The sequence below is a fragment of the Anomaloglossus baeobatrachus genome, chromosome 4, assembly GCF_048569485.1.
Source record: "Anomaloglossus baeobatrachus isolate aAnoBae1 chromosome 4, aAnoBae1.hap1, whole genome shotgun sequence".
In the NCBI taxonomy this organism is placed as follows: domain Eukaryota; kingdom Metazoa; phylum Chordata; class Amphibia; order Anura; family Aromobatidae; genus Anomaloglossus; species Anomaloglossus baeobatrachus.
In genome coordinates this window covers 303,422,132-303,566,310 of record NC_134356.1, presented here as the reverse complement: position 1 = coordinate 303,566,310, position 144,179 = coordinate 303,422,132, and positions in this window count along the sequence as shown.

Sequence of the window (144,179 nt, the reverse complement as noted above, 5' to 3'; positions counted from 1 at the left end):
TTTTTAATAATCTTCCCTTACGGGAGGCACATTTCTTTAACGTTGCAACGGTTTACGGTTTCCGCTCTCTCCCACCCAAGTAACCTGGCCCTGATGCTGCCCCTAAAACCCAGGCAGCACCCCTTGACCCACAGTCCAGCACACGGTACCCGAGCGGGATCTGTCCTGCCCTCCAGAGGGTAGCCACTGGTTCCTTTGGTGGCTGGGCCCTAGCCTGCTCTGCTGAGGGCCCTCCCTCCAACCTGCCTCTCCGGAGGCGGCCTGCGGAAAACGGTAACGGTAACCAACATATTTACAAGCCACTAACGTCTGTGGTTGCCCTGCAAGTTCACGGGCTTGTCCATGGATAGTTCCCATGCATTTTTTTTAAACGGTCCCCACGGGGACAACGGTGCCGGCTCCGGCCGGTTCAATCACTAAGCAAATCAGGTAACTGTTCGGTAATTATCATTTTCATCATTCTTTAAACTTTTCAAACTTTTAAACAGGTGGTCCCAACGGGGACGGTGCTGCGGGCACCCGCTGCCCTACTCCGGTCCCTCTGTTGCTTCATCTGAGGGAGGAGGTGCAGGGCTCACCTTGCTCTCTTTGCTGCTCCTGAGCTTTACATCCAGGGCAAACCACCCCCTCTCTCCGCAGTGTCGGGTGTACCGCACCATGTCTCCCGGTATGAGGTTTCGGCCAGGATGCTCCTCGGGCAGGTGGGCATTCACATCCCTCCGGGCTACAAACACTTCGGCCTCCAGGCCCGGTTCATATATAAACCCGTAGCCCCGGCGGACATCAAACCGCCTCACCTGCCCCTCGTACAACGGGCCCCGGACACGGAAGGTCGCTTGCCGCAGATTTTCTTTTTCCCGAATGGCTCGGGCCACCAGCTCGGCTTTCCTTCTCTCCCTCTCCGCAATCTCCAGGCCCAGCTTTGTCGGCTCCCTTTCCCAATATGGCGCTGCTGCCAGCTCCGGCGCACGGGTCGGGCCCCGCGGGACATCCAGAACGTTACCCACTGTCAGGAAGGTGGGCGGCGTATCCCGCGGTGTCATGGCCTTGGGCGCTGCCCTGCAGCAACAACCCGGCGCCACCTCAGCCGAGGTGTGGGGGATGGGCACAGGGGCTTTCCGCAGCTGGGCCTTCGGCTCGGAGCGGGCCATCGGCTCCGGCTCGGGGACTGTCTCTGGCACACTCTTCGGGGCCTTCCATGGCAACACCTCCGGCTTGCTGCGGGCTCCGGCGACAGGTCGGTCCGCTGGGGCGGACGGGCTGGGTATCGCTACCGGTTACGGTGGTAGCGGGCCTAGTGGCGGGGTCACGGCCTCCGAGACGGGTGGCGAGGGAGGCAACGGGGGGAGAGGGCTTGGACCGGGTCCCTCAGCCGCAGCGACCGGTCCCTCCGGGACATAGGGGCGTGGGTCACTCACCCTCCCATCCTCCGCTTCCTCCTAGCGTCTCCGCACGGTGGCTACAACGTCCGCCATGTCGGTCTCCCACTCCTCTAAGAGGAGCTGCATCTTGACCTGCAGCCTTAGGTGGAGCTGCGCGGTCCGGATTTCCACCCACGCTGCGGTTCCCGGCGCGGGGGCCACGGTGCTTCGGGACGGCATCCACATGGTGACTTTCTCTTTTCTTTCCAGGAACGGTATCCTTGCAGGGTCCTGACGTCCCTGCTTTTATAGCCGCAGCTACATGCGTCCAGCCGCCATCGCGTCCCCCTTAGCTCTTTCCGGCCCCTCCTCTCTCGGGGCGGCGTCTTGGCCTTCGCGCCTCTACTGCTCGAGAAGACGCTCGAGCGGGAACTTTTCGCGCCAAAGATGGCGGCTTCTGCAATTTTTCTGCCGGATACCTCCGGCGGTAACAAGGCGCACCTCTACCAGACGGCAGAGCGGTAAGATCCTGTTCGTGATGCCAAGTTGTCGCGGGCGGGGAGGAGGGTGTCAGCACACCGCGCTCACCCCTTCTGCTCGGGTCCGGCTGCTCAGTGGTGGCTCGAGCCGTAGGCCGGATCCCGGGGGTTTTCTCGAGCGGCACTCCTCACCCGTGAGTGAAAGGGGGGTTTGTTGGGTGCGGGGATTGTTATAGTTCGTGACGCCACCCACGGTTGTGGTGATTTCACCACCACTGCTCAATGCGGGGGGTCCCGGGGATGGTGATGCGGAGCAGCCAGGTGTTGTGTTGCCCCTCCGTGGGCAGGGGTTGGTGATCCCGGGGCCCGGTGATGGTTTGTGAGGTGCGGGGCCTGGTGGGAGCAGGGACGCGGGGCAGCGCTGTGCCTTGCGGCACTGTGGTACTCACTCAGCCTGAGACACGGGCACAGTTTGTACGGTAAACAAAACGGCTGGTAGGACGGTCCCACAGACGGCTGCACCTGCACTCCCGGTAGGTGATGGTGATGCCCCTCTTCCTTGCACCTATGGTTGACTTGTGGTAGCGGTGGATTCCCTCCGGTTACCCGCTCCCCGACTACAATCTGGGCCGGAGGAGCTCTACACTTTGCCCGCAGGCGCTGGCCCTGAGAAACTTGTGCCTTGGCGGTGGCGGTGTCTCTCTGCTTCAGGTTGAGCTGTTGCCTTCAATCGGGACTTGGTTGCTGGGGGATCTACGTCCCCTTCGCTGACGAATTTCGGCAAATTTGGCGACTCCTAGCCTTGCCGGGGTCCGAGAGGCCCCTGCCCTGGTGCTGACTGTCTTTCGGAACACTGCTCCAGACCACCGGGCACACAGCCAACGGGGTCCTTCAAGGAACTTCCAAACGGTCCCACTCCGGACAGTCACCGCCGTCGCTGACCTTGCTGTTCTGGCCCTACACAAAGCTGGACCCTTCAGGCTTTCTTTCCTTCTTGTCACCTCACTTGCTTTCCTCCTTTTCCACTTTTCTACTTTCACTGCTTGTTTACTCTTTTCTAGCCCTCGGCTAGACTTCACTCTTGCCCTGCCTGGGCTTAACTCTCTTTACTCTCTCATGTCCCTCACTGGACTGCCTGGTTTCTCCCGCCTCCAGAGCTGTGATCTCCTTGGTGGGCGGAGCCAACCGCCTGGCCCACCCCCTGGTGTGAATCATCAGCCTCTGGAGGAAGGCAACAAGGATTTGTAGTTTAGCTGAGATGTGCCTACCTGGAGTGTGGGGTGTGGTGGTGTTGTGACCTGTGACCCCTGGCTTGCCCAGGGCGTCACACCAGCACAGATAAAGCCCACAGCTGCAGCCCCCAGCTGTCGGGCTTTATTATGGCTGTGTATCAAAATAAGGCTGGAGTCACACATTTACATGAGTCTCTAATCACATCCCCCGGCAGCCGCACACTTCCTGACAGGAGCGTGCAGCTGCATAGACATACATGCAGATGCACGTTCCTGTCAGGAGAGTGTGTGGCTGCCGGGTGATGTGATGCGAGACTCGAACAAGTGTGACTCTGGCCTTACGATGCACTCACATAAGCCATCTGACTCGCATGAGTATAGGATCACATCACCCGGAATCCGCACACTCTCCTGACAGGAATGTGCAGCTGCATAGAAATACATGAAAATGCATGCTCCTGTCAGGAGAGTGTGTGGCTGCCGAGTGATGCGATACGAGACTTGCACAAGTTTGTGACTCCGGCCTTGCGGTGCACTCACAAGAACCGTATGACTCAGACAAGTATCGGATCAAATCACTCGGCAGCCGCACACTCTCCTGACAGGAGCGTGCATCTACATATAGTTTTATGCAGCTGCATGCTCGTGTCCGGGGAGTGTGCGGCTGCCAGGTGATGCAATGCGTGACTCATGCAAGTCATATGTTTTTTGTGAGTGCACCGTAAGGCGAGAGTCTTGCATCACATCACTCGGCATGGCCTGACGCTCTCCAAACATGAGCGTGCGCTGTATAGAATTACATGCAGCTGAACTGCTCCTGTCTGGAGAGTGTGTGGCCATGCTGGGTGATGCAATGCGAGACTTGTGCAAGTCCCTCACAAGTGTGACTCCGGGCTAAGAAGAACCGCATGCATTGTTGTTTCTTTTTTTTTCATTTAAATAAATAATTAAAAATAAACAACATGTGGCCCCCCCCAATTTTGATACCCAGCCAATGTTAAAGCTGACAGCTGGAGCTGTATTCTCAGGCTGGGGAAGTTCAGCCTAAAAATTAGCTTCCAGCTGCCTGGAATTGTCGCATCCAGTAGATGTGACAATCTTGCAGCTTTAGCTTGCTCTTCCCGTTGCCCTGCTGTGGTGGCAATCGGATTAATGAAGGGTTAATAACAGCCCAAAGGTGCTAATAAACCTTAGATTAGTAATGGCAGGCGTCTATGAGACACCCACATCACTAATCTGTAAGTGAAAGTAAATAAACAGACACCAAAAAAATCTTTTATTTGGAATAAAATACAAAAAAATGCCCTCTTTCACCACTTTATTAACCCCAACACATCCCTGCGGGTCCGACGTAATCCACACGATGTCCCACAATGATTCAGCTCTGCTATACCTGAATATCACAGCGAGTGGCCACAGAGTGGTCCCTGTGTGTCTGAGTGTATCTGTGTCTGTCTTTATGTGTCTCTGTCTCTGTCTCTGTGTGTCTGTGTCTGTGTTTTTCTGTCTCTGTGTGTGTCTCCATGTGTGTCTCTGTCTCTATTTGTCTCTTTATGTCTCTGTCTGTGTATCTGTGTCTATGTGTGTGTCTGTGTGTCTCTGTGTCTGGCTCTGTGTGTCTGTGACACTGTGTGTCAGTGTCTTTTCGTGTCTGTGCCTCGGGGTGTGTCTGTGTGTATCTCTGTGTGTTTCTGTCTTTATGTGTCTCTGTCTCTGTGTGTGTCTGTCTCTTTGTCTCTCTGTTTCTCTGTGTCTCTGTATCAGTCTGTCTCTGTGTGTCTCTGTGTGTCTCTGTGTGTCTCTGCGTGTGTCTCTGTGTGTCTCTTTGTGTCTCTTTGTGTTTCTGTGTATCTCTGTGTGTCCGTGTCTCTGTGTGACTGTGTGTCTGTCTCTGTGAATGTCTCTCTGTATGCGTTTCTGTGAGTGTCTCTGTGTGTCTCTGCGTGTGTCTCTGTGTGTCTCTTTGTGTCTCTTTGTGTTTCTGTGTATCTCTGTGTGTCCGTGTCTCTGTGTGACTCTGTGTCTGTCTCTGTGAATGTCTCTCTGTATGCGTTTCTGTGAGTGTCTCTGTGTGTCTCTGTCTGTGTGTGTGTCTTTGTGTCTGTGTCTCTGTGTGTCTGTCTCTCTGTCTGTGTCTCTGTGTGTCTCTATCTCTGTGTGTCTGTTTCTGTGTATTTCTGTCTCTATATCAGTCTGTGTGCCTATGTATGTGTGTGTGTGTCTGTGTGTGTGTGTGTCTCTGTGTGTGTCTCTGTATCAGTCTATCAGTCTCTGTGTCAGTCTCTGTGTGTATGTCTCTGTGTGTCTGTCTCTGTGTGTGTCTGTCTCTGTCTATTTGTCTGTCTCTCTATTTGTCTGTCTCTATTTGTCTGTCTCTGTGTGTATCTGTCTCTCCACCGACATCATCATAGCTGACAAATAAGCTGTCTAAGGGCACGCTCACACGAGCATGAAAAGTGGACAAGTGCAATGCGAGAAAATCTTGCATTGCACTCTGACCAATGTTAGTCAATGAGGGAGGGCAGTTGGCCAGCTTTTATCGCATACAGATTCTGGATGCGAGAAGTCGTAACATGCTGCAATTTTCTGCGAGAGCCATATTTCTCGCACCCATTCAAGTGAATGGGTGCGAGAGAAACATCGGACTGCACTCGGATGTTATCCCAGTGCAGTGCGATATACACACAGGCTGATAATGGAGGAGATGGGTGGATTAACCCCTCCCTCTCCTCCGCAGCACCCACCCTCTCCTTCACAACTGTGACCGGATCGCAAGATCGGACCACAGTCGCATAATACTCGGCTCGGGCTCACAGCAGAGCCTGAGCCGGGGGTCATTAGCATATCGCATTCGATGCTCTCTCATCGGATGCTATACGCTCGTGTGAGTCCAGCCTTATACTAAAATGTCCATTGTTACCTATAGCAATCAATCAGAGCTCCTATTAATGACCTGTAGCTACCAGCTCCATTGACTTTAATGTAAACAGGTTTTTTGGCGAATAACTGTAAACCACGGGGTTAAATTTTCGCCTCAAAACATAGTCTATGACGTTTCCTAAGTCAAGTGAGGCGTCTATGCAAAATTTTGTAATTGTAAATGCGACAGTGCGAATTCTTTTAGCGGATATACGTACACACACACATACATACATACATACATACACTCAGCTTTATATAAGAGATATACAGTACAGACCAAAAGTTTTTTTACACACCTTCTCAGTCAATGAGTTTTCTTTAATTTCATGACTCTGAAAATTGTAGATTCACATTGAACGCATCAAACCTATGAATTAAAACATGTGAATGAAATACTTAAAAAAGTGTGAAACAACTGAAAATATGTCTTATATTCTAGGTTCTTAAAAGTAGCCACCTTTTGCTTTCATTACTACTTTGCACACTCTTGGCATTCTCTTGATGAGTTTCAAGAGGTAGTCACTGGAAATGGTTTTCGAACAGTCTTGAAGGAGTTCCCAGAGATGTTTAGCACTTGTTGGCCCTTTTGCCTTCACTCTGCGGTCCAGCTCACCCCCAAACCATCTCGATTGGGTTCAGGTCTGGTGACTGTGGAGACCAGGTCATCTGGCGTAGCACCCCATCACTCTCTTTCTTAGTCAAATAGCCCTTACACAGCCTGGAGGTGTGTTTGGGGTCATTGTCCTGTTGTATAATAAATGATGGTCCAACTAAACGCAAACCGGATGGAATAATATGCCTGTGCAAGATGCTGTGGTAGGCATGCTGGTTCTGTGTGCCTTCAATTTTGAATAAATCCCCAACAGTGTCACCAGCAAAGCACCCCTACACCATCACACCTCTTCCTCCATACTTCACGGTGGGAACCAGCCATGTAGAGTCCATCCGTTCACCTTTTCTACAAAGACACGGTGATTGGATCTAAAGATCTCAAATTTGGACTCATCAGACCAAGGCACAGATTTCCACTGGTCTAATCCCCATTCCTTGTGTTCTTTAGCCCAAACAAGTCTCTTCTGCTTGTTGCCTGTCCTTAGTAGTGGTTTCTTAGCAGCTATTTTACCATGAAGGCCTGCTGTACAAAGTCTCCTCTTATCAGTTGTTCTAGAGATGAGAAGGTGTGTCCAAACTTTTGGTCTGTACTGTATATGTTAAACTTTAATGCTCTAATTGCTGAAGTTTAATCAAATACGCTCGATGCAATCTCGATGTGAACAAGAGACTTAGGGGTACTTTACACGCTGCGACATCGCTACCAATATATCGTCGGGGTCACGTCATTAGTGACGCACATCCGGCGCCGTTAGCAACATCGCAGCGTGTAATACAAATGAGCGACGATCAATGAGCGCAAAAACATGCAAAATCGTGTTGACACGTCGTTCATTTCCATAATATCGGTGCTGCTGCAGGTACGATGTTGTTTGTCGTTCCTGCAGCACCACACATCGCTACGTGTGACGCCACTGGAACGACAAACCTCTCCTTACCGGCGTCCACCGGAAAAGGAGGAAGGAAGGAGGTGGGCGGGATATTCCGGCCGCTCATCTCCTCCCCTCCTTTTCTATTGGGCGGTGGTTCAGTGATGCTGCTGTGACGTCGCTGTGACGCTAAACGAACCGCCCCCTTAGAAAGGGGGTGGTTCGCTGGTCACAGCAACGTCGCAGAGCAGGTATGTGCGTGTGACGCTGCCGTAGCGATAATGTTCGCTACGGCAGCGATCACCACATATCGGCCGTACGACGGGGGCGGGTGCAATCGCGCTCAACATCGCTAGCAAATGCTAGCGATGTCGCAGCGTGTAAATTACCCCTTAGGTGACTTTGCATACCCTTCCTCCCTTACTGGTTATTTACAGGACAAAACTTAGACGACAAGGGCTATATCCCTACAATGTGCTTACCGTATTTTATGGTGTCAGTGTAGATTGACAGTCTCCATGTAAACATTTTTTCTTCTTCAAAGGATTGTGAATGATAGTTATTGTGCCACATGTAACATTTATGAAGAAGAGTCAATCATCTTACCTACTGTAGAATCATTCCTAATGGACAATTGATAATGATCAATATGAATAGACAAGATACATAAATCATTCATAATAAGATAATATTATTATTAAGATAATTATTGATGTTCCTGTCTATGATTGAGAGGTTCTATGTAATAAAATGCATTTACCTTCTGTAGGTCTCGTGTGTGATAAAAGCAGCAGAAATATTGAACTTATCATTTTAAATATGCCACAAATAACAGGGATGTCTTGTGATGGAGCAAAGAATAAGTCTATTTATTATACGCTCACATAAAAGGTGTTGTCAAGCTATAAACTGTAAGAACAAAAAATATGAAAACGCCTGCACATTAATAAAAATGAAGCATACACGGGGAATAGAGCGTTTAATACATCACAGATTCTACAATGCGCATATATAATGCATGCAGTCATCTAGAACGCTCCCTGAAGCAAAACTTTCGGAACTGGTTACAAAAAAAGCAGATTACTTATCTGTAATTATATGATAAATTGGCGTCATTAGTTTTGAGTTTGGCGAAGCACAAAATTTTCAAAATTCAGGATGCCTAAGGCTATGTTCACACTAGAAAAATGATTTTTCTTAAGAAATTTCTTAAGAAATTTCTTAAGAGTGCACCTGTGTTAAAAAACGCACCAAAAACGCACCTGCGTTTTAGGTCCGTTTTAGGTCCGTTTTAGGTCCGTTTTAGGTCCGTTTTAGGTCCGTTTTTACCGCTGGTTGCTCCCTGCGTTATTGTGCCAATTATCTATGGCAAAAAACGCAGTTAGCTGCAGAAAAGAAGTGACATGCTCATTATTTTTCTTAAGAAAATCTACTGAAAGAATTTTCTTAAGAAAAAAACGCAGTGTGTGCACAGCTAATTTTTTTTGCCATAGGTTTTGCTGGGGAATGTCTGCAGAAAGGTTACAAGAATTTCTCAAGAAATTTCTGCAGCAAAAACGGACCCAAAACGGACCCAAAACGCAGGTAAAAAACGCAGTGTGTGAACATAGCCTTAAAGCAACATTTTGGAAGGGAACTAAAGACAGAAAAGGAGCAAAATGTTCCTATTTACCAATAATAAATGTGCTTCATTGTTTTACTCTCGTCACAGTATGCAATCAAACGAACGTCGCCTAAGGCACCACAGGACTGGCTTATTAATAGGAATAAATGTGCTTTACATACAGTAAATGTTCTAGTCTAAACAACACAAAGAAGACATTCTGAAGCGGTAATTCAGTTTGACTGGTATATTAAACAAGTGAGGGCTCACATGTCATTTACATGAAAGCAAAAAACAGGACTGTACAAATCTCATATAAAAGAAGAGAGCCCGAACGTGACCCAAAAGTTATTCATTATCTTAATTCTGAAGTTTACAATTCTAAAATTATCTATCTATTCTCTATTTAATTTTGTGGAAATACACTTTCTGGAAGGTTTTGATTGTATCCATCATTTTATTTTCACTATATGTATATATACAGTGTGTGTATATATATATATATATACTAGAAGGTGGCCCGATTCTACGCATCGGGTATTCTAGAATTGTGTAGTTAATGTATGATTTTTGTTTTATATATATATATATATATATATATATATATATATATTGATGTTGTTTTGTGTAGTTACCAAGTGTTTGTGTAGGGGCTGTACATGTTCTGGGCGTTGTCTGGGTGTAGCGGGGGGTGAGAGCGGTGTTGTTTGTGTGTTGCGTTGTGTGTCGTTATTTGTGGAGCGCTGTGTGTCTGTATCGTTGTGTGTATGTGTGTTGCGCGGTTTGTGTATGTGTGTGTGTGTTTTGGGGGGAGGTATGTTTTGTGCAATGTGTGTGTTGTGCGGTATGTGCGTATATTTGTGTGTGCCGCGGTGTTTGTGTGTTGGGTGTTGTGTGTCTGCGGCGTTGTCTGTGTGGGTGTCTGTGTAGGGCGGCGTTTGTGGTTCCCAGTGTGTGTGTGGTGTGTTGTGCAGTGCGTGTGTGGCAGTGTGTGTGTGTGTTTTGGGGGGAGGTGTGCACCCCCCATCGTGGTCCACCCCCCATCGTGCTCCATCCCCCATGCTGCGCACCCCCCATCGTGCTCAATCCCCACTCCCCATTGTGCTCCATCCTCCATGCTGCGCATTCCCCATCGTGCGCCATCCCCCATGCTGTGCATTCCCCATCGTGCTCCATCCCCCATGCTGCGCATTCCCCATCGTGCTCCATCCCCCATGCTGCGCACTCCCCATCGTGCTCCATCGTGTGAGTTTGCCTGTGAGTCTGAGTCTGAGTGTGCGTGTGAGTCTGAGTGTGCGTGTGAGTCTGAGTGTGCGTGTGAGTCTGAGTGTGCGTGTGAGTCTGAGTGTGCGTGTGAGTCTGAGTGTGCGTGTGAGTCTGAGTGTGCGTGTGAGTCTGAGTGTGAGTCTGAGTCTGAGTGTGAGTCTGAGTGTGCGTGTGAGTCTGAGTGTGCGTGTGAGTCTGAGTGTGCGTGTGAGTCTGAGTGTGAGTCTGAGTGTGAGTCTGAGTGTGAGTCTGAGTGTGAGTGTGCGTGTGAGTGTGCGTGTGAGTGTGCGTGTGAGTGTGCGTGAGTGTGCGTGAGTGTGCGTGAGTGTGCGTGTGCGTGTGCGTCTGAGTCTGAGTGGCGGCCAATCCATGCGGGGGGGGCGGGGCCATGGTGAGCCCAGCAGCCAATCAGCTTTGTGTCACCGTAAGGACACAATTTTGGAGCATGACAGACAGACAGACAGACAGAATAAGGCAATTATATATATAGATATATATATAAAATATACGCATGTATATTTGTGTATATGTGTCGCCCACCATTCCCAGGGACATCTATCCACCTTCGGGGACGCCACTGGGTCTCCACTTTTTGGTATTTCTGGCCACAGGTACATCAGGTTTATTTACATGGGAGTCGTGATGCCACTCACTGTTTGCGGTCAGGGATATGGGTGACCGCCATTGCAGGTTTAATGAGCGTCTGGGGCTGATGGAGTCTGTAGTCTGGTAGTATGGCCTCCCGTGAATTAGGCTGGCCCCAGGGGCTCGGGTGTGTAGAACAACAGGTTCCAGAATAACTCAGTCACAGTCCAAAGTGTCTTTCAACTCGTTTACTCACTTTGCTGAGATAAACCAGGTGGAACCAGGTATCCTTCAGGCTGGTCTAAGGGTAACCAATAACTCGCCTTCCTAGCACTTCTTGTTTCAGATAACCCCTGACTTGAAGTACTGTGGGATTCATCCAGGGAAGTCGCTGCTGCCTTTTCTCCCCTTTTTGGCCCATTTGCTGGAAGCGTGGACCAAGGAAGATGGCACCAGGCTCGATCCTCCTTATAGGCCCCCTCGTTGCTGCTGATGCTCGGACTCTAGTTGGTTGGTGTGGGACTTGTGGTTCCCCCCCACCGGCAGGTTTAGAAGACCAAATAAATGGACATCTACTCTAGGGACCCGTTTCCCGTGCATGCCTAGTCACCAGGAGTCTCCGTACACGACCAGCTGACTTCCTCAGCGTCTTTCTGTCCAATTACTGGTAACCGTTCTCCCCCGCTAACGGCTACTACACGTGCAGGGTCTGACTAGTGTGTCTGCACACGTCACTCTCCTTCTCACACTTTCTCCTTGCCACCCTTTCTGCGCTTCTCCACTAACAAACAGGCTAACTCCTCCTACTTTCTCTGACAGCCACTGCCACCTTTGCTTCCAGCCCCTCCCCTGCACCCCTAGCTGGGATGTGGAGGAACGCCCCGCCCCCTCTTGGGTCTGCCCAAGGGTCCCCTCTAAGGTGTGGGAGACCTGGTTGCTATGTGTCTGTGCGTACACACCCTATTCAGCCTTCAGGATTACCTGGAGGTACTGCCCCAGCATGGGTGCAGTACTCAGTGATGACTGACCAGGTCAGGGGCGCCACACATTTTCACTATATATATATATATATATATATATATATATATACACAGGGCGGTCCAAAAGTAGGTGGACAGTATGTGTAATAGGGTTCTCAAACATGCTGTAAAGTGAAACTGACCCAGTTGCCCTTAGCAACCAATCAGATTCCACTTTTCATTCTTCACAGACTCTTTGGAAAATGAAAGGTGGAATCTGATTGGTTGCTAAGGGCAACTGAGTCAGTTTCACTTACATCATGCTTGATAACCCTATTACACATACTGTCCATCTACTTTGGACCTCCCGGTATATAGTAAAAAAATATATATAGACGTAATATGATCCAATATATTGTTGAGTTAATAGGATCCACCTAGTGGAGGATACAGCCATGTACAATGTTATAATTTTCCACGATCTTCATGATAGTAATTTAAGGTTTTACATCAGTAAAATGAGGCTCCAAAATCTTTAAAGATATAACAAGAAAATAAAGGTATTGCCATATGGAAGAGTTTTGGGATATGAATGAGATATGCCATAAATATTGGAAAGATATGGGTTCCCCCTATTCCCCGTATGAGAATCCCATCTACAGTATCCCGAGAACTAGTTATATTGCCCCTGAAAATAAGAAGGTGGCAGTACGTGCATGTCTCCCACAGGTGGAATCAGCAGTTCTAATTGTGTCAACCACTTTGACTTACTATTCATATAACATTAAAATGCTTAGAAAAGAGGAAAATCATCAGCTCACCGAAACTGAGGAAGCAGGTGTTGACAACTACGGGTGCACCGATCAGCGTCCACAGGACAACAATGGAAAAATAGAAAAATCCAGCACTATCTCAAGGGCTCATGCACACGTTGCATAATTGTATGCATTTACGCTGCGTATAGCACTGCAGCGTAAATGCATGTGTCCTGCGTCCCCAGCACAATCTATGTAGATTGTGCATGAGACGTGTGCACGATGCTTTTAGGGTATGTCCACACTTTGCGTTTTCACCTGCTTTTCAGCTGCTTTTCTGCAGCATTTTGAACTGCAGCGTTTTCATGCCAAAATGCATGCGTTTTGTTTTTCCAGCAAAGTCTATGGGAAATGGGGATTTCTTGTGCGCACTTTGCAGTTCAAAACGCTGCATTTAATTTGCATAATTTTGGGCAAAAACTCTGCATTCAAAGCAGCAGCATGTCAATTGTTTTTGCCATTTGGGCTGCATTTTGCTAACATTGAAGTCAATGAGAAGTTGCAAAAAACAAGAAATATCAAAATTCCAGCGTTTTACCTGCTTTTTGCTGCAGAAAGCATGTGTTTATGACATCAAAATAATGGAATGATATGTCCATTTGCACGCACACATAGTCCGACAATTAAATTAATGAAAAATATTAATTTATTGATATTTTAGCCAAAAATAGTATAAAACCGCTATAATTGTATTAAATATAACTTATTTCGTTAAGATTTACTAAATTATATTTGTTTTCATTTTTTTTCTCTTTTTTCATAGTGTTTGTGTTGTAGCTGTTCTGTTTTGTCACAAGTCAGCTTATGGGATCACCAGTGAGGTCCTCTGAATTAGGCCTCTTCAGACCTAATCAAGAGCGAGCGCTCGGAGAAAAAGACCTGCATCATTCATGTGAGCATGATCAATTCTTCTGTTTATTTAACGTACAGTTTATTTATACCATTTACAGATCAATGTGATATTGCAAATAAAGCTTCTAGCTGGAAATTTACAAGTTGCTCATATGACCTTTAAGTTTCAGCAAAACAGAAATGTAGAGTCATGTATATGAGATAAGAAGAAGATAAGAAGAACATTTAGAAACAATAATAATCCTTGATCTTGTCTCTTATTCCGAAGGCTCTGACTATGAACTACTTACTAATGAAATAAAATATCTTTAATAAAGAAATAGAGAAACCATTTAACCCTTCTATATCAATTTCCTCCTTTTGTAAATGGTATAACCTTCACTACAGGGTCAGTAGGCGTCCAAACAGGAGCTGCTGCCTCATGGGCCTAGTACCCATGAGGGGTCTTCCTAAGACTTCACCCATCCACCCTCAGTGTGGACACCTACTCCCGGTCAGCAGAGGCCATTTGGGGTCCGTAGTAAACTACAGAGGGTTCAATACTGAAACTCTTAGAACATACATTATTCAATAGTTTAGCTAACGCATATATCAATGCTTTTACAGCTATATAAAGCAATAGACAGAATAACAATATTTGCATACAGGTTTGTATAATGCCAGAAATCCAACCTGCTATGCCCTTAAACCAATTAGCTGGATTCATAAAAGAAAATGTCCAAGAAAAATGTCCAAAAAAAAAAATATAAAAGAAAATGTATTTCCCCACCAGGAGTCTTTGCTGGAATCATCCATATATATACATATATACGTATAATAGGAGAACAGACAAAAACTGGTGACAATGTATGTAGATACACACATAGACACAAACACACGGAAACAATCATTGTCCTTTCCACAGATAGCAACATCATTATATTGAAGACTGAACCATAATCCATCGTAGGTAATGGGGCCTGAATGAGGGATCTTAGTCTTTACTTTGGTAACTACACCCTCAATGTCCGGATTGTATTCCATCCACCACGACTGTCCCCTAGGCTGTGTGATATTTAGCTGGAACCAGGGATTAGTGACCTTTCCAGCTATAGTCAAGGTGGCAAATACATCTTTTCACCAGAATATCGATAGAGTCCAGGTTTCATTGTAGATACAGTCTGATATCAACACCTCCTGTGGTTCCAGAGGTAAGGCTAAATAAGGCATAGTCTTTGAAGAAAATAAAACTGTGTGTGCAGATCCAACAGTCTTTTGGCTTTTCTCCTTCCATGTCCTCAGTAAGAGAAATATGGTGGCGAATGAGTTTATTATCCCAGTCCGTAGTTAAAAGTTCGCTCAGTGTCTTTGTTTGGCGCAGCAACCCTGCTACACCTAGCAGGATAATTAGCAAAACTGTCATTCTGCCGGGGGAGTGACCTTTTTACAGTGACTGGCGTGGATCCAGGTGGGCTTTCCCTCAAATTTCACTGAGGTGGATATGGTCAGCTGGACTTGGAATGGGCCATCAAAGCGTGGATCTAGGCTCCTTCTCACGTGTCTGCGCACGACCACCCAATCACCTGGATTCAGCTGATGCACATCTGCACTTGCATTGGGATCTGGAATGGATGAAAAGACATGTTTATGCACCACATTAAGTCTTTCCTGTAAGGCCTGGACATAGGCTGTCAAAGTGCCGTGTTGCATCTGTAACACTTGTGGAAAGTAGAGACCTGTTTTTGGGGCACTACCAAAAAGGACTTCAAAAGGAGACAAGCCTGTCTTTCCATATGGAGTGTGTCTGACTGAAAAGAGTGCCAGGGATACGCACGCTACCCAATTCTTTCCTGTGTCTGCCATGGCCTTTTGAATTTTTAGTTTAAGTGTCCCGTTTAATCTCTCTACTTTTCCACTGCTCTGTGGATGATAAGGGGTATGGAATGCCTGCTCTATTCCCAGGGCCTGCATAATGTCCCTCATTATTTCTCCAGTGAAGTGTGTACCCCTGTCACTTTCTATGGCTTCTGGGATGCCATACCGACAGACTAGTTCCTTCATCAGTTTTTCTGCAGTTGTTTTAGCATTTGCACATTTTACTGGATAGGCCTCAACCCATCCTGAGAAGAGATCTACACATACCAGGACGTATTCATACACTCCTACCTTGGGTAGTTGTATGTAGTCTATTTGCAGTCGTTGACACGGTAGAGCGGTCTGGGTGTTGCTTTCTTAGGGACTTTTACTGTTTTACCTGGGTTGTGTTGTGCGCAGATAATGCAGGATTGTACATGTTTGGAGGCTACGTAACTGAAGCCAGGAGCGATCCAGAAGGCATTCACCTGGTTACACATGTGACTTTTTGAGGCGTGAGTGGGGCCATGTGTTGTTTGTGCCATCATAGGGAACAGGGACCTTGGTAAACACAACCTATCCTTACTTTCCCATACTCCATTTGAGTTCAGCCCAGCTCCCATTTTCCCCAGTGTTCCTTCTCTGTTTGGGCAGCCTGATGCTGGAGGGATTTCAGGACATCCAGACTTACTGTGGCTGGGACTTGCTGGCTCCCTGCCACTATCCTCTGATCCCTAGGCCTCTTTGCCGCTGCTTTCGCAGCTGCATCCGCCCTTCTATTGCCCGCTACCTCCAGTGAGTCACCTTTTGTGTGTGCTTTCACCTTAATGATGCCAACCTGGACTGGTAACATTAGTGCCTCCATTAACCGTTTTACCAATTCTGCATTTTTAATAGGCTTACCAGCTGACGTAAGAAAAGCTCTACTTCTCCAGATAGGGCCAAAATCATGACAGATCCGAAATCCATAATTTGAGTCTGAATAAACATTAATTTTCCTACCTGATCCCGCTCTACACGCCTCAATGAGCGCTGTTAGCTCCGCCTCCTGCGCGGACATGTGCGGCGGGAGTGGTTCAGCTCGGATTACCTCATGCGAGGATACTACTGCATATCCAGTGTAGAATCTCCCATCCAGGTGGTATCTGGAGCCATCTACAAAAAACTCAAAATCTGCATTAGTAATAGGTGTATCATAGACATGGAAAACCTGCAGTCTCCTGACTCATCAGCTCTATGCAGCCATGCTCGTGCGTCATGTCAAAGTATTCATCCTCACTTGTCACCAATTCCCCCTTTTCTGAATCTACTGGCAAAAGGGTGGCTGGATTCAGAACATTGCACCTCTTGAGGGTGACATACTCAGGAATCAGAAGGGCACATTCAAGTCTGAGCTGTCTGGCCATAGACAGGTGTTTTGGTTGGACTTGCACAAGTATAGCATGGATGTCATGCGGGGAGTAAATTGTTAAGGGAAATGTCAATGTGATCTAGCAAGCTTTCCCTAGCAGTACTGCAGCAGCCGCTACAGCACGGACACATGTGGGTGACCCTCTGACAACTGGGTCCAATCGCGCTGAGTAGTAAGCTATTGGTCTTTGTTTGTCACCATGTTGCTGTGTGAGGACGGCTGTCGCATGCCCTCCCTGTTCTGTGCAAAACAAGAAAAATGGTTGATCGTAATTCGTAATTTGGAATACCCAGGGCCGGGGCAGATACAATGAGTAGTTTAAGGGAATGAAAGGAGTCAATAGCTTCCTGAGTGAGGTCAAAAGGGTCAGATGACAGACAATCATAGAGGGGTTGCATCATTTGCGAGGCAGACCTTATCCAAGGCCTGCAGTATGACACTAAGCCCAAAAAGGTGCGCAGTTGCCGGTGGGACCTGGGTAAGGAGAGACTTTGGACTGCTTGTTTTCTCTCCTCAGTCAGGTGTCTCGTACCTTCAGAGATACAGTGACCCAAAAATGTTACCTTTTGCTTACAGTACTGTAATTTCTCACGTGAAACTTTGCAACCATTCTCTGCCAGAAAACACAGCAAAGAAATTGAGGCTTCCTTGCAGGACGTCTGGTCTGGACAGTAGAGCAAAAGGTCATCCACGTACTGCAATAGCGTAACCTGTGGATGAGGCGGTTGCCACTGCTCCAGAATTCCTGCCATAGCTGTAGAATAAATGGTAGGTGAATTCATTCCTCCTTGCGGGAGGACTGTCCACATGTACTGTTTCCCCTCATGTGTGAAGGCAAAAAGATACTGACAGTCAGGGTGTAGAGGCACAGAGAAAAATGCATTTGCCAAATCAATTACTGTAAAACATTTGGAGGTCCCTGGGATTTGTGACAGTAAGGTATGTGGGTTTGGAACAATTGGTGTTACACTCTCAGTGACAGCATTGACAGCTCTCAAATCATGCACCATTCTGTACGTGTCAGGGGAACCTTTGGGCCCTTTTTTCTTGATTGGATACAAGGGAGTGTTACAGGGGGAGGACCTTTGTACTAGAGCCCCTGCTTGCACATATTCTCTGGTCAGGGCCATTGATTTGGCTGGGCTTAAGGGATACTGTTTTATCAAGGGAATTTCAAACACCAATCCCTCCAGTCCCTTCATGGTCACCAGTTTCCTAGGCCAGAGGCAAAGGAGGAGGGAAGGAAGGAGGAGAGTCAGTCTGCTCCCTCTCCTATTTGGGGTTTTTGCACTGTCTGGCGTAATGTCCATTCTGTCCACAATTCCAGCACTGTACGGTCGCTAGGTCACCTGGTGCCCTCCCTTTCTGCTTCCACTGTCTTCCTTGTGCTCTAGCATACATAACTGGTCGCTTGCATTTTGTCAGTTCAACCCCCTTAGCTACTTGCAGAAGGTCTGTTGGGTCGATATTTCTCCACTCAGGTCTGGCTGTCTGTACTGCTTTTCGTAAAACCTTATTCATACCGTTAATGAATATACTCATCAGTATTTTGTCATTAAGGGAGGTTCTGACTTTGTACCCCACGTCTGCCCACTTCAGCTGTAACCTCCAAAAGTACGTCTCTATACTCTCCCCTTCCTGCTGTATTACGTCAGTCAGGGAAAGAGGGAAAGGTTGGTCTTCAGGGTCAGATAACTGTTTTCTTTCCTCACCATCAGAGTAATGTCCAGCTTCCTCCCCAAACTCAATTCCTTCACTACCTCTGTCTCAGTGTCAGCGTCCTCTGTCATCACATGTGATCTGGTTCGAACAGGATTTAGTGCAATCTGCTTAGGGCGAGTAACATTACACGTAGCACAAGTACTTCTCCAGTCTGGGTTTTTCTGACTACAATGTTTACAAGTCCATTCATCTGGTCTGGGTTTCTGCTTATGTGAAGGGGGGGCGGTAGCAGTCACAGTTTTTGCTCTTGGTGCATTAAAACATTTATAATACACTTTACATAACAATAATATAATAATACATCCCACTGTTATTTCTTTACATCCACAATGCTGCACCTCTTCCCTGAATCTGTGCCATTTCTCAACATCCAAACACCCACACTCTGGCATGTCTGCCTTTCTGAGTATTGGTCTGACATTTTTCACTGCTTCCTTGACTTTCCTTTCTTGCACTATCTGTTTGGCTGTTTTGGATCCGGCTGGAGCCCCACGCTGCACACTGAACAAGTTGCCCATGGCTTCAACTTATTCCCACACAGCCCACCTTTCTGCAAATGCCCTCTCAGTGTCCCTGAACCTTGTTAACAGGCCACACGTCTCCTGGCAAGTCAGAATGGGCTCTCAAGTGGTAGCAAGAAGGCTCAATCAGCATTCACTCTCACCTGCTACACTAGTAGGGCGTATTGGGAAGGGTTAAAAAACCTCTCTCACCCAATAGACCAGATGACTAAAGCAGGAAGGACCAGGTGTGATAGTCCTCTCACCTGCTAGACCACCTCCATGTAAGTGGGAAGGCCACACGGCTCTCTAACCCACTTAGACCTGATGTGCAGTTGGGTACTTCATGCTGGTCCTTTTCAAAGTATTCCAGCAACGAACGTAAACTAGAGTTAAACCAATACAATTAACAGAGCTGACTTCTCACAGAGGGCAGAAAATCGCGCAGCTGTTCACTTGACCCCTCCCAAAAGAATGTCAGTAGCGCACAGTTTGTTTAGCAAGAGTGTTATCTCAAAAAGAATTCTTTGTCCAGATCCAGATTCAGTTTTCCCAAAACATCCCTAATACCCACTGGTATAATACACAATCCTAGCAGAAAATTGAGACTACTTATATACCTTCACAGCACTAATATTCTACTTTGCTATAAAACCTTCATCCCCATTTGGAGGGGAAGAAACACACAATATCTCACTATAAGGACAGATCCCAGGACCACTTGTCCTACTCATTCATTGATTCCAGAAGCATATGTAACAATACACCTTCCAAGGATCAGTTAACCTCACATGCAAATAAAATTATCTAAACCGCTCTTGACACTGATGGGAAAAAAAATACATATGTCAGGTATCCACTCAAATACTCTATATGGCTATGCCCTGTGACATTTCATAACCGGAACATCTTTTCACAGTCCACAGTATGACCTATAACCATTAGACTTATACATACATATTATTTCACCAAGTCTCTTATCTCAATTTCTCATCACTTTGCTATTCAGAGGCTTCTCATCAATATACAACAACCTATTGCCTGCCTACTTTATCTAGGCATTAATATGGAACCACTTATGAACACATATCCCTAGACCAGTGTATTGCCCATCAAAGATGCAAAGATGGCCAAAGCAAAACACAAAACACAGCAACACAGCAAATGCAATTATACAGAGACTGTCCCAAATTCCGTGCTATGCACTCTATGCAATCAGTTAATGGACGGACAACAGATTATCTTATTACTCTATATTTCAACTCTCATTCAGACATGCATGAAAAAACAATACTCACTGGTGATGCCAGAGTTCTTGAACCGTGTGTACAGCCTTACCCAGAATATTCGGGAAATCAGAGAGAGTGAAATGAAGTGTAAGAATAAAGCTTCTCACCTTGCTGCAGCTGAAATTTCACTGTCTCAAGAGTCCCCAAAACTTCTTCCGAATAGGCTGGTTGGCCACGGCTCCACGTTGGGCACCAAAAACTGTTGTAGCTGTTCTGTTTTGTCACAAGTCAGCTTATGGGATCACCAGTGAGGTCCTCTGAATTAGGCCTCTTCAGACCTAATCAAGAGCGAGCGCTCGGAGAAAAAGACCTGCATCATTCATGTGAGCATGATCAATTCTTCTGTTTATTTAACGTACAGTTTATTTATACCATTTACAGATCAATGTGATATTGCAAATAAAGCTTCTAGCTGGAAATTTACAAGTTGCTCATATGACCTTTAAGTTTCAGCAAAACAGAAATGTAGAGTCATGCATATGAGATAAGAAGAAGATAAGAAGAACATTTAGAAACAATAATAATCCTTGATCTTGTCTCTTATTCCGAAGGCTCTGACTATGAACTACTTACTAATGAAATAAAATATCTTTAATAAAGAAATAGAGAAACCATTTAACCCTTCTATATCATTTGTATGTTACAACTTTATTTAGTAGTGTCTTGGTAATCAAAACGCATCTGACTTAAAGCAATGGAAAAGCAGGTAAAAAGTGCTAAAAACGCGGCTAAAACGTGGTAAATACGCACTCGTATTTCCCTCATTTCTGTGACCAAAAGCAACTTTGGCAAAAGCAATTTCTGCCAGAGGATGCGTTTAGAACTGCAACTACCTCGACGCAAAGTGCGCACATAGCCTAATGAACGCAGCGATGTGGGTGCTAAAATTTTGACCCAAATCTGTGCATTCATAAAAGTAGCATGTCAATTATTTCTGCGTTCTGGATGCAGCGCCCACTCTGTCTATGGTGGGGGCAGCAGCCAGGGTGCATGAAATCGGCTTTTTTAAAAACTGCATTCATTAAGTAGTCTTTCTGCAGCGATTTGACACGCACATGTGCTGTCAAAACGCTGCAAAATATTCATCAGTTACGTGCACATGAGCCCTAAAACTCCAAATTTATTCCAGACATTTGAATGCTACATTTTTTCTTACTGGATTATCTCTATGATTAAGGACATTAAGGCTATGTGCCCACGCTGCGGAAAATGCGCGGATTTTGCCGCGGATTTCTCGCGGAAAAGCCGCGGATTTCCCGAAAATCTGCAGCTCAGGCACTTCCCAGCCATTTCTATGGCATTTTGGAAATGCTGTGCCCACGCTGCGGATTTTTCCGCAGTGGATTTCGTGCGGATTTTGATCCGGAAAAATCTGCAACATGTCAATTACTGTTGCGGATTTTCATCCGGATTTTGGCTTTAAAATTGGGGGGAAAAAAAAAAATCCGCACCAAAATCCGCATCAAATCCGTGGCAATTCCACGGTAAATTCGCGGCAAATCCGCACCTTTGAAAAGGTGTGAATTTTGCGGGAAAGCTGCGGATTTTGATGCAGAAAAATCCGCAGCTACATTCTCCCGTGGACACATAGCCTAATGTGTGAAACAGGTCAGCAAAAGACTCTGATGCTTCAGATATACTTCATATGCATGTGCCTTTTGACACAATTTTTTTCACATTATTTTTGTGTTTGGCTTTTTTTTGTTTTAATATGCCTGGAATAAATTTGGAGTTTTAGGATACAGTGCTGGATTTTTCTATCTTTCCATTAAAATGCTTCGTTTGAGCTCACATGTCCTGTAATCATCTGTTAGAACAGATCATGCAGAGATCCATTGAGAAAGAAATTGTTCAAACACAACTTTTTTGTCCGTTAAATAACTGTCTTTCTGGTCCATTTTTTTTAACCTCTTCAGTCCCCGAACATTTTGTGTTTTTCCGGGTTTTTTTTCCTTTCTTTCTCGTTTTATTCTCTCTTTTTCCTTTCTTCCGAGAGCCGTAAGTTTTTTATTTTTCTGTCAATCTTGCCATATAAGGGCTTGTTTTTTGCGGAACGAGTTGTAGTTTTAAATGGAACAATAAGTTTTACCATATAATGTACTGGAAAACAGTAAAAAAATTCTAATTGTGGAAAAATTGGAAAAAAAAGTGTAATCGCAGTTCTTATTCACCATGTTCGCTATATGGTAAAACTGATGTGTTGCTGTGATGCCTGAGGTTGGTGCGAGTTTGTAGACACCAAACATGAATAGGTTTACTTGTATCTAAGGGGTTAAAAAAATCACAAGCTTGTCCAAAAAAAGTGGCGCACGTTTTGTGCCATTTTCTGAAACTTGTAGCGTTCCCATTTTTCTTGATCTATGGCTCAGTTACGGCTTATTTTTTGCGTCTCGAGCTGACATTTTTACCTGTACCATTTGTGCACAGATGCTACATTTTGATCGCCTGTTATTGCATTTTGCGCAAAATTTGCAGTGACCAAAAAACATAATTTTGGCGTTTGGAATTTTTTTGCTGCTACACCATTTACCAATCAGATTAATTGATTTAATATTTCTAACACGGCGATACCAAATATGTGTATTTTTTTATTTTTTTAACCCTTTGATTTTCAATGTTGTGAAAGGGGGTGATTTGAACTTTTAGGGGGTTTTTTTTACATTTTTTAAAACTTTTTTTTAACTTTTTTTTTATTTTACTAGTCCCCCTAGGGGGCTATAGCGATCAGCAATCTGATCGCTCTGCGATATCTCCAGATCACAGCTACAGAGCTAAAATCTGCAGATATGCTGCTTTACTTTCAATGCAGGCAGTATTCCGGAATTGAGAGTAAATGACTCATGTTAGCTATAGGCGTCATCACATGACCCTGTGCTACCATGGCAACCACCGGAAGTCATGTGATCATGTCACGTGACTTCCGATGGGGGCGGGGTAAGTCAGCATAATGGCGACGTGTATATGGATCTGGCAAAATCTGGCAGCGAGATGTAAAGCGAGCTTTACACGCAACGACATCGCTAACGAGATGTCTTTGGGGTCACGGAATTCGTGATGCACATGCGACCTCGTTAGTGACGTCGTTGCGTGTGAAACACACGAATGACGGTTAACGATTAAAACTACTCACCATATTGTTGATCGATGTCCAGTCATTGTAATCCCGATTATCGTTGCTGTTGCAGGACGCAGGTTGTTCGTCGTTCCTGCGGCACCACACATCGCTATGCCGCTCGCAATGAGGAAGGAAGAAGGTGGGCGGGATGTTTGGCCTGCTCTTCTCCACCCCTCCGCTTCTATTGGGCGGCCGCTTAGTGACACCGCTGTGACGCCAAACGAACCGCCCCCTTAGAAAGGAGGTTCGCCAGCAACAGCGACGTCGCTAAGCAGGTAAGTACGTGTGACGGGTGTAAGCGATGTCGTGCGCCATGGGCAGCGATTTGCCCGTGACGCACAATCGACGGGGGCGGGTGCTTTCACCAGCGACATCACTAGTGATGTCTCTATGTGTAAAGCCCACTTAAGGGGTTAATAGTCGCGGGTGGAAGCAATTCCACCTGCGACTAGCAGGCACAAATGTCTGCTGTTGAAAACAGCTGATATGTGCACAGGTGCAGGGAAACGACAGCCACCATCAACCCATCCAGGGAGAACACTGCAGCCGGCTGCGGGCCCCTTCCATCCAGCCATTTGGTTAACCAGAGACTCTGTCCATCTGTGTCTGAGTGAGTACACCTGTGCCATCCGGCACCGCGCTGCGCTGCACCGCAACCCTGCACCCTGCCAAAACCCATCCTGCGGAATCCTCCACCCTCCTATCGGGCCCTGAGACCACCAGCCCCTACCCACGGAGGGGTTAACATCTAGCTGCTCCCCGCCATCGCTCCCGGGAACCCCGTCACCAGCAGCGGTGGTGCCCACCATCACCACAACCATGGGTGGCATTACGAACTCTCCCCATCCCAAAGGAGCCCCAATTCCCCTTTTCACTCGAGGGCGAGGAGCATTGCTCGAGCCCCGGTTCTGGCCCGCTCGAGCCACCAAGGAGGAGGCACCGGATCCGAGCGTGATCTCCCCGAGCAGCCCCAGAGACTGGGAAGCTGGCCCCCGCCCCCGACAACTTGGCATCACGAACAGGATTGAACCAGTCTACTTACCGGTAGAAGTGCGCCTTGTAATCCCTGTCAGCGGCGTCCCGCTGAAAAATCTGAAGATCTGCCATTTTGGGTGCGAAGATTTCCCGCTCGAGTTATCTTCCCGAGCATTGAAAAGTGAAGCCCTGCCCCCGAAAAGGTGAAGTGCTGTAGAAAGATCAAGGGGGGCGGGTGAAGATTAGGCCCCATGTGATCCTGGGGATAAGAAGCGGGGACGCCAGGACTCTGCACCCGTCTTTTTCCTGGAACCTGTGCGTGCAACATGTCTGCCCCGTCCGGAAGGCCCGAATCCCCGGAGCCCGCACTTGTGACAGCAGCCTGGTTGAGGGCCCAGACGATCCGGCTGTGTTGCCGCCAACAAGCCGAGGTGCATCGCCTGATGGACCAACGGACAGCCGCAAGGGGGGAGCTGGTTGCAGCCACGTGGTCGTACGAGGTGGAGACCATTTTTGGGGAGCTGGTAGGTCTGGTCTGCCCCTGCCCCCCATCTTGCCTTCCCCGTTGCCCGTGCCGGCCGCCTGTGCTTTCCCGCCCGGCCCACTGCCACCCCCATCGGCAGCGGAGTCTGTGGCTGTGGCCCAGGAGGGCTTGGATGCCGCCAAGACCATAGACCCGGAAGAGGGTACGGCGGTGACCCCCAGTGTGATAGTTGGTGGTGAGCGGCCTGCAGCTGAACGAAGGGCGGGACCCGGTCCGCAGGGTCCCGTCGGTGGCCACGCCGAGATGAATAGCAGTGACTCGGGGACCGATACGGAGCCGGTCTCGGAAGATGAAGAGATCCCCGGCCTGTTCGACATGGAGGCCATGTACATCCCGCGGTGCGGGAATTATGGGTACCGGATGGCCCTTTCCCACCGGGCCTGCTACATGCTGGAGATGCTTGAGGGCGAGGGAGAGTCTACCTCGGAAGATGAAGCGCCTCCCCCCAGCACAGAGGATGATGAAGAGGATGAATAAGGCAGCGGATTCCCGTTGCTAAAGTACTGTCCCCGTTGGGACCCTACAGCAAGACCCCGTTGGGACCTACATTTGTTTGTGGCAGCTAAAGGCTGTTGAAGCACCCGTCCCCGTTGGGATTGATGTTGTCCCTGTTGTCCCCACTCCCAAAGAACAAGGCCGAGAACTTGAAGGCCACCCAAAAACTATTGGGTTTGTAAATATCCTGCCCCAATTGCCCTTCCCGCCATTGCCAGTCTCCGGAAAGGCTGGGTGGAGGAAGGACCAGCAGCAGAGCAGGCTGGGGTCCGGTCACCACCAGGACCCCAGCAGCAGAGCAGGCTGGGGTCCGGTCACCACCAGGACAGGTGACCATCCTCTGGGTCAGGGGCCTGAGTGACTGCCGGGTGCGAAACACCGTACCCGTTCCCGCTTGGGTAGCCTGGGCCAGGTTCCTGTTTCCGGACTGGGGAAAAGGGGTGCTGCCCGTTTCTTAGGGGCAGCATCAAGGTCTAAGTTGCTTGGGTGGGAAAGTGGAAGGACATGGACCCGTTCCCTGTTATTAATAAAAATGTTCCGTTTGTAACGGTTTAAGAATGTGCCTCCCGTAAGGGAAGAAATGAAAGGAAATGCTTAATGTTTTACATGTTTTGTTCCCGTTGTTTTATATCTTTTCAGAAAAATAAAACCGGTGGTGGACGGGCAGCCCGCGGATGGTCTGCATTAAACCAAGGGGGAATGTGACGCCCTGGCCTAGCCAGGTAGTCACAGACACAATACCATATACACCCTGGACAGGTTACACCAGTCACACATTAAACCCTTGTTGCCACCCTCCAGGGTTGATGTTCACACCAGGTGGGGAGGAGCCAGGCGGTTGACCCCGCCCACTGAGGAGTTCACAGGCCTGGAGGCGGGAAAACAGAAGAGTACAGTTCAGTTCAGGCAGTTAGAGAGTCCCGTTGTGGGCAGTGGAGTGAGAGGAGTGAAACTGTCGGTGTCTGGGTTGGAGCCCGGGCACTTCCAGCAAGCTAGGCAGACGGTGGTGGCTGTCTGCAGGAGTTGGCGAAGGTCAGCGGAACCGTAGGACCGGGGTCGGGCGTGGCCCGCCGGTACCGAACCGGGGAGCCGATTGGAGCCAAGCATCAGGCAGGGTACTCAGACCCCGACTAGGCTCGAAGCCAACCTTTAGTCAAATTTACTGATTGCGGTCTGGACATCAGGGGTTCATTCCCACCCAAGTCCCAAGAGAAGGCAAAAGCCCAACCATTCCGGATAAGTGCCACCGCCAAGGGCCAGAGATCCACAGGGCCAGCGTCTGTGGGCATAAGGGCTCCTCCGGCACGTATTCGTCAGGGAGCAGACTACCGGTGCCCAGGCATTGGAGTCAAGATACAAAACACAGGTGCAGGGAAACGACAGCCACCATCAACCCATCCAGGGAGAACACTGCAGCCGGCTGCGGGCCCCGTCCATCCAGCCATTTGGTTAACCAGAGACTCTGTCCATCTGTGTCTGAGTGAGTACACCTGTGCCATCCGGCACGGCGCTGCGCTGCACCGCAAACCTGCACCCTGCCAAAACCCATCCTGTGGAATCCTCCACCCTCCTATCGGGCCCCGGGACCACCAGCCCCTACCCACGGAGGGGTTAACACCTAGCTGCTCCCCGCCATCGCTCCCGGGAACCCCGTCACCAGCAGCGGTGGTGCCCACCATCACCACAACCATGGGTGGCATTACGAACTCTCCCCATCCCAAAGGAGCCCCAATCCCCCTTTTCACTCAAGGGCGAGGAGCGCTGCTCGAGGCCCGGGTCCGGCCCGCTCGAGCCACCGAGGAGGAGGCACCGGATCCGAGCGCGATCTCCCCGAGCAGCCCCCGCGGCGGGGAAGCTGGCCCTCGCTCCCGACACTTCCATTGGTAGGCATTTAAAAATTGAATGCAAAAATATTTTCTACATTTTGCCTTTTGTGCTGAGATAAAGCAATCACTATGCTATAGGAAACCATAAAGTGTCAGTTGAGGGTTAAACATTGGAATTTATTAATCTTCAGTAGGCTGAAATTGATTTCCACATGTTCTCTGTGATCAAAATGAAACCCCTTCATATGTCACAACTGAAGGCATTGTGTTTTAGCATAATCCACTTCTTACGGTATTTTACATTTCTTTTAAAAGCAACATAAGAATTCATTGTGTGAATATCTCTCCACTATGGCACCATTTAGGTTTCTATAAATTGCATAGTGAAAAGTTAAACTGGTCCTTGTGGACATCATAATTGGGCACCTATGAATATGATGGTATCTCACTGTATTCCTGGAAGTACTGGGAAGAATCATTTTAAACTAGCTCTAAATAGATTACATTTCTGCTTGGCTATGTATTACATTTTTTTCTGCATTGAACAACGCCAGCACCATTTTATCAGGTCACTGGGAGAGGACAGCAGCTCTTTTGAATAATATGCAATCATTTATTTCCACTAAAGAAGCTTTTCTCTGTAATGTATGAATGTGTTCATAGCTCATAAGTTTACATATTTTCATTTTGAAGAAAAATGCAAAACCCTTGTAGATACTTATATAAAAATTATATATATATATATATATATATATATATATATATATATATATATATTGTAGCGGGGTGGGGGTCCCCCAGGACTACAAAGACGCCGTGACTCAAATGGTCCGATCCAAACAGCTTTATTGTCCTTGCTGTACATGTAATTTCCTCCGGAACACAGCCGGGTTATGCACCGTCCATACGGGTCACCGTCACACAGGCACCCCTTGCCGTAGGAGACGGTCTTACGATGCCCGTTCGACTGTTCCAGGAGGGTCCTCAAACTTATAAGCGCCCCACGCTGGCCTGGAGCTTTTCCAGGCTTCCGCCTCTGCAGCTTGCAGAGCAGACTCTATTACAAGTTCATAGTGGAAGTTAACCACTTTCCTTACTCTCTGGCACCTGCCAGCAGACACCTCTAGCTGAGGTTCCCTCGCGGCCCCAGGGCCCTCTGCAGACCACGGGTCTGTGTCTCCTCCAGGAGAGGTTCGGCCCTACAGCCCTGGTCTGTCTGCACTCACCTCAGTCTCGGCTCAGACTGAATATCGGAGCCTTGTGCTCAGCCTCCACACAAGCTGCTCCATGCAGAGCTTTCGGCTCTGCTCTCACTCTATCCTAGCACACACACGCTGGAAGTCTAGAGCTAAGGCCCTGTCACACTAAGCAACATCGCTAGCAACATCGCTGCTAACGAACAACTTTTGTGACGTTGCTAGCGATGTTGCTCTGTGTGACATCCAGCAAGAACCTGGCCCCTGCTGTGAGGTCGTTGGTTGTTGCTGAATGTCCTGGGCCATTTTTTAGTTGTTGCTGTCCCGCTGTGAAGCACAGATCGCTGTGTGTGACAGCGAGAGAGCAACAACTAAATGTGCAGGCAGCAGGAGCCGGCTTCTGCGGAGGCTGGTAACCACAGTAAACATCGGGTAACCAAGAAGCCCTGTCCCTGGTTATCCGATATTTACCTTTGTTACCAGCCTCCGCCGCTCTCAGTCAGTGCCGGCTCCTGCTCTGTGCACATGTAGCTGCAGCACACATCGGGTTAATTAACCCGATGTGTGCTGTAACTAGGAGAGCAAGGAGCCAGCGCTCAGTGTGCGCTGCTCCCTGCTCTGTGCACATTTAGCTGCAGCACACATCGGGTAATTAACCCGATGTGTGCTGTAACTAGGAGAGCAAGGAGCCAGCGCTCAGTGTGCGCTGCTCCCTGCTCTGTGCACATTTAGCTGCAGCACACATCGGGTAATTAACCCGATGTGTGCTGTAACTAGGAGAGCAGGGAGCCAGCGCTCAGTGTGCGCTGCTCCCTGCTCTCTGCACGTGTAGCTCCGTGCGGTGGTAACCAAGGTAAATATCGGGTTGGTTACCCGATATTTACCTTAGTTACCAAGCGCAGCATCTTCCACGCTGCGCTGGGGGCTTGTCACTGGTTGCTGGTGAGCTCACCAGCAACTTGTGTAGCGACGCTCCAGCGATCCCTGCCAGGTCAGGTTGCTGGTGGGATCGCTGGAGCGTCGCTTAGTGTAACATCTCACCAGCAACCTCCTAGCAACTTACCAGCGATCCCTATCGTTGTTGGGATCGCTGGTAAGTTGCTTAGTGTGACTGGACCTCTAGTCTCTATCTAGACTGCCCTAGACACACTCAGAGCTCCCTGCTCTCACTTGTTTCCAGTCCACCCACTGGACGTCTGGAGCTAGTCTCTATCTAGACTGCCCTAGACACACTCCACCCAGGTTCTGAGACTGGATTGCTTTAACCCCTCGAGTCACACCCACATGTGGAGGTCTGGGAATCTCAGCCCTACAGAGCACCTTGGGATTATTAAAGGGAACCTGACCCTTATGTGTAGCAAGAAGCCTTTGTGGACTACAAATCCCATAGCAACCTTTTTCGTCTAGATATCGCAGATACCTTCTCCACTGTGACATATAGCGATCATTTACCACGTTGGTGGTCGCTCCGTCACATATCCCCCCTCTGTTCAAACTTGTAGGGTTGAACACTCGATACCCTACAGGGGCCCCGAGACAGGGCATCCGGGCCACAGTGCGCCAACAGGCAAGAGGGCCCTTCAGGACCCCCTCGAGCTTCTGGTCTCGCCGGACCGTCTGTCACCAAACCCTGCGCAGGAAACCCACTATTCAGACACGGTCCCCCGCCAGACCCATCCCACCAAGGCTGTCGCCTAAGGTCTGTGCAAGAGGGAGATTTTCCCCTAGTCGACACCCTCGTCCTGTCAGTCTCTGAGCTACCCTGACCACTAGGGACCTCACTATCGAGGAGCCTCTGCGAGGAGATGATAGACGAGACGCCATAACTAGGTCGTCCGCATGAGCTGTTCACCGCTCTCTCACGGGCTCTTCTACCCGGGCATCTTCGTCTAGGTCTCGGATAGCGTACTTTCTTGTCAGCGTCTGTGGCTGACGCTGCAGCCCTCCTTTCATTCAGTCCTTCAGATTGTGTCTCGCAGGACGGAGACCCTTCAGAGTCCGTACTATAGCCTGATAAATATCCGGGTCCTCTGTGACCCCGGCCCATTTTATCAACAGACTCACTTTCGCCCTCTGAGGTAACCTGTTCATCGAGCGAGCTACCTTCCACTTCGGGTCCATAGCCCCTATAGGGTCGCCATCCCCCACCAACTTGGCGGAGTTGGTTCGCAATTCTCTGTCTTTCTAAATTCAACTGTTTTAAGTCATCCAAGTATCCCAGGCGGTATTCTAGGAGGACTCGCATATCGGCAACACACTCTGTCGTTCCCGCAATGGCACCGGGAACCATACCGATTTCACAGGGTAGCCTGGCTTCATTATGAATATCAATTCTTACTCTCGTCACGCCAGTTTTATCCACCATCTCCTGCATGGCTCTTCCATGTCGTCCAATAAGCCTCATAACCATCTCCTTGGGCACTTGGATGCTCTCTTCAACAAACTCTAATAACCGTCGAGCGGTCTTCACCGCTTCTGCAGTTTTTCCATAGATACGGAAGGTTCCGCTGTCTTTTTCGAAGTGAACAGCTGTAACCCCTGGAACCTTCCTGGCTTTCTTAATCTTATTTCTTAGCGCTCTCAATGCCAGCCCGATCAATGTTGTCTTCACAACCACCACTTCTTGAAACCCTGAGGTCAGCTGCGCCAAGCGTCTGGCCTCTGCCTCCTTCCTGGAAGTGATGAGCCACTTCGTACGAAGACACCGGAGGTGCATGTCACTTAGGATGGCCACTCGCTTCTTTGTGACGTCACTAAAAGAGCACACCACCAACCGATTAGTCTCTGCGGCAAAGTACACTTTACAGGCCCCTACGGCCTTCTGGAATCTCTCATGCACCCTCTCACAGGCACAGGCTTCTCTTAAGTTCTCTGGCACGTCTATCCAGCACTTGAAGACTGGTTTGCTTACTTCACTGTTAAGGACACTAGACTGGTCCTGAGGTCTCTTGTCTTCCTCCATGTTCTTGGTCTTACCCACTGAGCCAGTCAGGTTCTCAGCTCCTGATGAGACCTTATGTCCGATTTTCACCTCTTCCTCCGAGGCTCTTTCCATTTTTATAGCACTAGCCGTGTCTTGGGACTTCACTGCATTCACTCCAACTTCCTCTTGGATCTCTGCAGGGACACCCTCTGCCTTCTCTTGGGCACTTACAGCATCACCCTCTACCAGGGTGTCACTCCCTTCAGCACGGTACTCTGTTCTTCTTAGAACCTTGGCACCATTTTCAACATTCAGTACCTCAACACTGGGTAGCTTACCGGTCCGCTCACCAGGACCTTTGTGGATTTGTACTCCACCAATACTGTCTAGGTTTACTTCTCCTATATTACTCTGTAGTATATCATCTCCTACAGCGCTTTCATCCGACAGACCACCAGCTTCATGCTTGGAGATTATAGAAGACACCGCCATTACTTCTTTGGTCGGTTCTTTCCCTGCAATTCTGTTGTTACAATGTGTCAGTTCCAGCACAGACACATCCTCCTTTTGCATGCTTTTGCTATCCGACTCTACATGAGCGGTTGCTATCGGCAACGTGCCTTTCTCAACCTTCTCTGCACACTCAGATTCTGGAAGGGAATCCACACTGTGGGCAGAAATACGGGACCATGTCTCTACCTGGTCCGTATTTTCGTAGATTGTAGCTAGCTCCACCCCTCTGCGCCAGTTGCGCCTTCGGCGACTGGAGGAGTATTTCCCCTCTTTGCTCATCAGTCTGTCACTGTACTCATTCGTCACTTTAGTAACGTCAGTGTCTATTCTGGAGTCAACGTCACTCACCCTGGTGTTCTGGACTACCACCCCCCCATTTAACCAGGTGTCGGACCCCTTGTCTAGAGCTCTCCCGTTTTCAATGGTCACCCTACCATTGGTTACTTTAACGGTCATGTCGCTAAGTTGGGCTAGTCCCCCATTATCTTTGGTCACCCCCAACTTAGGACTGTCCTTACGTGGAGGTACCTCCTCCTCAGTGTACCTCAATGTCCCACCGGGAACCTGTATAACCTCTTGCGAAAAAGAGGCTTCCGTAGACAGGAGCCGACTTATTCCTGTGCAATCGGTCCCGGCTTCAGTCTTCCATCCCTATCGTTGTTGGGATCGCTGGTAAGTTGCTTAGTGTGACTGGACCTCTAGTCTCTATCTAGACTGCCCTAGACACACTCAGAGCTCCCTGCTCTCACTTGTTTCCAGTCCACCCACTGGACGTCTGGAGCTAGTCTCTATCTAGACTGCCCTAGACACACTCCACCCAGGTTCTGAGACTGGATTGCTTTAACCCCTCGAGCCACACCCACATGTGGAGGTCTGGGAATCTCAGCCCTACAGAGCACCTTGGGATTATTAAAGGGAACCTGACCCTTATGTGTAGCAAGAAGCCTTTGTGGACTACAAGTCCCATAGCAACCTTTTTCGTCTAGATATCGCAGATACCTTCTCCACTGTGATATATAGCGATCATTTACCACGTTGGTTGTCGCTCCGTCACAATATATATATATATATATATATATATATACAGTCAGGGCCAGAAATATTTGGACAGTGACACAAGTTTTGTTATTTTAGCTGTTTACAAAAACATGTTCAGAAATACAATGATATAAATAATATGGGCTGAAAGTGCACACTCCCAGCTGCAATATGAGAGTTTTCACATCCAAATCGGAGAAAGGGTTTAGGAATCATAGCTCTGTAATGCATAGCCTCCTCTTTTTCAAGGGACCAAAAGTAATTGGACAAGGGACTCTAAGGGCTGCAATTAACTCTGAAGGCGTCTCCCTCGTTAACCTGTAATCAATGAAGTAGTTAAAAGGTCTGGGGTTGATTACAGGTGTGTGGTTTTGCATTTGGAAGCTGTTGCTGTGACCAGACAACATGCGGTCTAAGGAACTCTCAATTGAGGTGAAGCAGAACATCCTGAGGCTGAAAAAAAAGAAAAAATCCATCAGAGAGATAGCAGACATGCATGGAGTAGCAAAATCAACAGTCGGGTACATTCTGAGAAAAAAGGAATTGACTGGTGAGCTTGGGAACTTAAAAAGGCCTGGGCGTCCACGGATGACAACAGTGGTGGATGATCGCCGCATACTTTCTTTGGTGAAGAAGAACCCGTTCACAACATCAACTGAAGTCCAGAACACTCTCAGGGAAGTAGGTGTATCTGTCTCTAAGTCAACAGTAAAGAGAAGACTCCATGAAAGTAAATACAAAGGGTTCACATCTAGATGCAAACCATTCATCAATTCCAAAAATAGACAGGCCAGAGTTAAATTTGCTGAAAAACACCTCATGAAGCCAGCTCAGTTCTGGAAAAGTATTCTATGGACAGATGAGACAAAGATCAACCTGTACCAGAATGATGGGAAGAAAAAAGTTTGGAGAAGAAAGGGAACGGCACATGATCCAAGGCACACCACATCCTCTGTAAAACATGGTGGAGACAACGTGATGGCATGGGCATGCATGGCTTTCAATGGCACTGGGTCACTTGTGTTTATTGATGACATAACAGCAGACAAGAGTAGCCGGATGAATTCTGAAGTGTACCGGGATATACTTTCAGCCCAGATTCAGCCAAATGCCGCAAAGTTGATCGGACGGCGCTTCATAGTACAGATGGACAATGACCCCAAGCATACAGCCAAAGCTACCCAGGAGTTCATGAGTGCTAAAAAGTGGAACATTCTGCAACGGCCAAGTCAATCACCAGATCTTAACCCAATTGAGCATGCATTTCACTTGCTCAAATCCAGACTTAAGACGGAAAGACCCACAAACAAGCAAGACCTGAAGGCTGCGGCTGTAAAGGCCTGGCAAAGCATTAAGAAGGAGGAAACCCAGCGTTTGGTGATGTCCATGGGTTCCAGACTTAAGGCAGTGATTGCCTCCAAAGGATTCGCAACAAAATATTGAAAATAAAAATATTTTGTTTGGGTTTGGTTTATTTGTCCAATTACTTTTGACCTCCTAAAATGTGGAGTGTTTGTAAAGAAATGTGTACAATTCCTACAATTTCTATCAGATATTTTTGTTCAAACCTTCAAATTAAACGTTACAATCTGCACTTGAATTCTGTTGTAGAGATTTCATTTCAAATCCAATGTGGTGGCATGCAGAGCCCAACTCGCGAAAATTGTGTCACTGTCCAAATATTTCTGGACCTAACTGTATACAGTGCCTACAAGTAGTATTCAACCCCTGCAGATTTAGCAGGTTTACACATTCGGAATTAACTTGGCATTGTGATATTTGACCTGTAGATCAGCCTGGAAGTGTGAAATGCACTGCAGCAAAAAAGAATGTTATTTCTTTTTTTTTTTTTTTAAATTGTGAAAAGTTTATTCAGAGGGTCATTTATTATTCAACCCCTCAAACCACCAGAATTCTGTTTGGTTCCCCTAAAGTATTAAGAAGTATTTCAGGCACAAAGAACAGTGAGCTTCACATGTTTGGATTAATTATCTCTTTTTCCAGCCTTTTCTGACTAATTAAGACCCTCCCCAAACTTGTGAACAGCACTCATACTTGGTCAACATGGGAAAGACAAAGGAGCATTCCAAGGCCATCAGAGACAAGATCGTGGAGAGTCACAAGGCTGGCAAGGGGTACAAAACCCTTACCAAGGAGTTGGGCCTACCTGTCTCCACTGTTGGGAGCATCATCCGGAAGTGGAAGGCTTATGGAACTACTGTTAGCCTTCCACGGCCTGGACAGCCTTTGAAAGTTTCCACCCGTGCCGAGGCCAGGCTTGTCCGAAGAGTCAAGGCTAACCCAAGGACAACAAGGAAGGATCTCCGGGAAGATCTCATGGCAGTGGGGACATTGTTTTCAGTCAATACCATAAGTAACGTACTCCACCGCAATGGTCTCCTTTACTTTCAAAGCGTCATGTCAAGGCTCATACAGTTTGCTCATGATCACTTGGAGGACTCTGAGACAGACTGGTTCAAGGTTCTCTGGTCTGATGAGACCAAGATCGAGATCTTTGGTGCCAACCACACACGTGACGTTTGGAGACTGGATGGCACTGCATACGACCCCAAGAATACCATCCCTACAGTCAAGCATGGTGGTGGCAGCATCATGCTGTGGGGCTGTTTCTCAGCCAAGGGGCCTGGCCATCTGGTCCGCATCCATGGGAAGATGGATAGCATGGCCTACCTGGAGATTTTGGCCAAGAACCTCCGCTCCTCCATCAACGATCTTAAGATGGGTTGTCATTTCATCTTCCAACAAGACAATGACCCAAAGCACACAGCCAAGAAAACCAAGGCCTGGTTCAAGAGGGAAAAAATCAAGGTGTTGCAGTGGCCTAGTCAGTCTCCTGACCTTAACCCAATTGAAAACTTGTGGAAGGAGCTCAAGATTAAAGTCCACATGAGACACCCAAAGAACCTAGATAACTTGGAGAAGATCTTCATGGAGGAGTGGGCCAAGATAACTCCAGAGACCTGTGCCGGCCTGATCAGGTCTTATAAAAGACGATTATTAGCTGTAATTGCAAACAAGGGTTATTCCACAAAATATTAAACCTAGGGGTTGAATAATAATTGACCCACACTTTTATGTTGAAAATTTATTAAAATTTAACTGAGCAACATAACTTGTTGGTTTGTAAGATTTATGCATCTGTTAATAAATCCTGGTCTTGTTTGAAGTTTGAAGTTTGCAGGCTCTAACTTATTTGCATCTTTTCAAACCTGCTAAATCTGCAGGGGGTTGAATACTACTTGTAGGCACTGTATATATATACAGTATATATAATTCTCCAAGTAATGACTCCTCTACATTAGTCATGGCTAACAGCCAAGTCACAAGCTGATCTTGGGTCTGGAAGGTCATCAGAGTCTGGAGACCCAGCTCAGAAAGGACCTTTGTTGCCCTGAAACTTTGCACTTTATAAATAATGTCTCCAATTTATATAGCATAAGGGTTTCCTGGCTCACCTTCTCTTTTCTTGTACAGTTGAATCATGTTATAGGAACACACTGATTTTGTACCAAATAGATATCATATTGATCATTGGAATCTTAGGGGTACTTTACACGTTGCGACATCGCTAGCATCGGCTAGCAATGTCGAGTGCGTTAGTACCCGCCCCCGTCGCGCATGTGATTTGTGTTGATCGCTGCCGTATCGAACATTATCGCTATGGCAGCTTCACACGCACATACCTTGTCGGCGACGTCGCCGTGACCACCGAACAATCCCTCCTGAGGGGCGTTCGGCATCACCGCGACGTCACTAACCGGCCGGCCAATAGAAGCGGAGGGGCGGAGATGAGCAGGACATAACATCCCGCCCACCTTCTTCCTTCCGCATTGCCGGTGGACGCAGGTAAGGGGATGTTTGTCGTTCCTGCGGCTTCACAAACAGCGATGTGTGGTGCTGCAGGAACGACAAACAACATCGTACCTGCGGCCAAACCAACATTATGGAAATGAATGACGTTACGCAGATCAGCGATATTGTATGCTTCTGCGCTCGTTCATCGTCGCACCTAGGATTTACACGTTGCAATGTCGCTATCGACGCCAGAGGTGCGTCACTAACAATGTGACCCCGACGATATATCGGTAGCGATGTCGCAACGTGTAAAGCCCACCTTAGACTAGTTAACTATTGCAAAAATAATTTTATATACAGTCCCTGACAGAAGTTCTGTCGCTTATCCATGTTATGTAAATAAAAGCTTATAACCAGACTTTAACACTAGAAGTCTCAGAGAGGGGTCATTTAACATTTCTACTTATGGAACCCAAAGGCGGGTGGAATGAGCTGAAGGATTTTAGCTAACATCTTATAATCACCGTCTTTTGTTCTTTAATTAAGGCCATTACTGTCGCACCACAGGAGGTTGTTGTTTTCCATTGAGTTTAGCCATTTAGTTTCTATCATAGTATCATAGTTTTTAAGGTTGAAGGGAGACTCTAAAGGCCCCGTCACACTAAGCAACATCGCTAGCAACATCGCTGGTAACGAACAACTTTTGTGACGTTGCTAGCGATGTTGCTGTGTGTGACATCCAGCAACAACCTGGCCCCTGCTGTGAGGTCGTTGGTTGTTGCTGAATGTCCTGGGCCATTTTTTAGTTGTTGCTGTCCCGCTGTGAAGCACAGATCGCTGTGTGTGACAGCGAGACAGCAACAACTAATGTGCAGTGAGCAGGAGCCGGCTTCTGCGGAGGCTGGTAACCAATGTAAACATCGGGTAACCAAGAAGCCCTGTCCTTGGTTACTCGATATTTACCTTTGATACCAGCCTCCGCCGCTCTCACTGTCAGTGCCGGCTCCTGCTCTGTGCACATGTAGCTGCAGGACACATCGGGTTAATTAACCCGATGTGTGCTGTAGCTAGGAGAGCAGGGAGCCAGCGCTAAGCGGTGTGCGCTGCTCCCTGCTCTGTGCACATGTAGCTGCAGCACACATCGGGTAATTAACCCGATGTGTGCTGTAACTAGGAGAGCAGGGAGCCAGCGCTCAGTGTGCGCTGCTCCCTGCACGTGTAGCTGCGTGCGCTGGTAACCAAGGTAAATATCGGGTTGGTTTCCCGATATTTACCTTAGTTACCAAGCGCAGCATCTTCCACGCGGCGCTGGGGGCTGGTCACTGGTTGCTGGTGAGCTCACCAGCAACTCGTGTAGCCACACTCCAGCGATCCCTGCCAGGTCAGGTTGCTGGTGGGATCGCTGGAGCGTCGCAGTGTGACATCTCACCAGCAACCTCCTAGCAACTTACCAGCGATCCCTATCGTTGTTGGGATCGCTGGTAAGTTGCTTAGTGTGACTGGACCTTAAGTCCATCTAGTTCAACCCGTAGCCTAACATGTTGATCCAGAGGAAGGCAAAAAAAAACCCAATGTGGCAAACAAGTTCCAATGGGGAAAAAATTTCCTTCCTGACTCACCATATACAGCAATCAGACTAGTTCCCTGGATCAATACCCTGTCATAAAATCTAATATACATAACTGGTAATATTACATTTTTCAAGAAAGGCATCCAGGCTATGCTTAAATGTTAATAGTGAATCACTCATTACAACATCATGCGGCAGAGAGTTCCATAGTCTCACTGCTCGTACAGTAAAGAATCCTCGTCTGTGATTATGATTAAACCTTCTTTCCTCAAGACGTAGCGGATGCCCCCGTGTTCCAGTCGCAGGCCTAGGTGTAAAAAGATCTTTGGAAAGGTCTCTGTACTGTCCCCTCATATATTTATACATTGTGATTAGATCCCCCCTAAGCCTTCGTTTTTCCAGACTAAATAACCCCAAGTTTAATAACCTGTCTTGGTATTGCAGCCCACCCATTCCTCTAATAATCTTGGTGGCTCTTCTCTGCACCCTCTCCAGTTCAGCTATGTCCTTCTTATATATCGGTGACCAGAATTGTACACAGTATTCTAAGTGCGGTCGCACTAGTGACTTGTACAGAGGTAGAACTATATTTTTTTCATGAACACTTATACCTCTTTTAATACATCCCATTATTTTATTAGCCCTGGCAGCAGCTGCCTGACACTGTCCACTAAAGTGAAGTTTACCATCCACCCATACACCCAAGTCTTTTTCTGTGTCTGTTTTACCCAGTGTTCTACAATTAAGTACATAATCATAAATGTTATTTCCTCTACCCAAGTGCATGACCTTACATTTATCTACATTAAACTTCAATTGCCACTTCTCAGCCCAATCCTCCAATTTACATAAATCTCCCTGTAATATAAAATTATCCTCCTCTGTATTGATTACCCTGCAGAGTTTAGTATCATCTGCAAATATTGAAATTCTACTCCGCATGCCCCCAACAAGGTCATTTATAAATATGTTGAAAAGAAGCGGGCCCAATACTGACCCCTGTGGTACCCCACTATGAACTGAGACCCAGTCCGAGTACGTACCATTAATAACCACCCTTTGTTTCCTATCACTGAGCCAGTTTTTAACCCAGTTACACATATTTTCCCCTATCCCCATTATTCTCATTTTATGTACCAACCTTTTGTGTGGCACCGTATCAAAAGCTTTTGAAAAGTCCATATACACAACATCCACTGCATTTCCCTGGTCCAGGCTTGAACTTACCTCTTCATAGAAGTCGATCAAATTAGTTTGACAGGATCGATTCCTCATAAACCCATGTTGATACTCTGTCATAAGGTTATTTTTCTTGAGATACTCCAGTATAGCATCTCTCAAGAAACCCTCAAGGATTTTACCAACCGTAGAGGTTAAACTTACCGGCCTATAATTTCCCGGCTCAGTTTTTGTCCCCTTTTTGAATATTGGCACCACATTTGCTATGCGCCAGTCCTGCGGCACCGACCCTGTTATTAAGGAATCTGAGAAGATTAAAAATAATGGTCTATCTATCACAGAACTCAATTCCTGTAGTACTCTGGGGTGTATGCCATCCGGGCCCGGAGATTTGTCAACCTTAGTGATTTCGAGGCGGCGGCGTACTTCCTGCTGGGTTAAGCAGGTAATATTCAAGGGTGAATTTATGGTATCACTGGTCATGTCATCTGCCATGGCATTTTCTTGTATAAAAACCGTAGAAAAAAAGTCATTCAGCAGGTTGGCTTTACCCTCATCCCCTTCCACCATTTCACCAAGACTATTTTTAAGGGGGCCAACACTATCGCTTTTCAGTTTTTTACTGTTTATGTAGTTAAAGAATATTTTAGGATTATTTTTACTTTCTCTCGCAATGAGTCTCTCTGTCTCAAACTTAGCTAACTTAATTTGCTTTTTACATATTTTATTTAATTTTCTATAATTATATAATGCCTCATCACTACCTACCCTCTTTAATTCTTTGAAGGCTTTCTGTTTTTCTTTTATTGCTTCCCTTACAGCTCTATTTAGCCATAGGGGTTTCCTCCTATTTCTAGCATGTTTGTTCCCATAGGGTATATTTTCTACACAAGCCCTATTCAGGATGCTCATAAAAGTCTCCCATTTGCTTTGTGTACTTTTATTACTTAGTACATCATCCCAGTTTATTGCACTAAGATCATCTCTCAACCGTTTAAAATTTGCTTTCCTGAAGTTTAGTGTCCTTGTAGCCCCTCTACTAGACATCTTACTAAAGAATACATGAAAACTTATTATTTTGTGATCACTATTCCCCAAGTAACCCCCAACTTGTATATTTGATATGCGGTCTGGCCTATTGGTTAGTACAAGGTCTAGTAGTGCTCCCCCTCTTGTGGGGTCCTGTACCATTTGTGAAAGGTAATTATCTTTCATTGTTATCAAAAATCTATTTCCTTTGCTGGAACTGCAAGTTTCTGTTCCCCAATTTATATCAGGATAGTTAAAGTCCCCCATAATAATTACTTCTCCGAGACTCGCTGCTTTATCAATTTGCTTTATGAGGAGATTCTCTACCTCTTCCATAATATTCGGCGTCTTATAACACACCCCTATCAGTATTTTATTATTCATTCTTCCCCCCCTTATCTCCACCCATAGGGACTCTACATTCTCAGTACCCTCACACATGTTGTCACGCAGGATGGGTTTTAAGGATGATTTTACATATAGACACACACCTCCCCCTCGCTTATTTGTACGGTCATTCCTGAATAGGCTATAACCCTGTAAATTAACAGCCCAGTCATAGCTCTCATCCAGCCATGTCTCTGATATCCCCACTATATCATAATTTTCTTCCAACAATATTAATTCTAATTCCTCCACCTTATTTGTGAGGCTTCGGGCATTAGTGTACATGCACGTTACGTATGACTCTGTACCTGTATTCCTGCTTACTGTATTAACTGTCCTAACCCTTACCCCCGTACCACCCCCAATTTCATTACTTGTGCCCTGGTCACTATCTGCACTACATTCCCCTTCTATAAAGTGAATACCCTCGCCCCCCAGTCCTAGTTTAAACACTCCTCCAACCTTCTAGCCATTTTCTGCCCCAGCAGAGCTGCACCCTCCCCATTAAGATGCAGCCCATCCCTAGCATAGAATCTGTAGCCAACTGAAAAGTCGGCCCAATTCTCCAGGAACCCAAAACCCTCTTTCCTACACCAATTCCTGAGCCACCTGTTAACCTCCCTGATCTCTCTTTGCCTCTCTGGTGTGGCTCGTGGCACAGGCAGTATTTCCGAAAATACCACCTTTGAGGTCCATGCTTTAAGCTTACAACCTAATTCCCTGAAATCATCTTTAAGGACCTTCCACCTACCTCTAACTTTGTCATTTGTGCCAATGTGTACAATGACCGCTGGGTCCTCCCCAGCCCCTCCCAGTAATCTGTCAACCCGATCAGCGATGTGCCGAACTCGAGCGCCAGGAAGACAACACACTGTTCGGCGATCCCTGTCTTTGTGACAGATTGCCCTATCTGTCCCCCTAATAATTGAGTCCCCCACTACCAGTACCTGTCTTGCCTGCCCTGCACTCCTATTCCCCCCCTTACTGGAGAAGACACTCCTCTGGCGTTCAGAGGTCATGCCTTGCTGCAGCAATGCTACCCCTGTAATGACATCCCCCTCATCTGCCAAGTTTGCAAACCTATTGGGGTGTGTCAGTTCAGGACTAGCCTTCCTAGCACTTTTCCCTTCTAGTTAGTTCTATTCAGTTTATTGTATTTGATCATTTGACCCTCTTTCGGGACTTCAGGTCTGAGCTCGAAATTTCTGGGACTTCTAGTGTTAAATTCATCCATTGGTTGTCATCCACAGAAAGTAATGTGAAATTCAAACAAATAATTAACTTCTAATACAAAGATATCTTGCATAACATTGGTGAATGAAGTTGTGGTGCTATTAGAGCCATATTTAATATTTTGTGTGACTTCCATGAGCTTGAAGGACTGCATCCATGCGGTTCAACAATGATTCATACAATTTATTGATGAAGTCATAAGGAATTGCAAAGAATGCAGTCTTACATGCCTCCCAGAGTTAGGCGTACTTTGCACGCTGCGTCATCGCAAGCCGATGATAGAGATGTCGAGTGCGATAGTACCCGCCCCCGTCGCACATGCGATATCTTGTGATAGCTGCCGTAGCGAACATTATCGCTACGGCAGCTTCACACACACTTACCTGTCCTGCATCGTCGCTCTGGCCGGCGACCCGCCTCCTTCCTAAGGGTGCGGGTCGTGCGGCGTCACAGCGACGTCACACGCCAGGCGGCCAATAGAAGCAGAGGGGCGGAGATGAGCGGGACGTAAACATCCCGCCCACCTCCTTCCTTCCGCATTGGAGGTGGAGGCAGGTAAGCAGACGTTCCTCGCTCCTGCGGCTTCACACACAGCGATGTGTGCTGCCGCAGGAACGAGGAACAACATCGTTTCTCCTATTGGTGCGACATTATGAAAATGTCCAACGCTACACAGATCACCGATTTACGACGCTTTTTCGATCGTTTATCGGCGCATCTAAGCTTTACATGTTGCGGCGTCGTTACCGGCGCCGGATGTGCATCAGTTTCGATTTGACCCCGACAATATCGCAGTAGTGATGTCGCAATGTGCAAAGTACCCCTTATTTAGATTCTTTGGTTTTGTCTTCCAAGCTTCCTCTTTCATCCTATCCCAAACATGCTCAATGATATTCATGTCTGGTGACTGGGCTGGCCAGTCCTTGAGCACCTTGATCTTCTTTGCCAGGACTAACTTTGTTGTAGAGATGGATGTATGAGATGGAGCACCATCCTGCTGCAGAATTTGACCCATTTTATGATTGGGAATGTAAGAGGTAGCTAATACTTCTTGATATTTTAGGCTATTGATATTGCCTTCCACCTTGCAAATGTTTTGCACACCCCCATACTGAATGTAACCCCAGACCATAGTTTCATAGTTTCATAGTTTTTAAGGTTGAAGGGAGACTCTAAGTCCATCTAGTTCAACCCGTAGCCTACCATGTTGATCCAGAGGAAGGCAAAAAAAACCCAATGTGTGAAATAAGCTCCAATGGGGAAAAAAATTCCTTCCTGACTCCACATACGGCAATCAGACTAGTTCCCTGGATCAACACCCTGTCATAAAATGTAATATACATAACTGGTAATATTATATTTTTCAAGAAAGGCGTCCAGGCTCTGCTTAAATGTTAGTAGTGAATCACTCATTACAACACCATGCGGCAGAGAGTTCCATAGTCTCACTGCTCGTACAGTAAAGAATCCTCGTCTGTGATTATGATTAAACCTTCTTTCCTCAAGACGTAGCGGATGCCCCCGTGTTCCAGTCACAGGCCTAGGTGTAAAAAGATATTTGGAAAGGTCTCTGTACTGTCCCCTCATATGTTTATACATTGTGATTAGATCCCCCCTAAGCCTTTATTTTTCCAAACTAAATAACCCCAAGTTTAATAACCTGTCTTGGTGTTGCAGCCCACCCATTCCTCTAATAATCTAGGTCGCTCTTCTATCTACCTGTAAGATTATGCTATTTATAACCTTCTATACTTTTGCTATCAAGAAAAGCATCCATTCCTCTCTTAAATTCATTCAGTGAGTTGGCCATCACCACTTCCTCAGGAAGAGAGTTCCAGAGCCTCACTGCTCTTACCGTGAAGAACCCTCTTTTATACTGATGTAGGAATTTTCTTTCCTCCAATCGAAGAGAATGCACTCTTGTTCTTGTCATAGTCCTTGGTACAAACAGATCATGGGAGAGATCTCTATATGGCCCTCTGATATATTTGGACATATTTATTAGGTCTCCCCTAAGTCTTCTCTTTTCTAGAGTAAATAGACCTCATTTTGATAACCTTTCCGTGTATTGTAATGCACCCACTCCATTTATTATTTTAGTAGCCCGCCTCTGAACCCTTTCAAGTTCAGTAATGTCTTTCTTGAGCACCGGTGCCCAAAATTGCACACAATACTCCAAGTGTGGTCTGACGAGTGATTTGTACAGAGGGAGAATCATGTTTTCATCTCGTGCCCCCAGACCTCTTCTAATGCATCCCATCACCCTATTTGCTTTGGTGGCTTCTGCCTGACACTGGGCACTCCAATTTAGATTCTTATTGACTAAGATGCCTAAGTCTTTTTCCATGTCTGATTTCCCCAGCGGTTTCCCATTTAGTAAGTAATCGTAGCATCTGTTTCTCCTTCCCATGTGCATAACCTTACACTTATCTGTGTTAAACCTCATTTGCCATTTTTCAGCCCAATTCTCCAATTTACTCAAATCCATCTGTAGTTGCAAACTGTCCTGCTTTGTGTTAACTACCTTACATAGTTTTGTATCATCTGCAAATACTGATATTTTACTCTGTAAACCATCCACCAGATCATTAATAAATATATTAAATAGTAGGGGGCCCAATACAGACCCCTGTGGCACCCCACTAGTAACCCTGGCCCAATCTAAGTATGCACCATTAATAACCACTCTTTGTTTTCTACCACTAAGCCAGCTACCTACCCATCTACACACATTTTCCCAGAGCCGAAGCTTTCTCATTTTACTTAGCAGTCTTTTATGTGGGACAGTGTCAAATGCTTTACCGAAGTCAAGATAAATGACATCCAATGATTCTCCTCGGTCCATGTGAGAGCTTACATCCTCATAGAAGCTGATCATGTTAGTTTGACAGGAGTGATCCTTCATAAATCCATGTTGATATGGAGTTAAACAATTATTAACATTGAGACATTCCATAATAGTATCCCTTAAAAACCCTTCAAACATTTTACCCACAACAGATGTTAAGCTTACCGGCCTATAGTTTCCAGGTTCCCTTTTACACCCTTTTTTGAATATTGGTACCACATTTGCTAGCCGCCAATCCAGTGGAACAGACCCAGTTTCTATAGAGTCTTTAAATATAAGGAATAGAGGCCTGCCTATCACATTACTTAACTCCTTTAATACCCGAGGGTGAATGCCATCAGGGCCTGGTGATTTGTCAATTTTGATGTTACTAAGTCGGTTCTGCACTTCTTCCTGGGTTAGGCAGGTCATACTTAATGAAGCGTTTACATGATCACTCTGCATTTCCCGTGGCATATGCTTTTCCTGTGTGAACACAGTTGAGAAAAAAGTATTTAAAACATGTGCTTTTCCCACATCGCTTTCTATGATTTTACCCTCATTATTCTTCAAAGGGCCAACACCATCAATTTTAATCTTTTTTCTGTTTATATAATTGATCTTTCCATCATCAAACTGAACTGTTTTCTGGATCCATATGGGCTCTAGTAGGTCTCCTGCAGTATTTGCGGTGGCTGTGGTGTATTTCAACTGAAGATTAATCAGAGATAAATCCACCTTCTGCCACTTCTCCAGCGTCCATCTGTTTAGCAGGCTGTGGGACATGGCAAATGCCACACGGTTTTTTAATTGCCTTTTGTTTAGTGCCGGCTTCTGGGCACTGATTCAACCATGGAGGCCATTTCGAGACAGAATCCTACCAACTGTTCTAGTTGAAACAGGGACTTGAGGTGACCAGGCCTTTTGGAGCTCTGTTGCAGTGGAAGAGGGGCTGTGTTTGGATTTTCTAACCAACAAACGTTCCTCCTGAGCAGTTGTCTTGCGGGGTCTACTGGACCTGGGCTTGTCAAAAACATCTCCAGTCTCTTCACATCTTTTTTTAATTCTTTGTATTTGATGCTTAGACACATTAAAGGTGCCAGCCACCTCTGCAGTGGATCTGGTTTTTAGCCTCTTGATAATCAAGGCTTTGGTCACAGGGTGGATTTTGGCATGTTGTCAGAGGTCAAGTTGCAATTCAACTGAAGGTTTGGGGTGCTGGGTTTCTTTTTATACACACCCACTAATTAACCGATCATTTAGTGAGCACAGGTGAGGATGTAAACTAGGATTGGGTGCATTATATGACACAACGACAAAACCTTTGCCTTGCAAAAATCTGACCTTTCTGTCAATATTTCAGCTTTGCAGCAACTTTATTTTCAGAACCTAAACCAAATTTGGGAGGGTTTCAGCTTTCAAAAGAGTAATTTATGAAACCAATGGATGAATTTAAAGTCAGGTTATAAGCTTTTATTTACATCACCTGAATAAGCGACAGAACTTCTGTCAGGGACTGTACAGTATATATATATATATATATATATATATATATATATATATATATATATATATATATATATATATATATATGTGTGTGTAAATGAAAAGAGGAAAAGGAGTACTAAAGGGCCAACCATAATATCAATAAATATCAGAACCATTGTCTTGTAGTATCAAAAAGAGCACATTTATTGCACATAATTTCAGACAAATGGAAAAATTACATACAGTAGAAAAAGAGAAACATGATTGCAGGAAAGATAGTCCCAGAAAAGCATTCCCAGGTAGGAGGACACCTGCCCAGTTAATAATATAAAACACTGGGTAAGCAGTGCCCTGAGATTAACATAGGAGGAACAATTTCCTCATAGAGGTATATCTAAATAAGACAGAGCTGCTTACCCATTAAAGTAGAGTGCAAGTTGCTAGATCAGTGTCAGGGCAGAAGTCCAAATAACAATAAGAGAAGCCCCAACGCGTTTCGCTGCGTTGCTTCTTCGGGGGGCGATGTGTACATAGTATGTGGCCAAAAGCGTCCCCTTATACCCCTGTTTATTACCAGAGATCGCCGCCACCTGCACCGCATGTGTCGCATCTGCGCTCCCCGTCCGCCCACCGCTTCCGGGTCTCGTTGGCGGAAGTGACGCCACAACAGCGTCCCCTCCCACCGCTTCAGAGCTCCTCAGCGTGGGTAGAAACAGGGAGCGGCAAGAGACATGCGCCGCGGCCATCTCATTTGTGGGCAGGTGAGAGGGCGTCCCCGGACTCACCATACCACACTAAACATGAGGACCGGTGGTGTCGTCACAGATCCGTTCCACATTGCAAAGCAGCAACAATAAGAAAGCTGCAATGCCAGTATAGAAGTGGATCAGAAAAGGGTTATTAGGTAATCGCTATTGTATAGATCTATATATAGGATCAGTGACAGCACCACCGTACTGACAGGAGCACAAGGGGAATACAATATATCAACACAGGAATTCAAAAAAGTACACCCCAGGGATACATCATAAACGGTTTTACATAGATAAATGTACATAAGATGCAATCATCATCAAAATGACATATAAACGTTAAATATAGATCATCTTGTTCGTGTTGGAAAGAGTGGTTGAGACAAATTATATAAATCCACATATGTGTATCATATTCATGGAGGACACATTCCTGTATAACAGAAATCCATAATAAGGCCACAAGAGGAAGTATGTACACTGAGGAAAAATAAACAAGAAGAAAGGGAGATAATTAAAATCAATAAAAAACAACCATATATGAAAAACACATATAATTTGCCCCAGAGAGACAGAATACACAATTTATAAAAATGGAGAGAAGCTGAGTTTCTCATTGAGACCTTTGGGTGTCATGGTGCCAAGACGGACAATCCAAGCACATTCCCTTTGTGCCAGTATTTTACCATAGTCACCACCCCTCATCCCAAGGTGCACCACATCGATGCCCCTCACCCTAAAAAGGGTTGGGTCACATCCGTGTGCCAATTTGTGATGACGAGGTAGCGTAGTCAGACATGGATCATCCAGATCCAAATCAGACGCCGCAGAAATACTCCTGACATGTTCACGTGTTCGTAAACGCAATTCACGTGTAGTGAGCCCCACATAGACAAGGTTGCAACCACAGGTAGCATAATAAACCACATTGCTTGTGCGACAAGTAATGTGGTAACGTATCTCAAATTCTCGACTGCCATCGGCAGAAGAGAAAGTAGTTGCCATTGTCATGTTACGGCAGGCAATGCAGTTGCCACAGGGGAAAAAAACACATCGTGGCTCACCAACAGCAAAAATGCGAGGCACCTTAGCCACATAGTGACTATTAACCAAGGAGTCACGTAAATTGAAAGCCCTCCTTGCCGTCATGGGGGGATTTGATGGTAGGGTTGCCCCAATGGAGGGTTCGGTTTTGAGTATATCCCAATGGCGTTTTAAAATTGTTCGCATATCTTGCCATCTATCGTTATACGTGGATATAAACCGAGCAACAGGAGTTGTCTCCACCTTCATTTTAGAAGCAAGTAACTCATTCCGTGATGTACTACGGGCCCGTCGGTATCCTCTGCGTACACTTCTCCCACTGTAACCCCTAGATAAAAATCTCTCCTGGAGATCTTTAGCCTGCTCCTCAAACAGATCATTAGTGGAGCAAACTCGTTTGGCTCTTAAGTATTGGCCAATTGGTATCGCGGAGGCTGTGGAAGGGGTGTGCGCAGATGAGGTATGAAGGAGACTATTCACTGAGGTCTCCTTACGGTATAGGGTGGTCTGGATTGAGCGGTCAGGATGCACAGATATACGAATATCCAAAAAATCAATAACAGTGGCGTGACATTTAGATGTTAATTTGATATTATAACTATTAGAATTTAAATCAGAAATAAATTGAAAAAACTCCAAATCAGTACCCTTCCAAAAAATCAAAACATCATCAATAAAACGGAGCCAGCACTGCGCTTGGGACGCGGTGGGCATGCCCTCGCCGAAAACCTCCCTCTCCCAGTAGCCTAGGAAGAGGTTTGCGTACGAAGGTGCGCACGCCGCGCCCATCGCAGTGCCGCACTCCTGCAAAAAGAAACTATCCTTGAAAAGAAAATAATTATGCGTTAAAATAAAAGAAAGTAATTCCAAAACTAATTCAATCATCTGTGCATCCAGACCGCTCATCTCCAGAAAAAACCTGGCAGCTTGAAGTCCAACCAGTGGAGAAAAAAAGTAAAAATAAGAATAACAATCTCGAGGTAATTAACCTTTCTGATATTTCACTATCTGAAACTCAGCGAGAGGTTTTGGAGTTGGGACTGTCTTTTGTGCCTAATACAAAGTTTGATTACTTTACAGCACTAAAAGACTTGAATTTGTTCTCACGGAAATTAGTTCTTCAGAAATTGCATGCCCAGAAGGAGATACGGGGTAATTGTACGGAGACATCTACATTGGAAACTTTGGGAACATCGGAGGATTTGGATGATGATCTTCCCTCGACGTCTGGAGGTAAAATACCCTATTCCATCTGTACACGATTGACCACGTTCCCCCCTTTTTCACTTTGTCCGGCGGTGGATATATTCCACAAATTAGTCTCTGGTGACTTTAAGACACTAGAGGGTAGGAGATCGGGCAGGGACAATCTGACCCTAGATCAGAGGAATGCTCTGAGGGAATTGAGGTCCCTGCCTGACGTTATTATTAAACCTGCGGACAAGGGGGGGAACGTGGTCGTGTGGCCCACTAGGATGTATGAGCAGGAAGCCTTCAGGCACTTGAGGGATAGGTCATCTTACTCCACCCTGGCGTCTAACCCAACTGACAGATTCACGGCCACTCTTTTTGAGATAGTGGACCGGACCTTCCAGCAGGGTTTGATACCCAAAAAGGTTATGGAGGGTTTTTTAACCAAGAACCCCAAAAATCCGACATTTTATTTACTCCCCAAAGTCCACAAAGATCCCCTGGTTTTCTCGGGGCGTCCGATAGTCTCCGGCATTGGGGGGCTGTCTGAACCGGTGTGCAGGTTTATTGATTTTTACCTGCATCCGCTGGTTCAGACTTTGCCCTCCTATGTCGGGGACTCTACTGACGTCCTGAGGCAAATCGATGGGATCTTTGTGGACCCTGATGTTAACCTGGCTACTATTGACGTTGAGTCTTTACACTCATCGATCAACCATGAATTTGGACTTCAAGCTGCGAGGTTTTTTCTGGAGATGAGCGGTCTGGATGCACAGATGATTGAATTAGTTTTGGAATTACTTTCTTTTATTTTAACGCATAATTATTTTCTTTTCAAGGATAGTTTCTTTTTGCAGGAGTGCGGCACTGCAATGGGCGCGGCGTGCGCGCCTTCATATGCAAACCTCTTCCTAGGCTACTGGGAGAGGGAGGTTTTTGGCGAGGGCGTGCCCGCCGCGTCCCAAGCGCAGTGCTAGCTCCGTTTTATTGATGATGTTTTGATTTTTTGGAAGGGTACTGATTTGGAGTTTTTTCAATTTATTTCTGATTTAAATTCTAATAGTTATAATATCAAATTAACATCTAAATGTCACGCCACTGTTATTGATTTTTTGGATATTCGTATATCTGTGCATCCTGACCGCTCAATCCAGACCACCCTATACCGTAAGGAGACCTCAGTGAATAGTCTCCTTCATGCCTCATCTGCGCACACCCCTTCCACAGCCTCCGTGATACCAATTGGCCAATACTTAAGAGCCAAACGAGTTTTCTCCGCTAATGATCTGTTTGAGGAGCAGGCTAAAGATCTCTAGGAGAGATTTTTATCTAGGGGTTACAGTGGGAGAAGTGTACGCAGAGGATACCGACGGGCCCGTAGTACATCACGGAATGAGTTACTTGCTTCTAAAATGAAGGTGGAGACAACTCCTGTTGCTCGGTTTATATCCACGTATAACGATAGATGGCAAGATATGCGAACAATTTTAAAACGCCATTGGGATATACTCAAAACCGAACCCTCCATTGGGGCAACCCTACCATCAAATCCCCCCATGACGGCAAGGAGGGCTTTCAATTTACGTGACTCCTTGGTTAATAGTCACTATGTGGCTAAGGTGCCTCGCATTTTTGCTGTTGGTGAGCCACGACGCGTTTTTTTCCCCTGTGGCAACTGCATTGCCTGCCGTAACATGACAAGGGCAACTATTTTCTCTTCTGCCGATGGCAGTCGAGAATTTGAGATACGTTACCACATTACTTGTCGTACAAATAATGTGGTTTATTATGCTACCTGTGGTTGCAACCTTGTCAATGTGGGGCTCACTACACGTGAATTGCGTTTACGAACACGTGAACATGTCAGGAGTATTTCTGCGGCATCTGATTTGGATCTGGATGATCCATGTCTGACTACGCTACCTCGTCATCACAAATTGGCACACGGATGTGACCCAACCCTTTTTAGGGTGAGGGGCATCGATGTGGTGCACCTTGGGATGAGGGGTGGTGACTATGGTAAAATACTGGCACAAAGGGAATGTGCTTGGATTGTCCGTCTTGGCACCATGACACCCAAAGGTCTCAACGAGAAACTCAGCTTCTCTCCATTTTTATAAATTGTGTATTCTGTCTCTCTGGGGGCAACTTACCGTATATGTGTTTTTCATATATGGTTGTTTTTTATTGATTTTAATTATCTCCCTTTCTTCTTGTTTATTTTTCCTCAGTGTACATACTTCCTCTTGTGGCCTTATTATGGATTTCTATTATACAGGAATGTGTCCTCCATGAATATGATACACATATGTGGATTTATAGAATTTGTCTCAACCACTCTTTCCAACACGGACAAGATGATCTATATTTAACGTTTATATGTCATTTTGATGATGATTGCATCTTATGTACATTTATCTATGTAAAACCGTTTATGATGTATCCCTGGGGTGTACTTTTTTGAATTCCTGTGTTGATATATTGTATTCCCCTTGTGCTCCTGTCAGTACGGTGGTGCTGTCACTGATCCTATATATAGATCTATACAATAGCGATTACCTAATAACCCTTTTCTGATCCACTTCTATACTGGCATTGCAGCTTTCTTATTGTTGCTGCTTTGCAATGTGGAACGGATCTGTGACGACACCACCGGTCCTCATGTTTAGTGTGGTATGGTGAGTCCGGGGACGCCCTCTCACCTGCCCACAAATGAGATGGCCGCGGCGCATGTCTCTTGCCGCTCCCTGTTTCTACCCACGCTGAGGAGCTCTGAAGCGGTTGGAGGGGACGCTGTTGTGGCGTCACTTCTGCCGACGAGATCCGGAAGCGGTGGGCGGACGGGGAGCGCAGATGCGACACATGCGGGGCAGGTGGCGGCGATCTCTGGTAATAAACAGGGGTATAAGGGGACGCTTTTGGCCACATACTATGTACACATCGCCCCCCGAAGAAGCAACGCAGCGAAACGCGTTGGGGCTTCTCTTATTGTTATTTGGACTTCTGCCCTGACACTGATCTAGCACCTTGCACTCTACTTTAATGGGTAAGCAGCTCTGTCTTATTTAGATATACCTCTATGAGGAAATTGTTCCTCCTATGTTAATCTCAGGGCACTGCTTACCCAGTGTTTTATATTATTAACTGGGCAGGTGTCCTCCTACCTGGGAATGCTTTTCTGGGACTATCTTTCCTGCAATCATGTTTCTCTTTTTCTACTGTATGTAATTTTTCCATTTGTCTGAAATTATGTGCAATAAATGTGCTCTTTTTGATACTACAAGACAATGGTTCTGATATTTATTGATATTATGGTTGGCCCTTTAGTACTCCTTTTCCTCTTTTCATTTATGCTATTTTGGAGTGGCCTAAATCTACTACATTGTATTCCATCTGTTACTCAGAAATTTTTTAATATATATATGTGTGTATATATACATATATATATATATATATATATATATATATATATATATATATATATATATATTAGTGTTGAGCGAGTATGCTTATCACTACTCGGTACTCGCTCGAGTATCTCTGTACTCGGGCTACTCGGCGGGGACCGAGTAATCTCGCGATACTCGTGCTGTACTCGTGGTCTTGATCCCTGCATATTAGCGCTCTTTTGAGAGCCAGCCCTCATGCAGGGATTGGCTGGCAGACCACTGCAATGCCACAGCCCTGTTAGTTGTGGAATTGCAGTGATTGGCCGGCCTGCACAGCGTGACCGAGCCTTTATACCGGCGGGCGCGCTGTGCTCTGCACACAGCCATCCAGACAGTCAGTGCAGGGAGAGTGTTGCTGCTTCAGGGAAAGGTTTGCGGCCCTTTATAGTTATTTCCGTAGCAGGGCTGCAAACAGTGTGACCAGAAGGCAGGGCAGGCAGGGTATAGCCAGGTCGGAATACAGGCTAGTGACCAGAAGAGTCCTTCTCAGGACTATTGTAGCTGTATACAGGCAGGCAGGCAGGGTATATAGCCATTCCTAGTGGTTACCGTATACCAGCCTTCATCATATCTGGGGCTGGTGTACACAGTCTAAAACAGTCCTGATAGTGTCAGACTTCTCAGTAATTGTCGCTCCTAAAAAGCTGTTAGGTTCTTAGTGCGTCCGTGCTTGCATTTAAAAACCGCACGTGTGTGGCTGTCGGTGGCAGCGTACAGGTGCACTTGTGTGCGTTTTTCACAAACTAGTATATAACGCACAAGTCTAGTGAATAATACACGTCAGTCAGCAGTGTCTGATAGTGTCAGACTTCTCAGGAATTGTCGCTCCTAAAAACCTATTAGGTTCTTAGTGCGTCCGTGCTTGCATTTAAAAACCGCACGTGTGTGCCTGTCGATGGCAGCGTACAGGTGCACGTTTTGCACAAACTAGTATATAACGCACAAGTCTAGTGAATAATACACGTCAGTCAGCAGTGTCTGATAGTGTCAGACTTCTCAGTAATTGTCGCTCCTAAAAACCTGTTAGGTTCTTATTGCGTCCGTGCTTGCATTTAAAAACCGCACGTGTGTGGCTGTCGGTGGCAGCGTACAGGTGCACTTGTGTGCGTTTTTCACAAACTAGTATATAACGCACAAGTCTAGTGAATAATACACGCCAGTCAGCAGTGTCTGATAGTGTCAAACTTCTCAGTAATTGTCGCTCCTAAAAACCTGTTATGTTCTTATTGCGTCCGTGCTTGCATTTAAAAACCGCACGTGTGTGCCTGTCGGTGGCAGCGTCAGGCTCCACATTGTCCCTGGATAGAGACGTGCATGATGGCCTGTAAACCTGAAGTGCCCATTGTAAGGAAGTGGGTCTATTGTAGTATAGCCCTTTGGCAGGGCAGCCAAAAATTGGGAGGCTCCACATTGTCCCTGGATAGAGACGTGCATGAGGGCCTCAAAACATTGTTCCCATTGCAAAGGAGCTGGTCTCCTGTCGTTGTAATGCCCATTCTGAAAGAATGTGCGAAAAAATTTACCACTGGGGGTATACCTGAAACAACGGCCTAACTATTGTAACGGTCATCATGGTGGCGCATGAGGAGAAGGAGGAGCAGTCCAGCGATTAGCCAAAGTCCAGAAGTGTGTACCCATGGGTGAGTGGAGGTACATGGCAAATTCCCGTTACAAACTTTAAATTCCGCTGTCATTTGCTGGTGAAGTCTGGCCCAATCCAACCCTTGTTCATCTTGATCAGAGTCAGCCTGTCAGCATTTTCAGTTGACAAGCGGGTGCATTTATCTGTAATGATTCCACCTGCGGCACTAAAAACACGCTCTGTCAAAACGCTAGCGGCAGGGCAGGCCAGGACTTCCAAGGCGTAGAGAGCCAATTCATGCCACGTGTCCAGCTTGGATACCCAATAATTGTAAGGCACAGAGGAATGTCGGAGTACAGTTGTTCGATCTGCAAGGTACTCCTTGAGCATCTGGGCAAACTTAGAATTTCTTGTGGCACTACCCCGCACCTCAGGGGCTGTGGTATGTGAGGGGCTGAGAAAACTGTCCCACATCTTAAAGACTGTTCCCCTACCTCTGGCGGATTGGACTTGTGCCCCTCTCGGCTGTACGCCTTGGTTGTCCACTGATTCCTGACCTATGCCGCTAGCGTTTTGTGAGGGGAATGCTTTGCCTACTTCCGTGACTATGGCCTTCTGGAACTGCTGCATTTTGCCTGACCTCTCCGCCTCGGGAATAAGAGACATAAAGTTCTCCTTTTAGCGTGGGTCTAACAGTGTTACCAACCAGTAATGATTGTCGGCCAAGATGTTCTTAACGCGAGGGTCACGAGACAGGCAGCTTACCATAAAGTCAGCCATGTGCGCCAGACTCTTAACAGCCATCACTTCAGTATCCTGACCAACACGATGACTGAACATGCTGTCCTCCTCCTCCTCCTCCTCATCATCTACCCTGTCCTCTGGCCAGCCACGCTGAACCGAGGATATGACTGCATGTCATATCCTCAATTTGGCCGGAGAGTTGCTCCATGTCTTCATCCTTCTCCTCGTCATAGTCCTCCACTGCACGTTGTGATGAGACGAGGCTGGGCTGTGTGTTATCACCCACACCCACTACTGTTTCTTGCTCCAACTCATCGCCGCTCACCATCTTGGTGGAGTCCTCAAAGTTTTGGCGGATGGTACATAGGTCGGACATCCATCTGCACTCCTCAGGTGTTATGTGTGGAGTTTGACCCATTTCCCGACGGCTTAGGTGATGCAGGTACTCAACAACTGCCCTCTTCTGCTCACATATCCTGACCAACATGTGCAGAGTTGAATTCCAACGCGTGCGGACATCACACACCAGTCTGTGAGCCGGAAGATGCAAATGGCGCTGAAAGCCGGCAAAGCCGGCTGAAGCAGTAGATGACTTTCGAAAATGTGCAGACAGGTGGCGAACTTTTACCAGCAGATCAGACAGCTCTGGGTATGACTTTAGAAACCGCTGAACCACGAGGTTGAGCACATGGGCCACGCATGGAACATGTGTCAGCTGGCCTCGCCTCAAAGCCGCCACCAGGTTCCGGCCATTGTCACACACGACCTTTCCTGGCTTTAGGTTCAGAGGTGTGAGCCAGTGATCTGCCTGCTGTTTCAGAGCTGTCCACACCTCTTCTGCATTGTGGGGTTTATCACCTATGCAGATTAGCTTCAGCACAGCCTGTTTCCGCTTCGCCGAGGCAGTGCTGCAGTGCTTCCAGCTTGGGACTGGTGTGGAGGGCAAAGTGGATGAGGATGCGCAGGAGGAGGAGGAGGCTGAGGAGCATGACATTCTGGAGCTGTAGAGTGTAGGTGAAACCCTGACTGAGGTAGGGCCTGCAAACCTTGGTGTGGGAAGGACGTGTTCCGTCCCTCGCTCAGACTGGGTCCCAGCTTCCACAATATTAACCCAGTGTGCCGTCAACGAGATGTAGCGGCCTTGCCCACAAGCACTTGTCCACGTGTCTGTGGTTAGGTGGACTTTGGCTGAAACAGCATTGTTCAGGGCACGTGTGATGTTTTGTGACACGTGGTTATGCAATGCGGGGACGGCACACCGGGAGAAATAGTGGCGGCTGGGGACCGAGTAACGTGGGACAGCTGCCGCCATCAGGTCGCGGAATGCTTCTGTCTCCACCAGCCTAAAAGGCAACATTTCCAGCGCAAGCAGTCGCGAAATGTTAGCATTTAGAAGTGTGGCATGTGGGGCGTTGGCAGTGTATTTGCGCCTGCGTTCAAAGGTTTGCTGAATGGATAACTGAACGCTGCGCTGGGACAAGGACATGCTTGATGATGGTGTTATTTCTGCGTGGGCAACTGCTGGTGCAGGGCCGGAGGAGGCTTGACATCAGCAAGCACTGCTCCTCGACTCTGTTGTCCATCCCACAAAGTCGGGTGCTTGGCTGACATGTGCCTGATCATGCTGGTGGTGGTCAAGCTGCTAGTTTTGGTACCCCTGCTGATGCTGGCACGGCAGGTGTTGCAAATGGCCTTTTTAGAATTATCTGGAGCCAACTTAAAAAACTGCCAGACTCAGGAAGACCTAACATTTGTACAGGCACCTTGTGTCGTGTTGTTGTTCCGGGGAACGGTTGCCTGACTTCTGCCTGGGGCCACCACCCTGCTTCTTACTGCCTGTTGGGATGCTACGCCTCCCTCCCCCTGTGCACTGCTGTCCTCGCTCTGCATATCCTCCTGCCAGGTTGGGTCAGTTACTGGATCATCCACCACGTCGTCTTCCTCTTCCGCACCCTGCTCCTCCTCCTGACTTCCTGTCAATTGTATCTCATCATCGTCCACCCCTTGTTGAGACACATTGCCAACTTCGTGAGAACGTGGCTGCTCAAATATTTGGGCATCTGTACATACAATCTCGTCATGACCCACTTCAACAGGAGCTGGCGAGAGGCCAGAATGTGTGAATGGAAACGTGAACAGCTCTTCCAAGTGTCCGTGGGCGTGTACTCGGCCTGGTGGTAGGAAGGAGGATCAGGTTCTGAAATGTGCGGTGCAGTATCACGGCTACTGACTCTTGACCGTGTGGAAGACAGAGTGTTTGTGGTGGTGCCAATCTGACTGGAAGCATTATCCGCTATCCAAGTAACAACCTGTTGACACTGGTCTTGGTTCAAGAGCGGTGTACTGCTGCGGTCCCCAAGAATTTGGGACAGGATGTGCGAGCGAGTAGATGTGGCCCTTTGTTGTGGCGAAATTAGAGCTTGCACACGACCTCGGTCTCTGCCTGCACCACCATCACGTCCACTTCATTGTTCGTTGCCAACGCCCTTGCGCATTTTGCAATGCTGTGCAGATGTGTATTCACTAGACTTGTGCGTTATATCCAAGTTTGTGCAAAACGCATACAAGTGCACCTGAACGCTGCCACCAACAGGCACACACGTGCGGTTTTTAAATGCAAGCACGGACACACTAAGAACCTAACAGGTCTCTATCCAGGGACAATGTGGAGCCTCCCAATTTTTGGCTGCCCTGCCAAAGGGCTATACTACAATAGACCCACTTCCTTACAATGGGCACTTCTGGTTTACAGGCCATCATGCACGTCTCTATCCAGGGACAATGTGGAGCCTCCCAATTTTTGGCTGCCCTGCCTAAGGGCTATACTACAATAGACCCACTTCCTTACAATGGGCACTTCAGGTTTACAGGCCCTCATGCACGTCTCTATCCAGGGACAATGTGGAGCCTCCCAATTTTTGGCTGCCCTGCCTAAGGGCTATACTACAATAGACCCACTTCCTTACAATGGGCACTTCAGGTTTACAGGCCCTCATGCACGTCTCTATTCAAGGACAATGTGGAGCCTCCCAATTTTTGGCTGCCCTGCCTAAGGGCTATACTACAATAGACCCACTTCCTTACAATGGGCACTTCAGGTTTACAGGCCCTCATGCACGTCTCTATCCAGGGACAATGTGGAGCCTCCCAATTTTTGGCTGCCCTGCCAAAGGGCTATACTACAATAGACCCACTTCCTTACAATGGGCACTTCTGGTTTACAGGCCATCATGCACGTCTCTATCCAGGGACAATGTGGAGCCTCCTAATTTTTGGCTGCCCTGCCTAGGGGCTATACTACAATAGACCCACTTCCTTACAATGGGCACTTCAGGTTTACAGGCCCTCATGCACGTCTCTATCCAGGGACAATGTGGAGCCTCCCAATTTTTGGCTGCCCTGCCAGAGGGCTATACTACAATAGACCCACTTCCTTACAATGGGCACTTCTGGTTTACAGGCCATCATGCACGTCTCTATCCAGGGACAGTGTGGAGCCTCCCAATTTTTGGCTGCCCTGCCAAAGGGCTATACTAAAATAGACCCACTTCCTTACAATGGGCACTTCTGGTTTACAGGCCATCATGCACGTCTCTATCCAGGGACAATGTGGAGCCTCCCAATTTTTGGCTGCCCTGCCAAAGGGCTATACTACAATAGACCCACTTCCTTACAATGGGCACTTCAGGTTTACAGGCCCTCATGCACGTCTCTATTAGAGATGAGCGAACCGGTCCCGGTTCGGCTCGAGGTCGGTTCGCCGAACGGAGGTCCCGTTCGAGTTCGGTTCGTCGAACGTTCGACGAACCGAACTCGAACTGCATAGGAAACAATGGCAGGCATTCACAAACACATAAAAACACCTAGAAAACACCCTCAAAGGTGTCCAAAAGGTGACAAACAACTCACAACACAACACAAACACATGGGAAAGTGACAAGCACATATACTCATGCGAAAACAAAAGAGCTGGACAAGGAAAAAGAGGAGGACACACAGATATATGAGTATATGCAAGGAAACATCGATTCCATTATTGTGCAACTTGAGCCCTGCTCATTTTAGGCTTCCAATCTGGATAAATTGCCTGAGCTCGCCACGTACGCCTTGGGGATCTTGTCGTGTCCTGCAGCCAGCGTTCTCTCGGAACCTGTCTTCAGTGCTGCTGGGGGTCTGCTGGCAGATAAGCACACGCGTCTGTCCACTGACAATGTGGACATGGCTCTCAGAGGACATTTCTTCCCCTGGGTCAGCCAGGGGACGGGAAAGGCATGCGTATTTTTAAGAGTGCTTCATGCAAAGCATCTTTTTCTTTTTCAAAAGGGGGCTCAACCCATGCCAGTCAAGTGGGGTGTGTGTGGCCCAGTTAGTGGAAACGAGGGAGACTGTGGTTGGAGTCCCCTCGCTGTGTCTCTAAAAGAACCAAGATGAACAAGTCATGGCTCTCAGAGGACTTTTCTTCCCCTGGGTCAGCCAGGGGACGGGAAAGGCACGCGTATTTTTGAGAGTGCTTCATGCAAAGCATCTTTTTCTTTTTCAAAAGGGGGCTCAACCCATGCCAGTCAAGTGGGGTGTGTGTGGCCCAGTTAGTGGAAACGAGGGAGACTGTGGTTGGAGTCCCCTCGCTGTGTCTCTAAAAGAACCAAGATGAACAAGTCATGGCTCTCAGAGGACTTTTCTTCCCCTGGGTCAGCCAGGGGACGGGAAAGGCACGCGTATTTTTGAGAGTGCTTCATGCAAAGCATCTTTTTCTTTTTCAAAAGGGGGCTCAACCCATGCCAGTCAAGTGGGGTGTGTGTGGCCCAGTTAGTGGAAACGAGGGAGACTGTGGTTGGACTCCCCTCGCTGTGTCTCTAAAAGAACCAAGATGAACAAGTCATGGCTCTTAGAGGACTTTTCTTCCCCTGGGTCAGCCAGGGGACGGGAAAGGCACGCGTATTTTTGAGAGTGCTTCATGCAAAGCATCTTTTTCTTTTTCAAAAGGGGGCTCAACCCATGCCAGTCAAGTGGGGTGTGTGTGGCCCAGTTAGTGGAAACGAGGGAGACTGTGCTTGGAGTCCCCTCGCTGTGTCTCTAAAAGAACCAAGATGAACAAGTCATGGCTCTCAGAGGACTTTTCTTCCCCTGGGTCAGCCAGGGGACGGGAAAGGCACGCGTATTTTTGAGAGTGCTTCATGCAAAGCATCTTTTTCTTTTTCAAAAGGGGGCTCAACCCATGCCAGTCAAGTGGGGTGTGTGTGGCCCAGTTAGTGGAAACGAGGGAGACTGTGGTTGGAGTCCCCTCGCTGTGTCTCTAAAAGAACCAAGATGAACAAGTCATGGCTCTCAGAGGACTTTTCTTCCCCTGGGTCAGCCAGGGGACGGGAAAGGCACGCGTATTTTTGAGAGTGCTTCATGCAAAGCATCTTTTTCTTTTTCAAAAGGGGGCTCAACCCATGCCAGTCAAGTGGGGTGTGTGTGGCCCAGTTAGTGGAAACGAGGGAGACTGTGGTTGGAGTCCCCTCGCTGTGTCTCTAAAAGAACCAAGATGAACAAGTCATGGCTCTTAGAGGACTTTTCTTCCCCTGGGTCAGCCAGGGGACGGGAAAGGCACGTGTATTTTTGAGAGTGCTTCATGCAAAGCATCTTTTTCTTTTTCAAAAGGGGGCTCAACCGATGCCAGTCAAGTGGGGTGTGTGTGGCCCAGTTAGTGGAAACGAGGGAGACTGTGGTTGGAGTCCCCTCGCTGTGTCTCTAAAAGAACCAAGATGAACAAGTCATGGCTCTCAGAGGACTTTTCTTCCCCTGGGTCAGCCGGGGGACGGGAAAGGCACGCGTATTTTTGAGAGTGCTTCATGCAAAGCATCTTTTTCTTTTTCAAAAGGGGGCTCAACCGATGCCAGTCAAGTGGGGTGTGTGTGGCCCAGTTAGTGGAAACGAGGGAGACTGTGGTTGGAGTCCCCTCGCTGTGTCTCTAAAAGAACCAAGATGAACAAGTCATGGCTCTCAGAGGACTTTTCTTCCCCTGGGTCAGCCAGGGGATGGGAAAGGCACGCGTATTTTTGAGAGTGCTTCATGCAAAGCATCTTTTTCTTTTTCAAAAGGGGGCTCAACCCATGCCAGTCAAGTGGGGTGTGTGTGGCCCAGTTAGTGGAAACGAGGGAGACTGTGGTTGGAGTCCCCTCGCTGTGTTTTACATGCTTTTAGAAGGGCATGACATGGCTTGGAGGTTGAATTTCATCATATGCAAACTGTTGGCTACCAAAATGCTGCCTTTCCAACAACTGTGGTTATAGGCAATGAGGAACATACTGATGAAGATGAGACGCAGATACCCTATTGGGATGACAACTTAAATATTCGGTCAGGGCAAGAAGAAACTCGGTCTGAGGGGGAGGGGAGTGCAAACACAATTGATGATGAAGTTCTAGATCCCACCTACTGTCAACCCACAGTCAGACACTCGAGGAGGTCAACAGAGGCGGTGGAGGAGGATGCAACCGACGTCGAAGTAACCTGGCGCCTTCCTGGACACAGTCGGAGCACTGGTAGCACGTCTACAACTGCATCCTCAGCCACCACTCTGCCTCTGAGCATTATTCGGGGTGGATCAACAGGTCGCATGGCCTCTAAGCCTTGCCTAGCCTGGTCCTTTTTTGACATAAAAAAAGATCGCCCAAATTATGTGATCTGTAACATTTGGCATGGTTATCTTAGTAGAGGTCAAAACCTCAGCAGTTTGACAACTTCTTCCATGAATCGTCACATGAATAAATATCATATGGCCTGGTGGGAAGCTCACCGTGCTGCAATGCGGCATAGTGGAGCCAACCATCCACCGCCTGCCCCTTCCAGGGCATCCGCGCGCTCGTCATCTTCTAGGACTGTGGGGATAGCTGTCACACCTGTTTTTCCACCCACAACTTCCACCACTGTAACCGCAACAGGCAGTTTGCTTGGTAGGTCGTCAGTTGGTTTGGAAGGGGAAACAAGTGAGTGTGTACAGCTCTCTCAGACATCGATAGCACCAACGTTGGATGAAGGCAATATCATGTCTCCGCCTGCACTTTCCTCACAAAGCTGCATTTTTCCAGGGACACCCTACTCAACACCGTCTACACACAGCAGCCAGATCTCTGTCCCTCAGATGTGGTCAAATAAAAGGCCACTTCCTGCGACCCATGACAAAGCGAAGAGGTTGACTCTATCCCTCTGTAAGCTGTTGGCTACAGAAATGCTGCCTTTCCGCCTAGTGGACACACAGGATTTTAGAGACCTTATGTCTGTCGCTGTGCCCCAGTACCAGATGCCTAGTCGCCACTACTTCTCTAAGAAAGGTGTGCCCGCGCTACACCAGCATGTCGCACACAACATCACCGCTTCCTTGAGAAACTCTGTGTGTGAACGGGTGCATTTCACCACCGATACTTGGACCAGTAAGCATGGACAGGGACGTTACATGTCGCTGACTGGCCACTGGGTAACTATGGTGATAGATGGTGAAGGGTCTGCTGCACAAGTCTTGCCGTCCCCACGACTTGTGTGTCAATCCTCTGTCTGTCCAAGTTCCGCCACTGCTTCTGCATCCTCCACCTCATCTGGGTCCTCCACCTCCGCCCCAAGCCTGCCTGGTCAGGCCACCAGCGTTCTCACTGCGCAGAAGGAATCACGCAACCCTCATTACTATGCTGGCAGCAGAGCGCAACGGCATCAGGCGGTCTTTAGCTTGACATGTCTTGGGAATAAGAGTCACACAGCTGAGGAGTTGTGGTTAGCTCTGCGGTCCGAGTTTAATAAATGGTTGTCTCCACTCAACCTGCAGCCTGGTAAGGCCGTGTGCGACAATGCTGAAAACCTGGGTGCGGCCCTTCGCCTGGGCAAGGTGACACACGTACCTTGTAAGGCTCACGTGTTGAACCTTGTCGTCCAGCAATTTTTAACACACTATCCCGGCCTAGATGGCCTTCTGAACAGGGCACGAAAACTGTCTGCTCACTTCCGCCGTTCAAGCGCCGCAGCTGAGGGACTTGCATCGCTCCAGAAGTCTTTCGGCCTGCCGGTTCATCGCCTGAAATGCGATGTGGCGACACGCTGGAATTCAACTCTCCACATGTTACAGCGACTGTGGCAGCACCGGCGAGCCCTGGTGCAATACGTCATGATGTATAGCCTGGGCCAACGAGATGCAGAAGTGGGGCAGATCACCCTGATGGAGTGATCTCAGATCAAGGACCTATGCACCCTTCTGCACAGTTTCGACATGGCGACGAATATGTTTAGCGCTGACAATGCCATTATCAGCATGACGATTACAGTCATTTACATGCTGGAGCACACGCTAAACACTATTCGTAGTCAGGGGGTGGGACAACAGGAAGGGGAGGAACTACAGGAGGATTCATATGCGCAAGACACAACAACATCACCAAGGTCCAGACGTTCATCATCACCAACGCGGCAGGCATGGGACCATGGGGGACAGGGATCAACAAGGGCGCATGGTAGCAGGCGAGATGTTGAGGAAGGTGCAGGAGGACATGAAGATATGGAGGACGAACTGTCCATGGACATGGAAGACTCAGCAGATGAGGGGGACCTTGGTCAAATTTCAGTTGAAAGAGGTTGGGGGGAGATGACAGAGGAAGAAAGAACGGTTAGCACCTCTATGCCACAAACACAGCGTGGACTTGGTCCGCATGGCTGCGCAAGACACATGAGTGCCTTCTTGTTGCACTACCTCCAACATGACCCTCGTATTGTCAAAATTAGAAGTGATGATGACTACTGGCTTGCCACACTATTAGATCCCCGGGACAAGTCCAAATTTTGTGACATAATTCCACCCATAGAAAGGGACGCACGTATGCAGGAGTATCAGCAGAAGCTGTTACTCGATCTTAGCTCGGCTTTTCCACCAAACAACCGTGCAGGTGAAGGGAGTGATTCTCCCAGTTGTAACTTGACAAACATGGGACGGCCTCGTCATCTTCAACAGTCTACCCGTACCAGTAGGACCGTATCTGGTGCTGGTAACAGCAATTTTATGGAATCTTTTCATAATTTTTTTAGACCCTCCTTTGCAAGGCCACCAGAGACAACAAGTCTGACACATAGTCAACGGATGGAGAGGATGATACAGGAGTATCTCCAAATGAACATCGATGCAATGACTTTGCAAATGGAGCCTTGCTCCTTTTGTGCTTCAAATCTAGAAAAATGTCAAGAGCTCTCCAGTTACGCCTTGAAGATTTTGTCGTGTCCAGCTGCCAGCGTTGTCTCTGAACGTGTCTTCAGTGCTGCTGGGTGTGTGCTGACAGATAAGCGCACGCGTCTGTCCAGTGACAATGTGGACAGACTGACGTTCATCAAAATGAACAAGTCATGGATCCAGAAGGAATTTACTACCCCTGTGTCATCCTGGGGAGAGTAAATGCTTGTGGATTTGGAATGTGCTTGATGCAAATCAAAACATCCTGTTTGCAACTAGGGCACAAGTGCTGCCACTGATGGGGTGTCTGTGTGCCCAATTTTGGGAAAAAGGTAGACTCCGCTTGGAGTAACCCTTGCTTGCTGTGTTTTTTAAAAATGATACAAGATGAACAGATCTGAAGGCAAGATGAAGGCAACATCATGTCTCCGCCTGCACTTTTCTCACAAACCTGCATTTTTCCAGGGACACCCTACTCAACACCGTCTACAGACAGCAGCAAGATCTCTGTCCCTCAGATGTGGTCAAATAAAAGGCCACTTACTGCGACCCATGACAAAGCTAAGTGGTTGACTCTATCCCTCTGTAAGCTGTTGGCTACCGAAATGCTGCCTTTACGCGTAGTGGACACACAGGATTTTACAGACCTTATGTCTGTCGCTGTGCCCCAGTACCAGATGCCCAATCACCACTGCTTCTCCAAGAAAAGCATGCCCGCACTACACCAGCATGTCGCACACAACATCACCACTTCCTTGAGAAAATCTGTGTGCGACAGGGTGCATTTCAACACAGATACTTGGACCAGTAAGCATAGACAGGGTCATTACATGTCACTGACTGGGCACTGGCAAACTATGGTGAGAGATGGAGAAGGGTCTGCTGTACAAGTCTTGCCGTCCCCACGAGTTGTTTCAATCCTTGTTCTGTATGTAGAAGTTAATACACTGCTTCTGCCTCTTCAACCTCGTGTGGGTCCTCTACCTTGGCGCAAACCCTGTGTGGTCAGGCCACCCTTCCTTGCAACTGCGCACAAGGACTACCACACACCTCCTTACTATGCTGGCAGCAGAGCTCAATGCCATCAGGCGGTCAAAGTTTTACTTTGAAATGTATGGGAAATGTGAGTCACACCGCTATTACAGAGAATAGTAGTCAGGCAGGGTCAAAACATTAATTGAGGAACAGGAACAGAATGGGACGGCCAGGACTTAATCAGAAAACAAGCAGAGGTGAAATGCGTATCGGCCAACAAGGTACATAAACAGCAAGCAGGAAACGTAGTCAGGTAACAGGCACACAAAATCATAAAACTGAACTGGGGGTAAAATTAACCAGAGGTTCATAGCTATGTCTGGCAGTGGTCTGCAGACAGGATGGGCATAAAAAAGGGTGTGGTGTCTTCCCATTGGTTGTAGCTGAATGATGGTATTTCATCTGTGAGATACCCACCAGCTACATTCAGCCAGAGATTCTGCATCTGTCAAGGTAATGCAGCCCAGTGGGTGAGCATAACCTGCGTCCACCTGCGCCGCTGGCATCGACTACTCTCCCATCATCAGCAATATTCATGAAAGGAACACGTTGTCACCTGGCGACCGGAGTACAAATTGACGGAGCGGACTCCGTTGGTGACTTAACAGCCGTGTGCGGCAATGATGCAAACCTGGCTGCGGGCCATCGTCAGGGCAATGTGACACACGTGCCTTGTATGGCTCACGTGTTGAACCTAATTCTCCAGCAATTTTTAAAACACCATCACGGCCTACATGGCCTTGTGCAGCGTGCACGCTCGCTATGTGCTCACTTCCATCGTGCGTACACAGCAGCTCAACAACTTTTGTCTTTACAGAAGTCTTTAGGTCTGGTGGTTAAACGCCTGAAATGCGATGGGCCCACACGCAGGAATTTGAATCTGCACATGTTGCAGCGTGTGTGGCAGCACCGCAGAGCCCTGCTGAAATACGGTATGACATATAGCCTGGGATAACTTGATCAAGAGGTGGTGCAGATCACGCTGCTGGAGTGGTGTCAGATCAAGGACCTATGCACCCTGCTACACAGTTCACAAATGTCGACGAAGATGTTTAGCACTGGCAATGTCATTCTCAGCGTGACAATTCTGGTCATCTACATGATGGAGCACACTGTAATTATTATTCGGAGTCAGGTGTTGGGACAAGAGGAAGGGGAGGAAGTACAGGAGGAGTCATATGCGGAAGGGATAACAAGATCTACGAGGTCCAGATGGTCAGCGGCACCTATGCGGCAGTCATGGTGAGGGAGAGGGATTAACAAGGGCGCATAGTATCAGCAAAAAGTGTTGATGAAAGTGCAGGAGCCCATGAAGAAATGGAGGACGAACTGGCGATGGGCATGGAAGACTCAGCAGATGAGTGAGAGCTTGCTCACATTTCGGTTGTGCGAGGTTGTGGGTAGAGGGCAGAGGAAGGATGCACGATTCTCACCTCTCTGCCACCAACACACCAAGGACTTGGTCCTCCTGGATGCACAAGACACATGAGCGCCTTCTTGCTGCACTACCTACATGACCCTCGGATTGTATGAATTTGAAGTAATCCTGAATACTGGGTTGCCACACTGTTAGATCCCCGGTACAAGACAAAATTTGGCGAAATAATTCCTGCCATAGAAATAGACGCACGTATACAGGAGTATCTGCAGAATGTGGTACGCAATCTTAGATCTACTTTTCCACTAAACACCAGTGCTGCACAGAGTGAATCTCAACGCTTTGTCATGGATAGGAGGAAATGGTCTTTTACTTGTCCACATCGGAGGGACCGAGGGATGGCTGCTGTGCTGAGATGGCGTTGAGTACGGTGTCCCTGCACAGTTGCACTTTTGGTCATATCCCAAAATGAGTTGAAAAAGGACAGATGCTGTTGGAAAGGGGAACAGGTGTGTTGGAAAGGGGAAAAAAATTTTGGTCCGTGGATTTGGTGGTTAAGCAACTGTAACATTTGCTGAAGAAACAACATCTGTTACAGTGGGACTGGCAGATTTGGATAAAGTGGTATATAATCTGTGACCGCTATATAACGAAAATTAATAAGAAAAGAAAGAGAAAGGTATATATCCCCATCAGCAGTCAGTGTCCACCGTGCTCCCAGTTGGAAAAGGAGAGGTTGGCAACTTGAAGGTTTGGTGGAGGATACAGAGCTGTGTGGCTATGAAACTAATAGTAGCCTGAACCGAGTTAGACGCCATTCGGATCTGGAGACTGTGAGCCCTGTTAGCGTCACAGGGTCCACATGCCCACCCAGCCCAGGAACTCCCTGTTAACAACACAGGGGCCATTGAGTACGCTGACCGTGTGCGTAGGGGCCACACCTGTGGACAGCAGGCGCATCAGCAGCAGCAGGCCTGTTAATGCCACTGGGCTGCACAAGCAGGACTGTTAGGACAGGAGCTGGTCTTAACCGTTCTGCATTACCAACTGTGGTGGTGGCCTGCATCCACCACCCTATCCCTGCCTACCTCTGGCCTAAAGCCGCAATGGGTTCAACACATGGAGGTGTGCTCTTTCGGAGCATAATAGAAGACTGCGCACCTCCTTGTTGGCTCCAGCCCCTTTTATAACCTGGGTCCGCCCCAAACCAGGGTGAACCACAATGCACCTCCTGGAGACAAAAGTAGAGTGACACGTCATGAGTGGCATAACTAGCGTCCTATTTGGAAACGCAACTTCAATGATGACCTCATGGCTGTCATGACCCAAACACCTCACCAGTCATCGTCTGAGCATCAATAATGCGGTGACAAGTCATAGGTGTGGGCCTCTGCAAGCCATTTGGGAGGACACCTGATGCCCTGTGGTCTATATGGGACCCCCACATCAGGGCCAGGGCCAAAGAGTTCATTACCGGACCTAGTCTCTGATGCAGGAAGTGCCTGAGCATGCTCAGTAGCATGAAATACAGTCTCTGAAAAAAGACTATCAGCTTTAGCATGGTGTCTAGGCACAAAACAGGACTTAGACCCGGCACGGAATGCAAGCACCTGTGCAAAGAGGCTTTTCACACTTAGTGTGGGAGCATGCGCTGTATCCCGAAATGAAGACTTAGCGTCAGGAATGGCACAGTCAGGCTGAGCATACTCACTAGGCGAAACACTGTAATTATGCTGCAGCTGGGGTACATCGGCACACGCATGCGCACTAGCTGCCTCTCCACACTTAGATGTGGAGGGGAAATTTGTCTTGGAAATGCTGTCTATGAACAGAAGGAAAAGCTAAAGGAAGCCTGACTTTCTATCCCTCCGAATTATGAAATGCAGCAATGAATTCCATGAGTTTGCTATAACATTAGCGTAGCAAAATGTGCATGAGGGTGTGATGTAGAGGTGCTAGAAATAGCTTGTCACCAGTGGGGCACTAATGGAATACAACAGCCAGTTCTATGATGCCACAAAATGGCAGTATTTTGTGCTATCATTATAGCTTATTAAAAACAGAGCACGAGGTTGTCATGCAGAGGTGCTGCACATAGATTTGCAGTAGTGTGAATAGACAAAAGTACAATAGCCACGTATAGGATGCCACTAGGTACACTGAGTGTTTGCTAGTATAATGGCTTAGTAACAATGAGTTGTAGTGTGCAATGCAGGCAGACGTGCTCTGCAAATGTCTTTGCACTAGTGGGACTATAGCAAAGTCCAATAGCCACGATTAGGATGCCACTAGGTACACTGAGTGTTTGCTAGTATAATGGCTGAGTTTAAAAAAGTTTGAGTGTGCAATGCAGGCAGACGTGCAGCAAATAACGTTCCAATACTGTGAATTGACAAAAGTACAATAGCCACGTTTAGGATACAACTAGGTACAGTGAGTGTTTGCTAGTATAATGGCTGAGTTTAAAAAAGTTTGAGTGTGCAATGCAGGCAGATGTCCTGCAAATAACGTTCCAATACTGTGAATTGACAAAAGTACAATAGCCACGTTTAGGATACAACTAGGTACAGTGAGTGTTTGCTAGTATAATGGCTGAGTTTAAAAAAGTTTGAGTGTGCAATGCAGGCAGACGTGCTGCAAATAACGTTCCAATACTGTGAATTGACAAAAGTACAATAGCCACGTTTAGGATACAACTAGGTACACTGTGTGTTTGCTAGTATAATGGCTGAGTTTAAAAAAGTTAGAGTGTGCAATGCAGGCAGACGTGCAGCAAATAACGTTCCAATACTGTGAATTGACAAAAGTACAATAGCCACGTTTAGGATACAACTAGGTACAGTGAGTGTTTGCTAGTATAATGGCTGAGTTTAAAAAAGTTTGAGTGTGCAATGCAGGCAGATGTCCTGCAAATAACGTTCCAATACTGTGAATTGACAAAAGTACAATAGCCACGTTTAGGATACAACTAGGTACAGTGAGTGTTTGCTAGTATAATGGCTGAGTTTAAAAAAGTTTGAGTGTGCAATGCAGGCAGACGTGCTGCAAATAACGTTCCAATACTGTGAATTGACAAAAGTACAATAGCCACGTTTAGGATACAACTAGGTACAGTGAGTGTTTGCTAGTATAATGGCTGAGTTTAAAAAAGTTAGAGTGTGCAATGCAGGCAGACGTGCTGCAAATATCGTTCCAATACTGTGAATAGACAAAAGTACAAGAGCCACATTTAGGATACAACTAGGTACACTGTGTGTTTGCTAGTATAATGGCTGAGTTTAAAAAAGTTTGAGTGTGCAATGCAGGCAGATGTCCTGCAAATAACGTTCCAATACTGTGAATAGACAAAAGTACAAGAGCCACGTTTAGGATACAACTAGGTACACTGTGTGTTTGCTAGTATAATGGCTGAGTTTAAAAAAGTTTGAGTGTGCAATGCAGGCAGACGTCCTGCAAATAACGTTCCAATAATGTGAATTGACAAAAGTACAAGAGCCACGTTTAGGATACAACTAGGTACAGTGAGTGTTTGCTAGTATAATGGCTGAGTTTAAAAAGGTTTGAGTGTGCAATGCAGGCAGACGTGCTGCAAATAACGTTCCAATACTGTGAATTGACAAAAGTACAATAGCCACGTTTAGGATACAACTAGGTACACTGTGTGTTTGCTAGTATAATGGCTGAGTTTAAAAAAGTTAGAGTGTGCAATGCAGGCAGACGTGCTGCAAATATCGTTCCAATACTGTGAATTGACAAAAGTACAATAGCCACGTTTAGGATACAACTAGGTACAGTGAGTGTTTGCAAGTATAATGGCTGAGTTTAAAAAAGTTTGAGTGTGCAATGCAGGCAGATGTCCTGCAAATAACGTTCCAATACTGTGAATTGACAAAAGTACAATAGCCACGTTTAGGATACAACTAGGTACACTGTGTGTTTGCTAGTATAATGGCTGAGTTTAAAAAAGTTAGAGTGTGCAATGCAGGCAGACGTGCTGCAAATATCGTTCCAATACTGTGAATAGACAAAAGTACAATAGCCACGTTTAGGATACAACTAGGTACAGTGAGTGTTTGCTAGTATAATGGCTGAGTTTAAAAAAGTTAGAGTGTGCAATGCAGGCAGACGTGCTGCAAATAACGTTCCAATACTGTGAATTGACAAAAGTACAATAGCCACGTTTAGGATACAACTAGGTACACTGTGTGTTTGCTAGTATAATGGCTGAGTTTAAAAAAGTTAGAGTGTGCAATGCAGGCAGACGTGCTGCAAATATCGTTCCAATACTGTGAATAGACAAAAGTACAATAGCCACGTTTAGGATACAACGAGGTACACTGTGTGTTTGCTAGTATAATGGCTGAGTTTAAAAAAGTTTGAGTGTGCAATGCAGGCAGATGTCCTGCAAATAACATTCCAATACTGTGAATTGACAAAAGTACAATAGCCACGTTTAGGATACAACTAGGTACAGTGAGTGTTTGCTAGTATAATGGCTGAGTTTAAAAAAGTTTGAGTGTGCAATGCAGGCAGACGTGCTGCAAATAACGTTCCAATACTGTGAATTGACAAAAGTACAATAGCCACGTTTAGGATACAACTAGGTACACTGTGTGTTTGCTAGTATAATGGCTGAGTTTAAAAAAGTTAGAGTGTGCAATGCAGGCAGACGTGCTGCAAATATCGTTCCAATACTGTGAATAGACAAAAGTACAAGAGCCACGTTTAGGATACAACTAGGTACACTGTGTGTTTGCTAGTATAATGGCTGAGTTTAAAAAAGTTAGAGTGTGCAATGCAGGCAGACGTGCTGCAAATATCGTTCCAATACTGTGAATAGACAAAAGTACAATAGCCACGTTTAGGATACAACTAGGTACACTGTGTGTTTGCTAGTATAATGGCTGAGTTTAAAAAAGTTTGAGTGTGCAATGCAGGCAGATGTCCTGCAAATAACGTTCCAATACTGTGAATAGACAAAAGTACAAGAGCCACGTTTAGGATACAACTAGGTCCACTGTGTGTTTGCTAGTATAATGGCTGAGTTTAAAAAAGTTTGAGTGTGCAATGCAGGCAGATGTCCTGCAAATAACGTTCCAATACTGTGAATTGACAAAAGTACAAGAGCCACGTTTAGGATACAACTAGGTACAGTGAGTGTTTGCTAGTATAATGGCTGAGTTTAAAAAAGTTTGAGTGTGCAATGCAGGCAGACGTGCTGCAAATAACGTTCCAATACTGTGAATTGACAAAAGTACAATAGCCACGTTTAGGATACAACTAGGTACACTGTGTGTTTGCTAGTATAATTGCTGAGTTTAAAAAAGTTAGAGTGTGCAATGCAGGCAGACGTGCTGCAAATATCGTTCCAATACTGTGAATAGACAAAAGTACAATAGCCACGTTTAGGATACAACTAGGTACAGTGAGTGTTTGCTAGTATAATGGCTGAGTTTAAAAAAGTTTGAGTGTGCAATGCAGGCAGATGTCCTGCAAATAACGTTCCAATACTGTGAATTGACAAAAGTACAATAGCCACGTTTAGGATACAACTAGGTACACTGTGTGTTTGCTAGTATAATGGCTGAGTTTAAAAAAGTTAGAGTGTGCAATGCAGGCAGACGTGCTGCAAATATCGTTCCAATACTGTGAATAGACAAAAGTACAATAGCCACGTTTAGGATACAACTAGGTACAGTGAGTGTTTGCTAGTATAATGGCTGAGTTTAAAAAAGTTTGAGTGTGCAATGCAGGCAGACGTGCTACAAATAACGTTCCAATACTGTGAATAGACAAAAGTACAATAGCCACGTTTAGGATACAACTAGGTACACTGTGTGTTTGCTAGTATAATGGCTGAGTTTAAAAAAGTTAGAGTGTGCAATGCAGGCAGACGTGCTGCAAATATCGTTCCAATACTGTGAATAGACAAAAGTACAATAGCCACGTTTAGGATACAACTAGGTACAGTGAGTGTTTGCTAGTATAATGGCTGAGTTTAAAAAAGTTAGAGTGTGCAATGCAGGCAGACGTGCTGCAAATAACGTTCCAATACTGTGAATTGACAAAAGTACAATAGCCACGTTTAGGATACAACTAGGTACACTGTGTGTTTGCTAGTATAATGGCTGAGTTTAAAAAAGTTTGAGTGTGCAATGCAGGCAGATGTCCTGCAAATAACATTCCAATACTGTGAATTGACAAAAGTACAATAGCCACGTTTAGGATACAACTAGGTACAGTGAGTGTTTGCTAGTATAATGGCTGAGTTTAAAAAAGTTTGAGTGTGCAATGCAGGCAGACGTGCTGCAAATAACGTTCCAATACTGTGAATTGACAAAAGTACAATAGCCACGTTTAGGATACAACTAGGTACACTGTGTGTTTGCTAGTATAATGGCTGAGTTTAAAAAAGTTAGAGTGTGCAATGCAGGCAGACGTGCTGCAAATATCGTTCCAATACTGTGAATAGACAAAAGTACAAGAGCCACGTTTAGGATACAACTAGGTACACTGTGTGTTTGCTAGTATAATGGCTGAGTTTAAAAAAGTTAGAGTGTGCAATGCAGGCAGACGTGCTGCAAATATCGTTCCAATACTGTGAATAGACAAAAGTACAATAGCCACGTTTAGGATACAACTAGGTACACTGTGTGTTTGCTAGTATAATGGCTGAGTTTAAAAAAGTTTGAGTGTGCAATGCAGGCAGATGTCCTGCAAATAACGTTCCAATACTGTGAATAGACAAAAGTACAAGAGCCACGTTTAGGATACAACTAGGTCCACTGTGTGTTTGCTAGTATAATGGCTGAGTTTAAAAAAGTTTGAGTGTGCAATGCAGGCAGATGTCCTGCAAATAACGTTCCAATACTGTGAATTGACAAAAGTACAAGAGCCACGTTTAGGATACAACTAGGTACAGTGAGTGTTTGCTAGTATAATGGCTGAGTTTAAAAAAGTTTGAGTGTGCAATGCAGGCAGACGTGCTGCAAATAACGTTCCAATACTGTGAATTGACAAAAGTACAATAGCCACGTTTAGGATACAACTAGGTACACTGTGTGTTTGCTAGTATAATGGCTGAGTTTAAAAAAGTTTGAGTGTGCAATGCAGGCAGACGTGCTGCAAATATCGTTCCAATACTGTGAATAGACAAAAGTACAAGAGCCACGTTTAGGATACAACTAGGTACACTGTGTGTTTGCTAGTATAATGGCTGAGTTTAAAAAAGTTAGAGTGTGCAATGCAGGCAGACGTGCTGCAAATATCGTTCCAATACTGTGAATTGACAAAAGTACAATAGCCACGTTTAGGATACAACTAGGTACAGTGAGTGTTTGCTAGTATAATGGCTGAGTTTAAAAAAGTTTGAGTGTGCAATGCAGGCAGATGTCCTGCAAATAACGTTCCAATACTGTGAATTGACAAAAGTACAAGAGCCACGTTTAGGATACAACTAGGTACACTGAGTGTTTGCTAGTATAATGGCTGAGTTTAAAAAAGTTAGAGTGTGCAATGCAGGCAGACATGCTGCAAATATCGTTCCAATACTGTGAATTGACAAAAGTACAATAGCCACGTTTAGGATACAACTAGGTACAGTGAGTGTTTGCTAGTATAATGGCTGAGTTTAAAAAAGTTTGAGTGTGCAATGCAGGCAGACGTGCTGCAAATAACGTTCCAATACTGTGAATTGACAAAAGTACAATAGCCACGTTTAGGATACAACTAGGTACACTGTGTGTTTGCTAGTATAATGGCTGAGTTTAAAAAAGTTAGAGTGTGCAATGCAGGCAGACGTGCTGCAAATAACGTTCCAATACTGTGAATAGACAAAAGTACAATAGCCACGTTTAGGATACAACTAGGTACACTGAGTGTTTGCTAGTATAATGGCTGAGTTTAAAAAAGTTAGAGTGTGCAATGCAGGCAGACGTCCTGCAAATAACGTTCCAATACTGTGAATAGACAAAAGTACAATAGCCACGTTTAGGATACAACTAGGTACACTGAGTGTTTGCTAGTATAATGGCTGAGTTTAAAAAAGTTTGAGTGTGCAATGCAGGCAGACGTGCTGCAAATATCGTTCCAATACTGTGAATAGACAAAAGTACAATAGCCACGTTTAGGATACAACTAGGTACACTGTGTGTTTGCTAGTATAATGGCTGAGTTTAAAAAAGTTTGAGTGTGCAATGCAGGCAGATGTCCTGCAAATAACGTTCCAATACTGTGAATTGACAAAAGTACAATAGCCACGTTTAGGATACAACTAGGTACAGTGAGTGTTTGCTAGTATAATGGCTGAGTTTAAAAAAGTTGGAGTGTGCAATGCAGGCAGACGTGCTGCAAATAACGTTCCAATACTGTGAATTGACAAAAGTACAATAGCCACGTTTAGGATACAACTAGGTACAGTGAGTGATTGCTAGTATAATGGCTGAGTTTAAAAAAGTTAGAGTGTGCAATGCAGGCAGATGTGCTCTGCTAATGTCTTTGCACTAGTGGGACTATAGCAAAGTCCAATAGCCACCTTTAGGATGCCACTAGGTACACTGAGTGTTTGCTAGTAAAATTGCTTAGTTTAAAAAAGTTGGAGTGTGCAATGCAGGCAGACGTGCTCTGCAAATGTCTTTGCACTAGTGGGACTATAGCAAAGTCCAATAGCCACGTATAGGATTCCACTAGGTACACTGAGTGTTTGCTAGTATAATGGCTTAGTAACAATGAGTTGTAGTGTGCAATGCAGGCAGACGTGCTCTGCAAATGTCTTTGCACTAGTGGGACTATAGCAAAGTCCAATAGCCACGTTTAGGATGCCACTAGGTACACTGAGTGTTTGCTAGTAAAATTGCTTAGTTTAAAAAAGTTGTAGTGTGCAATGCAGGCAGACGTGCTCTGCAAATGTCCTTGCACTAGTGGGACTATAGCAAAGTCCAATAGCCGCAGATAGGATGCCACTAGGTACACTGAGTGTTTGCTAGTATAATGGCTTAGTTATAATGAGTTGGAGTGTGCAGAGGACAGGAGGGTACAGTGGCAGGATTGTGGTGCTCTGGGTAGAGGAATGGAAGCCTGCCTTTCTATTCCCTCCTAATGGTGAAATGCAGGGAGGAAATCCCTGACCTTGGCTACACAGACGCTGTTGCTGTTTGCAGGACCTGTCACCTATGGCTCTCTGACCCTGCCGGTTTGAGCCCTTAAAAGGACTGCTATAAAGTGCTCTCCCTAAGCTGTCTAACGCTGTGTATGCAGCGCATACAGCTGTATCGGCTATAGGACTCAGGAGGCCGGAGCTGCGACAGTGATGTCTGACACCAAAGACGCAGAAGGCAGATAATGGCGTCCGTGAAGAAAATGTCCGGTTTTATAATGCAGGGACATGTGACATGCAGATCCTATCACACATGCCGTTGCTTCTCTGGCTCAAAGTCCACTTAGCTGTGTGTGTGTCTGTGATTGGCTGACATGCTGGCCCGCCCCACAAGACGCGCGCGCTTAGGGAAGGAAGACAAGAAAAAAAAAAAAAATGGCGATCGCCATTATAGAAACAGCAGTGATCTGAAGGCGCTGTTCACGCACACTATACACTGAAATGTGATAATAGTTTGATTCACAGAGTGACTTACACTATTACAGCAGAAACCAAGCTATGATTTAGCTGTTTTTTGGCTGCTAGAACCGTTCTCGAACGTTTCTAGAACTATCGAGCTTTTGCAAAAAGCTCGAGTTCTAGTTCGATCTAGAACATGCCCCAAAATCACTCGAGCCTAGAACTGGAGAACCACGAACCACGAACCGCGCTCAACTCTAGTCTCTATCCAGGGACAATGTGGAGCCTCCCAATTTTTGGCTGCCCTGCCAAAGGGCTATACTAAAATAGACCCACTTCCTTACAATGGGCACTTCTGGTTTACAGGCCATCATGCACGTCTCTATCCAGGGACAATGTGGACCCTCCCAATTTTTGGCTGCCCTGCCTAAGGGCTTTACTACAATAGACCCACTTCCTTACAATGGGCACTTCAGGTTTACAGGCCCTCATGCACGTCTCTATCCAGTGAGAATGTGGAGCCTCCCAATTTTTGGCTGCCCTGCCTAAGGGCTATACTACAATAGACCCACTTCCTTACAATGGGCACTTCAGGTTTACAGGCCATCATGCACGTCTCTATCCAGGGACAACGTGGAGCCTCCCAATTTTTGGCTGCCCTGCCAAAGGGCTATACTACAATAGACCCACTTCCTTACAATGGGCACTTCAGGTTTACAGGCCCTCATGCACGTGTGTATGCAGGGGCATTGGTGAACCTCACAATTTTGGACTGCCCTGGCAAAGGAAAATACTACAAAGACTCACTTCCTCAAAATGGGCACATTAGACTCAAGAGGTCTTCATGTACGTCTCTTCTCAGGGACATCGGAGTGCCACCCAATGCTTTCACGTAAAATCTTTCATGTAATCTCCAAAAGTAACATACACCAGCTCTATCTCACTATTGGGTATGTGCCCTTAACATTTCCGCCATGAAAATTCATTTTGGTGTCATTTTTGAAGGTTTTCTGTTGAGTCCGTAAAAATGGCATAAAACGCGGACAAAATTGTTCACAGCTGTGACTTTTGAGTGATAAATGCTTCAAGGGGTCTTCCCCATGCTGTTGTCATGTCATTTGAGCACTCTTCTGAGACTTTTGTGACATTTTTAGGGTTTCTACATGCTGCCGGGGGTCATTTCATAAAAATACTCGGGTCTCCCATAGGATAACATTGGGCTCGGTGCTCGGGCCGAGTACACGAGTATCTTGGGATGCTCGGCCCGAGCCTCGAGCACCCGAGCTTTTTAGTACTCGCTCATCACTAATATATATATCTCTACCTTCTCACCCCCTGTTGGTGGTTATTTGTCCTTCCTCATTCTCGGGTCCTCTACCAGAAGTCAGAGAGCTCAGATGTTGCTCCTGGAATCTGTTGCAGCCATTTTTCCAACTTAGGGGTCACTGCTCCAAGTGCTCTAAGTGCTCCTATCACCACTGGAATCACTGTTACATTCACCTTTCACATCTTCTCCAGTTGTTCTTTTAGGCTCTGGTATTTCTCCAGCTTCTCATATTCCTTCTTTCTGATGTTCCTGTCATTAGGCACTGTCACATCTATTATCATTGCTGTCTTCTGATCCTTGTCTACTATCACGATATATGGTTGGTTAGTTACCACTTGCTTATCCGTCTGGATCTTGAAGTCCCACAGAATTTTAGCCCTTTCATTCTCCACCACTTTTTCTGGGGTCTCCCACCTGGACGTAGGGGGGCTTAGCCCATAAGCTGTACAGATATTCCTGCATACAATTCCCGCTACTTGGTTGTGGCGTTCAGTGTATGCTGTTCCTCCTTGCATTTTGCAACCTGACACTATATGTTGGATTGTTTCCGTGGTTTCTTTACATAGTCTACACCTTGTCTTTTGTGGTAGATCCCTGCTTCTATGGATCTGGTACTTAGCGCCTGCTCTTGTGCTGCTATGATTAGTGCCTCTGTGCTGTCCTGGAGTCCAGCTTTCTCCAGCCATTGGTAGGATTTATTCATGTCAGCCACCTACATTATCTGTCTATGGTACATCCCATGCAGCGGCTTGTCTTGCCATGGCACTTCATGTTCTTGTTCTTCCTTCCTGCACTGTTGTTGTTGCTGTCTTAGGCTCTTCCTGAGCATCTCATCTTTTGGTGCCATTTTTATGATGTATTCCTGGATACTTCTTTTTTCATCCATGATGGTGGACACCTTTCAAGCCTTGACCACCCTCCTTTCTGTTGGTATACAATCTTTGGGTGTTTGACTTGGGGTGGAGACCACCATGCATTGTGAGGAGCTTCCGGGTCTTCACATCTGCAGCTTCCATTTCTTCTTTTGACCAGCACACTTTAATTGTCAGGGATACTATGTTAGGGTTCCTCTGCTGTCAAGCAAGCTACATCACCTGTGCATTAGCAACAACCAGGACAGTTAAAGCAGACTTATATAAGGTAAAAGGCAACAACTTCAGGGACATATTGAAACAGCAGAAAAAAAGTCTTTAAATTTGCCTTATATTACATCATATCCCATGGCCCAAGAACCACCAACACCAAAGTAAGTTGCACATAGAAAAACTTTAATTGGTTGGGTCAAGCATATAAATATTACATGGGATATAAAAATTGTGACAAGTAAGAAGGTTAAATGACACATAAGAGCGAATAAAGAACCCCATGTGGGGCTACATGGATCAAATTAGGTGCACACAAAAGGGTGTACTCCCAGCAGGGCCAGTGTAAGTGCCTTTTACACAAAACATGTGTTCACCTAATCAAGAACTCTAAGCACATTCCAGATAAATGCACAGGAATATATTCCCAGCAGAGCCAGTGTAAGTGCCTATACAAAAGATAAATTCACAGTCAGTGACAGAATAACACTTTAATAGATGACAATAGGCATGTTACTCACACACATCATCCGGTGAACAGGGATATGTTCCCAGCAAGGTCAGTGTAAATGCCATTGCAATAAACAGGTTCACAGTGAGTGATAGAGTAACACTTAAGTATATGAACATAGGCACACTGCCCAGGCATCTAGTCCAATGGACAGGGATATATTCCCAGCAGGGCCAGTGTACGTGCCTATATCATAAACAGGTTCACAGCACACAAGGGGAAAAAAGTCCCAATACGTATTTCGTGATGACTTCCTCAGGGGACCATGGACAAAAGGAGGGAAATGGTTGCATTTATACACTAGTGTATATTAGATCATTTGCAGCACCTGTCGCTGCTACAGAGCACTAAGGCACACTGTATACAGTACTGGATGTAATTATGATGTAATTATATGTATTCTTATCCCTCTATAGTGCTATGCACTTTGTATGATTCCCAATGCGATTTGCCCTTTCTTTTGCCAGGAGTAGACATGGCATTTGCAGCTTTACTTCCTGTTTGCGGCTCTGCACATGTGCAGTGTGTGTGGCTCTCCTTGAAGTGTCCCCTGGGTAATATTGACGTCATCAAAGGGGTTTTCCCTGGCCCAGGTGATGCTGGAGTAGCCACCCACGCCTGCTCAGTGTGCCTTAGTGCTCTGTAGCAGCGACAGGTGCTGCAAATGATCTAATATACACTAGTGTATAAATGCAACCATTTCCCTCCTTTTGTCCATGGTCCCCTGAGGAAGTCACCACGAAATACGTATTGGGACTTTTTTCCCCTTGTGTGACTGCATGTGAGTGCTATAATTGGTGGAATATCCACCGGGCTATGTGTTTGGGTAATGTGCCTATGATTATGTACTAAGTGTTATCCTGTCATTACTGTGAACTTGGAAAGGCACTTACATTGGTTTTGCTGGGAATACTTCCCTGTCCGTTGGACCATGTGTTTGTGTAATGTGCCTATTGTCATGCACTAAAGTGTTACTCTGTCATTTGCTGTGAACCTGTTTATGATATAGGCACGTACACTGGCCCTGCTGGGAATATATCCCTGTCCATTGGACTAGATGCCTGGGCAGTGTGCCTATGTTCATATACTTAAGTGTTACTCTATCACTCACTGTGAACCTGTTTATTGCAATGGCATTTACACTGACCTTGCTGGGAACATATCCCTGTTCACCGGATGATGTGTGTGAGCAACATGCCTATTGTCATCTATTAAAGTGTTATTCTGTCACTGACTGTGAATTTATCTTTTGTATAGGCACTTACACTGGCTCTGCTGGGAATATATTCCTGTTCATTTATTTGTAATGTGCCTAGAGTTCTTGATTAGGTGAACCTGCGTTTTGTAAAAGGCACTTACACTGGCCCTGCTGGGAGTACACCCTTTTGTGTGCACCTAATTTGATCCATGTAGCCCCACATGGGGTTCTTTATTCGCTCTTATGTGTCATTTAACCTTCTTACTTGTCACAATTTTTATATCCCATGTAATATTTATATGCTTGAGCCAACCAATTAAAGTTTTTCTATGTGCAACTTACTTTGGTGTTGGTGGTTCTTGGGCCATGGGATATGATGTAATATAAGGCAAATTTAAAGACTTTTTTTCTGCTGTTTCAATATCACCTGTGCATTGTACACCACCTGTCCATTCTTGCTACGCAATTTTAATTGCAAAAAGTGCTGCCATTTTTAGGGCCATACTTTCATTGTCTGTGATAGTCAGTGTTGGTTCTTCAGCTGTCAAAAAAGCTAGATCACCTCAGCAATCTACACCACCTATCCATTTTTGCTATGACATTTTAAGTGTCCAATTTGTTCACAAACAAAATGAGTGACAAAACGACAGATGCTGGTGGAAAGGGGAACAGGCGTGTTGTAAAGGGGAAAAAAGTTTGGGTCCGTGGGATAGGTGGTAAAGCAACAGTAACATCTGCTCAAGAAAGGCCATCTTCCAGCAAAAGTAAGATGTCTACTACTTTCCGTGGACAATCTGATGTGATCCCTTTTTTACGGAACCGAACAACTCCACCAAAGGTAGATGATGCACAAAAATAGCACATGCTTGAATGGATCTCAAGTGCTCCATCAAGTGGCCTGTCCTCCACCTCAACTTCAACATCCCCAAGACTCCAGTCCTCTGAGTGGTCACCCCAATCGCACTTGCTTTCTAACAGCTCTCAAGTCTCCACCCGCCGTGCAGAGTTTGGGGTAACAGAGATGGTTGAGTCTGCAGAGCTGTTCAGTCACACTATAGCCAGGGAATCAGAGGTCTGCTCCAAAGCTACAGTGAGTCCAGACCAGGAAATGATCTGTAGTGATGGCCAGAAGCCTTGTGAGTCAGATTCAGGCCCTGATGAAGAAGTTTCTGAGCATAATGTAGACCCTCATTCCCAAACTGTAACTCCTCTTGGTGGAGACAATGAGGAACATTCTGATGATGATGAGACTCAGATACCTGATTGGAATGACAACTTAACTATTCGGTCACGGCAGGAAGAGGTTAGCTCTGAGGACGAGGGGAGTGCAAACACACAGAGTGATGATGAGGTTGTAGATCCCACTTACTGTCAACCCACAGTCAGGCACTCGATGAGGTCAGCAGAGGCGGTGGAGGAGGATGTGACTGATAACGAGGTTAGCTTATGTCTTCTTGGACAGAGACGGAGTACTGGAAGCACGTCCTGCATCCTCAGCCACAACTCTGCCTCTGAGCACAAGTAGGGGTGGCTCTGCAGGTCGCATGGGCTCTAAGCCTTGCCTAGCCTAGTCCTTTTTTGACATCGCAAAGGATCTCCCAACTCATGTAATCTGTAAGATTTGTCGCCAATCTCTAAGTAGAGGCCAAAACCTCACTAGTTTGACTACTTCGTCCATGAACCGTCACATGGATATCAAGCATAAGTCCCAGTGGGAAGCTCACTGTGCTACAATGCGGCCTAGTGGAGCGCGCCAACCACCGTCTGCTCCTTCAAGTGCATCCGCGCGCTCTTCATCCTCTATGACTGTGGGGACAACAGTCACACATGCTTTGCGACGCAGACCTTCCACGTCTTTAACCGCAACAGGCAGTGTGATTGGCAGGTCGTCAGTTGTTTTGGAAGTGGAAACAGCTGCTGGTGTTGAGCTCTCTCAGACATCGAGAGCACCAACTTTGGATGAAGGCAACATTATGTCTCCACCTACACTTTCCTCACAGACCAGCAGTTTTCCAGGGACACCGTACTCAACGCCATCTCAGTACAGTAGCCAGCCCTAGGTCCCTCAGATGTGAACAAATAAAAGACCATTTCCTCCTAGCCATGACAAAGCTAAGAGGTTGAATTTCTCCCTCTGCAAGCTGTTGGCTACAGAAATGCTGCCTTTCCACCTGATGGACAAAGCGGATTTTCAAGACCTTATGTCCGTTGCAGTGCCCCAGTACCAGATGCCCAGTCGCCACTACTTCTCCAAGAAAGGTGTGACTGTGCTACACCAGTATGTCACACACAACATCACTGCTTCCTTGAGAAACTCTGTGTGTGAAAGGGTGCATTTCACCACAGATACTTGGACCAGTAAGCATGAACAGGGGCATTACATGTCGCTGACTGGGCACTGGGTATCTATGGTGAGAGATGGAGAAGGGTCTGCTGTACAAGTCTTGCCGTCCCTACGAGTTGTGCATCAATCCTCTGTATGTAGAAGTTCCTCCACTGCTTCTGCCTCCTCAACCTCGTCTGGGTCCTCCACCTCTGCCCAAAGCCTGTCTGGTCAGGCCACCCATGTTGTAACTGCGCACAAGGAATCCCGCACACCTCCTTACTATGCTGGCAGCAGAGCTCAACGGCATCAGACGGTCTTTACATTGAAATGTCTGGGAAATAAGAGTCACACAGCTGACCAATTGTGGTCCGCTCTGGAGACCGAGTTTCGTAAATGGTTGTCTCCACTCAACCTGCAGCCAGGGAAGGCCGTGCGGGACAATGCTGCAAACCTGGGTGCGGCCCTTCACCTGGGCAAGGTGACACACGTGCCTTGTATGGCTCACGTGTTGAACCTTGTTGTCCAGCAATTTTTAACCCACTATCCCGGCCTAGATGGGCTTCTGCACAGGGCACGGTCACTATCTGCTCACTTCCGCCGTTCAAACGGCGCAGCTGACCGACTTGCATTGCTACAGAAGTCTTTCGGCCTGCCGGTTCACCACCTGAAATGCGATGTGTCGACACGCTGGAATTTGACTCTCCACATGTTGCAGCAACTGTGGCAGCACCGCAGAGCCCTGGCGCAACATGTTATGACGTATAGCCTGGGCCAACGAGATGCAGTGGTGGGGCAGATTACGCTGATGGAGTGTTCTCAGATCAAGGACCTATGCACCCTTCTGCACACTTTCGACATGGCGACGAATATGTTTAGCGCTGACAATGCCATTATCAGCATGACAATTCCAGTCATTTATATGCTGGAGCATACTCTTAAACAGTATTTGGAGTCAGGTGATGGGACAGGAGGAAGGGGAGGAAGTACAGGAGGATTCATATGTGGAAGGGATAACAAGATCTACAAGGTCCAGACGTTAAGCATCACCAAAGCGGCAGGCATGGGACGGTGGGGGAGAGGGATTAACAAGAGCGCATGGTAGCAGCCAAACTGTTGAGGAAGGTGCAGGAGCCCAGGAAGAAATGGAGGATGAACTGGCGATGGGCATGAAAGACTCAGCAGATGAGGGAGAGCTTGATCAAATTTCGTTTTTTCGAGGTTGGGGGGAGATGTCAGAGGAAGGAAGCACGGTTATCACCTCGCTGACACAAACACAGCAAGGACTTGGTCCGCATGGATGCGCAAGACACATGAGCGCCTTCTTGCTGCACTACCTACAACATGACCCTCGGATTGTACGAATTAGAAGTAATGCTGACTACTGGGGTTCCACATTCTTAGATCCCCAGAACAAGTCAAAATTTGGAGAAATAATTCCAGCCATAGAAAGGTACGCACGTATGCAGGAGTATCAGCAAAAGCTATTATGCAATCTTAGCTCGGCTTTTCCACTAAACACCAGTGGTGCACAGAGTGAATCTCAAAGTTGTAACTTGCCAACCATGGGACTGTCGATTCATCATCAGTCAAATCGTACCAGCAACACCGTATCTGGTGGTAACACCAATTTTATGGAATTGTTTCATGATTTTTTTAGACCATCCTTTGCAAGGCCACAAGAGACAAGAAGTCTGACACATAGTCAATGACTGGAGAAGATGATACAGGAGTATCTCCAAATGAACGTCGATGACATGACTGCAACTGGAGTCTTGCTCATTTTGGGCTTCCAATCTTGAAAAATGGCCTGAGCTCGCCACTTACACCTTGGATATCTTGTCGTGTCCCGCAGCCAGCGTTCTCTCGGAACGTGTCTTCGGTGCTGCTGGGTGTGTGCTTTCAGATAAGCGCATGCGTCTGTCCAGTGACAATGTGGACAGAATAACATTCATCAAGATGAACAAGTCATGGATCAGCAAGGACTTTTCTACCCCTGTGTCATCCTGGGGAGAGAAAATGCTTGTGGATTTGGATTGTGCTTCATGCAAATCTACCTGTCAAGTTTGCAACTGGGGGACAAGTGATGCCACTTAAGTGGTGTCTGTGGCCCAATTTTTGGAAAAAAAGGAGACTCTGGTTGGAGTCCTCTTGCTGTGATTTACATGATTTTAGAAGCGCATGACATGCCTATATCTGTGTCTCCTCCTCTTTTTACTCGTCCAGCTCTTTTGTTTTCTGAGTATATGTACTTGTCACTTTTCCATGTGTTTGTGGTCTCTTGTGAGTTGTTTGTCACCTTTTGGACACCTTAGAAGGTGTTTTCCATGTGTTTGTATGTGTTTGTGTTTGCCTCCCATTGTTTTCAATGGGGTTCGAAGGTGTTCGTTGAACATTCGTGGAACGTTCGCCAAACTGAGCCGCCGTTCAACGAACCGAACTGGAACACTAGGGGAGTGGCTAATCTCTAGTAATAACAAGATTTATTTTGAGGGTAAAACAAAAGGTAAACAAAATAGTGTGTTCTACATTTTCTGTGGACTACATCTCGCTCGTCATGGAGAACTCAGATATATACTTGACTTCTCTAATAACTGAGGAGTAGAATAGCTATTGTGGCCTCCAAGCAAATGTAGCTGAATGTGAACTCCTTTACCATGTGCAACACACGCATACATAAAACAGCACAAATTAAATTTCTCAAAATTTGGGAATTGCTAAATCACAAAGCCTGCCACACCCAATTTTTTTTTTTTTTTACTTTAGTTCTTCCTCCTCTGCTTATAAGACTTTTAACTTTTCTCTTCAGTTGATATAGTCATATGTAGACTTGCTTTATTGGAGAATTAGGTTTTGTTCTTTTTATTCTTGGTAAAAGTGACCTGGCAACATGATATCCTAGGTCAGTAGAATTTTAGCAATACTAAACCTGTATTATTTTCTAAAGAGTTGCACATGCTTAGTTTTGAATTTGCCCACCGTTACTGGGCTGAACAAGAAAGGGGTCTTATGATACTTTCATGCACATGATGTCTGCTCTTGCACCTCATATTACTGTATGCTCGCCTCATTCTATAATGGGTTTTTGATGGAATAAGGTAAAAATGGCTATTATATTTTAGCACAACCTATGCCATCTAGACAAGCCTATTTTACTAATTTAAGGTATCTCTGATTTTATTCATACTGACAGGGTGGAATTGATGAGATTGTTTCTGCCATTGTGTGAGGGCTGGGAAGGGTCTGAATGTTACCCAATGGGTGAGTGCTTTAGTGCAAGATGTGGGCGCAGCCCTCCTTATACTGAGACTGGGCAAGTAATTTGCTTCCCACTTTGCTGTGTATTTAATCTGGGACCCAGCTGACCACTTCTTACCATTCACATTGGAGTTTTGATAGACACAAGTCAGGTATAGAAATTTTTTTTAACTTTAGTTGGTTAGGGACTGTCCCAGATGGGTACACCGTGACGAGGTGGGACAGCTTCTTACCTTTTTGAAAAAATGTATATACTAAGTACCCTGTTATTAAGCACTTGCAATTTATTTATTTATAGTCAGGGCATTTTTCATACAATTTTTGTCTTTGTTTTTTTTCTAGCCAATGGGTGAGTGGTACGAAAAGAACAATACTGCTGCTAGTGTGTAAAACGGTGTAAGGTCACACAATGTTGCTACCAATATGGGAGGGGTGTGTATAGGAAACATCTTGAAACCAATTAATACTTTTGTAATCAGGGAGGGTAGGGCACAATAAGTCTACCAGAGGGAGACGTGTGGAAAGGGGGACCATGGTATTACTAGTGGCTTAGAATAGGAAAGGGATTACTGATGCTACCTGTGTGGGAAGGAAGACAATTCTGGTACCAGTGCTCCTATGGTATTCGTATGGTCTGGGAAGGTATTTTGTGATGCACAGTGATGTTTGTGATACTTTGCTGAGAAGATAATTTGCGCAGCACTGTACTATTTTTTTGCTGCTGCTGGGTTTGTATATGCTATTTGATTGTTTTTGCTGACATGGTGTTTTGTGCTGCATTGTGGTATTTGGCACTTTTGGGGAGGTATGTGTTGCAGCACTATAATATTCATTGCTTCTGAAGAGGTACTTTGTGATACAATGCCGAATCCCTGCTGCACTGTAGAAACAGTTGATGCAACAAAAACTATGGATATCAACAAAAAAGCCATACAAAATAATTTACCTGTAACTTCTAACAATTGTTAATACAAGTACAATATGTCCTTTTTGAACTTGGAAAACTCCTCCTAACCCTTGTCTATGAAAAGCACTTTAAATGAATCTGCATATCACTATTATGTTAGTTACTTGATAGCTGAATAATAATACTAATTATACTGTTGAAACATTATTGTTTAATTGGGAATATGGAGCTCGGACTAATAAGCATAAAGTCTTCCACAAAGTTGTTTTGCCAACTGTATGAATTTTTTTTTTACTTGCTAGCAATCTCTACTTTACAAGTACGATAAAAAAGATGTACTTTGTTGCATTTTTCTAATGGTTCATTATATGGAACCTTTATACTTTTTGGTATGTTGAACAATAGATGCAGTTATGTCAATGTGCCCTAAAGCGGGCTTTACACGCTGCGATATCGGTCCCGATATCGTCAGCGTGGGTACCCGCCCCCATCTGTTGTGCGACACGGGCAAATCGCTGCCCGTGCCGCACAACATCGCCCAGACCCGTCACACATACTTACCTGCCCGGCGACATCGCTGTGACCGGCGAACCGCCTCCTTTCTATGGGGGCGGTCCGTGCGGCGTCACAACGACGTCACTGAGCGGCCGCCCAATAGCAGCGGAGGGGCGGAGCTGAGCGGGACGTAACATCCCGCCCACCTCTTTCTTTCCGCATAGCGGCCGGGAGGCAGGTAAGGAGAGCTTCCTCATTCCTGCGGCGTCACACATAGCGATGTGTGCTGCCGCAGGAACGAGGAACAACCTCGTTACTGCTGCAGTAACGATTTTTGAGAATGGACCCCCATGTCACCGATGAGCGTTTTTGCAACGATGCAAAATCGCTCATCGGTGTCACACGCAACGGCATCGCTAATGCGGCCGGATGTGCGTCACCAATTCCGTGACCCCAACGAGTTCGCATTAGCGATGTCGTAGCGTGTAAAGCCCCCTTTAGTCTCTAATATATTATTGATCAAACGTTGCTAAGCGATCTGTTTGAGTCTCTAGCTTTATTTCATATGAATTTACTTCCTGAATTTGATTTGACATCTTAAGGCCGGGGCCACATGAATGTTACTTTTCTCATGTGAGAGATTTGGGCCAGTTATGATAATGACACTCCAAACTCTGATCCAAGTTAGGCCCTTTCACACATCATTTTTTTGCCATCAGTCACAATCCGTCGAATTTTGAAAAAACTGATCCAGTGACTGATGCCGCTGGATACGTTTTTTTTTCATTGACTTGTATTAGCGACAGATTGGCCTCACGTTTCATCCATCGTTCGACGAATCCATCGAAAAATATTTGTCCGTCAGACAGACGATGTTCACAGTAACGTTTTTTTGTGTACATTGAAAAAACGGACACCGTCGCCGTCCGTCGTTTGGTAGTATGGAAGCCTATGGTCGCAGGATCCATCGTAATCCATCAAATGACGGAATCCGACTATGGATCCGCTTTTTTTAGCTGAGCATGTTCAGATGGGGTGTAAAAACACTGTTGGGCTGAAAAAAACTGATGCGACGGATCCGTTTTTTCTACGGATCCATCGCGTCAGTTTTTCCACAATCTGCGACAGATCCGTCGATCCATCGAGCCAATGAATTGTGACTGATGGCAAAAAACTGATGTGTGAAAGAGGCCTTAGATGCGAGTGTTAGCGCAATGTGAGCCAATTTTATTGCATGAGGGAATTAAGCACATTGTGAAGAGAAGCTGCAGAACAAAATCTCTCCATCTTCTCCATTCTGTGAGTCCGCAGAATTGGACTTCACTTGGATGTCATCAGAGTGCAGTTTAATGATTTCCACGCACCCATAGACTTAAATGGGTGCCCACCGGCCGATATATGCTGCCATGTCCAGCATGCTAGACTTTTTTCCAATGCTGAATTGGCATGAGAAAAAAAAAGTACTGCCCCATAGTATAACGTTAGTCCGAGTGCTGACCGATAAAACATTGGTGTAACAGCAAGCCACCCACTAAGCAGGACCCCAAAACTCTTTAACCCCTATACAGGGATCTGTAATTACTGCATGGTCTAGGGGTTCATTGCCTAAGGTAGGCTGCAGTCCAAAGATAGGGATAGTCGCCAGGCAAGGTCTAAATCAGAACGTCAGCAAGGTACAAAATGGGAAGGAAGGGGGAATGTCTAGAAAACAGGCTGAGGTCAAACCGAGATGTCAGGGTAAGTACAAAAGAGCAGGCAAGGAGGAATGTTAAGAAAACAGGCCGAGGTCAAAACCGGGATGTCAGGCGAGGTACAAAACAGCAGGCAGAAGGGACGTCAATAAACAAAGCCGAGTTCATAGGAGACATAAAGCAAGGTTCACAGTACCAGGAAGGATGTGGCTAACAGCAACACAAGACTATATCTGGCAAAGATTCAAACCCACTGAAGGATATAAAAAGGGTGTGGTGCCTTCCCATAGACTGGAGTAGAAGCTGATACTAGCTGGAAGGCACACACCCCTATAGTCAGTCAGCAGTACTGCAAGTTCCAGGCAAGTTCCAGGCAGACCAAGCCGGGTGAATGTGCGGCGGCTCCACCCACCAGAGCCACTGGAACTGACTTCTCCCCCCTCACCAGCACTGCCTGCAGTGTGAGCAGAGCAGCGCCCTGTGAACGGGGCAGATGTCACTGGAGCAAGCCCTAGTGGAGACGTGACAGGAGAGCGGCGCCTGGTGACCGGGGCAGATGTCACCGGAGCAGGCCCTGGAGGAGATGTGACAATCGGAAAGCACTCGTCCGAGTTATATGGTGGTCTGAGCAAATTCTAACACATATGAAATTATTTCAGTGATTTCTTTATGAATATGACTACTATGGTATTAAAGTTTTGGAATGTCAGTATTTATCTAGCATATTTGACAGTTGTTTCCTTGACATTTCCAGGAGGGATTTTCCGGTCGTTGATTCCTATATTATTCCCAATTACCCTTACCCGGTATCAATAATATCACGGACACTGCTTGCGACTTGGTAAAAAATGGCCACAGCAGCCCTTTATTGCCTATTGTTTACACACTAACACAAGGGGGCGCCGTCCAACGGGCGTCCCCAACATTTAACAATAGGTAATACCATAATAATAATACAGTACGTAATACAATACGTAACCCTGGGTAGGCCCGGTCCAGAAACCACCTTCCACCACCAAAACATGATCCCTGGCCGCAACACACACCGGGCCGGAGATGAGGTATGAATCACCTACGGATCAATACCCCCCACCTTGCAGGACCCATGCCTGCAAGATCCTTGTAACCGGAGCCACTATATCCTACAAGTGACTCTCCAATCAAATAACATTATCCGTTAAACCGCCTCTGGACCAGACCTACCCCCGCCAAAAGTCCGGTCCAGAAGCCATACTCCACCACCAGAACACAATCCCTGGCCACAACACACCGACCCAGAGATACGAGGCATTAATCACCTACGGATCAATACCCTAACCTTGCAGGACCCCATGCCTGCAAGATCCCTGTAACCAAAGCCACTATATCCTACAAGTGACCCTTCAATCACACAACCGTCAGAAACACGATCCCTGGCCGCAACACACCGACCCAGAGATGGGGGCATTAATCACCTACGGATTAAAACCCCCCCGTAGAAGCATCAAGTATCAACCGTGTCTCAAAACCTTACATTCCTCTTTACCTCCAACTCAATATTATCCCCTACTATAACCACAATATCAATGTAAGAGGTAGTAATTACTCCAAAGAACCACCTGATTCAACACCTCTTATAAAAATATACTTTATTCAATATTACTAAAATCAGAACACTAGGGATGTTCTCTCTTTCTACTCTAAAAACACATAAGGACAGTTGTGCATGTGCCAAACAGTGTTCAACCCACGCCAGGATTCAGCTAAGGACAGATGGTTTGTGAGGGAGAACAGGGTTCAGAGGTTCATATCAAGGTGATGCTGAGTCACATATATCCTATTTATTAACCCCTGTTGATCCTCCCGGGGTCCTCGACCTCTGTTCCTATAATACGCTCACCCTCACTCTTATAGCAGTTTTAGGCGGGGGTGACCATCACCAGAGTGATAACATATAGTGCAGGACAGAACCACAATTAAAGCAACATAGATCATGCGTTAGTTTACAAGGTTCCTCTAATATCAATATAGATCTGTTAGGTAGGAGTCAAGAGGCCCACTTAACTAATGGACCCTCTTTGACTCTCCCGACGCGTTTCTCCCCCCCTAACGCAATATAGGGGATCCTCAGGGGACCAATTCTGATTCACTTCATAAATTATCACACACAGGGAACTATTCTTGATTTTTCAGCCAATTGATAAAAATTAGTCCTTATCTGATGTATGGCTTCGTTAGGGGAAGGTTTGATAGACCTCTCCGTCACTCCTGACTAGTCCCTGCGCTAGGATGTCATCCAGCCTCTTAACATGTAGCGGTGGTTTGGGATTTGTCTAACGGACGAGCTTATGTCCACTCAAAAATACCAGCATTTAAGGCTGAGTCCTGTCAAGGGAGTCAAGCAATACACACGGAACAAATCTGCAGTTATGCTAATGTGTCTGTGCATCCCCTCATAGACCTGGATCAAGTCTGGCCACAATAAATCCCTGTAAGGAAAACCATATGCAGAGGAGGAAATAGCTCCCTGTCCTACGAGTTTATCAGACAGACTTTTTTTTCAATTTGATCGTTTGTATTCCCGGGTAGTGAGCTCCACCAGCAAGGACTGTCAGTCCCGAGTATCTGCTACTCTATGACGCTGGGAGCTCACAGCCGATTCCTCCAGGGTAGATGTAATGTGGTCAGATCGTGGTCATCATCCAGACTCAGAGTCCAGAGTCTGGATGATGACCACGATCTGACCACATTACATCTACCCTGGAGGAATCGGCTGTGAGCTCCCAGCGTCATAGAGTAGCAGATACTCGGGACTGACAGTCCTTGCTGGTGGAGCTCACTACCCGGGAATACAAACGATCAAATTGAAAAAAAAGTCTGTCTGATAAACTCGTAGGACAGGGAGCTATTTCCTCCTCTGCATATGGTTTTTCTTACAGGGATTTATTGTGGCCAGACTTGATCCAGGTCTATGAGGGGATGCACAGACACATTAGCATAACTGCAGATTTGTTCCGTGTGTATTGCTTGACTCATAGTTTCATAGTTTCATAGTTTTTAAGGTTGAAGGGAGACTCTAAGTCTATCTAGTTCAACCCGTAGCCTAACATGTTGACAGGACTCTCAGCCTTGAATGCTGGTATTTTTAAGTGGACATAAGCTCGTCCGTTAGACAAATCCCAAACCACCGCTACATGTTAAGAGGCTGGATGACATCCTAGCGCAGGGACTAGTCAGGAGTGACGGAGAGGTCTATCAAACCTTCCCCTAACGAAGCCATACATCAGATAAGGACTAATTTTTATCAATTGGCTGAAAAATCAAGAATAGTTCCCTGTGTGTGATAATTTATGAAGTGAATCAGAATTGGTCCCCTGAGGATCCCCTATATTGCGTTAGGGGGGGAGAAACGCGTCGGGAGAGTCAAAGAGGGTCCATTAGTTAAGTGGGCCTCTTGACTCCTACCTAACAAATCTATATTGATATTAGAGGAACCTTGTAAACTAACGCATGATCTATGTTGCTTTAATTGTGGTTCTGTCCTGCACTATATGTTATCACTCTGGTGATGGTCACCCCCGCCTAAAACTGCTATAAGAGTGAGGGTGAGCGTATTATAGGAACAGAGGTCGAGGACCCCGGGAGGATCAACAGGGGTTAATAAATAGGATATATGTGACTCAGCATCACCTTGATATGAACCTCTGAACCCTGTTCTCCCTCACAAACCATCTGTCCTTAGCTGAATCCTGGCGTGGGTTGAACACTGTTTGGCACATGCACAACTGTCCTTATGTGTTTTTAGAGTAGAAAGAGAGAACATCCCTAGTGTTCTGATTTTAGTAATATTGAATAAAGTATATTTTTATAAGAGGTGTTGAATCAGGTGGTTTTTTCAATATTATCCCCGGCTGCAACCTCCAGCCCAGAGATATGAGGCATCAATCACCTACGGATCAATCCCCCATGTGCATAACAGTAACTGTGACCTCAAAAACCTTAAAGCCCGTTAGCGACTTTAATCCAACAACATCCCCGAGCTGCAACCAGTCCAGAGATAAGAGGTATTAATCACCTACGGATCAAAACCCCTATGCCTTGCAGAACCACGTGCTTGCACTGCACTTGGATCCAGAACCATGACCCCAACCAGTGACTCCTCCTGCGATTACCATTTCACCAAAATGGATCACTGACCATAACAATGGTCCCATATTTAAATGAGGTAAAAGTCACCAAAGGAGTAATACCCTTACCCAAACCAAAAACACCCGTACTTTCAATTACCTATCACCTGGGGCACTGTAGCCACCTGTGACTCCCTGGCAACCATCAACTCCTTAATATATAATCCTTGGCAACAACCCTGACCCATATATAAGGCATTGATCACCAACGGAGCAATACCTCCTCCCTGCAGACAACCTTGTACCTGCAGGTCACCAGTAACCGGAGCCACTGTACCTTCCCCAGTGGCTCTCAATCCAAACACCAGTAACAATTAGAGCTCCTCTGGACCAGACCTACCCCCGCTGCTGTGACAAAGAACATAATCCCCATTATTTATGCTGACCATACACATATACATCATACACATCATATACATATATTCCCACATTACCCCCATCTTATTCACCCACTTACAAGAATCCCAAATGACAATATACATCACAATCCACAAAGAAATCTCTTTTCTTTCGTTTTTTGGTTTGTTTTTTTTTGTTTTATTTTATACACGACACTTTCTCCAATCCTTTCTTTTCTCATTTTTTTTTTTTTTTGTTGTAATGGCTCTTAAAATTTAATAATTATACATGCATATAAACACACCAATAATAACAATACACAATAGAAGGGAGGGTGGGTGGGAAGCTGTCATCCAGGAAATGCAAGAGGAGGTAATTGACTCCCACCTCCTATTATACACCATGAAGCTCCCTCCTTTACTACCACCACACTCCACCCCTTAACCAATCACCTTCTTTTCCTCATTGCTAAACGAACCAACACTGTTTAACCCCATCAACTCCCTACCCTCCGGGCTGTCATGTCGCCCCTACACCCTATGGGTTCCATGGCTTTCTTGACATTTCCAGGAGGGATTTTCCGGTCGTTGATTCCTATATTATTCCCAATTACCCTTACCCGGTATCAATAATATCACGGACACTGCTTGCGACTTGGTAAAAAATGGCCACAGCAGCCCTTTATTGCCTATTGTTTACACACTAACACAAGGGGGCGCGGTCCAACGGGCGTCCCCAACATTTAACAATTGGTAATACCATAATAATAATAATACAGTACGTAATACAATACGTAACCCTGGGTAGGCCCGGTCCAGAAACCACCTTCCACCACCAAAACATGATCCCTGGCCGCAACACACACCGGGCCGGAGATGAGGTATGAATCACCTACGGATCAATACCCCCCACCTTGCAGGACCCATGCCTGCAAGATCCTTGTAACCGGAGCCACTATATCCTACAAGTGACTCTCCAATCAAATAACATTATCCGTTAAACCGCCTCTGGACCAGACCTACCCCCGCCACAGAACAGGCCACGTGACACCTTGCGTGACCTGGACCCCCACACACCCAACGCTTGCTCCCCCAACTTGCAAGCCAAACCAACCATTAAAACCTTTCCATCTATCACTTAAACTCTGAGCATCCAATATATGCACCAGCCAGTGTACCCAGTCCACCTTACTGCACCGCACTCCCCTGATCCTTGGTGGCAGGAGCCACCGGGTCCCTGTGACGGCCACTCAGGCCCACCATGCCACAAGCTCCCAAACTATACCGGAATCCACACCATGCCCCGCTGGCCTTATTATAACCAATTAAATGCAGTACCGACTGTACCATCATCCTCCCCAGTACCGACCAAAGAACCACTGTACAGTCACCCTGCACAGTCAGTCCTCCTCCTGTCTCCAGCTGAATTAAACCACCACTGGGGTTGAGATACAACAACAGGATGACACTCACACTGCTTATGCTACTGGGTCACTTCGCACCCCAAACCTAGTTCTCCCAGGAAACCGCTAAAGTGAAACCCCGCTGTAAAACAAATGCAATCCATAGCCTTGAAATGTCCCCTACAGCTGACCTTGCAGCTTCCCCAGAGCCAAATATCACTACCGGCCTCCCCTGACCGATTTATTCCGCCATCACACCCTCTGACAACAACAGAGGCTCGAGCTGTCTTCCCCAGAAAATCCCAAAATCCTCCCACATACTCAACTACCACACTAATGGACCTTCTTCATCCGAAATCAGGCCCACTTAATTTCAACGAGGCCCACACGGCCTAACGGAACCATGCTCCACCCCAAAATTAACACGGCCTCAAAAAAACAAAACAACCGCAACCATCGCCCTGTACCCCTTACTGAGGCGAAGATATTGAAGCATTACCTTCGATCCCAAGGTCCCCAACAACACCTCCAACCATAATGCATAGTCCGCTTGCCTCCGCAAACTGGACCACGACAAGCTCCCTGCACTACAATGCCCACCGGAAAATTGCAGCCACACCACTGGCCTGATTGACTCCATATGCAACTATGGGCATCAGGAGACACAACTTTACCAAACACCATGTCCGGGCCTTTCGATCTCAAGGAAAACCTTGTGACACGCAACCCCCTTTGAGCTCTCATATTACACCCCAAGATAAATTAAAACCTTGGCCACACCATAGTATCCGCTCAAAGCCAACCACCGAGGGGCGTACCACTATTTTCCCGTAACGGACAACTGAATCTTCAAACCAAATACCTTCGTGTCGTGAGACCGGAGCACCACGACTCCCTAAGCAAACCCTTACCCAGATGCCCATACCTACCACCGGGCCAAGCATTCCTTTTTTTTTTTATTTTTTAAATTGTATATGAATATTAAATAGACTCCACCAGCCCACAGATGCCAGGAGTCCACCCATGCAAAACACCCAATAATACCAGATGGCCCTAAGCTATCCGACTTACACTCTATGCACCACAAGTACCCAATCCTCTAGTCCAAACCATAACTCGCATAGTCCCCACCCGTAATCACGGCTGTCCGAAGAACTCCATTATTCCGTCCGCAGCCCACCATTGCTGATTAACCGAGTTCACCCACAGCAGCCCAAAGCTGCCCAGCACCTACATTGACACCAATTCAGTCACGCTGGACTCAACATTCCTCCCAGCACCAACCTCCACAATGGGATAACATGCTGACTAGCCACAAATTAACCCCATGTTACCATTGATGCGGTTGCAAACCTACAAGCCCATTACAGCAACCAACACTTCACCTTCTCCTACATTTCCGCTCTCCTTTATTCACTTATCCACAGCAACCCTCGCACCATACCGGGGCCCCGCACCTACACATCACTCACAAAAACCCCCTGAAAACTCCTCGCACACACCGTACCGCGGGACCCCTCGCCCCTTTACCTTACCCACCATAATTCATCCAATAAGAACCACCATGCATCAGAAGATTAATAATGAAACACCCCAGCAAACCTTCAATAACTGCGCCATCTCACCCGCTCACATGTTCCGCAAACATCAGCCCCCTTAACCAAGTCTCACAAGACCTAAACTGCGGTAAACGCCGAACCTCGCCATCCCCAACCTGCAACTGTAACCACCGGACCTGACGCCACCTGCACCCTCACGTCCCCGCTGCCATGAGACCACCCCGTCCGTAACTCTGCCCCTGGCCTCCAGAACATGAACCCACACCCCCCCGGGGACCACGGCACCAACCGACCTATGAACTAACCACATGCTCCAAACCCCCCCAGCTGCTACCCATATCTCCAGACATTACTCCACTACAGCGACTGTCCCCCCACCACTACCAAAAGGCTGAAACTTAAATTGATTACCGCACCAGGCTGCCTCCAGAGGACGCCCTCAGATCAGCCGTCACCGTCCTTTTCGCCAGTCGTCCGTCGCTGATCCCGGGACAGTCCCTAAAGCTGCAGGCACCGAATGCCCGCCGGGTTCGCCCCCTGACGCCAGGAGCACCGTGTCCACATGCCCTGTTTGGGCCGATTGTCGCCTCCACAATGCTGGGCGCTCCCCTCCTGGGGGAAGCCGCTACTGATGAGAGCTGCACCCTTGTCCCAATGCCTGCTCCAGGATAGACAGGAGGCCTCCTGTCTCCTCCTCGTCGCCACCTGCTGCGCCCAGTCCTCCGGTCCCGATGATCCAGCCACACAGGGGAGGTGACCCTGCAGGCGCCTCCTGTCTCCTCCTCGCCGCCGCCTACTGCGCCCAGTCCTCCGGTCCCAATAATCCAGCCACACAGGTGAGGTGACCCTGCAGGCGCCTCCTGTCTCCTCCTCGCCGCCGCCTGCTGCGCCCAGTCCTCCGGTCCCGATAATCCAGCCACACAGGTGAGGTGACCCTGTAGGCAGCCGTCCTCCGCCCCCCCCCCGCGGAGGGAGGGGGGGTGTTGTCCATCCACCGCCGCTGGGCGCGCTCCCGGCCGCATCGCTCAAAAAATCCAGCCTGAGGCCTCACACCGGAAGTAGGCCCCCGGGCTGGACACGCCCCCTTTTCGGCCGTCGCGGCCCTGCAGGAGATTCCTCCCGACAGCCAGAGCGGGCGCTGCAAGCTACCGCTGCCCACCCAGCTGCGGAGGGTCCCCACGGGAGTGGGGGCTCTCACGTCGTCCTCCTCACCCCCACCTTCCCCAAAAGACCCCAGCGAGTCCTGAAACTGCCAGCACTGCAGCAAAGAGGGGGGGGGAGGGGAAGGTGCCGAGGAGACACCCAGGCAGCCTGGGTGTGGGACTGCACTGCCTGGGCGCCCTGCACCGCCATGCTGACCAGATCCGAGGATTCCTCAGGACATCATGATGGAGGTTCCCCAGCCCGTCCAAGCTGCAGATCTGCGATGTCCGGATCCATCAGGCTGGATGTCATGATGGAGGTTCCCCAGCCCGTCCAAGCTGCAGATCTGCGATGTCCAGATCCATCAGGCTGGATGTCATGATGGAGGTTCCCCAGCCCGTCCAAGCTGTCATCCAGGAAATGCAAGAGGAGGTAATTGACTCCCACCTCCTATTATACACCATGAAGCTCCCTCCTTTACTACCACCACACTCCACCCCCTAACCAATCACCTTCTTTTCCTCATTGCTAAACGAACCAACACTGTTTAACCCCATCAACTCCCTACCCTCCGGGCTGTCATGTCGCCCCTACACCCTATGGGTTCCATGGCTTTTTAATGTGCTGAAAATATCTTACTGAGAGATTGTTAGGCTTTGTGCGTGTCCTGCATCGCTGTGGTGATCACAAAGATGCACATTTTTGGGGCCAAAAAAGCACCCTCGGCATGCGTTTTTTACCGCATTTTTGCCCAGTGCATTTTTTAAGTCAAATCTATTGCCTGGAAGGGCTCAAAAACGCTAGCAAAAACGCAAAAAGAACATGGCATGCTGCATCTACCACAAAGATACAGCCAAAAAAAACTGCAATGTTCGGACAGAAAACCTGAAATATCATTGACATTGCTGGGGAAGGAAATGCATGCATGGGACCAAAACTGCACCCAAAAAATGCTCACAAATGTGCCAAAAAACGCAGCATAAAGTGTAATTAATGTGAAGTCACATTAAGCAGCATACTTTTTGTGAATTGGTAATTCATTATCTTGTTAAAATCCAGTTAAGGTAATTAAATATGAGTGATTAGCCTGGAGACCAAATTATTAAATGAAAAGCTTTATGTGAGTGAAATGTCACTTTTATATTTGCAAAGTGAAAGATGGTTACGTTAATATACCGCACTGCAACAATATGTCACTTATTTATTATGATAACACTGTTTGACACATATATGTTTGATATAGTATATACCTGTATTTTTTCTTCATCTCTTGGGATTGACTGTTGAGTAGTGATAGGTGATCCCGAATTGTAAAGTTCCTGAGAAGCTCGTGTTACAGTTTGAGTACAGTTCAGGTTCAGGGGCTGTAGAAAAAAAGCACATTATTGAAAAACATTATGATCATACGTACAGGTCCCGCAACACGTCCTGCAGACTCTGTCTCCCGGCCGCTTCTGCGTCCGCGTCCCATCATTGCTGTGCCCCCCTGTAAGCATCACTGCCTAAAGGACCTTCCATGACATCATAGCCATGTGACCAGTATGGTGTAAATGTTGTACAGACATTGGCTTACAGACTGGTCCCATGACTATGACGTCATTGACGTTCCTGTTAACTGAACTTTGACTGTCATGGTGCAAGTGTTGCATCGCATCACAGTGCACAATCTCCCGACAGGAGCGGTTGGCTGCATATATTTTCATGCAGCTGAGGCGCTTCGGTCCGAAGAGTGTCAGGCCGTGCGGGGTGATGCAATGCGAGACACAAAGTGGAATCAACCCCTCACTGTCAGCCTGCTTTTTGCTCTGTACAGAGCGATGTAGCAGAGCTGACATGGCTCTCTGCTTCTCATTTTGTATAGACTCTGTTTGTACAGAGTAATGAAGCTGACATTTTTGATTCTCAGCACAGATAAAGCGAATGGCTATGGGCTGCCACCCCATCTGCCTGGCTTTACCTTGACTGGCAATCAAATACAGGAAGCCCATTGTTTTGTTTTTTTTTATTTAAAAAATAATTTAAAAAAATGTGTGGGCTCCCGCAGTATTTTGATTACCAGCCAGGTAAATCCAGGTAGCTGGGGGCTGGGATTCTCGGCAGCTCGCAGCCGCCCCTGGAAATGGTGCATTGTTTCTTAGCGCCATTTCCAGGCGCTTTACCTGGCTCGTCCAGCGGCCTGATGTTGGTGGCATGCTGGGTAATAAAGGGGCTAATACCAGCTTTATATTCCAGATGGTACTAAGCCTGAAATTAATGGTTTCATGATAAATTAGACATGGCCACCATGAATTTCTAGTAAACAGTAAAAAAAAAACACAACACAGAGAAATATTTTTTTATTAGAAATAAAACAAAGATTCCTTCTTTATTATAAAAACAAAATCCTTAGTCCAATGTAGTAGAAGGGAGCAGGGAAAGCCATGTCATCTATGATTCATCACTCTGTAAAGACAAGTATATCTACAGAGAGAGAAGCAGGGAGAACCATATCAGCTCTGCTTCATCGCTCTGTACAGAGCGAGAACCAGGCTGACAGTGAGGGGATGATTCCAGTTGCAGCTTGTATCGGTATCAGCCAGTACGGCCTGATGCTCTCTGGACAGGAGCACCGCAGCTGCATGGAAATACATGCAGCTGACTGCTCCTGTCATGAGAGTGTGCGCCCGTACCAGGTGATGCCGATGCGACAGTCACATAGTGACAGTCAAAGTTCAGTTAACAGGACATTCGATGATGTCATAGTCATGTGACCAGTCTGTAAACCAATGTCTGTACAACATTCACACGAGACTGGTCACATGGCTATGACATCATGGAAGGTCCTTTAGGCAGTGCTGGTTACCGGGCAGCACAGCAATGATTGGACGCGGAAGCAGAAGCAGCCGTGAGACAGAGTGTGCAGGACGCATTGCGGGACCTGTAAGTATAATGACAATGTTTATTAACTATATTCTTTATTTTACAAGCCCCTCCCACCGCCCCATCCCATAACTGTTAAGCCCGAGTTCGTGATCGAAAGCAAGTTCGCGTTATCTCGATCTCCATCTTTACAAAATGATCGGGCAAGGCTCCCGATCCCGTACATCGGGGGGATCGCCCATCACTAGTGTTGAGTGACATCTTCTGACCTGGTGCTCACTTGTCAGCCACCTTAACTCAAGATATGTATATTTGTTTCCCTCCTTAAAATCTTTGGCTCAAGGTTAGCTTAGAACTGAGTTGTCTCAATGTGATGGACTTTTTATTTTAATTATCATATGAAAGGTTGGAATTTTAGTCATTCAGTTCATGAAATCTTTTTAAATCACATTATAATTATTTTACTTTTTATTTGACTAGATACAAGTTAGTAAAAGACAAATGTGTAGTCAACTAAAATATTTGTACCGTAAGTCCCCTGAGTTTACATGATATAAATGACAATTTAAGTTAAGCACTAGAGGGAGATGCAATACAAATTAACACCATGCTACTTTATACATTTGAGAAATCAATCTGAACACAAAAAAAGATTGGGAGAATACACACATAGATGTGCTTTATATATGATTTCAAAGAACTTATCAGACACATTAAGCTTAAAGAGATCTCTATCAAGACTGGAAAACTAAAACAATGGGGCATTGCAATTTTTTGTGTCTTTCATGAATATGAATACAACTTGTGCCACAAAAAAAAGCCTTCATATTGCTATGTCAGTTGAAAAATAAAAAGATATGCCTCTTGAATGTAGGAAGGAAAAGGCAAAAGTGCAAAAAATATAACTGGGCACTGGCAGGATGGTGTTAAACAATACATTACTACATTTCTTTTAGGCTTCCTTCACACGCCTGTGTTTCCAGTTTGAAAAGTATGGTCCATGCAACATCCTGTGTGTTGCATGGACCATACTTCCCTGGTGTGCAAGCACACTATGGGGAAATGAGGACGCAGAATTGATGCCACTGCCCTGCTGTCTGCCTGCAATGTTTATAAACATCAAGACTCTAAGATGGGTCTCCAAGTTGTGTTTTGTCTGTAGTGCCAGGGTTCTGGGCACAACAGGCCTACGCTTGTCACTCATGCATCTCTTGATTTTTAAAATTAAAATGCCAGGCAACATCCTGTGTGTAAGTCAACGCAATCAGGCAGCGGTTAAATTAATATGCTTTGGAGCATTGAGTCACACAGCTGCACAGTTGGGGACCACTATCCAGACCCAGTTTGATCAATGGCTGTCTCCACTAAACCTGGAGCCAGGGAAGGCCGTGTGTGATAACGGTGCAAACCTGGTGGTGGCACTACACCTGAGCACCTTCACATGTGCATTGCATGGATCAGCCATATTGCAATGAGAGTTCTAGGGCACTTTTCCAGCCTGGACTCACTGCTACAGAAGGCATTGTCGCTGTGTGCTCATTTTTTAAAATGGAAATGCCAGACCACATCCTGTGTGTTGCATGGACCATGCTTCTCTGATATGCACTAAAGATGAAGGCTGCACATCAACAATTTGATAATAGTATAATGTTACAAGCAAATTGACTAATGCAATGAAAATGCAATGTGCTAAATGAAAGGTGAAAACATGAATCATGATATGCATACCTGCCAAGACTATTAGGAAAAAAGAGATATTTAGCAATCACATTTATCAATGTAACCTAGCCCCAATACCTCGCCAAGGTATATCTCTATATTGGGGTCCCTAGATCTGTGACCCTAACTGTGTGTCATCTCAATGCAATTAAAAACTGCTGTGTGTGGAGAGGGGTAACCAAGGACTAACTTATATAGGAAATGGAAAAAACATGGCTGAAAGGGGCGAAGCTGTGTTCACATTCAGAAAAAACTTCATAGTATTAAAAAGGTAACTGAAATGAGCACCAATATATACAGTATATAGATACAGCATGCAAGTCAAAAATACATAATCACTAAAGATGAAGGCTGCACATCAACAATTTGATAATAGTATAATGTTACAAGCAAATTGACTAATGCAATGTGCTAAATAAAAGGTGAAAACATGAATCATGATATGCATACCTGCCAAGACTATTAGGAAAAAAGAGATATTTAGCAATCACATTTATCAATGTAACCTAGCCTCAATACCTCACCAAGATATATCTCTATATTGGGGTCCCTAGCTCTGTGACCCTAACTCTGTGTCATCTCAATGAAATTAAAAACTGCTGTGTGTGGAAAGGGGTAACCAAGGACTTTCTTATATAGGAAATGGAAAAAACATGGTTGAAAGGGGCGGAGCTGTGTTCACACACACATATATATATATATATATATATATATACATACATACATACATACATACATACACACACACACACACACACACACACACACACACACACACAGACCAAAAGTTTGGACACACCTTCACATCTCTAGAACAACTATTTAGAGGAGACTTTGTGCAGCAGGCCTTCATGGTAACATAGCTGCTAGGAAACCACTTCTAAGGACAGGCAACAACCAGTAGAGACTTGTTTGGGCTAAAGAACACAAGGAATGGACATTAGACCAGTGGAAATCTGTGTTTTGGTCTGACGAGTCCAAATTTGAGATCTTTGGATCCAACCACCGTGTCTTTGTAGAAAAGGTGAACGGATGGACTCTACATGCCTGGTTCCCACCGTGAAGCATGGAGGAGGAGGTGTGATGGTGTGGGGGTGCTTTGCTGGTGACACTGTTGGGGATTTATTCAAAATTGAAGGCATACAGAACCAGCATGCCTAGCACAGCATCTTGCAGTGGTGTACTATTCCATCCGGTTTGCGTTTAGTTGGACCACGATTTATTTTTTTACAGGACATTGACCCCAAACACACCTCCAGGCTGTGTAAGGGCTATTTGACTAAGAAGGAGAGTGATGGGGTGCTACGCCAGATGATCTGGTCTCCACAGTCACCAGACCTGAACCCAATCGAGATGATTTGGGCTGAGCTGGACCGCAGAGTGAAGGCAAAAGGGCCAACAAGTGCTAAGCATCTCTGGGAACTCCTTCAAGGCTGTTGGAAAACCATTTCCGGTGACTACCTCTTGAAGCTCATCAAGAGAATGCCAAAAGTGTGCAAAGTAGTAATGAAAGCAAAAGGTGGCTACTTTGAAGAACCCAGAATATAAGACATATTTTCAGTTGTTTCACACTTTTTTAAACTTCTCCACAACAGTATCACGGTCCTGCCTGTTGTGTTCCTTGGTCTTCATGATGCTCTCTGTGCTTTAAACAGAACACTGAGACTATCACAGGGCAGGTGCATTTATACAGAGATTTGATTACACACAGGTGGCTTATATTTATCATCATCAGTCATTTAGGACAACATTGGATCATTCAGAGATCCTCAATGAACAGACATCTGGAGTGAGTTTGCACTGAAAGTAAAGGGGTCGAATAATATTGCACCCCACAATTTTCAGTTTATTATTTTTTACAAAAGTTTAAAATAAGCAATAAATTTCATTCAACTTCACAATTGTGTCCCACTTGTTGTTGATTCTTCACCATAACATAAAGATAAAAATGTTAATGTTTGAAGCCTGAAATGTGGTAAAAGGTTGAAAAATTCAAGGGAGCCGAGTACTTTCACAAGGCACTGTATATCATATGTGGTAACACTATTCTCCACTGTCGAAAGGTCATAAAACATACAATACACAGTGAAGGGCCTCTTACCCTATTTTGACAAGAGGTCCCATCCAATGATGTTTGGAGGAATACAGAGTACAATGTAACTGGCCACAATATATACTAGAGTTAGTGAATGTAGAGGGTGTGTGTCAACATGTGACTAACCGGTCACATGATCAGGCTACTCAACCAGCTACATTAGTGAAAATTGAGTCATCTCAATCAGCCGCTGATCTCTCAGCTTAGCTAGTATAGAGAGATACCTAGGTAGCACAGCAGGGAAGCAGCCAGTGCTGGAATCCCTGGTTCAAATCCTACCAAAGATTAAAGAAGTTGTCTAGTTACCAAAACTGATTTTTTTTTTCTCATAAATATTGTTATTATGTGCCTCTCCACACATCTATTATGTTATTTCATCAATATTACTGTTACGGGGGGCTGTCTGATAATAACCGAAAGGAGTATCAGACAGTCAGGGTCCACCGTGCAAAGACTTTGCTGCAGACTATGGCAGAGTGCAATACCTCTGTTAAGTCACAGAAGGATATAAAAAGTAAGTAAAGCAATTCCTCCCTTACTTGGAGGGTGTGTGGAATGATCTCTGTTAATAATCACAGAGACAAAGGCAATGTGTGCGAAATGGCACCTACCTAGGTCCGCTCTTCTAGTGGTGCAAAAGAGACGAACAGCAGCGTAAGCCGCACAAAGCTCCTACCTTCGTTCGCTCCACTAGTGTGCGAGGACACGAACCACTAGATATGGCACCTGCCTAGGTCCGCTCTTCTAGTGGTGCAAAAGAGACGAACAGCAGCGTAAGCCGCACAAAGCTCCTACCTCTGTTCGCTCCCCTAGTGTGCGAGGATACGAACAACTGCCAGACGCAGTATAAGGAACGTTACCCTAGCGGCAACGTCCACCTACGAGTAGAATCACAAGGCCCAGCCAGACCATGTGCCTCAGGCACCTGCCTATGTCCGCTCCCCTAAGAGGTAAGGATACGGACAGCAGCCGAAGCTGTAAGGTATAAGAACGCTACCCTGCCGGTAGCGCTCACCTAGCATAGACAGAGGAATGCCTAGAGGAACGCGCACAGAGCGTCTACTCATATGCATGAACCAAGAGGACTGAGCACCATGCGGCGTGTGTCAGGGTCTTATATAGACTCTGTGCCTCATCCAAGATGGAGGACACCAGAGCCAATCCGCTGCCAGAACGACAGGAGTGACGTCATGCTGGCCTATCACCGAGCAAGACGTCACAAGCACATGACCAGCGACCAATCGGCATAGAAGGTGTCAGAGACATGTGACCTCGTGTCAGCGATGATGTCACCCGCACAAGTGCAATGGCTCCAAGATTGGACTTAGTCTCCGGCGCTCGCACATGTGCAGTAGCAAGAAATCTGGACTTAGTCTCCAGCGCTCGCACATGTGCAGTAGCAAGAAATCTGGACTTAGTCTCCAGCGCTCGCACATGTGCAGTAGCAAGAAATCTGGACTTAGTCTCCAGCGCTCGCACATGTGCAGTAGCAAGAAATCTGGACATAGTCTCCAGTGCTCGCAGCAACCGTAACAGTACCTCCCCCTCAAGGGCCCCCCTCCCGGCGACGCAGGTAATCGGCAACTAAGTCGGGAGCATGGACAGCCTCCTCAGGCTCCCAAGAGCGATGTTCCGGGCCATAGCCCTCCCAATCTATCAAGAAGAACCTGCGCCCTCTAACCATCTTAGAACCAACTATGGCTCGTACCTCATAGCTAGAGCGAGAGGAATCAGAGGCAGGAGAGTGCACTTCACGAGCGTGAGGTAAAATAGCCGGCTTTAGCAGTGAGACATGGAATTTGTCATGAATCCTAAGATGGACAGGTAACTTCAATTGATAGACTACAGGATTTACCTGTCGAAGAACCTCATAAGGACCCAGGAAGCGAGGAGCAAATTTGACAGAGCTCACTCTAAGTCTCACGTGTTTTGCAGAGAGCCACACAAAGTCCCCTGGAGAAAAGACAGGAGCCGGGCGACGAAACCGATCGGACACCGTCTTCATACAGTCCTTAGCTGCTTGGATCGACTCTTGAGTCCGATCCCAAACCTCTCTGGCATTAGTTGCCCAGTCGGCCACAAGAGGAGGAGGTGCAGCAGCGGGAAACGGTACCGGTACCCTAGGGTGTTGCCCATTATTGAGTACGAACGGTGTCTGCCCAGTGGCCTCAGCCAGCGAATTGTTAAGGGCAAATTCTGCCCAGGGTAGGAGGGAGGACCAGTTATCGTGGTTCTCAGCAACAAAGTGTCGAAGATATATAATCATAGATTGATTGGTACGTTCAACCAAACCATTAGTCTCCGGATGGTATGCCGAAGAGAGATTCAACTCAATTTGCAGAAGGCTACAAAGCTCTCGCCAGAAACGGGAAGTAAATTGCGGGCCTCTATCACAAATGATACGATCTGGCATCCCGTGAAGCCTAAAGACATGCTTGAGGAATAGTTTGGCTAGTACCCTGGAAGATGGGATTCTCGATAACGGTACGAGATGAACCATCCGGGAGAAATGGTCCGTAATGACCCACACAAATCTATGTCCCTGTGAACATGGAAGATCACCCACAAAGTCCATGCCTACCACCTCCCATGGTCTATCTGGCACTGGTAAAGGATGCAAGAGCCCAGCCGGTCTCTGCCGTAATGGACGGTTGCGAGCACACGAGTAGCAGGAACCGACATATCTCTTGACGTGGCTGGCTAAGTGTGGCCACCAATACCACCTCTCCAGTAACTCTCGTGTCCGCCTAATACCAAAATGCCCACCCACCTTTGAGGTGTGGGCCCATGACAGTATATCATTCTGTCGATCAGGCGGAACAAAGGTCTTGCCCGGTGGGATTTGGTCTAACGTCACAGGGGAGAGCGTATGAAAAACCCTGGAGGGAAGGATAAGACGAGGTTCGTCAATCTCTTCCTGGGTAGAAAGCATAGAGCGAGACAGGGCGTCTGCCTTGTTATTCTTACTCCCAGACAAATAGTTGATGGAGAAGTGAAAGCGGGAGAAAAACAAGGACCAGCGGGCTTGGCGAGGATTCAGACGCTGAGCGGTTTGTAAGTACGTCAGATTCTTATGGTCTGTATAGACCTGGAAAGGATGTTTCGCTCCTTCCAGCAAGTGACGCCACTCCTCCAAGGCTAATCTCAAGGCGAGCAGTTCCCTATCCCCAATGGTATAGTTTCTCTCTGCCGGTGAAAAGGTTTTAGCAAAGAAGAAACACGGCCTTTTTCTACCTGCACCGTTCTTTTGATACAAGACCGCACCAGCACCCACTGAAGAGGCATCAACCTCTAAGAGGAAGGGCTTACTCTCATCGGGTCTTTGAAGAACGGGAGCAGTTGAAAAGTGTCTTTTTACTGCCTCAAAATCCTGAGATGTCTCAGTAGACCAGGCTTTGGGATTAGCACCTTTCTTAGCCAAGGCCACCAAAGGGGCCACCAAAGTAGAAAAATGGGGTATGAACTGCCTGTAATAGTTTATGAATCCTAAGAAGCGTTGCACCGCCTTCAAGGAATGAGGTTCGGACCATTGCAGGACAGCAGAGAGCTTCGCAGGATCCATAGCCAGACCCTCTTGTGAGATAATGTAACCCAAAAAAGGCAATGAGGACTGCTCGAATACACATTTCTCTAGTTTAGCAAACAATGAGTGCTCCCTTAAACGGGAAAGGACACGAACGACATCCTGACGATGAGTCTCCAGATCAGGAGAAAAAATCAGGATGTCGTCCAGATACACCACTACTGAGGATAACAGTAAATCCCTGAACACATCGTTTACGAAGTCCTGAAATACTGCGGGTGCATTACATAACCCAAAAGGCATGACGAGGTATTCATAGTGACCGTCTCGGGTGTTAAAAGCGGTCTTCCATTCGTCACCCTTTCGAATTCGTACCAAGTTATACGCACCCCGCAGATCCAACTTCGTAAAAACTTGAGCTCCTCTCAGTCTGTCAAAGAGCTCCGAAATTAAAGGTAATGGGTATTTGTTCTTTATTGTGATTGCGTTGAGACCCCTGTAATCTATGCAGGGACGCAAATCACCCTCTTTCTTCCGAACAAAGAAAAACCCAGCTCCCGCGGGAGAGACAGACTTACGAATGAACCCCTTCTCTAAGCTCTCTCTTATATAGGTCGACATGGCCTCCGACTCAGGTATCGACAGGGGGTAAACCCTGCCTTTAGGTGGAACCAAACCTGGGATAAGGTCTATGGCACAGTCATACGGCCTATGGGGGGGAAGAACCTCAGCACCCTGTTTGGAGAACACGTCAGCGAAATCCAAATAGGGTGTAGGTATGGGAGAGAGATCAGTTGATGCAACCGCAACGACCTTAGGTGGTAAGGGAAGACATCGGGACTGACATTTCGAACCCCAACTAATAATGCTGTCAGACTCCCAGTCAATGTGAGGAGCATGAGTCCGAAGCCATGGAAGACCCAGAAGGACGTCGTCTATACCCTCAGGCAAAACAAGAAAAGAAATCTCCTCTATGTGACCCTGAGACAGGGAAAGGCGCAAGGGAACTGTCCTCAATGTAATGGAGTCAGACAACATAGTTCCATTAACAACACGGACAGGAATAGGCGCCTCTAACATGATAGAGGGAATATTGTGTCCCTTTACAAATCCTGAGGACACAAAAATCCCGTCAGCTCCGGAATCCACAAAAGCCATAATAGGCCATGTATTCTCAGATAACGAGAGCTGACCTGGGATACAACACTTAGAGGGTGCAGAAGACGTCTCTAGTAACCCCCCTCTAATGGTTACTAGGCCAGGGAGTTTCCCTGACGACTAGGACACTTGTTGGCATAGTGCCCAGCCTGACGACATACGTAACATATAGGAGGACCAGACTTGCGTAGTCTGGAGAACGTATGACCTAACTCCATAGGAGTGGGAGATGTTTCAGATGCTGAGGAAGATGGTAGTGGACCCTCAACAACTGGAATAGCCCGATGCTTAGGGCGTGAGGAAGAGACCTCGAGTCTACGTTCCTTATGGCGTACATCGATCCTCGTTGCTACTGTGATCAAGTCCTCCAGAGAAGCAGGGACCTCACGAGTAGCAAGGGCATCCTTGACATAGCCTGCCAACCCTCTCCAGAAGATAGGAATCAACACCTTCTCTGGCCAATCTAGTTCTGCCACCAGAGTTCTAAAAGCAATGGCATAAGAACTAGTGGATAACGAACCCTGAGATAGATCTAACCGTCTCAGGGCCGCATCATGGGTAACCTGCGGACCCATGAATACCGCCTTAAGAGCATCAAGAAAGTCTTGATGTCTCAGAGTAACCACATCAGAGCGCTCCCATAGGGGAGTCGCCCATTCTAAGGCTTTGTCCTGAAGTAAGGAGATGATAAAGCCTACTCTGGACCTCTCCGTAGAGAAGCGAGAAGAGTTGACCTCTAGGTGTATCTGACACTGACTAATGAAACCACGACATGATCGGGCATCGCCAGAATATCTGTTTGGCAGAGCAAGTCGAGGATCATGTGCAGATGTCACCATGGTCTGAGGTTTATCCTCTATACTCTTGAGCCGTGACTCAAGTACTTGTATGTAACGGTGTAACTGCTGATATTCTGCCATAACTGCCAGACCCTTGGCTCAGTCCTAATGTTACGGGGGGCTGTCTGATAATAACCGAAAGGAGTATCAGACAGTCAGGGTCCACCGTGCAAAGACTTTGCTGCAGACTATGGCAGAGTGCAATACCTCTGTTAAGTCACAGAAGGATATAAAAAGTAAGTAAAGCAATTCCTCCCTTACTTGGAGGGTGTGTGGAATGATCTCTGTTAATAATCACAGAGACAAAGGCAATGTGTGCGAAATGGCACCTACCTAGGTCCGCTCTTCTAGTGGTGCAAAAGAGACGAACAGCAGCGTAAGCCGCACAAAGCTCCTACCTTCGTTCGCTCCACTAGTGTGCGAGGACACGAACCACTAGATATGGCACCTGCCTAGGTCCGCTCTTCTAGTGGTGCAAAAGAGACGAACAGCAGCGTAAGCCGCACAAAGCTCCTACCTCTGTTCGCTCCCCTAGTGTGCGAGGATACGAACAACTGCCAGACGCAGTATAAGGAACGTTACCCTAGCGGCAACGTCCACCTACGAGTAGAATCACAAGGCCCAGCCAGACCATGTGCCTCAGGCACCTGCCTATGTCCGCTCCCCTAAGAGGTAAGGATACGGACAGCAGCCGAAGCTGTAAGGTATAAGAACGCTACCCTGCCGGTAGCGCTCACCTAGCATAGACAGAGGAATGCCTAGAGGAACGCGCACAGAGCGTCTACTCATATGCATGAACCAAGAGGACTGAGCACCATGCGGCGTGTGTCAGGGTCTTATATAGACTCTGTGCCTCATCCAAGATGGAGGACACCAGAGCCAATCCGCTGCCAGAACGACAGGAGTGACGTCATGCTGGCCTATCACCGAGCAAGACGTCACAAGCACATGACCAGCGACCAATCGGCATAGAAGGTGTCAGAGACATGTGACCTCGTGTCAGCGATGATGTCACCCGCACATGTGCAATGGCTCCAAGATTGGACTTAGTCTCCGGCGCTCGCACATGTGCAGTAGCAAGAAATCTGGACTTAGTCTCCAGCGCTCGCACATGTGCAGTAGCAAGAAATCTGGACTTAGTCTCCAGCGCTCGCACATGTGCAGTAGCAAGAAATCTGGACTTAGTCTCCAGCGCTCGCACATGTGCAGTAGCAAGAAATCTGGACATAGTCTCCAGTGCTCGCAGCAACCGTAACAATTACCTTTTATCGTGCTCAAGCAGCACATCCTCATTTCTGGCTCCAGCTCTGATGGGGTTAATCCCTCTCCTGACTTTCTGGGTTCAGTTCCTACGACTTCCATGATCCTTTGCGTCGGCTGTATCTAACACACCCACTCAGCTCTCCACCCAACTCCTCCCTGCTCTCTTCGCTGTGTCTACATGTTACGGAAGCACTGAGAGAAATCACAGCAGTGACAGTAGCAGCTCCAAGCTCTGCACAACCAGGGGAAGAAAGCATCTATCTTCTGCTTGTTCTCATATAGTTCATAGTGTGTGTGTGTGTGTGTGTGTGTGTGTGTGTATACAGAAATTATGATTAGCCGGTGCAACATGTGAAAAAAATAAATAATTGGGAAAAAAAAAAAAATGATGGGGTCATGAGATTGCTTTCTCCCCTCTTGCCTAGTCTCTGTGTGTTGTCCGTATCATCCGTGTGGCATGCATTTTTCAGGCTACTTTCACATCAGCGTTTTTTTTGCCTGTAGGCAAAAAAACGCAAACTGCATATGACTGGATCCAGTAGATTGAATGTGAAACGCATGCAACCGCAATTGTTATTTTACCAGATCTTTCTACTTCTACTTTTTATGGCTGCTGCGATGGATGCAGCAGGACACAGAATTTATCAGTCGGCACTGGAGTCAGCTGATTGACATGTGAACAGAGGGAGGAAACAAGTGTAATTGGGGAGACACATCTGAGGAATGAGCTGTGTGTGATGTTGAGGTGCAGGAAGAGATGGAGAGGCCATTTGATGCAGCGCTTACCATCCACTGTAGCACATGCTGTTTATTACCCTCATTTCAAAGTTGAAGAGATGTGTGTGCCAAAGAAATCAAGTGGAGTACATTGTCCAGTAACGGAAGTTGTTCTCATTTCTCTTGGGTTAGGATGAACCGGTGTTTGCTCAGTAAAGCTTTGACTAACATTAGAATATCCTACACGTACATCTCGAACACCTCGCCTTTTCACCCTTCCACCACAACCGAGTCATGATTTGCCACTCGTGGTTGATGTACCCTTCCCCTTTGAAATAGATGTTTCACAACCCTACACCCACACCTGACAGACACCTGAAACAAAAGGTAAATTTTTTATTTCTTACCTGAAATGGCAATATTGGGAGGGTACTGAAAAGCACCAAAACCTAAAAATGTAGTTCACTGGCAAATTTTACGCAGGCACTAAAAAGTACCAATACCTAGAAAAGTAGTTCACTGGCTAATTTTGAGCATGCACTAATAAGTACCAATACCTAGAAATGTGGTTCACTGGATAAGTTGGAGCAGGCACTAAAAAGTGCCAATACCTATTTAGCTAGTTAACTGGCAAATTTTGAGCAGGCACTAAAAAGTACCAATACCTAGAAATGTAGTTCATTGTCAAATTTTACGCAGGCGCTAAAAAGTACTAATACCTAGAAAAGTGGTATACTGGCTAATTTTGAACAGGCACTAATAAGTACCAATACCTAGAAATGTGGTTCACTGGATAATTTGGAGCAGGCACTAAAAAGTGTCAATACCTATTTAGCTAGTTCACTGGCAAATTTTGAGCAGGCACTAAAAAGTACCAATACCTAGAAATGTAGTTCATTGTCAAATTCTACGCAGGCACTAAAAAGTACCAAAACCTATAAATGTGGTTCACTGGCTAATTTTGAGCAGGCACTAGAAAGTGCAAAGTCCTATTTTGCTAGTTTACTGGCAAATTTTGAACAGGCAACTAATAAGTACCAATACTTATAAATGTGGTTCACTGGTGTAATGCCTGCCTGGATCCACAGACTCAGACGGGCTGTAATGGACAGGCTAGAGGGAAACCACTTCACTAAGCAGGACCCCCAGAACCCTGAAACCCTTTAATCCCTATACAGGGATTTGGAATTCCACAGGGCCCTGGAGATTATTACCTGTGGAAGGCAGCAGTCCGAGAGAGTAGTCGTCAGGCAGGGTCAAACTAGGAATTGCAGAACATGGACAGAATCGGTAGGCAAGGACGTAATCAGAAAACGTAGCAGAGGTAAAATCCAGATCGGGCAGTGAGGTACATAAACAGCAGGCAGGAGAGGTAGTCAGGAAACAAGCAGAAGTCAGAAGAACACCAGAATCACAAAACAGAACAGGGCATAACAGGAGCCAGAATATCAGAACTATCTCTGGCAGTGGTCAGCAGACAGGAGGGAAATTAAGAAGGGTGTGGTGTCTTCCCATTGGCTGTAGCTGAATGATGGTAACTTCAGCTAGAAGACACACGCCACCTATAGTCAGCCAGTGGTACTGCAGATCCCAAGGAAACCCAGTCCAGTGGATAAGCAGAGCCTGCGCCGACCGACGCCGCTGGCATCGACTCCTCTCCCATCACCAGCACCATCCACGGCAGGAACACGGCGTCGCCTGGCGATCGGAGTAGAAGTCGCTGGAGTGGACTCCGGTGGTGACTTAACAACTGCCTAATTTTGAGCAGGCACTAATAAGTAGCAATCCCAATTATATTGATGGCTGGACCATATATAACAAGCTTTTCCTCCCTAGCCACTCCCCCTACCCAATTTTTACCTTTTGTCCCTCCCCTATTTCGTCATAGATTATAAACTTGCAAGCAGGGCCCTCATTCTTCTTGGTATCTGAATTTTGTTATCTGTAATGTCTGGTATTGTCTGTATATGTTCCATCTGAATTGTAAAGTGCTGAGAAATATGTTGGCGCAATATAAATAAAAATGATTATATATCAGGAAATGCCGATTTGTGACACACACCTTTCCCTACACTGCACGTCCCTATTCTACACTATTGCTTTCATATCTATCTCAAGAACCCATGATTAAACTCATAGCTAAGCTAACTGTCTAGCAGCAGTGGTAGCAGCACCTTCCCTAAACGTTAACATTCAAATAATGGCGCCGATGCCACATGTCCTCATTTTATATGCAGAGGGACATGTGACTTAGACAGCCAATGACAAAGCCCTTGAGTATGAACTTTGTGGATGTTTTCTGTGCCATCATTGGCTGCAGGAATATCCACGAATAAAGTTAAGAAAAAAAAGTGCGCCACTCTTCTCCTAAGTCCCGACCTCCTCCACTCATTTAACACATCACCGTTCATCATACAGCACCACAATCTTATCCAAAAGCACCTTTTATTACAAAAGAAATTTTGTAAAACGCAGTCAGCTGAACCAGCTAAGGCTCGTACTGAATTTGAGATTGGCAAACCTTTATCGAACAAGTTTGCTAATCTCTATTCAGGATCAAAGTGTGCAGCATGTTGAAAAACACTTTACTTTGTGGCACAAGCAGTTTATAAATATGTCTCATCTAAACTACACCAGATTTTTAATAACAAGTGCAGTTTTTGTTCAGATATATGTCTCTTTCTGTATATATCTAGAATTACTACTCCTCTACAATTTTTGGCCAACAGCTTAGTATGGCAATGACTGTTTAGCTCACTAAATTTAAAAGTACATAAAGTACAATGGGTACGGAAAGTATTCAGACCCCTTTACATTTTTCACTCTTTGTTTTCATTGCAGCCATTTGGTAAATTCAAAAAAGTTCATTTTTTCTCATTAATGTACACTCTGCATCTCATCTTGACAGAAAAAAACCCAGAAATGTAGAAATGTTTACAAATTTATTAAACAAGAAAAACTGAAATATCAGATGGTCATAAGTATTCAGACCCTTTGCTCAGACACTCATATTTAAGTCACATACTGTTCATTTGCTTGTGATTCTCCTTGAGATGGTTCTACTCCTTCACTGGAGTCCAGTTGTGTTTAGTTAAACTGATAGGACTTGATTTGGAAAGGCAGACACCTGTCTATATAAGACCTCACAGCTCACAGTGCATATCACACCAAACTGAGAATCATGAGGTCAAAGGAACTGCCCAAGGAGCTCAGAGACAGAATTGTGGTAAGGCACAGATCTGACCAAAGGTTACAAAAGAATTTCTGCAGTACTGAAGCTTCCTAAGAGCACAATGGCTTCCATAATCTTTAAATGGAAGAAGTTTGGGACCACCAGAGCTCTTCCTAGATCTGGCCGTCCAGCCAAACTGAGCAGTCGTGGAAGAAAACTCTTGGTGAGACAGGTAAAGAAGAACCCAAAGATCACTCTGGCTGAGCTCCAGAGATGCAGCAGAGAGTCAACTATCACTGCAAAAGTGTCAAAGACTGGTGGAAAGCATACCAAGACGCATTAAAACTGTGATTATAAATCATGGTTATTCCACAAAATATTGATTTCTGTATTGTTCCTGAGCTAAAACATTGGTATTGTGGTTTCTAAATGATTATGAACTTATTTTCTTTACATTATTTGAGGTCTGAAAGCAATGCATTGTTTTGTTATTTTGACTATTTCTCATTTTCGGAAAATAAATACAAATTGTATTGCTTGGAAATTCAGAGACATGTTGTCAGTAGTTTATAGAATAAAAAAACAATTTACATTTCACCCAAAAATATACATAGAGAAAATCAGAAAAACTGTCAATTTTGCAGTGGTCTCTTAATTTTTGCCAGAGCTGTATAAGAAAATATTTACAAAAATGTGAGGAGTGTATTCACTTTTTTGATAAACTGTACATGTTTCTCTTAGTGTATTGAAAAATAATAGACAAAATATTATAGGTAACTATCATATAGGTGTACTTACGTTTGCAATGTACTGTATTTTACATTTTTATTTTGTATCTTTATGTAATCTTTTGGTAAAATAAAGATATAGGTGCTCTAGTTATTCTACAGTATACAGAACTTTGCTGCTGACCAGGCGTCCCCTCCAGGCATGTGAGCATAGAGGAGACCAGTGATGCTTAATCAGATTGGAAGAATGAATCAGATGTTACAAATAATGGCTCATCTGCTTTAAAGGCAAAATGCCAAACACATTAGTCCATGAAACTTTAGTTTCAATAAAGGCAAGTCGCTCTTACAGCTAAAACAGATGTTCTTTGACCTACTTATATACTAAATCCCTTAGTAAATGAAAACTAGTCCAGAGAGATGGTGTAAGACAACTGAGTTTCGGCTATGAACAGATCTGCATTCATATTTATATTTTTTTCTTTTGTCTTAAGAATGGCAAGCAAAAATAATGATAGTTTCTGAACTAACACATGTTGGATGCCAACTTTGCTTGACAGACCCCAAGCTACACTATTTTTTTTCTACCAATTATTAAGGAATCAGGATGTAGGTTTTTTCATCCTCAACCCATTAAAAAAAAAAATACAGTGAAATACATTTAAACACTATTGTCTTAAGCATATTTACTATATTTATTGAAATCAGTGTAATGGTAAAGTAATGAACACAGATAATCCCCTCAGTATAAATTATTTTCTAACTGTCTTTATTAAAATTACTTACCATTTTTTTATTGTAGAATATTTGCAATATTTTTGTTTTTTCCTCCCCTTTTTCCAAAGGACATATATCGTATTTTTGGTTTATAAGACGCACCGAATTATAAGACGCACCTCCAAATTTAGAGGAGAAAAATAGGGAAAAATTGTTTTTAATGCTAAAATGAGGGTCCGTCTTACAATTCTAGTGCATCTTATAATATCTCACCAGGGGGGAGCAGCGGTGGTGGTGAGCTCAGGAGGATCTGTGGACGGAGGGTCGGCAATACAGTGGGCTTGGGGGTGTCACGGCAGCAGACGCCATTGATCTGACTGCGGACTGCGGGCTCCAGTGAATCTCCCACGATTGATGAGAGTGACTTCAAAAAAATTGTTGTGGAGGCGGCGCGTGCACAGATTGGACTCTGCGGCTATATTAGAGAAGTCTATCATGTCAATCTGCGCATGCACCACCTCTGCAGCCATTTTCTTGAAATCCATTGTGTCAACCAATTGATTCAATGGAGCCCACAGTCCGCTGTCAGATCAATGGCGCGCGTCGCTAATCCTCCATCCGGTGATCCTCCCAAGCCGGTCCACTGCAGTGACACCCCCTCCTCCATTCCCTCAGTATCGCCAAACCTTCCTCTTGTAACCCCACCCCACCACCGCCGCTCTGGTAAGCCATACCCAGATCATAAGATGCACTCCCATTTTACCCCTAGTTTTTGGGGCAAAAAATCTTAATTACTTACCGGTAATGGGATTTTCAGAACCCCATGACAGCACCACCTGAGAGGTTCCGCCCACATCAGGACAGGAAACCCTCTGATAAAAAGGCGGTACCTCTCCTCCACATCAGTAGGTTTACAGAGCCAGAGAGGACCAACAAAACACAAACAAAAATGTTAATCACACCACCACCAAAAGGAATACACCATTAACTCTAACACTCCCCGAAGGGTGCCCATAACCAGTGAATAGGGGGAGGAAACTAAGGGTGCTGTCATGGGCTTCTGAAAATCCCATTACCGTTAAGTAATTAAGATTTTTCCCTTTCGCCCATGACAGCACCACCTGAGAGATTCTAGAGACCAATCACCTTAGGGAAGGACCACCGCCTGTAATACCCGCCTACCAAGAAGGGTCGGCCGTGGAGGATAAGTCAAGTCTATGGTGACAGAAAAAGGTAGAGGAAGAGGACCAAGTGGCGGCCCTGCATATATGATCAATAGACACCTCTGCCCGCTCAGCCCAAGTAGTAGAAAGTGACCCAGTGGAAAGGCCCTAATCTGCAGGGGAACTGGCACCCCCTTAGCTGAGTAGGTCAGCGACATAGCATCCAGGGCCCACCTAGCCAAGGTGCTTGTAGATACGTTCTAGGGAAAGTTCAGAGGCTGTAAAATAACAAAAACAGGGCCTGAGATTCTCGCAATTCCCTGGTCCTATCTAAGTAGGTTATAAGGGCAAGTCTTACATCCAAGCTATTGAGCCTGTCCACTTTGTCATTGGAAGGAGGGTCACAATGGAAGGCAGTATGAATTCCTGGGACCTGTGAAGGGCTTGACCACTTTAGGCTATGAGGGATCTGTACGCAATACCACCTTATCGACCAAAATTTGGGTATATGAATGGACAATGGAGAGCACCTGTAGGTCACCCACCCGTCTAGCGGACGTTAAGCAATGAGTAGTACCACCTTCAGGGTCTTGGAGGGAACATCTGAAAAGGGGCTCAATGGGGTGTCTATAAGGGCATCAAGGACAAGATTTAATCCCAGGGAGGCATGCAAGGAGAAGGGACAGGAGTCGCTCTAGCACAGGATTTAATGAACCTGCTAATCCATCTATTCTCTGAGGTTATGTTTATAGAGGGCTCCTAGGGCCAAAACTTGTACCTTCAAGGTGCTAGTGGATAGGTTCAATCCAACCATTACTGAAGGATTTCCAGGATGGCCAGGAAGAGAGGGGGACCCCCGATCTGTGCCCAGGAAACTTGCTGGAATTTTTCACCAGACCCTTCCCTAAATACCAGTGGCGACCGACTTCCTACTTTTAAGGAGAGTTTTACTAAATTCTCAGGAGAATTCCTGTGCTAGGAGCAGCCGCCTTTCAAATGCCACGCTGTCAAGTGGAGGGTAGGAGCCTTGGGTTGGCACATTGGTCCCTAGACTAGTAGGTCTGTCCTGTCCGGCAGTATCCAAGGGTCTGATATTGCCAGTCTTTGGAGCCAACAGAACCAGGCTCTTTTTGGCCAGAAGTGAGCTATGAGGATAATGAGGGCCTCGTCTTCCTGAGCACCGCCGGAAGAAGAACCAGGGGTGGAAAGGCATATAGAAGACCCTGTGACCAGGGGATCAGCATTGCATCTATTGTCATGGGATGATCCCTGGCTGATTTTATTGCAGTTAGTTCACTGAAGTTTGAGGACTGAGTCCTCACATGATTGTCCCATAGTCCGTGTAACAGGTGAGTTCTCAGGTAAGCCTCCCAGTCTAAGTGACCTGCATCTGTTGGGATGATATCCGTGATGTTGGGACACCCGGACACCCCTGCGGAAAATAGAGTTAAGTCCTGCCAACAGGACAGAGAAAGCAACACCTTTGGATCCAAGCAGAGTCTCATATCCAAGAAGCCTCCTGACTGTTGCTGTCAGACCAGGACATCCATCTGAAGGGATCTCATATCTATCTGAGCCCAAGGAACCGTGGGGATGCAGGATGTGAGGGTCCCCACAAGAGACATAGCCTGTCTGAGGGTCATGACTGGTTTTTCAATCGCCAAGGTGACCAGGGATTGTAACTTCAGTATCTGCTCCTCCAGGAGAAAAGACTTCTGAGCGACTGAATCCAGGATCAGCCCCAAGAAAGACCGACACTTTTGAGGTTTGTGTTCTAGATTTTTCCTGATTTATGATCCACCCTAAGTGCTCTAGGATGGAGATCACTATTCTTTTCTCTCCCTGTCATATAGATGTTACAATAAAATACCCCCGAGGGGGCGACTTCAGTTGTAATGTCAGCCATTTTGCAATGATCTGTAGAATCCACGGGCTGGAGGAAACAGTCTCAAGGAAGAGGGAAAGCCTCCCCCCACTGGGATGGTGGAGTCATTGAAGGCCTCGTGGCCTGGTAGAGGATGATGGATCAAACATAATCCTGAGGACCTCTTCCGTCTATCCTTCCAGGAGTTCTGGTCTCTGGGAGGCTTCTTATGGAAAATTGCTTCCTCCGAAACGGATGGCTACGAGGCAATGGAGGTCTTACAGCTGGAAATCCTTGTTTATTGTTTGCCGCTTTGGACAGAAGGTCATCCAGTTGTGATTCAAACAAAAAGTCTCCTCCACAAGGTATCCTGCATAGTCTGTTCCTGGACTGTACGTCTCCCTTCCAGCATTTCAATTAGAGGGCCCATCTGGCTGAATTGGAAAGAGCTGCTACCTTTGCAAATAATTTGAGCGAGTTGATGGAAGCATCCACCTGCCGCCCCCTGTATACGTGGAAATGAGGAAATAATGTCCTTACTAGACACGTTACCTTTAAGTTAGTCTTCTAATTGTTGGACCCAGACCATTATGGACCTTGTTACACATGTACCTGCCACCGCCGGGCAAAGAGCTCCTGCTGCAGCCTTCCAGGTACCACGAACCTGCAAACCAGGTTTCCACCTTACTCAGTCATCAGAGGACAGTAACCACCTGATCCACAAAGCACAATCTGGACCAGAACTGAGAATCATAAGTGATACAACAGTCCAAGCCTCCCAATATAGCTAGGGTTACAAGTCCACCACAACACCCAGCAGCCTCTTTTTTTTTTTTTTTTGTTCATTTAAGACAAGACAGGGAGCAATCAGTCTACAACAGATGTTTTCACTTGGACACTGATTCACTGAGACAAGTTCATGTTTCCTCTTATAAATTCAGCATACATCTTTGTCCATGTTACCCAGGAATAAGGACCCTGTTCTAGGGTCCGAAACATGTCAGGATTTGGTCATGTTGTATGTAATTTCAACATTATGATCTAAATAAAACAGAAGACCTCTTTGATACAGGTGGGACAAGGCTCCCTTGGTAATCTGAGGATAGAGTGTCCTTGTAAACCCCACAATTCCTATGATTCCTTTTAGAGGTACCTCCTGAAGAAAGAAGGGAACATAGGGGGGGGCTTTTAAACAATGAAATGCTGCAGCAGACACTCACCCCCCCAAGATGGCGGATCTGGAACCGGTTTTGGAGGCAGTTTATGACTTCCAGATTTGGATTCCTCAGATCCCCTGGAATGTCGACTTGCCGGACTGGAGGGACTAGCCCTGCCGGAGGAGCGCTCCCCTTGCTGCCCTGGGAATCTGTATGCTGGTCCAGCACATCCTTCTCTGGTGGAGAGTTGTTTTCCATCCTGAATAGGGGAGAAGTCATACTCACCAGAATGCAGCAAAGGTGACTCCTCATACCTCCCTGGTTCAAATTTCCCGCCCGAAATCCGTTCACTGGGCGCCGCCATCTTGGAACACCTTGCACATGCACAGGTGATGAACTTCCGGGTGCCGCGTCACTCCCTCTTCACCCCGGCGTTCCGTCAGCAGGGAGCCCATCTCGCGGGCTCCGTGTGAGGATCACATAGCCTGGGACAACGCAGAGTCGAGCTCCCACTCCAGGCTCGCGCCCCACCACCGCATAAGCATAAAGCCCTGGGGAGGTGCATCCAGGCCCGAATGCCGGCTTTTGGTAAGAAACCAAACTTCCACACTTGGTCAGACCTGGGAGAATCCGTGGGTTGTCCCATCAGGACAGGAAACCAAACTGATGTGGAGGAGAGGTACCGCCTTTTTATCAGTGGGTTTCCTGTCCTGATGTGGGCGGAACCTATCTCTCAGGTGGTGCTGTCATGGGCGAAAGGGAAAAAGTGTTTTATAATCAGGAAAATATGTTTTTTTAATGGGCACACGTGGTTATCCTGAGGAAAGATTCGTTTTTGGCTTTGAATGTGTTGACAATAAACCACTTTCATTTATCCTAATGTTCTGGACTTAAATTGGATTCAGCAGAACAGAATCATCCATCTCCCATGCAATTTATTCATAATCCTTGTGGAAAATGGATCAGTAGTTTTCATGCGACTATAGTGGTTGTAGATATGGAAGGAAAAAGGGTTTGGGACTCAGCACCAAAGCAGTAATATAAAACTTGGAACTTTATTAGAAAATCTAAAACAAAAGGTACACAGGTCATCCAAAAAAATCGCCATGCGATTTGCCTAGCGGCTAGTCAGTGGTTGTGGCTCCACACAATCTTATCATGTGAGCACAATACCCTTCAACTATATGTAATACCTGGATAAGACTCCATTACACTTCCCCTTTTATCATATGAACCTCATAACTTATTATTATTAGCACAAATTTGTTTTGAGAAAAATGTGAACTTTGAAAGACAGTGAGACTTATGCATTATTAAGTTAACAAAAATTATTTGTTTTTCAAAAAATGCCTACTTTATGCTTTTTTATATACATGCTTCTCTTGTATTTTATATCACAGGCTCCTTTCAGTAAAAATATTCTTCCAAGACACTATAAAAGAGAACATAATAAAAGATTATTAAATCAATCAGCTGCAAATAGTTTCATATCATTATATGTCCCTGTTTCGGCAAACATCCAACAATATGCAATTCAATTCAAGGAGATTTCGGAAAAAAAATGCTTTATTCCATTTCACACATTGAAGATTGCACTTGCCATGTAGCAGGCTCAGATGACATTTTTCATTCTTGATGCACTACAAAAAGGAGTCAAGGCCGTCTCTTTGCATCTAGAGACTTGTGACAGTATCTGGGCCAGAGTCTCTCTTTGCCATGAGAGACTCCTCACACTAAATGTAGTTCCCTCTCCTTTAGTGCTGAAAAGGTTAATGTCCGTTTTACTTTTCAGACGTTTCTGACTCCTGGCCTCATGTGCTTCTGGTTGGTGACCACTCCTTTCCCCTATATATGGTCACACCTATCAGCATAGGGCTCCAGCTATTCTGAAGTTAGTCTCTGAGGTGGAAAGAGCTGCTGGAACCCTTGTTGTGTGAAGCAGTGTATGCTGCAGTCCTGATATCTGATTGCAGTCGCGAAGTTGGGCTTTATCCTTTGTTGTTTCCTCTGTCCGTCATAATGATCCTCACCTGCCAGCTCACTAGCCAGGGTTTTTACAGGGTCTGTCAGGGCTTCAGGTATCCTGATCGGCGACAGGTGTGAAACCTGTATAAGGTCTGGCTAGGAGAGTAGAGTTCAGCCACAAGTGAGTGCAGCAGGTGTTCCATCATCCCCCTTCATAGCTCCAGGGCCCACCATTGTTAAAGTGTCCCTGGTGTACCCTTGGTTTGTTGTGGTGAACCCCTTGTTTGTTGTGTATCTCGCTGTCCGCTGGACCTTCCCAAAGTCTGTGCGTGACAGGAGGGCAGTTTAAACTTACTCAGTCCTAATTTTCCTACAGAAAAGAAGAAACACTGAAGCAAAGTCTAGTCTTTTGAGAGAGTGTGCATCTTGGCTTCTAAGATGTACAAGCCATAAACATCAAACTTTTTGCTATTTTTTTTGTAAAGGGTTTTGTAAATTGTTTAAAAAAATAAAAAAGAAAATTCTCAACTGTCTACGTCACTAAATAGGTTTGTGTTAAAATTGTTTAATTGTTTTTAAAAACAATTGTTTTAGTAGTCCAATAGTGGACACATCACATGAAAAAAGTAGTCTGTTGCTGGTGCTGGATTTTGGGATGTGTACTTAAATAGCTTTTCTTGTCAGATCCTTTTTTGGAAAGGGAGGGGTTTTTTTGTGTTTTTTTTTAAACGGACACATTTTACTTTGCACACTGGTTTTACTAGTCAAATATATCAATCAAACACACCACAAAACTACTGTGCACTACTGTCAAATGTTCCTTTCTTGGCATTATATATATATATATGTATATATATATATATATAAGAAATACCCCCAAAAATTAAAGCCATATGACCCATGACGTACTGAGTACGTCATGGCTTGTGTCGATATCATTGCCGCGGTGATCCGCACACATATCAGCTGATTTCAACAGCTGACACGTGTGCCTACAAGTTACGAGTGGAATATTTTCCACCCGCAACTTTTAACCCCTTACATCTCGCTGCCAAAATCTGTCAGCGAGATGTATATGCGCACGGCCATTACTTTTACTTACGCCGCCCCCACCGGAAGTCACATGTGTGATCACATGACTTCCGGTGGTTGCCATAGTAGCACTCGTGTTCTGTAGCAGAGCTGACAGTGTCGTGTGGATTACGTCGGACCTAGAAGGGTATTTGTGGATTTTAATAAAATGGTGAAACAGAGGGTTTTTTTGTCTTTTATTCCAAATAAAGGATTTTTCGGTGTGTGTGTTTATTTATTTTCACGTTGATCATGGAAGGTGTCTCGGGGAGACGCCTGGCATGATTAACTCTTTATTACCTCGATTGCCACCGCACCAGGGCAATTCAGGGTGAGGTGGGTAGCGTCCCCGGGGACTGTCGCATCTAATGGATGCCGCTATTCCGGGCGGCTGCTGGGTGATATTGTTAGGTTGGAGGGCTCCCATATGGTAGCGCTCTCCATCCTGACAATACCAGCCTCCAGCCGTGTGGCTTTATCCTGGCTGGTATCAAATATGGGGGAACCGCATTTTTTTTTTTTAAATTATTTATTTATTTATTTTACTGCCGCGATATAGACTCGCCCGCCGGCGGCTGTGATTGGTTGCAGTGAATGATAGAAAGAAAGGCGTGCACACTAATAGGGGGATGAGGTGCTAGTGATGGGGAAGGTCCCACACAAGTACATATATAGTTACACTGCACACTCAAATGTCAATAAATGATGATTTTATTCAGAATCAAAAAAGCCAAGCAAAGGAATAGAACTTCTTTGGGGTAAAGAAGTAATCTCTGACGTTTCGGCCTATGGCCTTATTCACAGAGTTAACTATGAGAAATGAGATACAAAAAATAAACGAAAATAATTACATAAAGAAGGAATCACATTTCTTTACAATCAACTAGGGAAGAACACAGATACAGCTCTTGTCCATAGTAAAGGTACAGGATTTTTTAGAGGGAATATACATATACAAATAAACATACATATATATAAGCTATATGTCAAGTCCAGAGTAACTATCATTAAACATGAAACATTGGGAAAAATAGGGGCTGGAGAGTGGAAAAAGGGGGGGGGAGTAGAGAGCTGGTATCAGCATATACTGAGAGATATGTGCACAAACGTTAGTATCGGTAGGGAAGCAGTGTTTAGAGACAATGAATTCAGGTATAATACCTGTCCCCGATGGTTCATAGTTCCAAAGAAAATAGCTGAAGAAAAAAAAGAATGTGAATAAGAAAAAAGAGGAAAAAAAAAAAGGAAAATGACAATTTAAATAGTGAGTGGGTGTTTTACCTGTGGCTTTAGGTTTGGGTGGAACAATTAGACAATAGGGTCCTGTATGCCAATGGCATGTAGTCTGCATGGAATGAAAAGTACATCATGTATAAAAGTCCAGTCAGGCAGAAAAGGAAAAAACTCCAGAGAGTATAGACTTACCAGAGCCTATGTGGATGCTGGCACTCCCGTGCCTTAGCTGTGTGTGAAGGCTGCTAATCAGCTGTAGCATGTGGCTTTAAATGTGCTGCATGCTGGGAGGGGTATGATGTCACAAACAAGTGTGGAAATGCCCCTTGAGGTTATAGAGATAGGAAGTAATCACATTGGCCTAAAACGTAGGCGCAGTTAGCTGTACCAGAATTCTATGGTGACATTACACTAGCTGACGCTGTGAGACAGGGTCATGTGAATCAGGGAAGGGTGACGTAGCGCACGTGCACAGCGATCTCCCAATACTAGTAGTAATGGAAGGAGTTGAAGATCGGTGGACAGCGTCGCGCACATTCGCGGCTGTCATCACCGTCTCTGTTGTAGGGAATGCAGTGGGTGGAGTATAAGATGACGTTGGCATCTAAATGTTCAGAGATGAGAAGAAGGGGGAATAGAATGAAGGGGGCGGTGAAAAGGAATGACAGGCTGGCGAGTGACGTCGTGCGCGTGCGCGGTAGTAGTCTTCGCCTGTGGTATAGAGGATGTAGTAAAAAGTGTTTAGAGTGACATCGCGCGCCTGCGCGGTCGGCTTTTCAGCATGTGAAACTGGGATGGAAGAGAAGGAGAGGTGGATAGGATATAATGGTGCAGATAAGGCTGCCTGTATAAACGCAGACGCCACATCTGTACTAGAGGAATATAACAGTGACTAAAACGGAGAAAGGTAAGGACAGGGGAATAAAAGAGGAGTGAAAAGAGAACGTTATAGCTGATAGTATTGGAGTAGGTGAGGAAGGGAAAGAGAGCAGGAATGCCGTACAAGTCTTACCCATCAAGATGGGATATGGGAAAGGGGAGGAGGAAATGAGGAATGGAGATCCAATTTATTGTAGGTCATTTATTCATGTCTGTTAGAAAAAATAAAATATGTTAGACACATAATCATATGGACCAATCCATTTCTCTGTTGAGACCAAAAGGAGTTAATGTACGGAGTGTATATATCCAGAAACTCTCTCTCTCTGTTTCAGAAGCTGGATATGGTTGCCACCTCGTCTTGGGCGATCTACTCTCTCTAGGACTTGGAAACGCAATTGAGATACTGAATGTCGGGCCTCTTTAAAGTGGTATGGTAGCGGGAGCCACGTTTTATTACAGCGTATTGTGGATTTATGGCTGGCAATTCTATCTCGTACGTGTTGTGTGGTTTCCCCTACATAAAGTAGACCACAGGAACATTTAACAACATAAATGACAAAATTGGTGTCACAGGTGTAGAAATCTTTTATAGGATAGAGTTTGCCTGTCCTGGGATGAGTGACAGAACTGCCTTTGACGAGTTGAAGACGAGTGAACCCGAGGTTTGTTGTTCATACCAAACACAGACTTTACAAATAAACTAAAAAACAGAGTTCGGATTCTGAGTTCGGATGCTCTATGTATGAACACCACTTGCGCGAACATCGCTATGCTCAGGTATGCTCGGTGCTCAGCCCATGCAAGTCTTTTACAGTGTTTATTCTGCTCGTACTGGGAGTAAGAACAGTGTGAAACAGAAAATAAAAATGGAAAAAACACCTCCCACCCATCTCCAGAAGTGATCTGTTTGGCTGGCTGCATGTGGGCGGAGACCTGAACTGCCCAATTAACGACTTCCATTGGGGTTCAGGTCAAGTTTAGGTTCCAAACCATTTTAATTTAAAGTTCTGCTGCACCCACCAAACTGAATTTCCATGGGTCTGTTCATCTCTAGTACTGACTCGAACCATAAAACTGTCATCACTTTCATGACATGGTTAATGGTATAAAAAAAAACAACAAAAAACTCTTGAATTTCTATTTCTTCTTGATTCCGCCTCACAAAATAAAGAGATCAAAAAATATGTTGCCCAAAATGGTACCAATAAAAACTCCAACTCATCCCGCAAAAGCAAGCCCTCATATCAGTCTGTCAGCAGAAAAATAAAAAAAATAGCCTTCAAAATTCAGTGATACAAAAACCCTTAATGTTATAGTAGCCAATCCTAAAATAATTATATAAATCTGATAATGCTGTAATCGTACTGACTTGAGGAATAAATCCGCCTAATCACTAATACTACACAGTGTGTATGGTGTAAAAAATAAAGACAATTCTTCAACTGCTGTTAATTTGTTCATTCTGCCTCTCAAAGATCACAGTATGGCTCAGCTCACATTTATGTTGCGTACTATGTTGAGTGCTTACACCGGGATATTACGTGTAAATCTCTGAAAATTGTAATTCAGATAAAATTCCAAATGGAACATTCCCCGTAATGGAGCAGAGAGAGTCACTTTGAACTTCCGACTGGCCTGTGGTCCGGCGTTGTCCAATTTTTTTAGCCGTCTTTTTTGATGTGCACACAATCGTTTTGAAAAGAAAAGTACACTGCAGAAAAGAGGCCAAAAGGACTCCGGAGTAACTCTGCTGCCTAATTATAGTGTCTGGGTTTCACCTGAATCATGCATTTCAGACATGTAGATGGCAGCCCTGATGTAAGTTCTCACCATAGAGCACAGGATAAATGTGTACTGATCTACTGAGATGTCCTGTCTCTGGATTATGTCGAACTTGCAAGGGTGTTTTGAAGGTTAATAAATTGGAGAAAGAGGGTGTTTTTCTGTTTGTTTTTTTTTAAAAAGGATTTTTTTTCTGTTTTGTGTTTATTTCTTTTTAGCTACACAATTAGTAGTTGGCATCTCATACACTCTCTCTCCATTACTAACCTCAGGCTTGATGACAGCTATGATTTTTTGACAAATCACAGCTATCATTAACCCCTTATATTACCCCGATCGCCACTGCTTCAGAGCTATTTTGATGAGCTGCATAAGTGCCAGGATTGGAGCATCTAATGGTTTTTATTTTTAAGCTGGGGAGGGCCCAATAACCATGGGCTTCCCAGCCTGAGAATATCAGCCCCCAGCTGTCTACTTTATCTTGGCAGAATGTCAAAATTGGGGGGGACGGCACGCCGTTTTTAAAATGATTGAAATAATCAAAAAAGTTGCATGAGGTCCCTCATATTGTGATGCACAAGCAAGATAATGCACACAGTTGGGGACTGCAGTCTCCAACTGTCTACTTTATCTGCATTGGGTATCAAAATATGGGGGGCCCTATGCCAGTTTTTCAAATTATTTATTCACTTTTACAATCCACGTTTTGACCCAGAAACCTATTGTGAGAGTAACCAATCACAGATGACGGCACTATGACTGCAACCAATCACAGAAACTGTCACAGAAGGTGGCAGCGGAAGCAGGGAATATTCATGAGATTTAATGAGCGGACCTGCAAGCAGTGTGACAGCCGCACGGAAACTCGGTAAGTATAATTGTGCTGCTTTAATACCCATTTTGATTCCTTTTGCAGCCCCTTAGCCCTCACTAAGACAATTTTATAACACTTAAGTTCAAGACCCTTAAGGCCCTGTTACATGCAACGACATCTCTAACGAGATATTGCTGGGGTCACGGAATTCGTGATGCACATCCGTTCTCGTTAGCGATGTTGTTGCGTGTAACACGTACGAGCGACCGATAACGATGAAAAATACTCACCACATCGTTGATCATTGACACGTCGTTCATTTCCATAATATCATTGCTCGTTCTGGACGCAGCTTGTTCGTCATTCCTGAGACAGCACACATCGCTACATGTGACACCCCAAAAATGACGAACAACAGCGTACCTGTGTCCTCCAGCAACGAGGTGGTGGGGGTGACGATCCTACGGCTTCTCTCTGCCCCTCCACTTCAATTGGTCTTCTACTGGGTGACGTCGCTGTGACACCACACGAACCACCCCCTTAAAGAAGAGATTGTTCGGCGGCCACAGCGATGTCGTTTGTAAGGTAAGTAGTGTGACGCGTACCAGCGATATTGTGCGCCACGGGCAGTGATTTTCCCATGATGCACAAACAACGGGGGCGGGTGCTTTCACTAAAGAAATCGCTAGCGATGTCGCTACGTGTAAAGCGGCCATCAGACTTATAAGTTGTTCAGCATCCAAGGTCAAGTCCAGTTCCGAACTGGACTTTTATTTAAGACCAGCAGGACCTGCCCCCTTCACACAGTGATTCTGGTAATTATGTTGCAGTTTTTGTATCTACCAGAATCACGGACATACGAAGACCCACTAAAATCAATGGGTCTGTGCACACATCAGTAATTTTTTACTGACCATGTTTCTGTGTGGCACACATGCATGTCTGTGTGTTCCGCACGAGACAAGTCCATTTTTCTCTGGCATCACTGATGTCACACTGACTACACAGTGGTGTGATCTGTCTAATATATACTAGAAAAAACACATACATTTAAAATAAAAAGCTTTTTAAACTCACCCGTCTCCAGCAATACTGTCTTCAGCCGATGCTGTCTCCTGCTTCCAGGCCAGCTAATTATGCTAATGCATATTCACTGCACCGCGACCCGGAAGTAGCAGTGGGGAGACATCAGTAGCCGGACACAGCATCATGGGAGACTTCAGCACCACGGATAGCAGCGGTGTGGACAAGGGAGTATACAAGTCCCTGATCTCCGTGTACTATCATAGATAGCACACAGAGAACACGTGTCCCAAAATCACGGGACACAGAGGGACATATGCATCTTTATCACACCATTAAAAAAAACTTGTGTATTTTTCACTGACGTGTGAAGGGAGCCTAAGCCAAACATCTGTGGGTTCCCCAATTTTTAGAAAAGAGGCTTAGGGCTGAAGGGTTTAAAAACTCCTGGGTTGCTTTTGCATTAAATTTTGTGTAATTGTCCATCTATACTGTGAACCACCGTCCAATGAACCTGCTCCATTTGGTTGAATCTGACCAGAAAGCATTGCCCTGTACACTTCCGAATTCTTTTGGCTGTTTTCTTCTTTTGTCACCTCATCAATAAACACTAGTGACCCAGTGCCATTGGAAACCATGGATGCTCATGCAATCACACTGCCTCTATGAGGTTTTACAGAGGCTGTTGTGTGCTTAGAATCATGAACTGATCCAAGCCTACTACTTACTTTCTTAGTCACATTACTGTATTCTGATACAGGCTGATCTCCATCAGCCCAAAGAATGCTTTTCCAGAACAGGGCTGGCTTCTTTAGATAGCTTTTGGCAAAGTATAATCTGGCCTTTCTATATTTAAGGCTGATAATGGTTGCACCTTGATGTGAACTCTCTGTATTTGCTGTCATGAAGTCCCCTCTTTCTGTGATCATCCACCACTGTAGTTTTCATGAAGTCTCCTCTTTATGGTAGAATTAGATACTGAGGCACCTACTTCCTGGAGTGCATTCTTCACTTACGTGGGTGTTGTGGAGGGGTGTTTCTTCACCATGGAATGAATTCTGCGATCATTCACCACTGTTGTTTTCCATGGACGTCCAGGCCTTTTTGAGTTCCCAAGCTCTGCAATGCACTCTTCTTTTTGCAGAATGTACCAAGCTGTGTACTTGGCCCCTTCTAAAATTTCTGCAATCTCTCTGATGAATGTTTTTTTTATTCAGCCTAATAATGATTCATACAGTATCTCTTCCACTGAGAGCTCCCTTGACCACATGTTGTGGGTTCATGGGTTCACAGCAACATCTGGAATCATCTCTAGATCTCTTACCTGCTTAATTGATGATGGGTTACAGAGAGAATAGCCAGTGTAGCTCATTTAATAGCTTATCAGTGGTGAAAAGAGTAGTGTTGTGAATACTGTCTGGTGGAGTTCCACTCTTCGACTCCCTCCTGTATTCGCTGAGGAAAGTGGTTAGATTCTGTTCCCCAGTTTTACACACCTGGTTTGCAGCTCAAACCTTGATTTTGGATATAGGTGTGTGCTGGCTGTTTAGCTCTGCCAGTTGTCTGAAATTCCAGAGTCTATAGGAGTTTGTCTATTGTCCCCGCTACCAGGCTAAGCTAAGTTTATGGTTTTGCTTCATACTTTTCATGTGTTATTTGCTTATGCTTCTGTAAATTATCTCTGAAGGTTTTTTTGTATTGTAACCTGTTTTGTTTGTGCCTTCAGATAAGAAAGATTTATCTTCCTAGTCAGTCTTTGCTATTTTTTTTTAGCAAGGGTTGGTCAGCAGGGTAATTGCTAGTTTTTTCCTACAATTTCACCAGAGTCTTGTACGGATTGTGAACGTGAGTAATGTATTACTGTAATAGTAATCTATTCACACAATTGTGAATTGTGAGTAATCTAATGTAACATTAGATTACTCCTCCTTTTTTGCACATTCCGTGTAGGAAGTTTTGATAGGGTTTTTTCATACCGACCGCAAGAGTTCCCTATCCTGTCTTTTGTATTTAGTATAGAGTGGACTCTCTTTGCTCAATCTTGCTCTTACTGTGTATGTCTTTTCATCTTTGCTCACAGTCAGTACATGTGGGAGGGATCGCTCCCTGTAGAAGCCGGGTTGTGAAACGTACGTCGGGGAATAGGACGACAGTGGCTCTTTGACATAACTACACCCAGGTAATTTATTGCTTTAGGCTTAGTGCTAGCGGTCTTTAGATTTTCATGATCTAATGTGGTATATCGGGTTGAACACAATGTATCCATAGACACATGGTGGAGTAACGTAGAACATATCTTTTCAGCTCATTTTGTAATGGAGCCACCTTTAGTTTGAGTTTAGTACTGCAACTGCAGCCCCTTAAGCAACTGGGTGGTAGCACATAAATTATTTACGGTGACAAATGGTGCATATTTACATCCTTTGCGGGCCAAATGTTAGTTATATGATGTTTTCATTATGATATATATAGGGGATATGTGCAATTTGACTCACTTAGATACTTTATAATCCCTATTTTTCAAAATTATTATCTATCATTAATATATTGAATACTGACAAATTGAAGCACAGGTCACTTTAATATTTTCGATATTTATTATGTGCAATATTATGACGCCACTTTGCCCTCAAATTTTTGTTGCATTCATCTCTTTTATGCATATTGTGTGTGGTTTATTTTTTGATTTTTGAGTTTGTCATAAATAACAATTGATATATTTATTATTTTGGACTTTTGTACTCCTTTTTGGAAAAATGTATTTATTTTTTCCTTTGGTTAATTAATTGGGTAATGGGAGTGTCCCTATATTGAACTCACCATTGTTGGTGTTGATACATGTGGGAGGCTGCCTATTTTCTTTAGGGAAATCTGTTCTGAGGCAAGATAGTTTATTTTCCCTTTCTGCCTTGTAGGTTATGTAGTCCTACGGCTGGGTTTGAGGCATTTAGGATTGTCAGGTATGCTGCCCGACTACTTCTAGTGTGGTGTTAAGTTCGAGGCTTGCGGTCGGTACGGTATTACCTACGACTCTGGTGGATTGTGCTCATTGTAGTGATTGAACATCGGATCATACCAGTACAACTGGCCACTGATTATTGTTCCACAGAAGCAGGGAAAAAAGGTGTTTTGAATTTTTTTTTTTCCCTCTTGTAATCAAGGTGTTTGATGATTACTTCTTCAGTATGAGTGCACGGGATTTGGCTGCTCGCTTGGACAAGCTTGCGACCAGAGCTCTGGGTATAGCAGATTTTGTTATTCAGCCTTCTGTATCTGAACCTAACATTCCTATTCCTGACTTGTTTTCTGGTGATCGGTCAAAATTTTTGAGTTTCAAAAATAACTGTAAATTATATCTGGCACTGAAACCGCTTTCCTCTGGTGATGCTGTACAGTAGGTTAGGATAATTATTTCCTTGCCTTGTGGCGACCCACAGGATTGGGCCTTTTCTCTGTCTTCTGAGAATCCTGTTTTGCATAGTGTTGATTCCTTTTTTCAGGCTTTGGGTCTACTTTATGATGAGCCTAATCCGGTAGATCAAGCAGAAAAAGCCTTGCTGACCTTGCAGCAGAGTTCTGAGACAGCTGAAATTTATTGTCAAAAGTTTAGAAAATGGTCAGTGTTGACTAAATGGAATGATGATTCTTTAGCAGCTCTGTTCAGAAAAGGCCTCTCTGAAGCCCTTAAAGATGCGATGGTGGGTTTCCCCATGCCGTCAGGTCTGAATAATTCAATGTCTCTTGCTATTCAGATTGACAGGCGTTTGCGGGAGTGTAAATCTGAACGACTCAGTTTTCAGCCTGGAAATCAGGCTTCTGCATCTGTTGATCACATTCCAGAACCTATGCAGTGGGATAGGACATTATCTTGTGGTGATCGACAGAGTTTCAGAAGGAAAAATAGGGTGTGTTTTTATTGCGGCGACCCGTCTCATGTAATTTCTAGAGATGAGCGATGTTCGAGGTTCGACAATTTCATGTTCGAGTGATTTTGGGGGGGGCTCGAGATCGAACTCGAGCTTTTTGCTAAAAGCTTGACAGCTCGAGTTACGTTCGAGAAAGGGTTCGATCACCAAAAACGTGGCTTTTCACAGTAAGGCTATGTGCACATGTTGCTATCTGCATGCGTCCTGCGTCCCCAGCACAATCCCTCTCCCTTTACTACTCACCGATCACGGGTGCCTCGCTCCACGTCTGTCACAAATGTGCAGCGTCTTTTCCTCTTTAGAAAATGTCTACCGCCTCATTAGTAAATTAGTTATTCCGTGCTTTCCCTGCCCACCGGCGCTTATGATTGTTTGCAGTCAGATACGTCCCCAAGCTGATTGGCAGCAGTCTCACTGCAACCAATCACAGCCGTCGGCGGGGGGGGGGTCTATATCGTGCAGTAAAATAAATAAATAAATTAAAAAAAATGCATTTTCCCCCATATTTTATACCAGCCAGGATAGAGCCCCACGGCTAGAGGCTGGTATTGTCAGGATAGAGAGCTCCACGTTATCAGAAGCCCACTACCCTAACAATATCACCCAGCAGCCACCCGGAATAGCAGCATCCATTAGATGGGACTGTCCTGGGGGACTCTACCCAGCTCATCCCGAATTGCCCTGGTGCAGTGGCAATCGGGGTAATAATGAGTTTAATCATGCCAGGCGTCTCCCCGAGATACCTTTCATGATTAAACTGAAAGTTAAAGTAAAGAAACACACACCGCGAAAAATCCTTTATTTGGAATAAAAGACAAAAAACACCCTTTTTCACCCTTTTATTAATCCCAAAAATACCCCTCTAGGTCCGAAGTAATCCACACGACACTATCAGCTCTGCTCCCTGAAGATGTAGCAGCACCGTAGCAATGAAATGACTCACGCGGTTAGCAGAGACTTCAGTCAGCACTGCATACTTCAAGATTATCAAATCTGCCTAGCTATATTATTGGAGGCACTAGACTAGTGGATAAAGTGCCCGCCTAAGAAGCATAACATCGGGAGTTCTGGTCCTGGTAAAGAATTAAATTATTATTATTTTTTTTTTAATTTTAAATTATAATTATTATATATTTATAAAGTGAAAGTAAATAAACCCACATCGCGAAAAATCCTTTATTTGAAATAAAAGACAAAAAAACAGTTTCACCATTTTATTAAAATCCTACAATACCCCTCCAGGTCTGACGTAATCCACACAACACTGTCATCTCTGCTACAGAACACGAGTGCTCTGTATGAGCTCCACGTATCAATCAAGTGAATCACGGGGTCAGCTGAGTCTTCAGCAATCCAGATTTCAAGATTACAAAATCTGCCTATCTTTCACATTAGAGGCAATAGCTGAGTGGATAGAGTGCTCACCTAAGAAGCATAAGGTTGCGAGTTCTAGACCTGATAAAGAAGTTTTTTTTCATTTTAAATTATATTTATAATATATTTATAATTATAATTTAATTATGCACTGAGGGGAGGAGCCGGACATCAGCTGTGAGCTGTCTCTCTCTCTCTATCTCTTTCCTTTCTCTCTCTCTCTCTCTCTCTCTCTCCTTTTTCTCTCCCCCTTCTTTCTCTCTCTCCTTTCTTTCTCTCTCTCCTTTCTTTCTCTCTTTCTTTCTCTCTTTTCTCTCTCTCTTTCTCTCCTCTCTCTCTCCTTTCTCTCTCTCCCTTCTTTCTCTCTCTCCTTTCTCTCTCTCTAACTTCTTTCTCTCTCTCATTTCTCTGTCTGCTTTCTCTCTCTCCTTTCTTTCTCTCTCTCTCTCTCTTTTTCTCTCTCTCTCTTTCTCTCCTTTCTCTCTCTCCTTTCTCTCTCCTTTCTTTCTCTCCTTTCTTTCTCTCTGTCTCTTTTTCTCTCACCCTTTCTCTCCTTTCTCTCTCTCCTTTCTCTCTCCTTTCTTTCTCTCCTTTCTATCTCTCCTTTCTCTCTCTCCTTTCTCTCTCTCCTTTCTCTCTCTCCTTTCTCTCTCTCCTTTCTCTCTCTCCTTTCATTCTCTCCTTTCTCTCTCTCTCTCTCCTTTCTCTCTCCTTTCTCTCCTTTCTCTCTCCTTTCTCTCTCTCCTTTCTTTCTCTCTCTCTCTTTTTCTCTCTCTTTCTCTCCTTTCTCTCTCTCCTTTCTCTCTCCTTTCTTTCTCTCCTTTCTTTCTCTCTGTCTCTTTTTCTCTCACCCTTTCTCTTCTTTCTCTCTCTCCTTTCTCTCTCTCCTTTCTCTCTCTCCTTTCTCTCTCCTTTCATTCTCTCCTTTCTCTCTCTCATTTCTCTCTCCTTTCTTTCTCTCCTTTCTCTCTCTCCTTTCTTTCTCTCTCTCCTTTCTTTCTCTTCTTTCTCTTCTTTCTCTTCTTTCTCCTCTTTCTCTTCTCTCTCTTCTTTCTCTCTCTTCTTTCTCTCTCTCCTTTCTTTCTCTCTCCTTTCTCTCTCTCCTTTCTCTCTCTCCTTTCTTTCTCGCCTTTCTCTCCTTTCTTTCTCTTCTTTCTCCTCTTTCTCTTCTCTCTCTTCTATCTCTCTTTCTCTCTCTTCTTTCTCTCTCTCCTTTCTTTCTCTCTCTCCTTTCTCTCTCTCCTTTCTCTCTCTCCTTTCTCTCTCTCCTTTCTCTCTCTCGTTTCTCTCTCTACTTTCTCTCTCTCCTTTCTTTCTCTCCTTTCTCTCTCTCTCCTTTCTCTGTCTCCTTTCTTTCTCTCCTTTCTCTCTCTCCTTTCTTTCTCTTCTTTCTCTACTTTCTATTCTTTCTCTTCTTTCTCCTCTTTCTCATCTTTCTCTTCTTTCTCTCTCTCTTCTTTGACTCTTTCTCTCTCTCTCTTCCTTCTCTCTTTCTCTTCTTTCTCCTCTTTCGCTTCTTTCTCTCTCTTCTTTCTCTTTCTCTCTCTCTTCTTTCTATCTCACTTTTTTCTCTCTTTCTCTCTCTCTTCTTTCTCTCTTTCTTTCTCTGTCTCTTCTTTCTCTCTCTCTCTTCTTTCTCTCTTTCTCTTTCTCTCTCTTCTTTCTCTCTCTCTCTTTCTCTGGCGATAATCAGCTGATGCGGTCACCTGATGGAATCAGCTGACACTATAAGTCGAGCGGTGAGGCCGGCTTTTTACCGCCCGGCTAAACTATCTGCTGATGCCGTCGGACAGGAGTCTGCACTGAAGTGTGTAGTTTGTTTTGGGTTTTTTTGCACTGATGCATCAGCTGATTGTATAAAAGCCGTTTATACAATCAGCTGCTGTGTCATGTGATTCAGGCCCTTTAACCTGACACATCATCTGATCGCTTTGACCTCCAGCAAACCGATCAGATGATATTGGATCTGGATTGGACGGCGCGGGACCCTTGACCCAGGATTACTGTGGAGGGGGGGTTCTTTATTTCAATAAAGATGGAGTCACTAAATGTGTTGTGTTTTATTTATAATAAAAATATTTTTCTGTGTGTCGTGGTTCTTTTTATCGGTACTAGAAATTCATGGTGGCCATGTCTAATATTGGTGTGACACCATGAATTTCGGGCTTAGGGCCAGTTGATAATATACAGCTAGCCCTAACCCCATGATTACCCAGCGAGCCACCCATCACCAGGGCAGCTGGAAGAGTTGCATACAGCGCCAGAAGATGGCATTTCTATGAAAGCGCCATTTTCTGGGGTGGCTGCGGGCTGCAATTCGCAGCAGAGGGGCCCAGAAAATTCCAATCCCCAGCTGCCTAGTTGTACCTGGCTGGAAACAAAAATATGGCAAAGCCAACGTCATTTGTTTTTTAATTATTTCATGAAATTCATGAAATAATTAAGAAAAAAGGGCTTCCCTTTATTTTTGGTTCCCAGCCGGGTACAAATAGGCAGCTGGGGGTTGGGGGAAGCCCGTAGCTGCCTGCTGTACCTGGCTAGCATACAAAAATATGGCAAAGCCCACATCATTTTTTGGGGGGGCAAAATGCTCCTGCATACAGTCCTGGATGGAGTATGCTGAGCCTTGTATTTCTGCAGCTGCTGTCTGTCTGTATGGAGGAGAGCAGACAGCAGCTGCAGAACGACAAGGCTCAGCATGCTCCATTCACTAGTGTATGCAGGAGAGCAGACAGCAGCTGCAGAACTACAAGGCTCAGCATACTCCATCCAGGATTGTATGCAGAAGTTATTTGCCCACCAAAAAAATGACGTGGGCTTCGCCATATTTTTGTATGCTAGCCAGGTGCAGCAGGCACCTATGGGCTGCCCCCAACCCCTAGCTGCCTATTTGTACCTGACTGGGAACCAAAAATACAGGGAAGCCCGTTTTTTTTAATTATTTCACTTATTTCATGAAATAATTAAAAATAAAATGACATGGGTTTCGCCATATTTTTGTGTCCAGCCAGGTACAACTAGGCAGCTGGGGATTGGAATCCGCAGCACAGGTTAGCCCGAGGTTTCTTGGCACCTCTGCTGCGAATTGAAATCCGCAGCCGCCCCAGAAAATGGCGCTTTCATAGAAGCGCCATCATCTGGCGCTGTATCCAACTCTTCCAACAGCCCTGGAGCCGGGTGGCTTGCTGGGTAATCATGAGTTAATACTAGCTTTGTTTTACTAGCTAGTATTAAGCCAGAGATTCTTAATGTCAGGCAAGTTTGACCCGGCCATTAAGAATCTCCAATAAAGGGTTAAAAAAAGACACCACACAGAGAAAAAATACTTTAATAGAAATAAATACACAGACACATTAGAGACTACATGTTTATTACTCCCTCTTATCCCTCCACGATCCATGGTCTTCTGTCTTCTTTCTCCTTCGACACATGCAGCTCTGCTACATCAGCAGCGCTGCATGGGAGGAAGACACTGCTGCTTCCCGTGCAGTATTTTCACTCCGTGAGTGATCAGAGGCTGCATGCTGTTAGCGGTGACGTCACCACTGACAGGCGCGTTGCTATAGCAATGGTGATCTCCGTTATTGACCGGCTGTGGCAGCCGTTGAATACCAGAACGAGGTAGCAGACCGGGCACCCGACCGTGTGCCAGAGCATGTCGCCAGTAGACGGAGATACACAAACGATCACCGCGTACTGGAGAGATGCACTGACAGGTCCTAGCATGACGTCAAAGCCATGTGACCAGTCTGTAGCCAATGAGATAGCAGACATGTGACTGATGACATGCTATTTTGACGTCACGATAGGTCCTATCATCAGTGCTGGTTACCGGGAGGACGCAGCGATCATCGGAAGGAATAGCGGCAGGAGACAGAGTGCAGGACGCATTGCGGGCACCGGTAAGTAATATAGCAATGTTTATTAACTGTATGTGTACATTTATAATGTGTTTTTATGTGTTTGTGATTGCCTCCCATTGTTTTCAATGGGGTTCGAGAGGTTCGTTGAACGGCTCGCCGAACCGAACTCGAACGCGGCGTCCGTTCGACGAACCTAACTGAACTCGAGTCTCCAGAGGCTCGCTCATCTCTAGTAATTTCGGCTTGTCCTTAGCAGAGTATGAGGATTGCCAGCTCCTTTTCCTTCAATAATATACAGCCTGAATTTTTGTTGTCTGTGTCACTGGTCTGCTCATTTTCATCTTTTGCTGTAATGGCGCTTGTGGACTCGGGAGCTGCTGTGACGCCCTGGCAAAACTAGGTAGTCACACAGCAGGCCCCCGCACAACACAGTCCCCCACAGGGTTACATACAGCCAACCTGAAACCCTAGTCACCCCCCTCAGGGCAAGACAGGCACACCAGTGGGCAGGACCAGGCGGTTAGAAAACGCCCACCTAGGGGTCTAGACAGCCCGGGGCGGGAAAACCAACAGATTTAGGGTATGTGCACACGTTGCTTTTTTTTCAGCGCGGAAAAAAACGCACCCTCTGGCAGAGGGGAGAATTGTAAACAATGCTTTTTTGAGAAAAAGGCATCGAAAACGCATGCGTTTTTCATGCGTTTTTCATGCGTTTTTCATGCGTTTTTTTAGGTGCGTTTTTTAAGACTTGTCAGTGTTAATAAAGTTGGTTGAACACAGACCTTTGGAAAAAAAAAACCTGTGATGTCATTTCCTTCTCCACATTCTGTTTGGATAAATGGGAGGGCTTGGAATGGAAGGAGCACCATTTGAATTTTGGAAAAGTTGAAATAAACTTAGCGCACCATGTCACATTAGCAGAGCCCCTTGGGTACCTATACGTCAGAAAACCCCCACAAGTGACCCCATTTTGGAATCTGCACCCATCAAGGATTTTATTCATGAGTATATTAAACATTTTGAATCGATAGCTATTTCACCCAAATTGTTGCTGTAGCAACAATATTCTCACTTTTAGGCCCGTTTCACACGTCAGTGAAAAACAGTGACGTTTTTCACTGGCGTGTAAAACATGCACATGTCCCTCCGTGTGCCGTGAATCACGGCACACATGGGTTGTCTAAGTGCAATCCGGGCTCCGTTCTCCGTGGCCCGTGATTGCACTTAGAGATTAACTCACCTGTGCCCGCTCCAGCTCTCCATGGTGCTGATCGCTCACGCGGTGCAGCATCCGGCTGGCGCTGACCCCCGCAGCAGCTGCTTCCGGGTCGGCTGTGTCGCACATCATGAATATGCGCGACAATAATGAGCCGGCTCAGAAGCAGCCGGCAGAACGGGCTGCAGAGGACATCGCTGGACGCCGGGAGAGTAAAAATGATTTTTATTTTAAAAGCACTTTTTTTCTGGCACGTGTTTCACGGACATCACCACTGCGTGGTCCGTGGGACATCAGTGATGCCAGAAAAAAATGGACATGTCTCCGTGCGGCAATCACGCACACGCGGGTACGCTGCATGGAGACACGTGCAGTGAAAAATCACTGATGTGTGAGCAGACCCATTCATTATAATGGGTCTGCGTAAGTAAGTGATTCTGGTACGTTTAAAAAAAAGCACAAACGTCCCAGAATCACTGACGTGTGAAACAGGCCTAAGGCTATGTGGCCATGATCCAGCGACACGGCGTCCAGTACACAGTGTCAGACTCCTGCAGAGATGTGAGTGTTGTCCACGGGAGAACGCAACTGGCCATGCCCACGATTTGGGTTCAGGCTGCTGTGGAGCTCTATGCTACCTGCAGAGAACACTCTCGTCTCCGCAGCATAAATTGACATGCTGAGGCTCGGGAAGCTGCGCCACCGGTCGGTTTATGCTGCGGAGAAAAGAAGCACAGTGGGCATGAGATTTCTAAAAATCCTTCCACTGTGCTTCTACTGCACAACGCAGCGTCATGGACGCAGGGAAAACAATCTGCGCCCAAAATGCTGCAAACCCCGATTGTGGGCATCCAGCCTAAAAAGCGTCAATGGAGGTCAAATATATATACAACGTCCCACCCCCCCCCCTGCGTATTCTAAGCTGGCACCTTTAGTACCTTTCATGTGGCACTAAAGGGTGCCTAGCCTAGTTTTTATCACAAAAACAAAAAAAAAAAATGGCGTGGGGTCCCCCCTATTTTTGATAGCCAGTCAGGGTAAAGCAGACAGCTGTAGCCTGCAAACCACAGCTGGCAGCTTCATCTTGTCTGGTGATCAATTTGGAGGGCTCCCCAGGTTTTTTTTTTTTATTTATAAATAAAAATAATTAAAAAAAAATAACATGGGGTCCCCCCAAATTAGATCACCAGCCAAGGTGAAGCTGACAGCTGAGGTCTGGTATTCTCAGGGTGGGAAGAGCTATGGTTATTGGACTCTTCCCAGCCTAAAAATAGCAGGCCACAGCCGCCCCAGAAGTGGCGCATCCATTAGATGCGCCAATCCTGGCGCTTTGCCCCAACTCATCCCGCGCCCTGGTGCGTTGGCTAACGGGGTAATAAATGGGGTTGATACCAGATGTGTAATGTCACCTGGCATCAAGCCCAGCAATTAGTGATGTCACGGCGTCTATCAGACACCCGACATAACTAATTGACAGTAAACAAAAGCAAAAAAAGACAACAAAATTTTTTTTATTAGAAAAAACACTCCCCAAATCATTCCCTTGTTCTCCAATTTAATACAAAAAATGGGTCCGCAGAAATCCATTTGGATGTCCCACGTCGGCTCTGGACCTTCTAGAATATGGGGGCACGTTCAGGGAACGTATCCCCCATTTTCTAGGAGGGCAGACCCTCCATTTGAGGAGAGTGGGTGCCAAAAATCTGCACCCACTCTCCCCGGGTCACAGCTGCAGAGTGCCGAGCAGCCAGCACAGCTCTCTGAACACAGTGCTGGCTGTCAGCTGCTCTGCACATGTGACCGGCCGGCGTCTGCTGTGAAGGAGGAGGGAGCCGCGGGGGATCAGCGCTGCGACCGGACAGGTATGTATGACACCGGGGGGAATTGGGGTGAACGGGCAGGGCCTGGGTGCATTTTTCTGTCGCATGTCTCAAGGCACATGCGACAGATAACATAGGAGCAGGGCGGCCGGTGCGCTACTGTGCGCGCGGCCATGTTGGATTTTCGGGAGGGGGGTCGGGGCGGGCACTTTGGCGACACCGGGGGCTTTGCCAGGAAGTGAGGTCAACAGGAAACCTCTTGACCTCACTTCCAGGTAAATACCTGCGTTCTGACGTGCCGACAAAGGCCGCGGACCGCAACAAAAAAGCAGGTCCATGCGGTGTAGCTGCGTTCTGACCCCACATCATTGATTTCAATGGGGGAGAGAACGCAGCCACAATGCACAAAAGAAGTGACATGCTGCTTTTCTTTCCGCATCGATTTTTGGCATCCAAAATGCTGCGGAAAGAAACGCAGCGTGTGCACTGATTTTTCAGCTTTCCCATACACTTTGCTGGGAAAGTTGAATGCATGCAATTTGCCACTGAAACGCTGCGGTTCAAAACGCAGCGTTTCCGCGGTAAAAAACGCAACGTGTGCACACAGCCTAAGTCTAGAGTTCGAGTCTAGCAGATGAAGTTGTAGTTCAAGTTGAGAGGAGTGGAGGCTGGGTCTAGGTGTTGCTCCAGCAGAGGAGAAGCTCAAGTTGAACAGTGCCGGGGTTGGAGCCCTGGTACCTTGGGTAGGTGGCAGACGGTGGTCTCCGTCGGCAGGCGACAGGAAGACGGCAGCCGGAGATCCGAGGTGGCCCGGGACAGGGTTGGAGCCCATCGGCACCGACAGCAGAGACCTGACCCGGAAACCGTGAACAGAGGGGGTACTCGGACCCTGAAGCCAGGACCGGAACCAACGGCCTAGCTAATCAACCGATTGAGGGCAGGATTATAGGTCCTGTCCCAACCAAAGTCCCAAAAGCAGACAACCACCCACAGAGAGGGATAGGGCAACCACCAGGGCCCATAGATCCCATGGGTCAGCGTCAGCGGGCATAGCTCCTTAGGTACACAACAAGCCGGGAGTGGACTTCCGTGTTCCATACCGTAAAGTACAACACAAGCAAACACAGTGCAGAGGGAAAAGACGGCGACCACCAGCCCGGGTGGGGGACCACAGTACAACCGGCCGCGGCGGCCGGCCACCAGCACCTTGGTTTACCAAAAGACTCGTGTGATTCATTTAATTGTGAGTAACCAAACATCCCCTGGTACGTCCGGGCACGCAAGCCCCTGCCATCGCCATACCCTGCACAGAGACACTGGGTCCCGGGGCAACCATCCCTACCCACGTGTCAGGACCGGGAGGACTGATGGGCCCAGGAGGTGGATCCACTGGACCGAGTATCCCACCGGGGGGCAGGGTACACGGCAGCCGGAGCACTGGCGTGGCAGGGACAGGTATAACCAGGTCAGCAGAGTCACAGAGTTCTTCAGGACGGTAAGGAAACAGGCACAGGTACCAGGGAGCAAAGACAAGGAGTCTACAGGACACGGCACCAGGGGGCCTGAGCACCTAGCTCAAAAGACAAAGCTTCCAGACACGTTGATCAGGCAACGCCCCTATGGAAGGGCCAGTCTTATATATCCAGCACAGCCGTAGGTCACTTCCTGCTTCAGGTGTGCTGGGTCCATAAAACCAGGAGAGTGGGCGCGGCCTGGTCCTATACAGAGGCATGAGGCTAATACTCAGAGTCAGACTCATGAGACCAGGAGCAGGACACAGGAGAGCACGAGCGGGAGCGGCAGCCATGACCGGTGGACACGTGGAGTGGATCAGTGGGTAAGGAGCAGTGCAATGACGGTGAGGCCGGATCAGTGGGTACAGAGCAGTGGTGCGATGCAGGTGCGACTGGATCAGTGGGTACAGAGCGGTGGTGCAATGCAGGTACGACTGGATCAGTGGGTATGGAGCGGTGGTGCGATGCAGGAACCGGCTCAGTGGGTAAGGAGGGCTGCTGGGACACCGGGAGCGTGACACCACGGAGGGGTTAATATCCAGCTGCCACTACATCTTTCCCGGGTGTCCCACAACAGCAGCGGTGGTGTCCCACTTCACCACACACCGTGGGTGGCGTCACGAACTGAATACGGCCAAGGCCGTACAACTACGTCCCCCTTTTCATTTGGCGTGTCCGCGTGACCCCCGGGTCCGGAGGATCCCTCGAGCAACACAGCGGGTCCGGATCCGAACAGCCCAGCTGCTTCAGGTGTGGGGGCGGCACACCCCATTGAATCTCATGGATTTGAAGTTTGCCAGCAGTTGTGGCTTTCCATTGCAGCCCTTGCAGGTCCCTATTGCTTTGAGAGGGATTGATGCAACTCCTTTGGCAAAGAATAAGCCACAGTTTTGGATGGTCTTGACTATGCGTATGGCTCCAGATCATTCTGAGGAGTGTCAG